This window comes from Astatotilapia calliptera, chromosome 6, assembly GCF_964374335.1.
Source record: "Astatotilapia calliptera chromosome 6, fAstCal68.1, whole genome shotgun sequence".
Lineage (NCBI taxonomy): Eukaryota > Metazoa > Chordata > Actinopteri > Cichliformes > Cichlidae > Astatotilapia > Astatotilapia calliptera.
In genome coordinates this window covers 28,410,538-28,534,372 of record NC_137427.1, presented here as the reverse complement: position 1 = coordinate 28,534,372, position 123,835 = coordinate 28,410,538, and the positions used below count along the sequence as shown (strand labels likewise).

General features: G+C 41.1%; 2 protein-coding genes across 14 annotated transcripts; one reads left to right on the top strand and one right to left on the bottom strand.

Moving 5' to 3' along the window:
* Positions 1 to 12,455: 12,455 nt before the first annotated feature.
* fat1a (FAT atypical cadherin 1a) lies at positions 12,456 to 108,287 on the bottom strand. Of its 12 annotated transcripts, none has more exons than XR_013909721.1 (32): positions 107,856 to 108,287; positions 101,483 to 104,772; positions 88,645 to 88,959; positions 74,176 to 74,237; positions 68,688 to 69,017; positions 67,606 to 67,822; positions 66,315 to 66,383; positions 65,596 to 65,735; positions 41,728 to 42,003; positions 41,320 to 41,530; positions 36,779 to 40,852; positions 35,989 to 36,185; positions 35,714 to 35,867; positions 34,109 to 34,342; positions 28,836 to 29,222; positions 27,697 to 27,911; positions 26,180 to 26,317; positions 25,838 to 25,981; positions 24,418 to 24,615; positions 23,221 to 23,811; positions 21,370 to 21,592; positions 21,149 to 21,280; positions 20,897 to 21,054; positions 19,728 to 20,196; positions 19,040 to 19,193; positions 18,746 to 18,856; positions 17,954 to 18,597; positions 17,090 to 17,227; positions 16,361 to 16,406; positions 15,628 to 15,687; positions 15,179 to 15,214; positions 13,921 to 14,022 (listed from the first exon to the last, which is right to left on the bottom strand). XR_013909721.1 is itself a non-coding variant. In XM_080303040.1 (31 exons), exons 2-30 carry the CDS (start codon positions 104,742 to 104,744, stop codon positions 15,196 to 15,198), a joined length of 13,308 nt encoding a protein of 4,435 aa, XP_080159166.1. In that variant the 5' UTR covers positions 104,745 to 104,772; positions 107,856 to 108,287; the 3' UTR covers positions 13,235 to 14,022; positions 15,179 to 15,195. The 12 variants fall into 12 exon arrangements, 7 of the variants coding, with proteins under 7 accessions (XP_026027244.2, XP_026027243.2, XP_080159163.1 ...); XR_013909722.1 differs by lacking the exon at positions 16,361 to 16,406 and adding an exon at positions 16,708 to 16,770 and having other exon boundaries at positions 13,976 to 14,022; XM_080303040.1 differs by lacking the exon at positions 15,628 to 15,687 and having other exon boundaries at positions 13,235 to 14,022.
* Positions 47,252 to 61,367, top strand: LOC145429477 (uncharacterized). Of its 2 annotated transcripts, none has more exons than XM_080303043.1 (23): positions 47,252 to 47,429; positions 48,124 to 48,244; positions 48,326 to 48,488; positions 48,601 to 48,793; positions 50,338 to 50,439; positions 51,303 to 51,374; positions 51,543 to 51,644; positions 52,508 to 52,579; positions 52,748 to 52,849; positions 53,713 to 53,784; positions 53,953 to 54,054; positions 54,918 to 54,989; positions 55,158 to 55,259; positions 56,128 to 56,199; positions 56,368 to 56,469; positions 57,339 to 57,410; positions 57,579 to 57,680; positions 58,548 to 58,619; positions 58,788 to 58,889; positions 59,104 to 59,209; positions 60,014 to 60,172; positions 60,254 to 60,307; positions 60,740 to 61,367. In XM_080303043.1, the coding sequence occupies exons 1-23, from the start codon at positions 47,391 to 47,393 to the stop codon at positions 60,985 to 60,987; spliced, it is 2,403 nt and encodes an 800-aa protein (XP_080159169.1). In that variant the 5' UTR covers positions 47,252 to 47,390; the 3' UTR covers positions 60,988 to 61,367. The 2 variants fall into 2 exon arrangements, with proteins under 2 accessions (XP_080159169.1, XP_080159168.1); XM_080303042.1 differs by having other exon boundaries at positions 60,251 to 60,307.
* Positions 108,288 to 123,835: the final 15,548 nt, after the last annotated feature.

The window sequence follows — 123,835 nt, the reverse complement described above, 5'->3', positions numbered from 1 at the left end:
TGTGCATCCTGCTGTCATCACGAAACAGTCAGCTCAATGCATTTTTTTTTTAATCCCCATCTTTGCATCATTTTAAATCAGCCGGTTCATTGTGGCCTCAGGTTTGCTTTTATGTTGACAAGGCCAAAGTTATTCTTCACTATCCACCCATCATAAATATACCACGACTCGACAAGATTATGCCCCATCATAATACTGCACTGGCTTTTGCACTCTTCCTTTATCCTCCATCCTCATTTATCATTCTAAAATACAAACAACTCATTATTATCAATTATTTGTGATTGGTGTTCATTCAGAACCCATTCATTATCTCTCCCCATTTGTCTCAATATTACATTTTAGGTCAGCTTATTCTACATGCCGAGCAACATTACAGAAATCCCTGTTGTACATCAGAACAGAGCGAAGGGAGGAAGAAAAGAAGCGGCAAAGAGTGATTTTGAATAATTAGAGCAGTTAGTGAGATAAAGAAGCATACAGTAAGAAACAGTAAAGGGGAAAAGGGGAACGGGGAGGTGGGGGGAGATGAAGGACTGGCTCTTTGTGTGTCACTTTGCTGATGATAAAAGAAGCTTCAAATGCATTAGTAGAACAAGTGAAAACAGCATGAAAGCTCTTACTTTGAACTGACTGCTTCATAGCTGGAGAAAGTATTGCTCTGTTTTGCTGAAAGTTACCAAAGTTTTTTTTTTTGATTTGCTCTATCCTGGCCATTTGTGGCCACTTCACTTTTCTTTTTTCAACCATTTTCGTTCTGTTAATGCAAATGGAATGAAACTTCCCTAAGGTGTGTATTTTTTTCAGATTTTTTAATTTTCAAATCAGCTCCTTAATAATGTCAATAATATTCACTATACACCAAATTGTTCCTCTTGACTCTATCGTGGCCATTTTTGGCCAATTGTAACCCATTATAACCACCTTTTTGATTCCTTGTTACTGACAGTACTATATCATGCGATTTAGGTAAAATTGCTTTCATTCTAAACTCAACACATGAAAATTGTAGTTTTTAATGTTTTTTACCAAATTACATCATTTACCCATTTTTGGCCAAGCAAGCGATTTCATGTAATATTCCGAGTTCCTAGTAGCAGCCTTTGATGGCTTACCACACTCCAATGGACCAAAATAATGAAACAATTTTGACATAGGTTTGATCTTAAGGATCTAATAGTTTGTGTTTGTGCATGACATTGCAGCACAAACATGTATTTGCAAGATGGACTGGAATAAATAATGACGCATCAAACATTACATAGGCTGCAGTGAATTTCTGTGGATGCAGGTTATTGAGCTTTGAGGTTCCCAGTCAAACGTAGCTTTGAAGCACATGTTAAAAGCACTTTTACTCTTATATTTTTCATAAAAAGATACCATGCCCAAAATATTAACTCTAGAAACAAAAACAAAAACAAAACAAAAAAACCCAATCACAGGACATTTTGCAGAGTTCAAACCTGCAGCTGCAGCACAAACAACAACAAACACTGTTTGTAAACGTGTCCTGGAGTTTATGCAGGTGCAGACAGAGCTACTGCTGTAAGTCAGCCTAACAGCTTCCAGATCATTTATTCTGACTATATGGCAAGAAGGTCATCACTGCTTCAAGCACTGTCTATATGATCTGGACAGAGAGCAAAGACAGCAAGCAGTCCTCTGCCCTTGAAGAAAAGACATCTGCCCAAGATGAAGAAACTTCCTCTCCAGAAGATGAGGGGACAATCTCCAAAGAGGCTGACTGCATCACCACTGATGATGAGTACTAGCCAGGGCCTGAATCCTCTTCTTTGGGGGAGGATTGGGGTTGGGGGGGGCATGGAGGTGGAGGCCGAGCAGCTGATGGAAAAGAACAAAGGAGCATTTTCTGAGACCGAGGAGCCGGCGACTGATTGGATCCCTCATGAAAGGAAAACCATGTGGGTCCCACCACTGAAGAGAGACTGCTCTACAATCCAGTACCCACGGGTATCATACCAGGGGTCACCCTGTATGCAGTTCCCTGCATACAGAGTGACTTTTTTATAACAAAGGAGATCTTTTAGCTGCTGTGCACCCTTACAAACCTGCACGGGAGGCGAAGGTGTGAGGATTAGAGGATTATAGATGAAGTGGAGATGTGAGCCTAAACCAGAATAAAGCAATACATAGCACGTTGGATGACAACACTGGAAGTTCTCAGGAAGTAAAAAAAGGCATGGGGTTCAGACTCCAACTGACGGAGGAGCTCCGAGGACAACGTCTTTCCTTCGGGCACCTTGGCAGAGGAACGCCTCAGATGAAAACTGGCACAGGGGAAACAACCCAGAGCTTCCTCCCCAGCTCCTCCAGTTGCAACAGAGGAAGATTTTGTTGTCTGTCTTTGGCTTCACCAAAACTACCACGGCGATATCCCACATGCCAAAGCAACGGAGGAATGTGCTTCTTTTGACAGCAACACACAAGGAACCAGCAGTCAGTGATGGGGAATAAAGGATGCGTGAAAGCAAGAAGCAATCCTGGACTACAATAGGCACAAATATTGCTTGGATAACTTAGAGAGGATGTTGGCACCTCGAGTTGTAGAAGGAAAACTAACTGATGGCTGCTGGCTCTTTTCTCCAATCTCCTGGATGTCTTGGGAAACGATGTCTTTGTCCGGCCGGAACAACCTCACTGAAGTGGGGGAGTCCTCTACAACCTACAGATGAAGAGTGATCCTGGGAGAGCTGGGACACATGCTGGTGACCTCAACAACTGCAAGACACCCATGTCCCTTATTCTCAGCCACTTCTGCCACTGATCTCAAGATACAGTAGTCTGAACCAGAGTGTGACCCACACCCCACCAACAAAATGAGAAGAAGGTGCAAAAGCCAGCCCCCCCCCCAAAAAAAAGTAAAAATAAAAAAATAAATAAATCATTGTTACAGTTACTGACCTGCAATGATGATAAAAAGAAATATTAGGTTTCATCATTCATATGCTAAAATTGTGAACTTTATTACTATTACTATACTTTATTACTATTTTTACTATAATAATACATAATCTGACTGGTATTCAAGAGTTTTGATATCTGAATTTGAATTATATTTTGGCTTTCATGACTAGGAGCAGTGCTAATTTAAAAAATCAAGTCAATGAAAGTAGAAAAATGTTTTAATATATATTAATTTTATAGTATTTTGTAAACATAAAGAGGGGGTGGCCATTTTTGGCCACGAACAAGCTGAGAGGGAGTTTTTTTGTTTTTCTGTTACTGCACAAAAGAACACAGATGCATAAAACTCATTGATACTGTTAATTATTGCTATACATCTAACCTCCACCATGGTTAGAAAATAAATCAGATGGCATGTTTTATTTGGAAAACAATTGAGGTTTTATGATTTTTTCCATTTACGAGTTCCTAGGATTATGTGATCTAACTGGTATTTAAAGGGTTAAAATTCTGAATTTGAATGAAATTTTGATTTTCATGAACAGCACTGATGCTAATCTAAAAAAATCAAGTCAAAAAAAGTGGAATATTTTCTTAATATAGCATATTTAATATTTGATAGCATTTCGTAAACGTAAACAACGGGTGGCCATTTTTGGACACGAACAAGCTGAGAGGGAGTTTTTATGTTTTTGCTCTCTCTGCACAAAAATAACAATGCATTATAATCAACGTTGATGTGAATCAATTACATGCCCCAGACTCTACTATTAATAATACAAGAAATTTCAGTAGCAATGCAATTATATAAAATTGCGAGATTTTGAGGTTGTCTTCCAGCTAGTGCAATGGACAAACAAACTGGTGTTTAAAGGGTTAAAATGTAAAAAGTAATAACTATTTTATATTTATGAAAAGAACTGAAGTTAGTTAAAAGCTTTATGCAGAAAAAATGGCAAAAAACCCCATAAAAATAATGAAAAATTGCAGACCTAATCTTTTGGTGGCCACTTTTGGCCACGAACAAGCTGAAAGGGTATCAACAAGCCCAGAGGGTTAAGTCTGATCTGTTAGTCTCTAAAGTTAGACTCATTTCCACTCAATGCAAGTCAGGAGTTTTGGGAGTCCTTAACCACCCTCTTATTTTATGTGATGATCTCATTGAGCAGGCTTACAGCAATCTCGGCTTTACACAATTATTTTTTTATCTTCTCCAAACTTTTTTCTCTAAGGACAAATCCACAAGGACACTGCTGTGATTGTGCATACATTAATCCCTTTTCAAAAGAAGATAAAGCCTCGTTTTTTGGACTTTTTTGTTGAAACAGCACAAGTTTCTGGGTTTTGGGTGGGTCTTTCAGGCACACTGCCACCTACCTCATACACTGACTGCAGAATATGATACTAATACACTTTTTTTTTCTATGAAGAAGAAGAAGAAGAAATAGGAGGCATATTTTTGGTTATGTAGGACATCACACAACCTAAGTCTGCAACCCACCCTTAGCAGGAACCAATTGCTCTTTCAATTTAGAATTTAAATAAAGAAACTGGCTAACCTAATCCACCAGTGTGTGAATGCGAGAGTGAATGAATAGCGGCATTGTAAAGCGCTTTGGGTGCCTTGAAAAGCGCTATATAAATCCAATCCATTATTATTATTATTATTATTAACCTAGCTTAGCACACTAAAAGTAATTTCACACTTTGACTTGTTAAATTTCTAGATTTTTTACTTATAATCTCACAAAGTATTTGTTTTTCTACTAACATAACAGAATGACCTCTCTGAACAGGCTGGCACCAAGGCCAGTGAAAATGGGAGGTTTGTTTCAGGAATGGCAGCTGGCATAAAATCTATGGCAACCATGCTGAGCCATCCACTGCAGCGATTTATTTACCTTGGGAAATAAGGGAGCAGGTAAAAATACAGTGCATCCACAAAGTATTCTCACTGTTTAACTTGTTCCCCGTTTATCATCTTACAGCATTTAATCAAATGGATTCAATTCATTTTTTTATCTCAAAATTCTACACACAGTGGCCCATAAAAACAATTTAAAAATATGTGCTTGAAACTCTTGCAAATTTATTAGACATAAAAAACAAAAATATAACATGATTTCACAGCCTTTACTGAGACACTCGAGACTGGGCTCCGGTACATCCTGTGATCATCTGTCAGATGTTTCTAGAACTTGATTGGAGTCCACCTGTGGTAAATTCAGTCAGCATGTCAGAGCACAAACCAAGCCATGAAGTCCAAGGAATTGTCTGTAGACCCCAAAGACTTGATTGTATTGAGGAAGCGATCTGGGAAATTGTACAGAAAAAAACGTCTATTACATTGAAGGTTTGAGTGAACATAATGGCCTCCATCATCCAAGTTTGGAACCACCAGGACTCTTCTTAGAGTTGGCCACCCGGCCAATCTGAGCAGTTGGAGTAGAAGGGCCATAGTCATGGATGTGTCCAAGAACCTGATGGTCACTCTGACTGAGCTTCACTTCACTTCTAGAAGGACAACCATTTTTGAAGCACTCCACCAATCAGGCCTGTATGGTAGAGTGGCCAAGCTCGAGCCATTCCCCAGTAAAAGGTGCGTGACAGCCCAAATGGACTTTGCCAAAAGGCACCTGAAAGAGTTTCAGACCATAGGAAACAAAAAAAAGATTGAACTCTTTGGCTTGAATGCCAATACCATCCCTACAGTGAAGCATGGTGGTGGCAGCATCATGCTGTGAGGGTGTTTTTCAGCAGCAGGATCTAGGAAACTAGTCAAGGTCAAAGGAAAGCTGAATCTACAGTCCTTGATGATAACCTGCTCCAGAGCACTGTGGACATCGGACTGCAGCGAAGGGTCATCTTCCAACAGGATAACAATCCTAAGCACAGAGCTGAGACAACAAAGGAGTGGCTTCAGGTCCACTCTGTGTATGCAAGTCAAGACTTGAACCCAAATAAGCATCTCTGTAGAGATCTAAAAACCTTTATAATGTGCATTGGTGTCATAATCTGGGTAAAGGGTGGAACTCAGCAACCTGCACATTTAGAGACTGGAGATTTGTGACATGTGATGGTTAGTACTAACCAGGGTCTTTTCCCATCCCAGGAGTGTTTGTGTCAACTTGCTGTAGTCCTAAATAAACTGTATGTTAAAATCAAAGTAACTTACAATAAAAACAAAATTTTACATTGATCCCACAGCAGCTTCAGTCCTCTGATCTAAACTCAGGGGTATCAAATAGAGTACACCCAAAGTTTAAAAGAATGAAACCATGTGGTTATTTCAGGCAGACACATCTGGCACAGAATCCCCGCACATCTGCTTTTCAAACTTTCTTTTCACAAGCAACAGCCAATCAGAAGAATAATGAACAGAGAAACAGGATACAGGGCCAACGCAGAGAGACGGGCAAACTATTTATGTTCAGTCTCACAACAATAGCCAAATTATAATCTAGTGATTCAGTTCATTTCAATTCACTTTTACTTAAATACTTTCCAAATCCCAACAACAGTTGCTTCAAGCAGAGGCCACGCATAAAAACACGGATTTCAAACTGAACATGGTCCTTTAATATATTTATTAGCTTTTTATCAGTCTCTGGTGTGGTTATAGTGATGAATAGAATTTGCACACTGAAGTTCAGGGCAACTGGCACCTGTGTGAGTCTTTCTTTATTGTGTGACAGGTTTGCCTGTCCAGGGTGCAGAGTTGGTATAATGACACAGCATCACAGCATGTTGTGTGTGGGGTGGCATAGTGGAGTATGTGCACACTGATCTAGAGTTTTGGTAGGATAAAGGTATTTATGTAGCTTCTGTATAAAATAGGTCCAAAGATTCAACCCCTAGCGTTACTATACAAACAGCCTAGTTCTGCCTTTCTACTGGAGTGAAGCGACATATACTGTCAATCATACTACAGGTACTCAAATTAGTATTAACAGGAATGAGTCAGTAGTAAAAACTAAAGATACATCATTTTCAGAAGAAAACAAATGTAGAGATCACAAAAGGTGATGCCAAACATGATCATTTCTACTTATAGAGATTCTAAAGAAATAATTCATGCCTATAAATCAGTTTCTTCCTACAAATCAGCTGCTAAGCGCTTTTGTGTTTATCTCCCTCTATTTTGTTCGAGCCCCTGAATCACTGTCTCCCGCTGCGAACCAGTAATTATCCAGAGCAAGGAGACTTTTATCTAATGTATAATTGAAGTGGTGTACAAATAAGTAATATTGGTGGCTGAGGAGCAAGCCCACCCAAGGCAAATAATGAGCAGGCATTTAGAAGGGAGGAGGACATATCTGCAGGGGAACTGTGTTTTGTTTAGGCAGGGAATTTGTTTTAGGAAACACATTTACTTTTATTAAAATGGCCTTTAAGACGAGTCAGTGGGATCGTTCTATCGTGTGTACCTACTGTTTGAACATTTGATTAGTCTTCAGAGATCATCAGGGGTATGAAGATGACTCAGAGGCACTGGTTGTATTCGGTGCCAAAGGAGCACCTTTGAGTTTTAAATGATCAAATGAACTGAAGCAAGAAAAAAAAGGAATTATTGCAATGTTCTTAAAATGCAATGTCTGGGGAGCTTTTTAACTTTAACAGCACAATTAAAGAAGTTTTTAAAAGGGAGTAAAAACAGCGAGGGAACGGGAAGGTGATCAGTGGCGTGGTCTCATCGTCCCAAAACAGAGAAACAGGTTCGAGAGAGCTGTCGTGAGTTGGTTGGGAGAGATGGGGAAGGGTGAAAGGAGAAAGATGAGAGTGGGAGAGAAGTACCACGTGTGGGGGAGGGATAGGGCAGATGCACCCGTGATGAGGACAGGAGGGTGCCAAGAGGACCCCCCCTCTGTACAGACGGGCGTGCACAGACACACACAGACAAATACACACACACACACTGCTGCCCGAGTCACTCATTTGAGAGAGCTGTCAGCAAAATGAAGGAGAGGAGACATAAGTAATGTAATGAGTGCGGTCTCGACACAGGCCCGGCATGTCTCTGCCGCTTCACTGGTCATGACTACATCCCACAGAGAAACAAGAGTGTTTGCTTTTATCTGCTCTCGTTCCCCCCTCCTCCTCCTCCTCTCAGCCGGTTGCCATGACAACTGCGGAGCTCCACCCAGGAAAGAGATGTGTATGCTGGGAGAAAGAGGATTATTGGGGTCAGTGGTCTCTGCGAGTGTGTGTGTGTGTTTGTCTCTCTCTCTCTCTCCCTCTCACGCACATTCACACGCAAGCTTTCTCACAGAGTGCGATTGTACACTTACACATAACAATACAGTGACTGAGTATTTAACAGGAATGAAGCCAGACAATTAGCGTTTTTGTTGTCTGTTGTTTATTTAATTAATCAGCCCCCTGGAGCGAAGTTTTATGGCTTAGTCATTATGTTGTTTTTGTGATTAGCATTGTTATTGAAAAATTTATGGGGGCTGTTTTTGTGGAACTTTTTAATGTTCTGTAATAAACTCGAGGTCAGGGTGATTAAGTGTTGCACTTCTATAAAGTAAAGAAAAAAATAAGGAACAGAATGGAAGCTGATGAGAGAGGCTCCCATCATCATTATGTTTGTTACTTTTCTGTATGGGTCAGGTTTTAGCACAGCTAAATCCTACATTTCCCGTAATCCAACAAATGGCACTGATGCATTCGATCCGTCATGCATTACCATTCGGAAAGTGTCTGATTAACAATCATCATCTTGGCAGAGAATAAAGGAAAAGGCAGCCAACATCGAAAGAAGAGCTTTGAAAGTTCTTCCTGGAGAAAGCCTACTTAAGCCTACTTAAAGAAATGAGAAGAAAGCTTGACTAGGAGAGTTGAGGCTGTGTTGAAGAATAAGAGGTTTGTCATAGTTGTGCAAACTCTGTTTTTGCCTCATATACTGTATTTCCTGCATCTACTTCTTATTTTCCTGGCAAAAAACAGAAGTGAGTCAAGACTTGTTTACTTGTGAACTGGTTGTGATAAGACCGCCATATAACATGCTTCTAAAGCGTTTACATAGCTGAGTGGTAGTGGTATTTTCTCAGCACCATAACAAAGCTCTAAATCCAGTTTCCTGGTTGCTCTCCAGTGACTGCACAGTGGTTTTAACTGGATTTTTTAATTTTTTCACTAGAATGCATCTCACTCTCATATAGGGTGTCGTTTTTAGTACAGTGGGGTGGGGGATAAAACAGCAGTAATTCATACAAATCTTTTTAATGAAAGCAAAGCTGAGTGCACCTCCTAAACTAACAGCAAGGATTCGGGTCGTAGGAACACTGTCAGACACATTTACAGCTCATTCACGTTTCTGTCTAGCCGATGAATGGTTCAATAAGAAATATTGGCAATTAGAACCCAACAGTAGAATGATAGGGACTGAGTCTCTGAGTAGATCAGGCAATTTTGTGTCTGAGAAAAGGACACGGTCTCAGACTTTGATTTCATTTCTCACGAATGACTGGGCAGATTTTCAGGCCCACTTGGGGGCTGTTTTTCCCCCCAGAGTTTCAGGACTGTGCGACATGTTTACACACCACACGAGTAAATGTCAATCCCTTTCTTCCACAATCGCTTCCTGTGCAAAAACTGAACTGTAATTTGACTTGTGATTGATGGAAATCTGCTCTTGCTTTCATAAACTTTGATTACACGATTTTAAACTGTTTAATTCCCCCTACATTATGAATGTCATGACATATGGAACAGGATTATAATGATGTATAATCCTAAAAATGCCAGGTCCAGCTTATTACAAAGCTAATCAAGAACACAGCACAAGGTTAAATACTTCTGTGGACCGAGTGAAAATGGCACTGCTGTAAATGAACTGCTTTTGTCACTTTATTTATAATTATATGATGTTTTTTCTTCATTTTGGATAAAATCACAACTTAATGTAACTGTATTCCAACATCTTTATGTCTCAAGAGGCCTCGACTGAGGTTTGAAGAGCATTTTTAGTCTAATTCTGCACAATGAATACGTACAGTACTCTCATGCACAAGTGCGCTCATCAGACTTGTAAAAGTCTAAACATGTCCTTCAAGGATGGTGGAGAGTTATCAATGGCAAACTGAGCTGTGAAGGGGAAATCACGCAGGGTGAAAGTTTTCATACCAGCTGATGCCAGTTTGGCTGGTTTGTGTTCCTTCATCCAGCAAGAAGGAACCACTGAGCTCTGCCTGTGGACTGCTTCACTGCTTTTTGGCGTACAAACCATCTTCTTTGCTTCCTGTAGCTTTCATCAATTACCATATGCTGCCATCTTGTGGTTGTCAGCTGATACTACATGCTCAAAGTTGCGCACAAGTTCAAACCTCGAAATCCACCTTTCTCAAAGAACTGCTCACCCGATTCTTCACTAATGAATAATGCATTAATAGGTAAGGAGGTGTTAATTTATTCAACACAAGAAAAAACGCCTGGTGCTTTTTCCACAGTTAATTGGATTTGTGGAGCATGAGATTAAGGAGCACATGAGCGACTGCTAGGATTTGGGATGCACACCTCTTTAAAAAAAGTTAGGATGCTGTGCAAAAACAGAATGCAATTATTTGTAAATAATTCCAACTGCATTTTTAATATATCCATTACAAAAAATGTTTCAGTCATTGTTGTAAGCGAAATTGCTATAAAGGGGGTTTCATTTAATAATCACTTCATATATAAATACATTTATATTTATATTCATTTAAATATCACACAAGACATTAAAATAACTAGTGATGTTTTAAATTGACCTCACAAAATTACAATAAGAACCCATTTACACTTTAAATCCAGGGTTGTGTATTAATTTGACCTTCATGCCTTTGGATGAGGGCATGTGTAGCTCAACTGGTGGTGTGTAAATTAGCACATTTGCTCAAGTACTCTTTTGAAGCACAGTTTTAATATACTTTAAATATTTCTGTGTTATACTGATTTCTATTGTCCTCCATTATCTTTTCTTACGTCTTGTAAAGCCTTCCAGCTGATAGAGGGTGCACTTTGATTAGTTTTGTTTTTAGACTGTATAATGAATCTCAGTATAAGTGTGGTGTTTGCTGTGGTCCTGAGAATAAAGCAAAAAGTGAAGTTTTTCTACAATCAGGCAGGGGCTGCGCAGTGTCACATTGCTCTCATACAAACAGTCTGATTCTGGTGGCACGATGTGATTCATAAAGCGATGGCAGAGAAGAGGATGTGTCTTGACAGGAGTCAGCCCATTACAGCCGATGTGGCGTCGCTCTGCTGTCCTCACCGAAGGTTAAAAGGTCATTCTTCCACCACAGGGCCCAGGAGGGAGCACAGTCAATCCTGTGTGAAGTTGTGACCAGGTCAGCACTTTGCAGAGAAAGCCAAACAGTGGGGAAAAAAGCCCTCACAAAGCACAGGCTGCCTGCAGTGACCGGCCAGCGCTGGAGGTATCAGGGTCATGTTATTTTATCAGCCTCATGCGAGGCAGCTGGGGTTTATTGATACAAACAGCTGCTGGGAGACAGGAGGAGGGAGGTGACGCAACGCAGTCAAGAGTTTAAGGCCTAAAGCCAGCTTTTAAGTTTTAGTGTTGGACTGCCTGTATTATTAACCTTTATTTTACCAGGAAAAGTCCTATTGAGATTAAAAACCTCTTTTTCAAGGGAGTCCTGGCCAAGAGGCGACAACATGTTAAAATGACAAAGTTACATACATGTTATAAGTAACAATTACATTTTAAAAAACATTTTTCTCTGGCTCTCTCAATTTGGACTTAAAAGCATTTAATGAAATAAGATCTGCTATCTTCCAGTCTTTTTGCATCATGTTCCATGTAAAAGGGGCAGCATAAGTAAAAGCCTTCTTTCCCAGTTCAGTTCTGGGAAAGAGCTGAACTGCCTGTGATTAAAAGATCAGTTTAATTCATCATTAGTCTGTGAAGAGTTTAACAAATACTCAAGGAGATATTTATTGGATGAAGGAGGAACAATCCATCCTAATATCTAAGGTTCATTCAGTTTGTACCATGTTCAGCCTATTTATATGTATCATTCAGGCCCATTTGTAGCTATAATTTGTATAGTTTCTTAAGACATCTGTAACTTGTATTTTTGTACTTCTTATCTCCTCCTTGTGTCTGTATATACACATATATATATATATATCTATTTATATATTACCCATTTAAAATTTCACTAATCCAACCCAGCATCACCGGGGTAAACGCTCCGCTAGCTGTACTAGCTCTCACGAGACCAAGAAAATCATCAAGTGTGCACGGGCGGTTGCCACGGCACACAAATGTAATCATGTTTGCCAAAAAAAAGTTGCAAAAAAATTGATTTGAATGATTGAACTGTTTCAGATTAATTTTTCTGCTGAGTGATCGTTTAAGTTTTGTTTGAAATCATCCATCCAAACAACTAAGATATAAAGTGTAGAGCGGTTTGTAAGAGTTCCCCTTTCTAAATACATTTATATCCCCAGTACTGTAACAGAGTGATGCATCGTAGTTACCTTGTAAACACGCTGAGAAAATAAGGCAGACGCAGACATCAGAGTATTTTTTAGGAATAATTTATTGCCAGTAGGAAAGCGTGAGCTTGTGGCAGTATTCAATAAAAACCTTAACAAGACCATAGCATTGCTCAGACACACACAGACACCTGAAAAAGTCACGTGTCCATGGATAACTCTGCACTATAAATATATTGGGTCCCATTTTCTTGGTGGAAAAATAAAGAGGTTCCAAAGTCAAAATGTACAAACAAACAAATAAAAAATAAACAACACAAGAATATGCAGTCGTTCATTGAAGACCCTTTTTGAAATGAGCAAGAGACAACAAACTTTACGAGTACACTGTGTTCAGAAAAGTCACGCTCTTCTCTTTATCTCTCTTTTTAAACACTTCTTTTTTTTCTTAATGAATGTACGCACAGTAAGGCTGATAATGTCACACCATTTAACTTTTTTTGTTGAAAATAAAAGCATAGAATATCTACAAAACCTAGTAAACTTTGAAATCAAAACTGTACATTTAAATTTACACTGAAAATGAAGACTTGTATAAAAACATCTTGCTTGGTTTTGTTTATAGAAACAAAGACATTTACTTTCTTTTTTTTTTGTCGTGATGTTTTTCCTGTTGCACGTTGAGATGTCGATCCTTTGCACAATCCACTTCCTGTGTATGATGGCAGCTACTTAAAGCGAGGGGGGCTGGGCTGGGCTGAGCAGATGCAAAGCGGCTACAGAGAGTTTCCTATAACTTCTTCAGATCTTCTCAGCTGAACGGCCTTCTCAGCCGGTCTCAACAAACCCCTGTGTTTATGTGTCAGTGTGTGTCTGTGTGTGTGTGGGTCCAGATTCTGTGCGTGTTTAGTGTCTGTGGTGGTCAGGGGCGAACATAAGGTGTAGCTGTGGGTTTAGGCACTTTTGTTTGGATCCAGTGTCAGACTTCAGTGTGCTGCTGGGAGTCCAGCGCCGGGATGGACAGCCGCTCAAAGTGGCCCTCGTCACCGCTCTCGTAGTCGCTTATCATCACCTCGGACTCCTCGCAGCACGCCGACATGTCCGAGCAAGAGGCTGTGGACGTGTACAGAGACATGGACATGTTGTCCAGAGCAGAGGAGTCAAAGTCCCGACTGCAACCTAAAGGGTAGCCTCCTCTGTAACCGCTGTTACCCAAGGTGGAGGCTGGGGTGGCGGAGGCTGAAGTGGTGCCCAGGCCCTCGGTATCGCCGCCGTCACTTGGGAAGGAGTGCTGCGGCAGGTACTGGTTAAGGCTGTAAAGCTCGGGCAGGGCTGGGCGCTGGCGGATGGCGCCTGAGCTGCCCGGACCGGTCATAGGCGGGTCCAAGTCTCTGCCGAGGGGCCGCAGGGTGTCGCAGCGGTCGCTGTACTCTGGCAATGGTGGCGGCGGGAGGTCGTCGTTTACAGGGAAGTCCTCTGGCGGCGGAGGGAAATCGCTCTCAATGTCAAAGCCGCCGGGATAATAGTCGGTGTCGATGGCACTCGGGTCGCTGTACAGAGGGGCGGGTGACTCCACAACCTCATACTGTGGAAACTCCTGGATTCCAGGAAGTTGAACACTTGGCATCCAATCAGATGTGTCCCAGTGATATCCTGTTTGAGGAGGAGAGACCACAGCACACACATTATATCACTGCTCTCTCGCAAAAGCTGCACAGATGCTCTCAGGTTAATGTTAAAAACCCACACCATGCAGGAGGAACACAGGTCAAAGTCACGCACCACAATGAGCTTAAACAAACTGCACAACGCTCTGTGATCAGACACACTCAGCAGACATGATTCACAAGTTAACACACACAATAAAATACACAACAAAAATAGTCTGTCTCCCTGTGTTTTTGTTTAGTTATCTTTTGTTATAAGATTATAATGTGATTTCTTTTTCTTCCTTTACAACTTTAAACTGTTGCTGGTGAGTCATCCTGATCTCAGGGATGCATGCATACATTTATCTAATCAAAGATCACTGAGGGCAATGAACTAACTCCAAGTGGCCAGGAGGGCATTATCACTGTGTCATGGGTGTATAGCTGAAAGCAGCAAAATACAGAGCTGAACATAAAAATGAAGCCAATGTGGAAGTGCCTAAAAACCTGCATCCCCTCTGAAGGCTGTCTGAAGTGTACGGGAGGATGGTGTTCTGACTCCATTATTTGTTTTCAGTTGAATCTGGATGACATCACCGAGGGTACAGCCATCTTTTCGCCTGTCTATGGGAGCGATTCCCAAAGAGTCAGCCCTGCTTCTGAGCGTTTCTATTAAATCTTGTAATTAAATTAAAAGATATGATTTAAATAATCCTAATTATTACGGCTCACCCACGTGTACATTACAGCCCCAAGTCTCAAGTCCGACTGTGTGATTTTCCTCTTATTTCAAAGCTAAAAAAAAACCTGTTTTAAAACAGATGCCATGGCTTTCAGAAAGCTCACACAACAGTAACACAGACAGACAAACATAAAAAACTGTGAATACTTCCAGTTAGTTACTGAGCAACACTTTTGATCATATAACATATACTCATGTATGTCATGCAAAGGATTTTTTCAGGGGGGTTGAAGGAGTAGAAACATATATATAACCTTACAATGCAAACAATAACACCTTATCAGGCCACAAAGCTCCAGAGCCACGTTAGAGAGGAGGTTAAACTCTCCTCATTAGGGTTCAGGGTTAGTGGTTAAACTGCAGAGGATGGGATCAGGGCAACACCAGGCAAGCAAAGAAGAAAAAAAACACAAGTCACCTCTTGGGTTCTTGAGATCATGAGCCAAAAAAGACTCTTTACATGAGGCGAGAAGGGGGAGAAAAAGAGAAAGAACAAGTCGCATTAAAATCTACGTGGAAAGAACATCGGCCTTGGAACATGAATGAAATGAGGACAGCGAACACTGAAGGGCAAATAATGACTGAGGCAGCGACAGTTCAGTGAGTGCACAACAGCTCTGCCATTTTCTTAGACCGACTTCTCGAGGTGCACAAGAGCTCAGCGCTGAATCGAGGACGCAACACTTGAGCTGCTTGTTTAATTTGATTTGTGCATATCTTTTTAATTAGCTTCTGAATCACAAAAAAAGGAGACGTTCTAGTCGGTGAGGTTTTGTCAGTGGAAGATAATGGCAGCTCTAACAGCCTACACTTCACATCCCAACACAGAGGACAAAAACCAGCGGCAGATGGAAGCTGGAAGAGTACCTTCTCCTTCCACCGTGTCAACAGCAGAGTTGACAAGGTGGATAACTGTCACAATGGAGGCTTGTGAGAGGCAGGGGAGAGGGGGGAGAGTGGGTGGAAGAGATCTTAGCATTAGTACAAACGCTCTTTATCATTTATCAAAGACAAATAAAAACACATATGGAATGCACAGGGGTGGGAGAGAGGCCAACACAAGCAACATGTCCCACAAACGTCGTCCTCGTTTGCTTTTTTATGCATTGATGCTGAATGTTTGGGGGAATGAGGGCGGTGTTAATGGTTCGGCACAGCACAATGGTGGGAATAGAGCGATGGTAGCGGTGGTGTTTGTGTGTAGTGGGGGAGAGGATAGGAGGGTCTAGTTTTGTTTGTGCAGGATAACACACAACAACAACAACAAACTGAGATGCTACTGGGTGCCACTGACAGTACAGATGGAAGAATCAGTGAAATTCCCCAGAGATCGAAACCCATTTCCAGCTAAGAGAAAAGCTGAATGTGTGTGCGTGTGGAAAACACTCACACACATTCAGCAGGAAAGCAGAAATTACCTATTTTGCACACGCTCCGTTTCTAATTCAAATTTGGATTTGCTGTCACTTTCGAAGGCGCGGATGAAGGGTTTGATGACTTATGAGCAGCACAGTGCCCGGCGTGATATCTAAGCAATGATGAAAAGTAATTAAGTATGACATGGGAAAGAAATGGGAGAACATAAAATGTGCTTGTATACCCTTTTGATATGTTCCTTGATGTTTGCTTGAAACATCCGTTTGGAGCTATTTTTTGAAAATATGAGGAAACAAAAAAGGAGGGACAAAAGGAAGAAAAAGGCATGCTTGTAAATAAAAAATAAAATAAAACAAAGCGCAGATGTGTGAACAAACAGAATATAACTGCCGTTTAAGTAAGTCATCAAACTCCTTTTGAAGCTAAACACAGGTGAACTTGGGGCCAGAAGAACAGGAAACAAGGTCAAATTTGTATTTATTTTTGTGTGTGTGAATAATCCCCAGAGAATAGCACAACACGAGTTGCAGTGATTACTTCTGTCTGTACCGGTAGTGATCGAGGACTTACAGGCCGGAACCCCTATTTAAAACCTTGTTCTGGATCTGTGGACTGATTTGATCCATATGGGAGCTGAAGCCCCGCAGCAAAAAAGAAAGAGAAAAAACAAAAACAAAAGAAACAGGACAAATGACCCTTAGAGCCACTACTGGGTCATCCATTCTGTACATGCAGAGAGAAAAGTGTTAGCGCTCAAATCAACAAGACAAAGGCAAATGTTGCAAAATCCTGCAGGCCGATCAGAGAAAAGGAACAAAAAGCAACAAACAGAAAACCAAAACAATGCATCTCATAGATTCATGTGCCAGAAACGTTCAAACTGCGCTGTCTTGTTAGTTTTTCTTTTTTTTTCTAAATGCTACAGAGGAGCAAATTAAACATGGCAGCATACCGTTATCATCACAAGACTCAGACTGGAAGGAGCTGAGGGACTGGACCTCAGACATGCTGCCTCTGGTGTTGTAGGGGTGACAGGCACTGTCCTCCACAGGCTTCTTGGTCAGGCACGGATCCAAATCCACAACTTTAGCTGGAACAGAAGGCGAAGTATGATCTTAGTCACACATTTTAAATATAGAACATGCCCCTGGCAGATTTTTGTTGTCGTTTGTTGTTCTTGTTGTGTGTTTGAGTCTGGACCTGCTGGAGGTTTCTTACTGTGAAAAGAGAGTTTTTCCTTCTCGCTCAAGTTTTACACTGAATGTAGTAAGTGTAGTTTTAAAAGAATCAAACTAATGACTTTATAATATTTATACTTTATACTTTATAATAAGTAGTTTGGATTTCCAAAATAACTTTGTGCTCATATACGCTGGCCTTTATGCTTTTTGCCAGAAGGATTTTTATAGTTTTACAGATATTTGATAAAAATTGTTTACTTGGCAGTGCACCAGTGCTGAATGCTCTGCTAGTGTATTTAACACAAGCTGATGAATTCATGAGAATCCAGATATCGGGTTTTTTTCCACAGACGTCCAGTTTCACATGCATCTACAGACAGTCAGCGATGCATTCACAGGAGTGAAAATAGCCAGTGCTGACTGGAACATGTGCGGCAGCTTTATACAAAGTCAAATATCACCATTTAGATGTTAAGTGACCAAGTCTAGTTTACTTTTACTACTCAACAACTCTGGAGACTTAAGGAATCCGAAACTTGCTAAATAACCCATGTTTTAAGCATAATGAGACACTAATCATACTCATTTGAAGCTCAGTGCAACTCCTGGGAAAAAACAGCTGGAATCAAACTTACCATCGTAATCATAATCCCAGTTTGGCTTCTGGATGGAGTCGCTGTCTGAGACAGAGTTGGATGGAGGGGGAGGAGGGAGATTGGGCGCTACGCTGCACACGGCCACGGTTTTGCGGTGCCCGTGCACAGAATCTGGGTTGAAGGTGCTGAATTCGGGATGCTCTGGTATGGTGGAGCCCTCGAATGAATTCCTATCCAAGTTATTTCTTGAGTCGCTTGGAATACTGGGAGTGTAGGAGATAGGCCGCACGGGCACCTGAGGAGGGATGTCTGAGTAGATGTTTTTGTTGAATTTGGCATCAAAGTAAGGTCTCTGGAGGAAGGAGTGAGGCACGTTCGAACCTCCAGGATGTTTGTCGTCATCTTCGCTCTTTGACCTTCTGCGACAGGCCTTCTTGCGGATGATAATAAAGAGGAGGACCAGTATGAAGATACTAGACACAAAGACAACAATGCCTATCACCTCCTCCAAACCGATGTTCCAGGAGTTGGAGACCAAATTATTGCTGTGAACGTCCTGGAGTTCACACACTGCTCCACTGAAACCCTGCGAGCAGTTGCACTTATATGAGCCGTACGTATTCTGGCACTGTCCTCCGTTGGCACACGGGTTCTTGATGCACTCATCAACATCACTCAGGCACCTGGACAACATGTATGAATTTCAACTGAGGTTTGTTTGTGGGCAAAAAAGACGCTTTTTCTAACAGTTGTTGCAAAACATAAGATCTACCTACTAGGAGAATTCAAATAACTGGTGTTACTGCTTATTTGAGCTCCACACTGACATACCTGTCTCCCTGGAAGCCTGCTTCACACTCACATACGGGACCGTCCAAGCTGTCGATACACTTTCCGCTGTTTTTACAAGGGTTGTCTCTGCAGTACGGCCCCAACTGGCACCTGCATTCACAACAAGATTACTCCAGCATGAAGCCTCAAATTCCAAATTAGATGTGCACAAATCCTACAGTAACAACTAATATTAAAATTGCATTAGCTGATGTGAAGCAAGCCAGTAACATCATCCCGTATGTTGCGCACAATGTTCATATTATCAAGATTAAACATAAAACAGTGCAGTACCTCGGTCCTGAGTACTGCCCTCTGCACTGGCAGTAGAATTCACCTCCTCGGGTCACACAGGTGCCACCATACAGGCAGGGGTTGGAGGCACAAGGACTTATGGGGATCTCACAGTGTGTGCCCATGAACGAAGTGGGGCATTTGCAGAAGTAGCCTGAAGAGTTTAGAAAAACAGGTCAATGAGCAAAATAACAAACTGACGTTTTTTGTCATCATAAATCTATTTCTTTTTTCTAAAATAGGCTGGTGTGATTTTAAAACATCCTGCAGATGTTTTACCAAAAGCCTTCTAGTAATGGCAAGACTGTAATTATGCCCCTGAACCACTGGCAGGTTTTTAATGTGAAACAGATGCAGAAGTGTTGAATCCACATCAACAGGCGTACATCAGAATGAAGCGTTTACACTAAAACATGATTTTAGTATTTAGTAGATTTTTCCTTATTAAGCAGAGAACATCTGAATTAGGACAGGTAACAGACCTAACAGCTGCTCCAGATTAAAATCACGGTTCGCCTCTTAATTTGAAAATCTGTGCTATTCCTTGGATGCCGGTAAATGGAATTTAATATGTCTGAAAGGCAGCGATACATAATCAGATAAACTTCTCAATGAAAACCAGACTCAAGGAAATGCACAAGGACTGGAAAATAAGTGAGTGCAATGAGCCAAGCAGGACTCCACCTACCTCCATTAGGCAGCGAGGTGCAGCTCCCTCCATTAGTGCAGGGGTTGCTAGAACAGCTCTCGGCAGGTGTGAGCGCGCAGCCTGGAGCCACGTCCACGATGTCCTCCAGCACAGCGTGGGCCCAGCGAGCCCTTGTGTTCAGAGGCAGCTCCTGGCCATTCAGGGTGATGGCCTCCATGCAGCCACGCAGCCCGTTGGTGACAGGCAGGCTGCGTCCGTGGCGAGGGGAGGCGTGCTGGCGTACGTGACCCCCAAAGTAAATGCTGTTGTCAAGATTGAGGGTCCGCAGAGTGCCCGGGGCTGTGCCGGAGGCAGCGTGCACCCGGTCCAGCACGAGTTTAGCATAATTACCGTCCACCTCCAGGGAAACGGAGTGCCACTCGCCATCGCTAACCTGAGCGCTGTGGACCGACACCAGCCCGGGGCCGCTGCCACAGTCAAACTTGTATTGCAGACGGCCGTTCACGATCTGTTTCATGGACAGAAAATATAGCTTTAGAATATGCTACACATCCTGCACATATCACACCAGGTCATTCATCTCAACACTGAGACTCAAAAGCCACTGAGTCACTGTTTTAAATCAGTTTTTCACACAGGACACTTCCACTTTACTGGCTTTCGAAGAGCTTTACAGAAAAACAACAGCTTTATAAAACAATTAAACTTCTGCTCAAGCCTCTGAAAAAACAAAACAAAAAAAACAGCTCGCAGCCTGTTAAACTAAATCTGTGTCTAAGCCAGCCCAGTTCTTCCTCTGAAGTCTGGCATGTTGACGGCTATACCAGACAGACTCGAAAAAGGAATGTGTGGAAAACTGCTTTCTGTTTCCCTCCCACTACTAAAATAGCTCTTGTGTGTGTGTTTTTCAACCCACCACCACATTCCCATAGTCCCTCATGTGAAAGAAGGTTTAAAATGGCTTTCTTGAACCCTTCAGCATACTTGGTTGGTACACATGGCTGGCTGGTCTCGAGAGAAGTCGGGTCAGTCATGGGTTTTTTAGACCCTTCTGATATGGAAATGCTGAGCAGTAATACAGAGATGGGCTAAGAAATGCAAAGGCTTATTCAAGATTAGCAAGGTTTTCCATTCAGTTTTAAAAATGACAGAAGGGGGAAAAACACCCATGAGTGAAATATGGGGCTGGAAAATAGGTTTGCACACACCTCAAGGATGCTGTAGTCTGTGCCTTTAGCATACATGACGGTAGCGTGGCTGGAGAAAGTTCGGAGTCGCAAGGATAGCTTCATCAGCTCCTTGTTCTCATTCTCCATCAGATGGTATTTCACATAACCATTTCCACTGAATGTGAGCGAGTGGCCATCTGGCACAGGATGAACAAATGTACAAGTAAGACATAACAGCAGTGTAAATGCAGAAAATGTTAGACAGAATATCCAAATCACAGATAGTCTTACCGGAGCATTTGCTTTTTTTGCCTTCAGGACACACACAACTGTACTCAGTGTCTCTGGGATCTGCCACACACTCCATACCCTCAGGACAGGGGTTGTTCTCACACAGGTTGTTCAACACGGGGCATCTGCCACCTAAATGCCAAAATAGCGCAGGTAAGATTAGGAAATCTACCAAACCATATATGAGCAAATACGTAGGTGCATGAGGTGTAATCAGGAACCTTCGCACTGGCAGGTCGCGGTTCTCTGGTATCGTGGGGTGACGAAGCTGAGGCGGGCCGTGCTGTAAGTGGACATGGCGTTTTTATCCAGGGAGATGACCTCATCACAGAAGTGTAATGGACAGTCCAGGCCCGCGCACAGCTTCTGCGCCACCCGCACGATGCGGATGCCCGTCATCTCCTCAATCACAGCCGCAGAGGAGTTCAGCTTCCGGAAGACAACCTGAGGAAAATTGGAAAAAACAAAACACTCGATAAACTGTTCAAATGAGTGCTCTAATTATTCACTAGTCAATGGAAAATTAATCAGTTCTGATATGTGATTAATAGCTGAAGTCATTTAACCCTTTAAGACCTACCATAGAACCAAGTCCACCAGAGCTTATATTATATTTTTACATGCTGTGGAGCCATTTTTGGGAGCATTTCAAGTTGCTATACATCAATACAACCATTATAGCCCAAACTTTAATAATATGTATGCATTAAGTGCATAGTAATTACATAAATTGCAAAAAAGTGCAATAAACTACAAAAAAATTGAAAATGTTTTTGCTTTTTTAACATATATTTCTAGTTAGAGAAATTTAAGAGGCTTATCCCTCAAAACTGTAAATACAAAAAAGTTGCGAAAACTAGTTTCCCACCACAGGAAATTTATTTTCAGTGTCTTCATAGTTTTATTTTTTTAAATACACCAATTTTTATACACTGCAGGAAAAACGAAAATAAATCTTATAGTGCAAATTTCCAAAAAAAACAGCATGTGCATCAAAATAAACTATTTCCAGCAGTGCAATATGAGTCCTAAGCACCTCAGAAACGACACATAAAGTCATAAAGTCAAACATAACCTTTAAAAACACCAGTATATGCTTGTATAGGCCCTGAAGGTAAAAAACTACATTTTCGCAAAAATGACGTCACTTCCGGTTTCGGGCAGGTCATGGCGGACATGTGATGGTTCGCGCTGACGTCTATTCCAACGTAGGAAGTGTTAAGATCAGCTGATCGGATCGGCAAAGCGTGTTTCTGGAATATTATGTTTTTGTTGCTGCAAGCACTTTTTATGCAGTTTTTGCAAAGCTATATGTGGAAGGAAACCGTGACCGAGAACAAGCTGACGGTTTCATATGCAAAAAAAATGATTGCGCTAGCTTACGTGGTTGCAGAGCTACCGGGATTTAAACATAGTTACGCAAAATGGAGCTTGCCCGCTCCGACCGGTTTTAAAGGGTTAAAGGCCGGGGCTGAACTTGTGACTATCACCTGCCTAACTGGCAACATTAATTAGCAAAAAAATTGGATACATGTTAGTCATTTTTAAAACAAGTCACAGTTAGTTCAAACTTCTCAAGGAGCTGTTTGAAAGAAAGGCGTGTTTGATCATTAATTCTCACTGTAAAAGAAGAACCCAAAAGCTTCGAGTACAACGGACTTGACCTGACGAAATACTGAATTTCTGGATTCTTGAGTCAGTCTTTCAAAAGTAGCACAACATTCTTGAAAGCTCAATCAGCCCTTTTGCTCCCAGTAACTTACACAGTGTTTAAACTTGAGCATATTGCATTTATCAAGATCTAATGTGTCGATCTAGAAGTCCCTTTTTTTAATATCATTTGGATTCGGTTTCAAGTAGTAGCGCCTTTTTAGAGTAACCATTTTGACACGAAACAGTATGTAAACACAGGTGTTACCTGTCACTTGTACCTCATTAATGGTATCACCTGTGTTTACCTCCCATTCTGTGTCAACATGGCCGCAATGGAAAAAAAATCTATCGAGCCGAGGGCATATATGACAGATTAACTGTTATCGGTGCAAATATGTTAGACTACTTCCTAGTCTTACCTCCTGAGATTGATAGGGACTGCCAGCTCTCTCTAGAGTCAACAGAACATCCAGATCTCCTTGCTCAGAAGGCTGCAGGCTGACTAACTGAACCTCGCTCCTCCTAACTCCGGCAATGTTTCTCAACGCTCGCTGGAAGTTGCGCCAGTAGTCCCCAATAAACTCCTCGGGCGCGATATTCGCAAAGCGCACATCGATGGAGTTATCCAAGGCCTGACGAGCTGCTTGTCTGACATGCACGGTGACGTCAGCCGGCGTGGTGAAGCGTCCGTCAGTCACCGTCACGTTAAGAGGGTAGTGCCCCACATCGAGAGGACCCAGGGCAATAATTTTGCCGTCAGAGGGCGACACAGAAAACAAGCCGCTGCTCTCATCCGAGGAGGATGAAGGAGCGAGGCTGTAGGTGAGAGTGTCGTAGATGTCTTGGTCGGTGGCGTGAATCTTGCCCAGGACTCCTCCGGGGTATTCATCGCCGGCGGTCGACACAAAAATGTCGAGAGGAAGAACGGCGGGAGGGTAGACGCTTTCTTCAATTATACGCACGCTGATGAAGGTGGTGGACAAGAGCTGTGGCTTGCCACTGTCTGACACCTGAGTATGAGAAAGAAAAAAACAGAGAGAGCATCCGAGTTTAATCTTTATTCCAACAGCAGAGGGCAATCAAGCTCTTGTGCTGCTCACATCCCTAATCTCACTGCATCTCCATACTGTAGGTGTAACCCATTTTAAAGCCATCAACATCATACATTTTAGCATTCACACTTTCACAGAGATGGTCATCAGCTCTGTGAGAGAAAAACAACGATGACTCACATCTGAGTGTGCATCTTGTGTGTAACAAGACATCACACATTTCATGTCCTTTCTGCCCACACATTTCTTCTCTGTTCCTTCCTCTGACGTGACACGTGATCGAGCTAAATCAAAAAAAATCTATTCTCCTGTGAGATGCACTCTGATGCTGCTGCCTTATGCACCTTACACCACCCTATAAAAGCTGAATTTAGAATACATTTAAAAGCTTTAAAGGAAGGAGATGCAGGGTGGAACACTGAGTAGTTGGCAAAATGTGGGAGCGTGACAGTAAAGGTACAGAGAGGAAAAAGAGAGAAGACAGATAGATCAGATTGTTGTGGCTCGATGGTTAAATCGATACAACCTCTCAACTCCGGTTTCTCCTTGGACTCCTCGACTCACCTGTGCTTGCAGTAGGTAGTTTTCTTTATGTTTTCTATTCAGCACCCCCATGGCCACTAGAGCTCCCTGCTGATTGATGTGGAAAACGTCGCCGTCGTTCCCAGCGACGATGGCAAACGTGAAAGGTGGCCCGTTGTGAGAAGCGTCCCGATCGGTTACAGTGAGCTGAAGAACACTCGTGCCTGTTGGACGGTTCTCCTGTGGGAAGCAGCAGAGGTGTGTTTAACACTGTGCTGAGAAGACGTGGTTATGGCGAAGCTGTGATGTTTAACTTCAAACGTGTTAGATATTTGCTCAGAAAACGCAACTGTGCTGCAACACTGAAGCTGACTCGGCGTCCATAAATCCTTCTGACCGCCTTCACAAAGTCAAAACTTGTATCTGAAAAATGCTTTTGGTTTACAGCCAAACAGTTCCCACCAACCTCAGCTCCAAAGCCACCAGCTAACTTTCGCAGCTGTGGCGATAAACATTTTAAACATTACACTATACATGCTAGCGTTTAGCTCCAAGTACTGCTGGGCTTAACTAAAGATTTGAGGCTGTAGACGCTTAGCTCTATTTTTATTTATCTGGCAATCGTCCCGGTCTAAGAGCCTGTCCACAAACTTGCGGGTAGGCTTCTCATGAGTAACAATAAAAAGGAAGATGACAGTTTTATAGGCAGAATTCTTGTTTTCTGTCCTTGAATGAGCTTCAAATCTGTCTTTCTGTTGACTCTTTCAAGCCCTGAGTGAAAACTAGACTTTTTCTTCTTGAGGGAAAAAAATAGGCAAAAAACTACGGATCTTTTTATTGTTCGTACAGTATCTGCACACTAGGTTTTTTTTTCTTGTTCTGTTTTTGTGGGATTTTGTACCATACTTTGATCAAGGCTCCGGTGTAAGTAAAATAAAGATCCTATCCTGAAGTGCTTGATCTGTTTGGAATATATATTTTGCCTCTTCATGATATCTCCCAAATTTATCTTTTTTAGGCTTCTAAATAGAGAGAAAAACTAGAAATGAGTCTTCTTTTCCCCTGTCTTTTGAATCTTCTCCTTTTTAATCTCAAAAACTGAATTACAGGCACCTCCCTCAGTTCAGTCAGTCGTGCTTTATTAGCTTAGTATCTTCCATATTCCCACTGTCCATCACTCCTCCCTTTCTTCCATCCCCATCTGCCAGTTTATACTTAAAATGCAGCCTGTGTCTTTCAATTCCCTCACCCTCCTCTTTATCCCCCTCCTCACCTCTGTTCTTGCTCCATCCTCCAACTTGCTTCTTGACATTCTAGTCGTGCAGTCTTCTATTATTACTCCCTGTTAATCCCTCTCTCTGTGTCCACTGCACCCCTCTTCCCCTCCCACCACGCCTCCTCCTCTTTTTCTTCCTTTCCAACTCTAATCAGTTATCCGCATTGACCCCTTTCCCCCTCTCACCTGGATGATGAGGCTGTAGTTGGCCTGGGAGAAAAGGGGAGGGTTATCGTTGATGTCGGAGATGTCAATGTTGATCATGGCGCTGCTGGAAAGAGGGGGTGCCCCGTTGTCTGAGGCTACCACTGTTAGAGTATACCCCGATGTCTGAGAGAAAGAAAGAGAGGGAGAATTACCATAGACAGACGAAGCTGCTTTTGCATGCAATAAAGCAGAAATCGGTAAACAAGCTTCCTTATTAGACCTGACATGACTTTTGATTGGATTCTGCATAGACTGCAATTAGTTCCTAGGTGGATTAAACTGTGTATGAACAGTCAGCATTGTATCTGCGGTTTCTCTTACTCTCTCTCTGTCCAGCTGGCGAGCAACTTTAAGCTCCCCTCTGACCGGATCAATGGTGAATGGGCTGCCTTGGTTACCGGCCACAATGGAGTACCGCACGTGGTTGTATGAAGGTCCGTCAAAATCCTCAGCCATCACCTTTGAATCAATCAAACATGAACACCACAATCGATCAATCAACAGCCCTTGAAAAGAGGCTGCTTGTACATGTTATTCTAACATGACCTCTGAAAACCTTGTTTCTCAATCAGCTTTAAACAATTACCCGCTGCATTAAAAAAACATGATAATTATATTTGCATTTCTTTCTGTGCTCAAACACTACAGTGTCTTGAAGTGGTTGAAAGTGGCAGAAAGAGGTGAAATAAAACTCATTTTCAAAGAATGATCAGCAATAATCAGATGAGAATAATCAGATAAAACTCTAATGCATGTACTACAGGGTCAAATGTCAATCAGCGGTGTCCTCTGCACTCAATTGCAGTTGTTTCAATCGCTGGCCTGGGAGTTCAGAAAGGCCAAGTCTACATGTAGAAAAAAGGTGTCCAATGATCAGGTTTTATCAATATTTGAATAAAATCTAAAGATTAGATACTCCTAATGAACAATTAACCGGTGTGCTAACCTGTTTAGTAAACATTATATTCGTTTATTTATTGTTAAAGAGTTTACATTGTTTACATTTAAAATAAGGGGCTTTCAAGCAAATCACTGAAATGATTCGATTAGTTGCTGTGATTTTCATTCATGTTTTAGCATATTTAATGGGAGAGTGCTGTGTAATCTAAAAAACAGAAGCTAGCTGTAGTCTCCACTGATGTAACACTAGGGCATACAAACTTACACATCTTCCATTCACACCACTGCTACACTCGCACACACAAAAAGATCAACACATGCTTAAGTCTTAAAACCGACCAAGCGTCACATCTCCGGGGAAATCAGCAGACAGTAAAGATTTACAAGAATGAGACAATGGCAGGCATTAAAATTCTCTGATGGATAATTTATATTCAGGTACATTACACACAGATAAATGGCCACAAGCAGAGATCTTTTATGAGGGGAGAAAGAATGGGTGAGCAGCAGAGGTAGACAGAAATCGATGGGAGTGAGAATTTAACTTGCAAAAGGCAGCAAATGGCTTATCTAGGATAAGGGCTTAATGAGTCAAATGCTTTTAATTAAACTCGCCGAGCATGTGTGTCAGATAGTGCACGAGAACAGGGATGCAGTGAGCATGAAGAGCATTGGTCCTAATTTAGCCGTTCCACCAGATGGTGATTTGCCACAGGTGCAGATATATGATAGTATTCAGTGAGTAATGGGCAGAGAAGAGAAAGGCTGCGAGGGAGAAAATGAGCAACAGAGTGAGAAGGTGAACAAGATGACAGATTTTGCTGGAGGAAAGTCCAGAGCGAGAGATGAAAAATGTCTCTCACCCTGTGTGTACCTTTACAGTTGTTTCCCCACAACGAGCACCTGCTGTATACCAAAGACAGTGCGTGCGCTCTTACCGCCATCACAGTCTTTCCCAGCTCGGCGTCCTCGCTGATGACGGCCGTATAGACGTCCTGGCTAAAGACGGGTCTGTTGTCGTTGACATCTGTCAGGTTGATGTTCACAGTAGCCATGTCGCTGAGCGGTGGCGAACCGCCATCTGTAGCCTCTATTGTAATGTAGTATTCATGAGAGGCCTCATAGTCCAGCGGCTCAATCACGAAGACGTCACCTGAGGCACAAAACCAGAAATGTATCTAGCTGTTAAAAAGACTCCGAAATGTATTTTTGTTTATCATCTAAATATTACAAAACACATATTTGTCTCGCAGCAACCACAGTGTTTTAATGTTTAATATTGCACATGTAGAGAGGATCTAGCAGGTAAGTTCTTTTTTTTGTTGCATGTTGTCATTTTTTAAAGTGGGTTTATACTTTCACATGCAAACATTTTCAGCTTAAATACACCTTAAGTCAAAACATCATCCATCACTGGCACTGAGTTGGCATTCAAAAACTAAATCCTGTTCAGCTACACTGAGTTAAAACATAACCAGGGATTTTCTTACTTTGGTGTTTCACTGTAATCATGAAACTAGCCAATCACAGCCCATTTGGAAACAAACCAAGGGTTTTTTTGTATATTAAATCCACAGCAAAATTATTTACAAAGGTTAGGAAGAAAATGCAAAATCTATTTAACTCTTCTGTCCTATGGTCAAAATGACCCATTTGGCAAATGGGCCATTGCAATCCCAGGACAATTAAAGCAGCGGTCCCCAACCTTTTTTGCACCACAGACCGGTTTATGTCCAACAACATTTTCACGGACCAGTCTTTAAGGTGTCGTGGATAAATACAACAAAATAAAACCAGTAAACAGAAGATTTATTCACAACACACAGGAAAGACCCAGGAAAACCAAGTTAATGCTAAAAACAATAAAAACCCCAAAAACCATAAATTTCACAGCCGAGCCTCAACTCTGGCAGCCCGGTACCAAACGACTCATGGACCAGCCCAGGGGTTTGGGACTGAATTAAAGGGTTAAATGCAACAACATCTGTCACGTTGCAACAAAGATGATTTCATTTTCAAGCCTACAACGCCGGTGCAGGAATTCAAAAAACAAATATAAAAAAAAACTACCACATACCAGTCTTTGGGTCCACGCTGAACATGCCATGCTCGTTCCCGCTGATGATGCTGTAAGTGATCTCGCCGTTGGCGTCGGCGTCTCGGCTGGCTGCGTGCACTCTGAGCGCCTGAGTACCCACGGCCACATCCTCAGACATAGTGGCTGTGTATTCACGGTGCTCAAACACCGGCGGATTGTCGTTGATGTCCAGGACGGAGATCACCACCTGGCAGAGCGAGGACAGACGCGGCGAGCCCTGGTCACTGGCACGGGCCTTCAGCTCATATACTGACTGCACTTCGCGGTCCAAGGGACGCTCCAGGGTTATTACACCAGTGGACTCGTCAACTGAGAAAAATCCATCAGCGGACTCAACCAGTGAGTAGAGGATGTTGCTATTCAGGCCTGGGGTGACAAAAAAGATGATGCTTTTTTTAAAAATTGCATTACAATGGCAATCACTCCTATTAGTCATCATACAACACTTCTCAGTTACAACTCCTTTGAGCTCATGCTGCTTTCACTTCCACACATCTGAGCTACGCACCATAAAACTGATGGTCACATAAAGAGAAACACTCTTAAATGGAGGACATAAACAAGCATATTGATTTCTACATAGACGTATTGATTGTTGAATAGTTAAATGTCACGTTCTTATGCCCTTCTAAAACATCCATCTTTCACACAGCCTCTGATAAACAGGAGCTCTGAATCTCTAATCCATGCAGTAGTCATAACTCATGTCCTCCCACAAGCAAGACGGTCCCAGAAACAAGACAGAGACGGATCACAATAATAATCGTAATGCTTTACTGCAGGTGGCCCCCATTTTGAATATGCTATTATATTCCCATTTATCAGGTAAGTGCCCCCATCCTCTGTAGATCTCATTACCATGCTGGAGCGAGTGCCAAGGGGAACCCTGCTTATATAATTTCTCATCACCTTCATCTGCTCTGATCATCTTTAGGACAATTGCTTTACAGTGGTTAAGTGAACTGTGTTAAATTATTATTGGCTATCTTGTTGTATCCGCCGATGTTTATGATCGTGGGTTTATGTGGGTCACACAGCAGAAATGTTTCATATGAAACCCGAAGTGGAACTTATTAATTAGTGGCCTCGTGAACAAGTAGCAACAAGCAGGGTGAAAAGAGAGGCAACACTTCAATGGTAAAAACTGAAACGTTCCTTGAATGGTCTCATGAGTCTGGCTCCCTAAGTGAGCCAACAAACATGCTTATAGCCCAGAGCAAAAAGCTGGTGTGGTCACTAAGCCTTCATAATAACTGTACGGTTGGAGTTTGCTCTTTATACTGCTAACCTGTTTTCAAATGGTTAGCACATGCAGGTTCACAGGTGTGCTAACAGGCAGCTGTGGCTGACTGCTGTGCAACAGGCCTCATTGTTGCTAACTCGAGTCAGAAAGCTGGAGCTCGCGATTGGGGTTTGAGCTGTTGGTGCTATTTCAAGCATTTGAAAGTAAATATCTATGTCAGGGTTCCTGGGTCGGTGACCCAGTATTTTCAGTTCACGTTCACTGTTTATCTTCTGCCTGTTCCACTTCCTGTTTTATTGTGTTAGCCTTGGTCCATGTGCATTATGTTCCGTCCTCTTCCCGTTTATCATTAGTTCATTATGTTCAGCTGTGTACTCACCAGGTTCTAATCTCTCATCACTCAGCCTGTGTATTTATGTCCCTCAGTTCAACCAGTCCAATGTCGTGTCATTGATGTTATTGTGATGTTGTCTCTCCGTCTGTATGTTCAGTTAGTCAGTCAGTGCTTCAGTCAGTCGTCCAGCCAGCCATTTTCTCCCTTTGTTCTGTTAATCCACTCCTTATAATAAATCGTCACCTACCTGCGAGTCCTGCGTTTGGGTTCCTTCTTCCTCGCCTCCACCCAACCGCTGACAATCTAACAAGTATTATGACCGCTCTGTTTTACAGAGAGACCAAGAAGTTTGTGCTTTCTGTGTTTTGTTTACTGAGGCCAGTTAAACAGATGTGCATGTTTATGTGTTGCACAGCAGCTTGGATATAGCTCACTGACCAAAGCCAAACCAAACCAAATGTATAATTTGTATATTAAATCACGGGTGAACTTTCTTATATTACATGCACTACCTTTCTATTTTTAGACTTTATTTTGCTTCTTGTGTTATCATTAATGCTGACTTTTACCCACATAAATCTGTTTTACGGCTCAGTCGTGGCAGAGCAAAATAGACTTCTGTGCAACTCGGAAAGAAATCCGTGTTTGCCTGGTGATTACACTGATTTTTTTCATGTTCAGCAACCAGTTGGAAGGAGGTCAGCTCCAGGTGACCACATTTGATCTTACAGGTAAGCAACCTGTCTCCAAACAAATGCAGTCACTCTCAGATAAGCTAGTGAAGGCTTGCAAATAATTTGTATCTAATTTAGAAACGCAAACATGTGCCAACATGTTACAATCAGTCTGAGTGACTCTGTGCTGATGACCACGACTTATTTTCTTTTACAACAAGGATTTCAGTTCTGTTTGTCATCTAGCTGTGTTCTGGCTATATTCCTATATAAAATCAAGGTTGCTGAGCAATCCTGCCATTTTGCAGCATCACAGCTGTCACATGCTGAACAGGTCCAGACATTCAGAACTAATATAGTCAGAAAGACAACCATTTAGTGTGATTTGCACTTAATTTTGTCTATTTGCTTCATTTTAATGTGCTTTTATTCATTTATGTGCCATGTTTTATTTATCTTTTTTAAAATCTTGTATTCATCTATTTGTATTCACATACAACGGGACTGTTAAATTCATCTGTCTTGACTAGAAAGCACTTTGGGTCAACTCTTGTTTTTAAATGTGCTTAATAAATACAAATCATCTGACTCAACTTGAGCTGTTTTGTGTGTTTGTGTGTTTCCTTAGCTTTGCCCTGGAATTTTCTTATTTTTCTAAATGATTTTAGTAACAAACTTGAAGAACGTGTCTGAATCTTACACAGCAACAAGGTGGGCAAAGCAGAATATAATTAAATGCCCCCACACTGAAACAACTGACGGGGCAATGCAGAGAGCAAAGAGAGAGACACACTCTGACCAAGGTAGAGTGATAAAAGGACAAAGCAAAATCAGAGAAGAAATTCCAAAGTTTATCACAGATCAAGGGCATCAGTCTGGGTCTTAATCTTTGTCTGCTTCATAATCATCCCACACTGATAAGTGCGGCCTCTCAGAGATTGTAACAGTGGGTCGAATAGTGGCTTGGCAATGTGGGTAAATATCAAACATCGCACAGCGATCACGAAGGCCATGGCACATAGCAGCAAATGCCAAGAATGAGTCCACTCAGTGAAAAATATAAAAAGATAAAGCAACTCTTTCCTCGTGGGAAGAGGGTTACATTAGGCTTTGCATTTTAAGCGTCGGCCACAAAGACAGTTGACTGAAGCTGGAGTGAATTGGGTCAGCTATGAAGCCTATTTTTTTTGTACACCCTGTGTGTCTGGTTGGGATTTGCCAGCTGTGCTTCAAGCTTGCAACTAAATCAAATATACTAGGCCGACACACAGAGAGGAAAGAAATGTGTGAAACACCCATATGCAGGAGAAATACTGATCAAATGCCTCTCTGTGCTCATGCAGTGTATGTCTAAATAATTATTGCTCCCGGCTAAACTGCAGGGAGCACTGTTCTTTCCTCCACCCTTCCTTCAAGTACCCTTAGCCCAGATGTACCAAATGCAAAGTTAATTTTTTGCCATCAAAGCCTCCAGGGAAAAATGTCTTAATGGCAGCTTTTTTCCCCCTCTCTTTTCTTTCATTTAACATTTCTCCTTGAGGGAGTCAGTTTTAGCATCCTTTTCATTCTGTCAAGCTGTCACTCCGGCCCCCCACCAAAAAAAGGGGAGGGAAACAAAAAGAGACTGTGTCGATTGTCAGCTAACAGGCTGAAATGGTTTTTCAAGCTAGAGTGTTCTGCTTCATTAAACCCAAGGTGCAATCTGGAACGGAAGGTCCACTAGTTTCCTGAGAAAGAAAAAAAGACTTAAACTGCACACTTCAAGCTCTCCGGCCTACCCGAGTGTGAGCCTCTTAGTGATTGGCAATGTTTGCTGAAAGGAGGAGACGCCTGAGATAAATATGTGGCCCCGTGGCTTTGCACCAGGCGAATGGAAAATTGCAATCATCTCTTTTGAGAATTCGACTTGAAGAGAGAAGAATTTCATTAGAGTGTAATAGAGCTTTTAATTTGAGGGGTTGATCATTCATGAAAATTCACATTTGTTATCCCTCCCTCTTGCCATTTAGTGCGATGCTGTTCCACAATGGTGAGATAATAACCTGTTCATAGCAAGTCAGCACTGCTTATTCCAACCCATTAAAGGGTATTTCAGAAGCACAGTCCCGTATCACATGTGCATATGCTTTTTTATTTTGATCGTGAGCAATGCAATATGTTGCCATTAATTGCATTTTAAGCACATTTTACCAGCTTCCTGAGATTATTGCATTTTTGGAAGCTTAAATGTTTGCCTAAAACACATTTTATTACTGAGTTCTGGTCCAATAGGCTGGTTTAATCAGAGAGATTTGTTATGAAGGTTTTTTTTAAAGCATTCTCAATATAATGTATTCTTCCCTTAATTCTGTATGAGAAAGAATAGAAGGATCTGAAGTCTTGCATGAACGTGTGTGAGGCAAGGAGTGTGAAAAGACTGATACTCAGCAACTCGGAGTTTAAAGGCTGCTTCTCTTTTCTTTTCTTTTTTTTTCAATTATTTTTTTAAATCTCTCCAAGTGTGAAGCGACAGGAAGTGATGACCCGCGTCTTCTTCATAGATCAGTAGAAATGAAAATGGTGAATTTTTTTGGCTTGGGACTTTTTTCATATCAAACAGCCTTTTCAGGGGTTTTAGTTTTAAAATATCAACCAATACAGGATGCTAAAATTAGCTTCATGAGTTGCTGGGTTTTTATACGTCATCCTTTGGTCCAGCAAAGTGGTGTAATGACAAACTAATCACGGTCTAAACTTAAGGACCTGCTGTTTCAGTGTTAAATCTGTCAAATTATGGCTTTCATGTGTGCAATAAAGTTCGGCACTTACAGCAGCAGTGTCTGATAGTTGCTGTGTTCAAATGAAATTTGTCTATGGGTAATTATCGCTTTATTGCTGCACATCTCTATCAATAAAGACTTGCATCAATTTTACAGTTGCGCAAGATCGTTCTTATGATTTTCCACCTCACTGTAAATAACAGCTGCCCTCTACCTAGAATGTGCCAGAGAATAAAACTCACCAGTATCCAAATCGTTCGCTGACAGCTTTGCCACAAAAGTGCCCGTCTCTGTGTTTTCAAAGACGGTGATGCTGTAGGGGTCAGTTGAGAACTGCGGTGGGTTGTCATTGACGTCTTCCACAATAATATGAATGTCAGATTCACAGTATCGCCCTCCTCCGTCCACCACACGCACTTTAAACCTGTACTCGTCTTTCTCTTCTCGGTCCAGGGGCTGCGAGGTCTTCAGCTCCCCTGAAGGTAAGACAGGAAGGTTTTGAGAAGAAATGCAAAAGTGCAGACACGGGCTCTTGGGGAAGAGTCGGTGTCAGAACAACATAAAAGTCAAATGTGTACAAGAAAAAAAGAGAAAAAAATCAATCAAAATGCTAAGTTTATGTATGAGTGGACAAACCTGAGGCATTTTAAAGAAATGTAACCCTCTTGTCTACTGTTTACTAACCAAGTGAAAACCATCCGAACAACTGAAGGCTTTCAAGCGCGTAGAGAGGAGAATAAATAAGTAATTGAAGCAAGAGAGGACGAAGAGGATAGCGAAGGGAGCGGGATGATGAAGGAAAACATCAGAGTTGGCAGCTAAAAGCAGCCTGGAAGTGTCTTGGGATACCAAGCAGCCAACATTACCACAACTGCTCTGGAAAACTCCAGAGCCTCTTGGCGGGTCTCATCAGCAATAATCCTACTTGTCTGCACTGAAAAAAAAAAAAAAAAATCACACTCCCGCTGCATAACAGTAGCCCTGCTGCTGGAAAACTCGAAATTGAGGGCTGCCAAAAGACAGCGGGATGACATTGTTGCCTTATTGTCTGCTCTGGTGTCAGCCTCCGCATATTAAGGCAGAATACTCAAGGATTCTGTGAAACAGCAGATGTGCTGTATAGCTGTTCAAACCAAGTGGTTTTGTTTGCATACTTCTTTGGTTAACCTGCACTGTGGTTTTTCTTTTTTCCTCTTTTGTGGTTTCTTTTTTCAACACAGCAGTCAGAGTGAATCTCTGATTTAGAGGGTCTCCCAGAAGAAATTATTTGCAGGAAAGAAGTATAGTGGCCATAAATTCAATCTTAAGTATTGCAACTGTGTACTTTAGTGCCACTGTGGGTCTATCAGTTGCCCTGCAGGGAAATGTTCTTGGCTCTTGAATAAGTAAATAACAACAGGGCACAAGAAAACCATCTTGCTTCTTCCAATGCTGACAATACAGTAATTTGCATCCACTGAAACTCGCACACGCAGACACACAAACAATAACTTTTTTCCCCGACAACTCTCATGTAAAACATAAAACTGCTGTCACGCTGAGCTGTCTTTCAGATCGTGTTGTTCCAAGCAGAGGGCTAAGCGTGTTTCATGAGTGGCTTTAGCATGAGTGTCCTGCATACTGTTCCCATAATAATCATAAATGCATTCAACACAGCTGGAAAGCAATCTAACTCAATGACTGCGGACACAGATGGACTCATAAAGAAAGAAGAGACAAATTACTCACATAAAATATAAACAGAGCACATGCTTTTCCACCGAGTTTAGAACACCGCACGATCAACGCTCTCTTTTTTTCCACAGAGCAGTAGTTAAGCAAATGTCTTTTACCCCACAGATACACACCTGTGACAAAGTCAATGATGAACAATTCCGATCCAACTCCCTGGAGCTCATAAGAGATTTGGGCGTTTGAGCGGATGTCAGCGTCTGTGGCAGAAACCTGCAAAATAAGCCTGCCTGCAGGGGAGTCCTCTGGGACGCTTTCACTGTACACAGACTGGAAGGCAGGTACAGGAGGAGGAAAACGGAAGAGGGGAAGAAATCAAAGTGAAAACCAAGAAAACTCACAAGACAGCAAACTGAAATTAAGAGCAGAACCAGAGCAAAGAGGACTTTACCTTTTCGCATACTGGGCTGTTGTCATTGGCATCCAGCACCTTGACCTCTACAACAGCTTTGGCAGTGAAGATGCCATCACTGGCAGTAATGTTAAGGAGGTAATTGTCCTTTTCTTCACGGTCCAGGGGCTTCCTGACAGAGACCTTCCATTCATTCTGAATATGTTCAATGGCAAATTGGCCTAGTGGGTCTCCTCCTATTTGGGGTTAAAGACAAATATTCCACTTTAGCATGAACAGCAACCAAGAAGCAGAAAGCAACCTAACTTGTTAAAAAGAAACATGGCTACGTGATTTATCCTCAGTTAATTATTCCTGCAATCATAATCGGAATATTCTCTGCTCTTTCACAGAATAATTTCCAATTTTTACACCAAATATTATTATTGGTAGGCAAGCAATCTGCAAACTAAGGAGAGGAAAATATACATTGGCTAATTATCATGCTGGTTTCTGATTCCTCTTGACTTCACATACATATTCACAGTTTCTAATTAGCACCACAGGAAGTACTTTTGCCCAGTCTATTTCAAAGCACTATTCAGATAATTATACATTTCTGTAGTATAATGACCTAAATATTTGTTTAGAGCTTGAGCAGATTAGCAATAACTCCTAACAGATAACGGGACTGTGTAATGTCTCAAAGATGAGATATTATCATGATATTAAGTGGCGTGAATCCATAATCCCCCCCTAAGCTCTGTTTATGAAAAACTGCTACACAAAAGAGTAGAGAGTAAACTCCTGGCTTACTAATTATCAGTTTCACAAAATAATAAATGCCCACCTGTGATGAAGAAGTCGACTTGTTTATTAATGTCTTCAGAATCATCATCTGTGGTGCTGAGGATAGCGATCACTCCACTCGGAGGAGGGTCGTCTTCGCTGACTGTGCCTTTGTAGATCTCCGCAGTGAAGCGGGGTGGGTTGTCATTCACATCACCAACTGTTACCTCCACTGTGGTTCCAGTAATTAGTTGGACTTTCTCCCCTTGGTCCGTTGCTAAGATGGAAATTTTGTATTTGTCAGTCTTTTCACGGTCAAGCTCTTTTAAGGTGGTCACCCATCCAGTCTCACTATTGACTGCAAACAGCTCAGGGATCTCGGGCGAGTTCTGTTTGGGGTCAAGGCTGTAAATGATCCGGCCATTGGTTCCAGAGTCTTGGTCGATGGCTTTGACCTGGATAACCTGGGTCCCACTTGGAAGGTTTTCCACAACGACAGCCTCATAAGGGTTTGCCTCAAAGACTGGTGTGTTATCATTCACATCCTTCACCTGGATGTTTACATTTACAGATGTAACTATCTCATAATTTTCATAGTTGGTTTGGGCAACCAGAGTGAGCTGGTACCATTTGGTTGTCTCATGATCGAGGTTCTTCTGAAGCTTCAGCGCTCCACTATCTCGATCTACAACAAACATTTCACCTTCATTGCTCTCAGGATTGTTGCCCTTTACTAGGCTGTAAAGAACTGGTTGCTCACTCACAGCCTGAATCACATCTATCTCTGTGCCAATAGGAAGGTCTTCAGATATTGTGTAACGATAATGTGGTTCGGCAAATTTGGGAATTGGCGTCTCTGGTGCAACAATCTTGATGTAAACCTGTACAACAGAATATTTGGGTGGGTTTCCGGTATCCTTTGCCCTCACAAAAAACGCATACATATCATTTTCAAGGCCAATGAGGCTTTCTTTGGTTACAATGATCCCAGAGGTTGGGTGGATTTCAAAGTTTTCCTCAACATTTTCAGCATCTGCCTCAATTGAATATTCGATGTCAGCATTGCTTCCTTCATCCGTGTCTGAAGCAGCAACTTTAACCACAGAGGTTCCTCTTGGGACGTCTGATGCAATGGTGGCTTTGTACTCACCTGCCCTGAATTGTGGGGCATTATCATTGGCATCAGTAAGAATTACATTGACAACACTGAAGCCTACTTTTGCACCACCATCTCTAGCCATGAGAGAAATAGGAATAACCTTCTCTTCTGTATTTTCACGATCGAGGCTCTCCAAAGTGAAAATCTCTCCATTTTCATTAATAGAAAACTTGTCCTTTGCAAAGTCATTGATAATCTGATATGTTATTTGCCCATAAATGCCTTCATCGTCATCGGTTGCCTTTGCCTCTGCTACCAAGGTACCAACAGGGGAATTCTCAACAAGCTCTGCCAAATAGTCCACCTGAGAAAAGGTGGGGCTGTGGAAGTTGGCACCAATAACTTTTACGGTGACTAGGGCTGAGCTTCTGAATACACCATCCGACACCGATACATTAAGATTGTAAAGAGGTTGCATATGTGGCCTGCGGTGGTTGGAAATGGTGATGTCACCGGTGTGTTTGTTAATGGCAAAGTTCTGATCTTCATTTCCAGATATTATCGAAAACTCCAACTTATTTGTGTCTGAGCTGTCAGGATCAGATGCTTGGACTTGACTGACAAAGTGCCCACGTGGCGCCAGTTCGCTGATGGTAGTTCTGTAAGTATGCTCGGTAAAAACTGGAGCGTTGTCGTTCAGATCAGTAACATCTATTGTCACGATGATGTCACTAGAAAGTGCTGGAACTCCTCCATCAACCACACGCACTCTCAGCTTGTGTTGCTGGATCTCTTCATGATCGAGAACTTGAGCTGTAGAAATGATTCCTGTGTTGCGGTCAATGGTAAAATAATCAGAACTCTTCCCCCGTTCCTCAACCAACTGAAAAAATACTTCTTGGTTATTACCAGTATCGGAATCTTTGGCATCAACTTGCAAAACAGATGTGCCGATAACAGAGGCTTCCGAAATATTGGCATAGTAGGTCTTTGACAGGAACACAGGAGCGTTGTCATTGACATCTTCCAGAATGATATCAACAAAGACCTCGGAGTGTGCTCCAGTTAGAGAGTCTGTGGCTCTTACATTTAATTTATAGGCAGGATGCATCTCAAAGTCCAAAGGCTGAATCACATGAATGACGCCTGTGTTGAAATCAATTGAGAACTGTTTGAAAGGATCTCCCTCAGAGATGGTGTACACAATACGAGGGCCTTCAGAATCGTTGGCCTGTACGTGAAGCACAGGGGAGCGCAACTGAATGTTCTCAGGGACTTCAATGCTGTAAAACGGTTTCTCAAACACAGGCATTGCTTTGTTCACAACTCTTACTGGCACTTCTATTTCTGCTGACAGAGCTGGTTGTCCACTGTCCTTTGCCATAACAACAATAACAAAGTTTGTGTTAAGGGCTTCTTTCTCAAATTTCTTTTTAAGTGAGATTTCACCAGATGGGCTAATTTGAAAGTGATCATGCTGCTCCTTCAGCTGATACTGGATGTTTGCATTCGGGCCGAAGTCTTTATCCACTCCCGTCACCTGCCGAATGACCTGGCCTTCCTCTGCATCCATCTGAACCAGGGCGTGATAGGGAAGGTTCATGAACATAGGTGTGTTGTCATTTTCGTCCTCCACAGTCACAGTTACTAAAACATGAGCCTTATCTTCAGATTTGTCTTCTCTTGTGACCTCAACAACTACATCAAATGTGTCCTGTACTTCACGATCAAATGGGATTCCGGTGGTTGAAACGACTCCAGATGTGCGGCTGATTTCAAATCTGCTGTCAGGGTTTAATATTTTATAGAACAAAGGCTCATTCACCTGATTCCCAACAGCAGCAATGACCGCTAGAGTCTTCTTCTCAGAGGAATTTTCTCGGATGTAGGCTTTGTAAGATTCCCGGGTGAACTTCAGCTTGCTCTCCTTGTTTTCCTGTACACTGATCTTCACTACAGCAACACTGGCAAATCTACCATCAGAAACCCTGACCTTTAACTCATATCTGCTCCGAAGCTGTGTGACATTCTGAATGGAGATTATTCCAGTGATGGGATCCATTTTAAATTTATCACCAATATTTCCCTCAGAGATGGAGAAGAGAAGTTTGGAGTTAGGCCCAGAGTCTGCATCTGTAGCACTGACTTGAATGACTTCTACCCCTTTGTATGTTGGCACTACAACAGTTGCCTCATACTGCTCTTGGCTTAAAACTGGTGCGCAATCATTAACATCAATTACTTCAATGGTCACATTGGCTGTGGTCTCTGCAAACAGCCGTGGCATTCCTAGATCATGGACCTGGACTGTGAAGCGGAAAACACTCCTCTGTTCGTAATCCAAAGGTGATGTAATTCGGATGGCTCCAGTGCTCGAGTCAATGGCGAAATAGTTATGTGCAAATGGTTCAACAATTTGATAGATGAGCATAGCATTCTGGTCAGAATCGGCATCAGTGGCGTGAATGACAAAAGGTGTGTTTTCACGGGTCAGTACAACACTATTGATGAGGGCCGACTCGCTGATTACACCCTGAAATTCCCTCTGGTCAAAGACTGGAGCGTTGTCGTTTTCATCCTTTAGATGAATCGTAAGTGTTGTGTTGCTGGCAAGTCCAGCCATGTTGGTGCCCTGTATGATAAGCTTGTATTCAGCGATGGTTTCATAATCTAAAGATTTTTGTGTTACAACCACTCCCGAGTTTGGATTTATATCAAACGCATTGTTGATGTTGCCCCCTTTTATTTGATAGAAAACAGACGACTGGCTGACGGCTGTGACCGAGGTCACGAAACTTCCAGGAAGGGCTGATTCGCTCACTTCTGCAGAAAACGCCTCTCCGGTAAATCTGGGGACTGCATTGTCAGAAACCGTTACCAGAACGTGTACGGTGGTTGTATTTGACAGCGGAGGTACTCCGTTATCTGATGCCTTAACAGTGAGTTCAAATGTTGTCTTGCTGTTGCGATCAAGCTCTTTGGCTACTGTAATTGTCCCGAGGACAGGGTCAATAGCAAATGAGTTGGCAACATTTCCTGTGAGAGAAAAGACAAAAGAAGAATAGATTTTTCTGTATGTTGTACTGGAAAGATGTGTTTAATGAGCACTGGATTGTACTAGCAGTTTATCAATCTAAGTCATAAAACTGGCTGAAAACAGAAGGAGCAACAATGCATCATATTCCCATCTCAGCTACTTCAAATATGCACATATACAAACGCAAAGTCTAACTGAAGCATGTCTCTTGTTTTCACATAACAGATTATTGTAGGAGAGATTCTCAGTGGGATGTGCCCATCTCCCACATATTTGAAGATCCCCTAAACAAAATATTCAATATTCTCAGAGTATTTCATTCATATCCAGAGGGCAGCTGTACTGATGACTCATACATTTTTATGAGATGATTTCATTTGCAATGTTTTGCAATGAAAGATTTTTGCTATGAGGGGAAAAAAATGGGGGTTAAAAAGAGTAGCATTGTAACTTAGCGTGCATTCACCTGATTCAATGTGGTAGACAACCTCTGCATTAGAGCCCTTGTCTTTGTCAAGAGCTGTAACCTGGAGCACCGCCGTGCCTACGGCAGCAGATTCAAACACTCGACCGGAGTATGGTGTGCCTATGAACCAGGGTGCATTGTCATTGGTGTCGTCCACATTGACAATAACGCGCACAAGGTTCCTCTTAACAGGAATGTCCTGATCTCGAACCTATAAAGGTCATTTTTTTATGAAAGAGGACACACAGGGGGAGGAGAAAGAGCAGCGATTAGTGTTCAACCTTACACTAATTTCTTGAATGTTTAACTTTAAAACAGTGAAATCAATTTGAACATGAACTCTGTTAAACAATATGCTAGAACTTCTCGGAATTCAACAAAGTTCAGTCTGTTTCTACCAATTCATACCATGACAGTCAGGATGTGACGATGCATGGTCTCATGATCCAGTCGCTCAGTGGTATACAGGGTGCCGGTTCCTGGGTCTAGTCGGAACTTCCTCAGGCTGAACGGATCAGTGCTGCTCAGGAGAGTAAAGGTCAGTTTGTTCTTCTCGTCCCTGTCCACAGCACTGATCTGCAGGACCTCACTCCCCGCTGGTTTGTCTTCAGGGACATTCACGACATAAACATTCTCAGAAAACTCCGGCCGGTGGTTGTTGGTGTCAATGACACGGATAAGCACCTACAGGAGAAAAATAAATTGCATGCAAAGTTACATTTATACACTTGACTTAATTCATATCACAAAGGATACATGCAAAAATATTTTAGTGGCTGTTATGTAAGGCTTTTTAGGTTTTGTCAAAAAGTGCTGTGAGCCATTACTCAATAAAAAGCACCAAGAGGATATTTCTAAAGCAACCAAATGACAAGGGTCAGGGATAAGTTTACATATTCAAAATTATATTTCAATAACCAACTGATCAGTGGTGAAACGATTGTGTGCTTGTAAATGTATTTGATTGTCTAGAACCAAATAATGATTTCCAAACAATAAAGCTTCTGGTAAATGATTAGATATCACAGCTCTGGTGCATGCTTCAACACTGCTCAGTACTATGGTCCAAAGATATGCAAGTAACACTTTTATCTTTATTTTAACCATTTCTCTCACTTTGGTCTGCACACATTCACACATATACACTATATTATTTTCAAATCACTTTCCTGATCTCTGCAAAAATAAGCAGTAGTGTGTTGACACAGACTCGATCGATCCATGCGATGGCAAAAGCAATAATTTATCTGAATGGCCACTTGATACTGCTAACAGTCAATCAATGCTGAATAACCGCAATGAATCTAAATGAATTCTGAGCTACACACATGAGCAGTTCATGAAAGAGAGAGTGCATGTGTGAGAAATCAAATGATCGGGGAGTGCTGAAGTAAGTCCAGTGATCCCACTATGCTTCCGTATTAGAAAGTCTGAAACAAATATAACTTTGAGGATATGCTGAGTGTTACTTTTGTGCTAATATTGCTACCCCTCCTAATATTTTCAAAGGCTATGCTTTATGAAACTAATTTTTGCACATGCACGCTTCTTTCTTTGGATAATGTGCAAAGTGTAGTTTACTGTGCTTTTCCCCCAACACACGCACAAACAACAAAGAATCTAACATCCCAAACTGTAAAATTCCACTGGGAGCGTGTTTTATCAACACCAGCCACTCGTCTACTGGACTTCCGACAGAGGATTATGGAGAGCTGCTGGAATGCGATCTCTGTTTCCCAGACCAGCGAGGGACTTCTACCGTTGCCAAACATGGTGAACAAAGGGATCAGCCCAGATTAGACACCTGCATACCAGACACCAGGGGGTGATGTCCCGTAAGGAAAGCAGTCGATGCTGACCTGTTTGGTGCAGGAAGACTGAAGGGGGCTTAAATCACAAAAGCTCTGACCAGGTAACGGCTCACAACTGACTGGGGTTTGTCAGATCTCTGGTCAAAACAACTGCCCGCTGTTGTCTGTTGTCATAATACTGTTTGCTAAGCACTGTGAGCCTATATCAGAGACAAATATAGACTCAACCTGACAGGACTGATAACATTTACAATCTGCTCTGTGCTGTGATGCTGGCAATGCTGCTGAGGCTCACAGATGTCATCTTGCAGGGGGAGCATTGGGCTGCTTGCTGTTTGTTAGTGCAGTAATCTTGCCACAAGTCATGTGTCATAGGCAATCCATATCACACTGTTAATAAAAACGAAGGTAAAAAATAAATAAAAATCATTTTTAATGCGACATCAAATCTAAAAAAAAAACGTATCAATCTAGGCCTGTGGTGCATGTTGCATGCTCAGCAACATGACAAACTATCTCACTGTAAACATGTGTTCTCATGTAAACACAGACATCATATAGAATAAGATTGCAGATGCCTTCTAATCCACCTTTTACATACTCTGACGCAAACGCTTGCACGTACTCACGCACTCCTAAGTTGCACACTTCCACACGTACATGCACACAAAGAGGCTGCCCAATGTGTCTCAATCTGGCCAGCGTCAGATAACACGCCTTGTGAAGAGTGAGTAAGGTGGCGAGAACTGATAGCGCCGTCGAGAAGGAGAAAGGATGGAATCTGGTCAGTGGTATCTGCATCTATACACAGTGTACAAATCTATACCATTTAAAATGCCCACAAAAAGCTATTCACACCCACCTCACACCCCTATATGCGCACAAACTTCCCTCTCCTTCTCCCTTTGCAAGAAAGCGCCACAGCACTTCAAAGGGACTTTGCCCCCAAACATCACAAACGTAGCACGATACAGCCTGACCGCAGCAGAAACGCTGGTGTACAAGGGAACTCTGTAGTCTTTGTATATGGCTTCCCCTGGGAAAGCTGAGAAGGAACACGATTGGGACTGAGACACAGGCGTGATAGATGGAGATACTAAAGAGGAAAAAGTGCTGTGACAGTAAGATTAGGGCTGGGCCATATTATACCGTTCACGGTAATACCGGTATAATGTTAGGCAACGATAGGAAAATGAAATATCGCGATAGAATGGGAGTAAAACGCGCATGCGCGGTGCCTTTGTTTTCATACGCACATGGCCGATTGTTGAGTGAAACAGATGAACCAGAATTGGTTTGTAAAAATGGTGCAACTTCCGTGATGTGGAACTGGTTTGGTGTTTGTCCGTCAGATACACAACAAAGCACATTTTTTTGCAGAACATGCAAGCGGCCGTTGTTATTGTCATATTTGTCGGACTAAGATGCTCTTAAATCTGGGAGTAATCTGGGTCCTAAACTCCGTATGCTTCCGGTCAAACAACACTGCAGCATCACTTAGAGTTAAAAACTGTCTAAATTCTTTCATCTTTAATAAAACGATCAGCATTGCTGCTTTACCAGGTGTAACTATAAAGTTTAACTTCCAGGCATCCATGAAAACAAAAGTTATTACATTTAACGGAGTTAGAAGTTAGCAGGAAGCTAGCGGAAGTTAGCTCGCTAGTTTCGCTAGTTACCTAAGCATGATATTGCATGTTCTGACTGAGAGATTTCTGAAAAAAATCAAACGTACAGCTCTGCTATCACTTCCAACATAAATGAAGACAGGAAACTAAACAGCAGTGACGTTTGTAGGGTTACTGAAGTTGGGCTAGCTGGTATATAATGATGTGCTACGTGATCGCTAGCGACACAGCTATGTTAGCATAACATAAACAGTGAAGCTGGAGGACGAACGCTAACACTTTTCCACTTATAAAAGTTAACGTGAAGGTTCTTCATGGTTAGAGACAAATGCAATCGCATGGCAGGATGCTGTAAACGGACCAAACTTCAGTCAGGAGAACAACTGAGATAATCCATCCACAATACGAGGTTAGTCATTAATATACTGCAACAACATGGGAATAGAGCAGCTGCCAGAGAATTCAACATTAATGAATCAATGGTACAGAAGTGGAGGAAGCAAGAAGAATGAGTTTAATAAAGTTTGATTTATCTGACTGCTTTGTTTCGCTTAATGTGCCTTATAATCCCGTGCACCTTATGGTCCGAAAAATACGTACTGCACACTGCAGTTTAATGTTGCAAAGCACCTCTTTTTAACTTCAGTGGATATTATACATGGTTATGCTCAGGATATGTCAGCCCATTTCTACTGGAAATGCCTTTTGGTTAAACTTTCAGCAAGGAATTTGCATTTGCACTGTTACATTTTTATAAAGCTTTTAATGTACATAAAAACCAGCTTCTTGTTTAAGTGAAAATAAATGGAAGGTTGTCTTTTTGCGCTAGTAATGTTGTGGAGTTGTATTTTGTCTCGCATCAATTATATCGTCGGTTATATCGTTATCGCAAATTTTCAAATATATATCGTGATAAATATTTTTGGCCATATCGCCCTGCTCTAAGTAAGATGATGGTAAAGAAGATAAGTGACAGTGAAAATCTAAAGGCGGCTAAGGGAAATGGTCAAATTTAGAAACCAGGTTGCGGAAGGGGGGAAAAATACAAATAAAAGATGTGACTGAAAAAAAATGAGTGAAAAAAGTGATACAATAATGAGCTTTGATACTTAATAAGGTAAAAAAAAATCTATGAGAAAAAAAAGCATGAGTAAATAAACTCAACAGTCGAGTGAGACATAAAGAGAGTCTTTGTAATGTGGACTGAGATAACAGAAGAAACAGGAGACCAGGAACAGATTGTGAGCAGAACAGCTTGAGGTACTTCTGCACAGCCAAAGGAGGATGCCATATAGCTGGAGACGGGGTGGGGGGACTGGGCTGCATGCCGAGGCTGCCTTGTTGGCGCAGCTCCTGGCTATGAGGTGCCCGAGCTGGAATGCGGCACCCCTCGTCTACATCAGCTGATACTTCAGCGACGCTTTCATAGATCTACAACGGTCATACGGAAAGAACGACAGACTGGCCCACTGTTTTCCAAAGACCTCCCACAAACCAGAGGCCCTCATACTGATATTACCACTGGAGTCCCCAGTGGGCTGGATTAAAAATCATTTTCAATTTTCATCATGTCATTTTAATTTGAAAAAAAAAGATGTACAAGAACAAAAGCGTATTTAAAACAGTGCCTCCTGAATTACAAAACACCTTTTTTGTGAGGTATTCAGAACAGGACACGGGGGGGCTTTTCATTGTGCTCATTGTCCTCCTGTGCCATGCGTAGGAGAGGAAGCCCCCCTGCCAGGTGGCAGGTTCTGGGCAAAGGGGGGCCGCTGGCACCGAGTACTCAAACATGTTCCCAAAACAGGATTAACAGAGGCCACTATCCACACAGGTCCAGCACTCCTGTTTGCACTTTATTCTACCCAAACAGAATTATCATCATCTCTGAAGGCATAGCCAAGAAAGATAAAGATTTCTGGAAAAAAAACCCTGAAAAAAACAGAAAGAAAGACAAAAGGGGGCTAGAAAAAGATGGAGAACAAAAAGAAAAGGAAAAAAACATTCCTAGGAGAAAGAAAATAGGCCAGCACGTCTGGCAGCACAGCTTCCACATGACTTTGATTTGAGGAATATATACCGGTAAGTCCGACTTTTGAGGTTTCATAAGGTGCTGTGTGTGTGTGTGTGTGTGTGTGTGTGTGTGTGTGTGTGTGTGTGTGTGTGTGTGAGTGCGTCTATGTGGTATGGATTGACATTTGACCTGCGCTGTACCTGGGCTCCGGGGACATTTCGACTTTTTGCTGTGTATTCATGTGTCCCCCTAAAACATGACTTGTAAATGCATTTTTAAGTGTCTAAATAATAATTTTTTCTACTTCTTATGAGGTCATTATTTATCTTTTGACCTGTATTTGCTTAAACTGTAGTGTAAATTCATTTATTAAACTATAATTAAAAGATTTTCTGATTTTCTTAAAAGTCCACCTATACCCCTCACCTGATTTTTGTGTATTCCAGTGTATTGCACAGCGACGTTTCGAGTTAGAGTGGATGTGTGTAGGTACTGCAATTTAATACACATTTTCAATACACACGGCCGGAAGTCATTGTGATTGGTAGGCTATATATATAGGCGGTACCTACAGGAAACGGCGCCACAACTTTCGCGCGCGTGCCCTTTAACAAGTGTATGTCGACGGCAATACGAAGACGGATTAAAAACACAAAGGTAAGCCTTTTTTAATGTAAAATGCACCATGACTTTAATACTATATGAAATTATAGGTGCACAGGCCTATATTAAACTGGTTTAATTTATGCTTTATGGACTGTTAGTGAGTCTTTGAAGAAGTAAAACGGCCCCAGCGTTTGTCATTGAGTAAATAAAATAGGGCTGACGACTAACCGCGTCAACGCGATAAAGCGGGCTAACCCGTGTTAGGATTTACTCGGTGTTAAAGCATTATTGTGGCTTAAACGTGTTAATGCCGACATCGCGACTAACGCGATTAACAATTAAACCAGCGCAGTCTGAGTCAAAATCCCTGATGTCGCTGTTAGCTAATTTCGGGCAGTTTGTCCAATGTCTGTCCATTCTGCTGACAGCCCTAAAATAAAAGCAAGGGTATAAGTGTATTTAGTCGTGTATTTATTTATATGCCTGAAGAAAAAACTTCTTACAGTTTTGATGCCTAAGCTTTCTCAGTACTTGTATCACTCTCTGCAGTCGCCATTACAGAAATGTCACATGTCGCCATTTTGAGTACTAGGCCTTTAACATTTTAAAAGAAGGCATAAATTAGCACTATGAATAAGTCAGCTGTGTTTATGCTGTAAACTACACTACTGCTAGTTCTGCTACTACTGATGATGATGACAATGATGACGATAATCGTAATACTTTATATGCTTTGGTAATACAGCCAATCGTACAGGAGAACATGCGAAGGAGACTCATTCCTCCACGGGAGGATGCAGTCTGTCATGTTTCTGCTGGAAGGGACAAACTGGGACTTGATATCCACTACATAAATGCCTTCAAAGGTAAGTTGGTCTTTAGTTTGGATTAGATTTGGAGTTTGTCACTGTCTTTTGTCACTCACTTGGTATGCCTCTGCAATTCAGGTCGGGGCATTTTCACGACTGTTCCATTCCAAAAAGGAGACTTTCTTTTGGAATACAGAGGTAAACTCATAACAAAAGAAGAATGTGAGCGGAGACACAGAGTTTATCATGACAGCCTGAAGGTGTTCATGTTTGAATTCAAGTTTGATGGAAAACTCTGGTGGTGCGTATTATATCAGTGTAGTTTGATTAAGATTAAATTACACATTGCTTTTGATTTATGAAAAAAAGCTTCCTAACTAGTTAAGCTAATACTTTTTTGCCTAACCCCACAGTGTGGATGCATCTCAAGAAGATGGGTCATTAGGCAGACTTGGACTGATGTGGTTGTCGTTGACAAGTGCTAAGATGAAAATATTAAATATCAATGGAAAGCCCCATCTATGCTTATTTGCAAGCAGAGACATAAGTCCAGGTGAAGAAATAGACTATAATTATGGTGACTCGGATTGGCTCTGGAGATGCAAGGTATTTCTACAATTGTACTTTTTGGAACTGATAAATTGCATACCCTAAGCCATTTTTACATTTGTACCTACTCAAATTGGCTTAACGTGACTTAGGGCATCTAGTTTTTCACTGAAATTGAGTATCACCTACTGTGCCTGGGGTAACTATAGCAATGCAGCCGAGCATCCAGTGATATAAATGCCACAGCAAGCATGGACGTCAAGGTGACAAAATGCCTGCTGCTCAGTCTATACTTTAGTGTTCAATTCAGGGATCACGCTGTTAATTTTGGTCGCTATTTCAAACATTTCAGAGTTTCAAAAATGATGGCTTGGATTTTCACGAAGGAGGCGCACTCATAACTTATCGAGTGACACCATTGACCAGCCACCTGGTGGCATTCAGTCTATGTCAAATTTTCTGATCACTTTGGATCACTTGGAACCTTGGTGCAGTAGTTACTGAAAAACTACATGGTACTATAACCTACTGGAAAAACAGGGGTAGGTACTAATGGAAAACAGGCAATTGTGATGGCTGCCACATCAAAGCCCTCTAAAAGCACTAAAAAAATATCAGCAGGTATGCAGAAATAAAAAATGGCTTTCGGTTTCTAAATTTTAACAGTGATTGATGTTTAATGTGATTCTACACAGCAAAATCTCCAGTGTTAAATTAACACTGGAGAGTGTCTATAAGGGTCCACACCTCTGAGTGTTAAATACAACACTGTTGAGTGTTAAATTAACACTTTTGACAGTGTTATATGTTTAAAAGTAACCTAGTCGGTTTTGAAGATTAACAATGGCTAACACTGAGCAGTGCTGATTTTCTAACACTGGAAAATAACTCAAAATGTTAGAAATATTCCAGTGTTAGAAAATCAGCACTGCTCAGTGTTAGTCTTTGTTAATCTTCAAAACTGACTAGGTTACTTTTAAACATATAACACTGTCAAAAGTGTTAATTCAACACTCAACAGTGTTGTGTGGACCCATATAGACACTCTCTAGTGTTAATTTAACACTGGAGATTTTGCTGTGTAGCCTCTTTAGTTAGATTCATTTTAAATTTTGTCCCTCGAAGATAAATGGGCCCTAGTGACAGTTCGTTGCTGCTACAGGTGATTGTTTTACTCCTTTAGCAATGGCTTAAAAAATAAAGAAATCACACTGACTATTTGTCTCTTAATCATAGGGCCTTAAATTCTCTATACATGACAGTGAATATTTTAAAGACAATAGCTTGAAACTTATCTTTCTCATACAGTTTATTTAATGTTTCAAAAGCCTCTTCAAAAATGCACTGTATATTCATTTTCTATCTGTTACACACGAAGACGGAGACCAGCCAGATTCAGAAGACTGTGAGCTGCCTAAAGCCGCAACCAAACAGCTTTCCAAACAATGATCTGATTTTAATGAATGTTTCTCATGCACGATGTGTACCTTACGCTATTTGCCAATAGTGAAATGGTCTATTCATCCTCTTGAGTGATGCATTTTTAGTAACTGTCAGATTACTGTTCTTTTGTCTTCATTCTCTATCTGTTACACACGAAGACTGAGACCAGCCAGATTCAGAAGACTGTGAGCTGCCTAAAGCCGCAACCAAACAGCTTTCCAAACAATGATCTGGACCTGAAACATCCAGAGCCTGAAAGGGTAAATATAATCCAGTGTACCACTTAATGAACTAATAATTTAATCTATCATCATTCTTTATGGATGCTGTGTGTGTGTGTGTTTGGCAGTCACCTGGGTGTGATGTGATTTACATGGACCGTGGCTTGTAGGTCCTTTTCATTGTTTCAAAGTGCAAGTCTGGATAACATCTGAGTGTGTGTGTGTGTGTGTTAACCACCCAAATGTGACTTAGGAGGACCACACTGTTATTGGGGGACTCCGTCAAAGTTTGCTTCATGGTGACATCACTCTGGTTTTAGGAGGGGTCTTCTCGTATGTCTTGACAGTTTGACCTACAGCATGCAGAACTGACTGCATGTGCTTTGTTTCTATGTTGAAATTTTTTGAAACTCAGGCTTGAACATTAAGATAGATAGTACTATACAACTTCTTAAGTTGTTTTAGGCACTTTTTACTGCTTTAGTGCATGGGCTCTCTCTGGCTGTGTACTCTGGCTTCTTCCCACAGTCCAAAGATGTAGCTTATGGGGTTAGGTTAACTGGTGATTCAAAACTGCCCTTTGGTGTGAATGCAAATGCTTGTCCTTCCATGTTAGACTGGTGATCTGTCCAGGTTGTACTGCCCTATGGTAGCTGGTATAGGCCCCAAAACTGCTACCCCACAATCCTGATAAGGATAAGTGGAAGAGGATGGATGATTGCAAAGGAATCAGTTGTTAACTATTGTAGCCAGTATTTTTTTCAGAAGAAAACATTTCTTGAGTGGAAAGGCCCCCCCCCACACACACACATGCAAATTAAAAACAGAAGCACAGGCCTGCCCAGTACAGTTGCAAGAAGAGCACTTGGTCTAATCTTTGTGCCATCTTTTCTTTGTTGCAGGATCTTGATGAAGAAATGCCTCAGCAAGACTCAGAAGCCATGCATTCTTCTTCAGTGCAAGATTTTGAAGAGGTAACATTGACCTAGGACAGATTTTAATGAATGTTTCTCATGCACGATGTGTACCTTACGCTATTTGCCAATAGTGAAATGGTCTATTCATCCTCTTGAGTGATGCATTTTTAGTAACTGTCAGATTACTGTTCTTTTGTCTTCATTCTCTATCTGTTACACACGAAGACTGAGACCAGCCAGATTCAGAAGACTGTGAGCTGCCTAAAGCCGCAACCAAACAGCTTTCCAAACAATGATCTGGACCTGAAACATCCAGAGCCTGAAAGGGTAAATATAATCCAGTGTACCACTTAATGAACTAATAATTTAATCTATCATCATTCTTTATGGATGCTGTGTGTGTGTGTGTTTGGCAGTCACCTGGGTGTGATGTGATTTACATGGACCGTGGCTTGTAGGTCCTTTTCATTGTTTCAAAGTGCAAGTCTGGATAACATCTGAGTGTGTGTGTGTGTGTGTTAACCACCCAAATGTGACTTAGGAGGACCACACTGTTATTGGGGGACTCCGTCAAAGTTTGCTTCATGGTGACATCACTCTGGTTTTAGGAGGGGTCTTCTCGTATGTCTTGACAGTTTGACCTACAGCATGCAGAACTGACTGCATGTGCTTTGTTTCTATGTTGAAATTTTTTGAAACTCAGGCTTGAACATTAAGATAGATAGTACTATACAACTTCTTAAGTTGTTTTAGGCACTTTTTACTGCTTTAGTGCATGGGCTCTCTCTGGCTGTGTACTCTGGCTTCTTCCCACAGTCCAAAGATGTAGCTTATGGGGTTAGGTTAACTGGTGATTCAAAACTGCCCTTTGGTGTGAATGCAAATGCTTGTCCTTCCATGTTAGACTGGTGATCTGTCCAGGTTGTACTGCCCTATGGTAGCTGGTATAGGCCCCAAAACTGCTACCCCACAATCCTGATAAGGATAAGTGGAAGAGGATGGATGATTGCAAAGGAATCAGTTGTTAACTATTGTAGCCAGTATTTTTTTCAGAAGAAAACATTTCTTGAGTGGAAAGGCCCCCCCACACACACACACATGCAAATTAAAAACAGAAGCACAGGCCTGCCCAGTACAGTTGCAAGAAGAGCACTTGGTCTAATCTTTGTGCCATCTTTTCTTTGTTGCAGGATCTTGATGAAGAAATGCCTCAGCAAGACTCAGAAGCCATGCATTCTTCTTCAGTGCAAGATTTTGAAGAGGTAACATTGACCTAGGACAGATTTTAATGAATGTTTCTCATGCACGATGTGTACCTTACGCTATTTGCCAATAGTGAAATGGTCTATTCATCCTCTTGAGTGATGCATTTTTAGTAACTGTCAGATTACTGTTCTTTTGTCTTCATTCTCTATCTGTTACACACGAAGACTGAGACCAGCCAGATTCAGAAGACTGTGAGCTGCCTAAAGCCGCAACCAAACAGCTTTCCAAACAATGATCTGGACCTGAAACATCCAGAGCCTGAAAGGGTAAATATAATCCAGTGTACCACTTAATGAACTAATAATTTAATCTATCATCATTCTTTATGGATGCTGTGTGTGTGTGTGTTTGGCAGTCACCTGGGTGTGATGTGATTTACATGGACCGTGGCTTGTAGGTCCTTTTCATTGTTTCAAAGTGCAAGTCTGGATAACATCTGAGTGTGTGTGTGTGTGTGTTAACCACCCAAATGTGACTTAGGAGGACCACACTGTTATTGGGGGACTCCGTCAAAGTTTGCTTCATGGTGACATCACTCTGGTTTTAGGAGGGGTCTTCTCGTATGTCTTGACAGTTTGACCTACAGCATGCAGAACTGACTGCATGTGCTTTGTTTCTATGTTGAAATTTTTTGAAACTCAGGCTTGAACATTAAGATAGATAGTACTATACAACTTCTTAAGTTGTTTTAGGCACTTTTTACTGCTTTAGTGCATGGGCTCTCTCTGGCTGTGTACTCTGGCTTCTTCCCACAGTCCAAAGATGTAGCTTATGGGGTTAGGTTAACTGGTGATTCAAAACTGCCCTTTGGTGTGAATGCAAATGCTTGTCCTTCCATGTTAGACTGGTGATCTGTCCAGGTTGTACTGCCCTATGGTAGCTGGTATAGGCCCCAAAACTGCTACCCCACAATCCTGATAAGGATAAGTGGAAGAGGATGGATGATTGCAAAGGAATCAGTTGTTAACTATTGTAGCCAGTATTTTTTTCAGAAGAAAACATTTCTTGAGTGGAAAGGCCCCCCCACACACACACACATGCAAATTAAAAACAGAAGCACAGGCCTGCCCAGTACAGTTGCAAGAAGAGCACTTGGTCTAATCTTTGTGCCATCTTTTCTTTGTTGCAGGATCTTGATGAAGAAATGCCTCAGCAAGACTCAGAAGCCATGCATTCTTCTTCAGTGCAAGATTTTGAAGAGGTAACATTGACCTAGGACAGATTTTAATGAATGTTTCTCATGCACGATGTGTACCTTACGCTATTTGCCAATAGTGAAATGGTCTATTCATCCTCTTGAGTGATGCATTTTTAGTAACTGTCAGATTACTGTTCTTTTGTCTTCATTCTCTATCTGTTACACACGAAGACTGAGACCAGCCAGATTCAGAAGACTGTGAGCTGCCTAAAGCCGCAACCAAACAGCTTTCCAAACAATGATCTGGACCTGAAACATCCAGAGCCTGAAAGGGTAAATATAATCCAGTGTACCACTTAATGAACTAATAATTTAATCTATCATCATTCTTTATGGATGCTGTGTGTGTGTGTGTTTGGCAGTCACCTGGGTGTGATGTGATTTACATGGACCGTGGCTTGTAGGTCCTTTTCATTGTTTCAAAGTGCAAGTCTGGATAACATCTGAGTGTGTGTGTGTGTGTGTTAACCACCCAAATGTGACTTAGGAGGACCACACTGTTATTGGGGGACTCCGTCAAAGTTTGCTTCATGGTGACATCACTCTGGTTTTAGGAGGGGTCTTCTCGTATGTCTTGACAGTTTGACCTACAGCATGCAGAACTGACTGCATGTGCTTTGTTTCTATGTTGAAATTTTTTGAAACTCAGGCTTGAACATTAAGATAGATAGTACTATACAACTTCTTAAGTTGTTTTAGGCACTTTTTACTGCTTTAGTGCATGGGCTCTCTCTGGCTGTGTACTCTGGCTTCTTCCCACAGTCCAAAGATGTAGCTTATGGGGTTAGGTTAACTGGTGATTCAAAACTGCCCTTTGGTGTGAATGCAAATGCTTGTCCTTCCATGTTAGACTGGTGATCTGTCCAGGTTGTACTGCCCTATGGTAGCTGGTATAGGCCCCAAAACTGCTACCCCACAATCCTGATAAGGATAAGTGGAAGAGGATGGATGATTGCAAAGGAATCAGTTGTTAACTATTGTAGCCAGTATTTTTTTCAGAAGAAAACATTTCTTGAGTGGAAAGGCCCCCCCCCACACACACACATGCAAATTAAAAACAGAAGCACAGGCCTGCCCAGTACAGTTGCAAGAAGAGCACTTGGTCTAATCTTTGTGCCATCTTTTCTTTGTTGCAGGATCTTGATGAAGAAATGCCTCAGCAAGACTCAGAAGCCATGCATTCTTCTTCAGTGCAAGATTTTGAAGAGGTAACATTGACCTAGGACAGATTTTAATGAATGTTTCTCATGCACGATGTGTACCTTACGCTATTTGCCAATAGTGAAATGGTCTATTCATCCTCTTGAGTGATGCATTTTTAGTAACTGTCAGATTACTGTTCTTTTGTCTTCATTCTCTATCTGTTACACACGAAGACTGAGACCAGCCAGATTCAGAAGACTGTGAGCTGCCTAAAGCCGCAACCAAACAGCTTTCCAAACAATGATCTGGACCTGAAACATCCAGAGCCTGAAAGGGTAAATATAATCCAGTGTACCACTTAATGAACTAATAATTTAATCTATCATCATTCTTTATGGATGCTGTGTGTGTGTGTGTTTGGCAGTCACCTGGGTGTGATGTGATTTACATGGACCGTGGCTTGTAGGTCCTTTTCATTGTTTCAAAGTGCAAGTCTGGATAACATCTGAGTGTGTGTGTGTGTGTGTGTGTTAACCACCCAAATGTGACTTAGGAGGACCACACTGTTATTGGGGGACTCCGTCAAAGTTTGCTTCATGGTGACATCACTCTGGTTTTAGGAGGGGTCTTCTCGTATGTCTTGACAGTTTGACCTACAGCATGCAGAACTGACTGCATGTGCTTTGTTTCTATGTTGAAATTTTTTGAAACTCAGGCTTGAACATTAAGATAGATAGTACTATACAACTTCTTAAGTTGTTTTAGGCACTTTTTACTGCTTTAGTGCATGGGCTCTCTCTGGCTGTGTACTCTGGCTTCTTCCCACAGTCCAAAGATGTAGCTTATGGGGTTAGGTTAACTGGTGATTCAAAACTGCCCTTTGGTGTGAATGCAAATGCTTGTCCTTCCATGTTAGACTGGTGATCTGTCCAGGTTGTACTGCCCTATGGTAGCTGGTATAGGCCCCAAAACTGCTACCCCACAATCCTGATAAGGATAAGTGGAAGAGGATGGATGATTGCAAAGGAATCAGTTGTTAACTATTGTAGCCAGTATTTTTTTCAGAAGAAAACATTTCTTGAGTGGAAAGGCCCCCCCCCCACACACACACATGCAAATTAAAAACAGAAGCACAGGCCTGCCCAGTACAGTTGCAAGAAGAGCACTTGGTCTAATCTTTGTGCCATCTTTTCTTTGTTGCAGGATCTTGATGAAGAAATGCCTCAGCAAGACTCAGAAGCCATGCATTCTTCTTCAGTGCAAGATTTTGAAGAGGTAACATTGACCTAGGACAGATTTTAATGAATGTTTCTCATGCACGATGTGTACCTTACGCTATTTGCCAATAGTGAAATGGTCTATTCATCCTCTTGAGTGATGCATTTTTAGTAACTGTCAGATTACTGTTCTTTTGTCTTCATTCTCTATCTGTTACACACGAAGACTGAGACCAGCCAGATTCAGAAGACTGTGAGCTGCCTAAAGCCGCAACCAAACAGCTTTCCAAACAATGATCTGGACCTGAAACATCCAGAGCCTGAAAGGGTAAATATAATCCAGTGTACCACTTAATGAACTAATAATTTAATCTATCATCATTCTTTATGGATGCTGTGTGTGTGTGTGTTTGGCAGTCACCTGGGTGTGATGTGATTTACATGGACCGTGGCTTGTGGGTCCTTTTCATTGTTTCAAAGTGCAAGTCTGGATAACATCTGAGTGTGTGTGTGTGTGTGTGTGTGTTAACCACCCAAATGTGACTTAGGAGGACCACACTGTTATTGGGGGACTCCGTCAAAGTTTGCTTCATGGTGACATCACTCTGGTTTTAGGAGGGGTCTTCTCGTATGTCTTGACAGTTTGACCTACAGCATGCAGAACTGACTGCATGTGCTTTGTTTCTATGTTGAAATTTTTTGAAACTCAGGCTTGAACATTAAGATAGATAGTACTATACAACTTCTTAAGTTGTTTTAGGCACTTTTTACTGCTTTAGTGCATGGGCTCTCTCTGGCTGTGTACTCTGGCTTCTTCCCACAGTCCAAAGATGTAGCTTATGGGGTTAGGTTAACTGGTGATTCAAAACTGCCCTTTGGTGTGAATGCAAATGCTTGTCCTTCCATGTTAGACTGGTGATCTGTCCAGGTTGTACTGCCCTATGGTAGCTGGTATAGGCCCCAAAACTGCTACCCCACAATCCTGATAAGGATAAGTGGAAGAGGATGGATGATTGCAAAGGAATCAGTTGTTAACTATTGTAGCCAGTATTTTTTTCAGAAGAAAACATTTCTTGAGTGGAAAGGCCCCCCCCCACACACACACATGCAAATTAAAAACAGAAGCACAGGCCTGCCCAGTACAGTTGCAAGAAGAGCACTTGGTCTAATCTTTGTGCCATCTTTTCTTTGTTGCAGGATCTTGATGAAGAAATGCCTCAGCAAGACTCAGAAGCCATGCATTCTTCTTCAGTGCAAGATTTTGAAGAGGTAACATTGACCTAGGACAGATTTTAATGAATGTTTCTCATGCACGATGTGTACCTTACGCTATTTGCCGATAGTGAAATGGTCTATTCATCCTCTTGAGTGATGCATTTTTAGTAACTGTCAGATTACTGTTCTTTTGTCTTCATTCTCTATCTGTTACACACGAAGACTGAGACCAGCCAGATTCAGAAGACTGTGAGCTGCCTAAAGCCGCAACCAAACAGCTTTCCAAACAATGATCTGGACCTGAAACATCCAGAGCCTGAAAGGGTAAATATAATCCAGTGTACCACTTAATGAACTAATAATTTAATCTATCATCATTCTTTATGGATGCTGTGTGTGTGTGTGTTTGGCAGTCACCTGGGTGTGATGTGATTTACATGGACCGTGGCTTGTAGGTCCTTTTCATTGTTTCAAAGTGCAAGTCTGGATAACATCTGAGTGTGTGTGTGTGTGTGTGTGTTAACCACCCAAATGTGACTTAGGAGGACCACACTGTTATTGGGGGACTCCGTCAAAGTTTGCTTCATGGTGACATCACTCTGGTTTTAGGAGGGGTCTTCTCGTATGTCTTGACAGTTTGACCTACAGCATGCAGAACTGACTGCATGTGCTTTGTTTCTATGTTGAAATTTTTTGAAACTCAGGCTTGAACATTAAGATAGATAGTACTATACAACTTCTTAAGTTGTTTTAGGCACTTTTTACTGCTTTAGTGCATGGGCTCTCTCTGGCTGTGTACTCTGGCTTCTTCCCACAGTCCAAAGATGTAGCTTATGGGGTTAGGTTAACTGGTGATTCAAAACTGCCCTTTGGTGTGAATGCAAATGCTTGTCCTTCCATGTTAGACTGGTGATCTGTCCAGGTTGTACTGCCCTATGGTAGCTGGTATAGGCCCCAAAACTGCTACCCCACAATCCTGATAAGGATAAGTGGAAGAGGATGGATGATTGCAAAGGAATCAGTTGTTAACTATTGTAGCCAGTATTTTTTTCAGAAGAAAACATTTCTTGAGTGGAAAGGCCCCCCCCCACACACACACATGCAAATTAAAAACAGAAGCACAGGCCTGCCCAGTACAGTTGCAAGAAGAGCACTTGGTCTAATCTTTGTGCCATCTTTTCTTTGTTGCAGGATCTTGATGAAGAAATGCCTCAGCAAGACTCAGAAGCCATGCATTCTTCTTCAGTGCAAGATTTTGAAGAGGTAACATTGACCTAGGACAGATTTTAATGAATGTTTCTCATGCACGATGTGTACCTTACGCTATTTGCCAATAGTGAAATGGTCTATTCATCCTCTTGAGTGATGCATTTTTAGTAACTGTCAGATTACTGTTCTTTTGTCTTCATTCTCTATCTGTTACACACGAAGACTGAGACCAGCCAGATTCAGAAGACTGTGAGCTGCCTAAAGCCGCAACCAAACAGCTTTCCAAACAATGATCTGGACCTGAAACATCCAGAGCCTGAAAGGGTAAATATAATCCAGTGTACCACTTAATGAACTAATAATTTAATCTATCATCATTCCTTATGGATGCTGTGTGTGTGTGTGTGTTTGGCAGTCACCTGGGTGTGATGTGATTTACATGGATGAAGTTTATTAGTTGATATCTGCAACTGAATTGAAAACACCTCACCTTTCCAACTGTCCAAAACAAATAAATGTTGCAATATTTTGCTAACAGTGTCACAATCATCGTCTGGTGTGCACAACAATATCATCTTTGGACAAGTGCATTCAGTGTGTGGGACTGGTTTCCTCCCTCAAGTGGCTTGGCTATAAGTGCAAAGGTGAGACATTTAGTGAATAGGTACATTATATAGTAAAAAGCATTAATGGAGTTCAACAAGTTAAGACTAGCTGAAATGAACACTGCTCCCTTTTTAATTAATGGGTGGTCACGTCTAATTAAAGAAATGTAGTATTACCTCATTGGTGCAGGACCTTGTAAAAATGGTATACTTGGGATTGTCCTCAATTCCCCATTCCATAACATAAACTGCTCAAAATAATAAAGGGAACACTTAAACGATGCGATGTTACTCCAAGTCAGTCACACTTCTGTTATATCAAACTGTTCACTTAGGAAGTAACACTGACAACCAGTTTCACATGCTGTTTTGCAAATAGAGTAGACAACAAGTGGAAATTATAGTCAATTCACCATAATAAAGGACTGGTTCTGCAGGTGGTGACCACAGACCACTTCTCAGCACTTATTCTTTCTGGCTGATGTTATGGTCACTTTTGAATGCTGGTGGTGATTTCATTTTAGTGGTAGCATGAGACAGTCTACAACCCAAACAAGTGGCTCAGGTAGTGCAGCTCATCTAGCGTAGCACATCAATGTGAGCTGTGGCAAGAAGGTTTGCTGTGTCTGTTAGTGTAGTGTCCAGAGCATGGAGGTGCTACCTGGATGTGGAGTAGGCCATAGGAGGGCAACAACCCAGCAGCAGGCCTTAAATAGTAAAACTATGTACTATAATTTCCAGTATTTGCTCTGTTTTTTGTCATATCTCGTTGTTAATGTGAGGTTTTTGGGGGGGTTGTATGTGTTTGGTTTTTTTGGGTTTTTTTCCCCCACAATTTCTCAGATGAAATTGCATTAAGTGATGCTGAAACAAAGGACAGTGAGAGTGAATCAGATGATGATGACACATCACTCACAATGTCGGCGTGTGGCACCAGTGAGCCTGTACATGCAGTAGCTGATTCCACAAACACAGCGCAGCCCCAAGACACTGTAGATTGTGGTAAGTTACCACTAGCTTGGTTTCTGTGGATAAAATGTTTGTTACAAATATTAAAACTTAATCAAATTGTGTAATCAGCAGATGAAGGACTACTCACAATGCCTGCAGCAAGTGAGACTGCTGCTCCCTCTGAAGGTAAGGGGTGCAGTTGGTTCTCGAAGCTTATTATTGTTTCATCACTTTGCAACATATGGCAAACTGCAGAGTGGTGGCAAAAAGTCACTTGGATGAGTGACAAAATGTTTCTCCCACTGAAAACGCTACGTCCAGATTAACAGAATCAACGTTTTGGGATTTACTTACCTGGATGATTGAGCATGCATCAAGAGACTTTTATTCAACTTTTTATTCAGTCTTTTATTCACAGCGGAACACTAAATGTTGTCTCATTTTAGAAATTTGATAAATTTTCAAACAGAATTTTAGCTCGTTTTGATATTGATGGTAGCAACACATTTCAGAAGTTAGTACAGGGTAGCATCCATTCTTTTAACAAGCAAATGTTTTTTGTTTTTTTTGTTTGGTTTTTTGTTTGTTTTAACTACTACTACTTTATATATCTTCCAGAGAAAAATGCTGCTCAATCCCACAATTCCCGAAGAGCTCCCAAAAACATGTGGTCCAAGGCTGAGGTTGCTGCAGTGATGAGGCATTTGAAAGACCACATAAACGAAGGGAAACTAGCCACCAAAAATGAATGCAGTCATTGCAAATTGGTAGAAGATCCGGTGTTGGCAGGAAGAACAGTTCAAAACATAAGAGATTTTGTAAGAAACAGAGGATTAACTGCAAAAAGGCAGAAAAAAATGAACTAAAATAACTGTTTAGAGAGCTGTGGTTTTACATCTTGGTCAGATTGCCAATTGTTGTTAACACTGATGTTCTGTTTAAAGAAAAAAAAGTTCTTGTTAAATACAGAAGTAGTTTGTATTTCATAATTTTTACATTTAATTTATTTAGGGTTTTTTTTGACGGGTTATATTTAAAATAAAAAATTATAAATGCATATTTTCTCCCCTTAATATTTACCTTTAAACTATTAAAATTCATTTTAAATGTTTTTAATTTTTCTGTTTTCTATATTTTTATATTTCTGTGGGAAGCGTGGGCATTTTTGTCCATAGATTTCTTTTTTTATTTATGGTTAAAATTAATGTTCAGATCCAAGAACACTAATAAAATGATGTTCCAGTAATCCTGTGTCCTGTCAGATGTGTATTCATGGTAATGATGAGCTATTTACATATTACATCATTGTCCCTTTAAAGACCCAATATTGCTTTTTTTGGACCTCATAAAACACATTGTTGTCAAGTGGACAATGTCTCCAGAAAACACAATAGAGTCTGGTTGGTGTGTATCAGTGTATCTAGACTTCTATAGGGAGTGTATGAGGTCTGAAGTGACCCAAATTTTTTTCAGATTTTTTCGAACACTTTAACCTCGCTCCCTTGGCTCTAAGTCCTTTCAAAAGGGTAGTCCACTTAAACCACCACCGGGCGGATTGACGTAGTATAGTCCCGCCATACCACATAGACCCGTATGTGTGTGTGTGTGTGTGTGTGTGTGTGTGTGTGTGTGAGCAGATCTAATTTGCAGTGAAATTCTGTGGGAGTTGTTTTGGAAATAAGCAACATATTATCCCCAAAGAAAACAAAGTCATACTCAACAATTAACAACTCATTTGCACGTTTTCCTGCTGAAATCCTGTCTTCTTGGACTGATTTTACTGTTGCGAGCACAGAGGTGAGCAAATTCATTACTGTTTAATCCCAACATTGTACAATCGGGATGATTAGCCGGGGGATTTACATTACTAGGCCATCAAAAGCAAGCAAACCTGCCTTCAGGCGTAAATTAATACATTTCACTGTAGCCTGACACATTATTTTAAAAATCGAACACGATTATATAAAACAGCTACAAAAACCATTCACTTCCCAGTAAGAGTAGAGCTGACAGTGAAAGAGAACTATCCCCTGACGCCAGAGCAAATGGCGTGAATGCCATGACAAAACAAGGTGGTAGCCAAAACACTCAGATCACACAGTGTTCCAAATCTTCAGGGCCTTTACAACATTCCCAATAATACGGGACAGTCAACCGGCATTCATTCATTAACTCATGTCAAAACTTGATCCTATCCCAAGGACCTGCGGTTCTTTTTAATAGCAATAATATAAAAAAAAAAAACACGGAGGCAAACACAAGTCTTGTTTATAATGATTTGGGGGTTTTTTTGTTCTTCTTTTTGTGTGAGAAACATTCAGTAAAAATAATTGCTCGTTTTCACTGTGATCTATATTTTTGGACTGTTGGTTCAATTTTCGATATTTTCCCTGCTTTTTAAGATATCAAATGAATTGTTTGTTCTTTGCTATTCCTGCCTTTAGTTTAGTTTTCAGCAAGTAAATCTGGTTTGATGAGATTGAGATCAGGTTAAACCATTAAACCACTTTGCTGCATTTGAAAAAATAAATGAATGGGCAGAAAGTACAGCTGCTGCCTATTCTTAAGCTTACACTACCTCGTTATCGTGGACTCAAATAAAAACATAGCTACCATATGGAGTGTGTTCTGCTGTTGGTGGAAGTGTGAATGAATTTTTCTTTATCATGCAAAAGTATCCTACGATCATCCACCACTGTTGTCTTTATGAATGTCCAGGATCTTTTGATTTAGCCAACTCCACTCTACCACCGTATTCTGATGATTTAGCAATTTGTAATGTTTCTGCTCTCTCTAAGATAAATTTGTTTGGATTCTGCAGCTCAAGCAGTGCTCCTTTAACCACATGTTGATGTTTTACTGCAACAGCTTCCAAATTCATAGGGTCAAATTCTGACCCTACATAATCGAGTAGCCCACATCTTTGAAATTACATTTCTAAAAACACAAATCCCTGATAAACTGTGCAAAAAATGGCAGTTAATGCAGTTAATGCAGTACTTTTGTTCAATCTCTCAAATTAAAAAAGAGAGTCTCCACTTTACTCTCATATTCATAATATCACTGTAACTTAATATGTCTCTATACACATTTTTTTAAAAAAGCATCAGTCTGGAAACATATATGGATCCAACTATTTTTAGTATACAGCCAAACTCTGGTAACAATATTCTTTACAGACAGTCTGTATACCTCTTTCAGTCACCGTTTGCCTGTCAGCATATCTAAAGCAGCTGACCCACCTACAAATGTGGTTTATGGAGCGCACAAATTCTGTAAATCCTATCCCTCAACAGAAAACAGCTGACGTACAGTGGCCAGCTGGGTATACAATATCATACACAACACTCATATGCAAGAGAGCAAATAAGTCACAGCTTCAATAGCATTTACATAAATAAACACATTTAAAACCTGCAGCCAATGAGAAAATGTGTGTTCTGATATACAAGTGATGCTCCTTTAACCTGTTTCAAATAAAGAAACTCATGGCTAATATGGAATAAATCATACAGCTGAGCATCCTTCAAAGTCATCATCACTCAATATTCTGCGAGCTGCACATGAAATTTTTCAGATTTTGTGAAGGACGGCACATTAAAATGAGACTATATACTGGACTTCCATTCCAAGAGTTCAGTTTTTACTGCACGACTTAAAAACACTAAAAGCTGATGAATACAATATTTTTCTGATATACTTTTATGCAATATGCTTTTAAAAAATGTCATGGCATTAGCAAAAGTCTAGATGCTTGGAATTCGTACAATTATATACAAAAACTGAGATTTTGTGAGGTTTTCTATATAAAGCATAAATGAATCCATCCCCTACACTTGTAAAAGGGCTGCAAGTACAGAAGGTCCTGCTGAAAATCAGGCTACACTGAGAATTAGACCTTTTGAATAGGTTAACCTTTGAATGTGATTAATTGACTTAAAATGTCACTGCATACAATATCACTAAGAGGCTTTTAAATAAGTGTCTGTTGCCAGGGCTTTTAAGAAAGTGCTTTGCAGGCGGATGCAGAAAACAGCAACTTTGTGAGTGTTTTTTAAGGTTTTGCACTAAACTAAAGGACGTGCTGCTTCCGTGGATGAGCTGCAAAATGCCAGTGAAAGAAGCGCTTCATCCAAGGCTCAGTGGAGCACAGTAGCCAGATGATGAAAGGCTTTATTCATACAGAGTGACAACAAATAGATTCTTTTCCAGCTACAGTCCTCTGATGCTCCCCTTTGAGGACAAAGGACAAAACATCGTGAATGCTGCCATCACACATGACCCAAACTACCATGTAAAAATGTTCAAAATCTCATGGACAAGGCATGACCGTCTGCACAAAGACAACTTGCATGCTCAAAAGCTTTTATCATGGCAGCTCAGCTTTGGTATCAGCCAGGGAGCAGCATACTGTATCTGTTGCATATTTAGTTATTCATTCCATTCAGAAAAGGCCGAGGCAATTTGTTCCTCTCGGAAAAAAGAAAGAGAAGGTCCACAGGTTCAGGGAGAGACACAGCAGAGGGGAGGAGTTGAGCGGGCTCAAGAATGCACACTTGAAAAAAAATAAAGACAAAAAAAAAAGACTTTGGCTAGACAGCACCATCATCACAGCAGCTCCGCATCAGGAATGAGACAATGGAAGATTCCTGGTGCTCAGTGCGCAACTGTGAAGGGGGAGAACAGAGGAAGAAGAGGAATGCCGCCTACCCCTATGACGACTTTAAAGTGGATTACAAAAACTTTCTTTCTCAAGTTTTTTTTTGTCTTTTTGGGATGTACATATATATATATAACCCAAAAAGATAACCCCCAGGAAATACAAATTTACAACCAGGATATGGTTAGCAGAAGCTTTTCAGCAGCAAAGAAGCAACAAAAACATCTGGCTGCTCGGGCAAAAGGTTAAAAGTTCACCTACACTCACCTCTGTATTAAAGGGAGTCACAGAGTTACTAGTTGCCAACAAAAGAAAATTAAAAATTCACTGAGCAAATATAATATTCCCACATAAGACCCTAAGTAAGCAGTTACCAGAAGGGTATCGATCCCCTTTATTCAACTCTTGCTAAGTGACTAAAGCCCACTTTACTAAAATGTTTGTTCTTGCTGTTGTTGAAACATCTGTCTTCATATCTGATAAACAAAAAAGTAAAAAATCCTCATGCATAAACACAGGCAGCGCCATATAACGGAAAAACCTCACAGCTTCGCCACAACACATCCCATATCGTCTCATTGGTTTTGTGTCTCAAGTCATTTAGGTATATAATGAGGTTCACACATACAAAACGCCATTTTTCCTGCTCAGCTGAATGCAATGAGAGGACATCAACATATCCCAACAAACAAGACAGTTTAGCGCCCGCTTCACTCATTACCCTCCTCTTTACTCGTGCAATTTCCCATGAGGAAAACAGAATCATGACAACTGCCTCATCAGCCTCCAACCGCTTCATTAGTGTTTCAATTACCTGGGTGCTGACAGTTCGTGTCCCATCCGTGGCTTCCACTGTCAGGTTGTAATTTGATTTCTGCTCTGCGTCCAGGGGCCGCGCTACAATCAAGGTTCCGCTGGCCTTGCCCACGTCAAAGCGGCTGTCATAATTACCACCTGTGGAAGAACATGTTTTTTGCACAAACATGGAAAGACTGAAGATTAGAGACATATCACTGCTTAGTTCTGTGCATGTAGCAAGGTTATATAAACACTAGATGGGGGCACAGAGATGGACACATAAACATCAATTTTCTGCTCTGCTGGAGTCGAAGATAATGAACAGATACGCTTACGCTGATGTCATTAGCTATCGATGCAGATTTCCTGTTCTAGCTAAACATTCCCCACATAATAGCCATTTCATGCAATTAACCAAAACGCTGAAAGTATGGGTACAAAAAGGCAAAGTGATGATTGGATAACAACACGACAGACATTTATAAAAAAGACTTCTGAACTGTAATGGTGAACCTTGCTACAAATTGAAGCTCTAATTCACACACAGAATGAGGAGGAGGGTTTCCTAACCCCTGTGAGACTTTTAATCAGGTCACAGGTTTTAGTGGAAAAATGTGGCACAACATCAATCCCATAACACAACACAAGTCAACCACAGCCAACGGGCAGCACCAACAGACAATGCAGGATGATCTCTTAATATAGCACAGCCTATTAGGAGATCTCAGCAGATACCTTCTGCTGTACAGTTGTGGTCACAAGCCATCTGAAGGATGTAAAACATCTCAGTATCCTCTATGCCGTCTTGCAAATATCCAACCAAACAGAACATTCCAGAGAAAAAAGGGAAAGCAGTGAAAGAGCACGGAGAAAGAAGAGAAGAAAAAGAGATGTGTCAGTCAGACATTGATTAGAGGAAAGACAGGCTGGGAGGAAGGGAGAAGAGGCAGGCATTTCCAAACACAGCCTTTTTAAATCTTCTCATGCACACAGTGCCTACAATACAAAAAACAAAAGCAAACAAAGATGAATCATGTTTTAACACTTCAAAACACAGCTGCTAATTAAAACTGTAAGGAAATATACTACATGTCAGCCGCCTCACACAAAAGAAGCTAGGAGGAGTATCAATATTTATCGATTATGGCCGACTGATTCATGATGCAATTCGGTTATTTCAACCAACAGCTTTACAAAAGACAGGGAGCTGTAACTGCACGAGCAATAAAACGGAGAAAAATGGCCTCAAGTTTTCACACTGGCGAGTAAACTGCTTTAAAGAAATACAGGCTCTAACACCTTTTAGGCATATTTAGGCTGATTAAGAAACCACAGCTGCCACGGAGCTTACATAAGATCTCTAATCTTCAGCTGAAACATTTGTATTCACCTTTCTTTTTGCTTGTTTGTTTGTTTGAGATTATTTACAGTCCAAATGGGGGGGTTTATGTGCTTGTTTTGCTCATTTCTGCATGCCTACTAACATCATTTTCCATATGTTAAAAAGTGGGCAGACAGAACTTGTGCTGAAAGCCAAAATGTCAGTCACTGCTACGTTGCTAAGACAAAGTAGCAATCAAAGAGGACATCGGGCATTATTCGCTATTATGACTGACCATTTACACCGGAATTCTCTGTCATAATGTACCTGATGTTTGCATCTTTATATGGTGTACATTTAATGGAAAAGTGTCTTTAATATGGAGAAAAATATAGAGAAAGATTTTTAAAAAGTTTATTTATTTGCATTTTGGGTGTGTAAGACAGCTAACATCGCTACGAAAGGATTAATGCCGGCTGCTCAAATGAGTTATCAAATGCAATCTTATATAAGAAACAACTTAAAGCCTTAATGCACTATAAAATATCTCTATTTAAAGTTACTGTTTCTAATCATCTGCTCAGCCACACTACACACATACACTGTGTTAGTACTAAAGTGTTTCTCTATCTATAAAGCAGTAATTGAGCATTTATACAGCATGCATGCACTCAACATGAAATATGAATGTAAAGGAGACCCTACCTGTGATTTCAAACCACACAGGAACATCGGAGGATTCAGTGGCCACGACGCCCACCATGTGTGCCACAGGATCGCTTTCCATGACAGAAAAGGTGAAGGGGGACTCCTCAAAAGCCAGGGAAGCTGCGTCGGCTGGCAGTTGTGGTTTGGGAATCCACTCAATGTGCAGACGACAAGTGGAGGATTTCTGAGGTCGTCCATTGTCGACAGCTTTAATCTAAGAGAGGCAGACAATCGAAGTCTGTGTTACAAACTGTTATGTGATGGTTTTCCTCCAAATTACTTTCTGTGTAGCTCCAGAGGAGTTCATCTCCCTGAAACCCTTCAAAGTTCACTGAGATGTCTGCATCAGGATAAGCAACGCCTTGTGTCTGGACTTCTTTGGTGATTCTGTGTTTTGTACTATAAAGCTACAGTGAGCAACTTTTGGAGACTTGAGTCTGCATATTAGAAAATTAGTATCACTACCAAATGAAATGTTTACAGCTAACAGTGTTCATGAAGATCCTGTTTTGGGTTTTTTTTGTTTACCTTGCAGGCGGAAGATTGACAGGCAGCGTTCATTTTCAAACACATAACACTTTTTTTCAACCAAATCTTAAGATACTCTTCAACAAAACAACTGTCATAATGCTCTGACACTGATAAAACTGTCAACAGCCAAAGTTCGATGTCACATCAGTGGCTGAAAAATTTGGATCTTTACAAACACAGCTGTTGAATCACAGCAAAAAAAAGAAAAGAAAACATAAATCCTAAGAATATCTTCTCACTGTTATTGCTAGTGTATGGAACAAGCTCCCAAAAATTGCATATATAAATTATTTTTTCTTTAAGAAGAGTTAAATCCAGCAGTGTGTGCACCAATTAGCATTCAGTGTCTCTTACAGATACTACACTGCAGCTTTAAACACAAAGACGCAAAACAACAACTAAAGAACCGTGGAGACAAATAAAACTTGAGGGGATGAGGAGAGCACAACAATAAAGCAACAAACAAGCATCTGTTGTAAAAGCGCAGTGCTCGCTGAGAGACTCTGAAGCTGAGGACGGAGAGGTAGCCTGCGATTATAGATACTCACTGTAAGTATGTCGTATTCTCCTGCAGAGGAGAACTTCTTGGACGACACCAGGCCCGTCTTGGGCTCGATGAAGAATTTTCCATGTTCATCTCCATCCTCGATGCTGTATGAGATCTCAGCATTAGGTCCGTCATCACGGTCTGACGCAATCACCCGATACACCGGGTACCTCTTCATGGCTCTCTCATTCTCAGGCCTCTCCCGCTCAGGGAGTTGGATCTTGTAGATTTTCTCCAGGAACAACGGCCTGTTGTCATTCTCGTCGAGGACCTGCACGATGATGCGAACAGTGGTGGATTTTGGAGGAACGCCGTGGTCGGTGATGGTTACCTGAAAGGAAAGAAAAAGTATAATTTGATGAGGTGAACTTTAAATCACCCTCAACAGAGCTTATCTCTTCAAGTCACAACAGCCCAAACTGAAGGCAGTGAATTATATCAGCATCAATAACAGAACAGTAAGTATCCTGGGAATTTGTAAAGATTAAGACACTCTGTTACAAAACAATCATACTGCAGCCCCAAATAATTAACAAAGAAAAAAGAAAGAGGCATGCTTTTTCACTTTATTATCCTTTTCTTCCACTTCCTTTTTAGTGAGTGAACTGGCAAGCAGAACTAAAGGGATACTTTGGTTTCTTTGAGGTGGACTTTTATGAGGTACTTATAGTCAGTGAATCGTCTAAAGTAGCCTGCAGTTTAGAGAAGCAAACAGCAGTGACCTAAAAAATAGTTTTCAAATTTTCACCACTAGAAAATAAATATTATTATGATCAAATACAATCAAAACAATCAGTTGCTGGTCTGCTCCTGTCTTGAGCCGTTATGTTTGAGTTTTTCTGTGATTTCGGTGCTTTAAAAGGTTATTTTAGACCCAAAGTGGCGTATTGAAATACCTCAGTCATACCACAGCGCATCACAAATACGCATGTTCTGCTGAGTCTGGTGGCTCTGATTACAGCCGCTTTAGTTTCCAGCTGGAAAGGACAGTTGACAGCAAAGTAGTAATGTGAAAAACAAGATAAATGCATACTGATTTGTGGCTAAGTGGCTAAAATATGTTTCTGCTAACCTCGCCTACAGCAGTACAGCCTGAGTGCATGGACTCCTGTCTGTTTCTCCAAACTAGGGTGGGTGTAGCGACAACCATCTGCTGACTACCAATACATACCCCCATACAACCACATTTCAAAGAAACCAAACTATTCTTTTAAAACCAATTCCCCCTGTGATTCGCTGTCAGAAAGTCTATTCTAAAAAGGAAACCAATTATCCGGCAGGAACAAGTTGTTTGGCATTCTTCTATTGCTGGAGATGGGTTAGTCCAACACTCCGGTCGTAAATTACTTCAGAGAAACATTTTTGAAATTATTGTGTGGAGTTACTAGGTTTAGATAAACATGATTTCTTAAAAAAATAAAATAAAATAAATTCATATGTGTCCTTGTAATCATGGTAAGATTGGCTTGTGAGATAAAAATTATTTTTAATTAGCTGCACCTATTCAGTCTGGTAGCACCCGCCGCACCGACTCTGCTGCTGTGTGTCAAGTATGCACACAAAGATTCTGAACTGCTAATAAACATTAAGTCTAAATACTCTCAACTAAAGGCAGGAGGTTTTATTAAACCCCAGAAGCATTTAGTATAAAAGTCAGTGTTAAACAACTACATCATTAACATGGCTCTAATTTAAGTCCCTGCATCAAGTGTTACTGGTGGCACACTAAGGCTTTGTCACTTCTGCCGTGACTTAACACATCAGTATGACTTTGGACGTTAATGCGCACAGTCTGAGGAGCTTAATCGAAAACAAACAGCAACAGGCTGACCTAAACAAGCACAATTTTTAGAAAGTCCCAGAAAATGGGCTTGAGAGCTTTGCATCTGAGCACTGGAGGAGAAGTGACCATTTCTGTCTTCAAGCTGCAAAACGCTGTAGAAGGGCAGAACAAATGTCACAGTCATTTAAAACCATCTGCTAAGTACTTTACTAAGAGCAGTCAGGAGTCCAGGGTCAGAGACATACCATTTGGTACCATAGACTCAATTACTAAAGAAATGTGTTTTTGTTTTCCCCTCACTGTCTGCAGCTGTCCGTGCTACTGAAATGAGCAGAATTTATGAAAGTGGATGACAAGATACCAGAGCGTGAATACCAGAGTGTGATGGATAAACATAAACAAGGCGCTTTGTTTATGTTAAGTGCCATTTCAAATAGTCAAATGAAGTGCTACCCTATAGCTATAGCTACCCAGCTATCCATCACAATGTGCATCTCTTTGGGAAATTTACATGAAAAGCCTTTGTCTGATAATTAGGCGAGCAGACAAAAGACTGAGACGTTAGACCGGGGGCAGTCTGTTCACAGCACAAATCCAGCACTGCTGTGAAGCTGCAACTTGAAAAACTGAAGCATTCATAGAAGACAATGTACCGGTACACAATGAGTTAAAGTTCTCTCTTCTCTCTAAATCTCACTCTTTTACTGTGTCTTTTGTCCTGTCTTCCTCCCGTCACCCCCAACCGATCGCAGCAGATATCTGCCCTCCCTGAGACTGGTGCTACTGGAGCTTTCTTCCTGTTAAAAGCAAGTTCTTCCTCCCCACTGTTGCCAAATGCTCGCTCATAAAGGGTTGTTTGATTCTTGGGGTTCTTTATGTATTGTAGTAGGGTCACATCGTTTTGGCGCTACATAAATAAAAATAAAGTAAGTAGAAAACAAGATGTATATTGTCTTCATCTTAGAAGTATTTAAATAAATCCTTTAAATCGCAGAAAGATCAGCATTTCCTTAAATTCTCACTCCCGACCCCATTAACGCCTCTTCTGACAGTTTGTAACTTGGGTGATACAATCTTCTGAGAAAACCTAATTGCCAAAGACACTCAGAGCAGACTTCAGCAGATTACAGCTATAGGGGGCACAAGCTGCTGCAGCACGAATCTGGTGTAACAAGCTCCATCTTGCAGAAAGTCATGAGTAAGCACTGTGCAAGAAAGCACACGAGGGGCAAGCGAGCCGGGCTGCTAAGTTAAAGGTTATTACAACCGGGTCAGCTATTCCTTTTCCAAGTTGTGTTGGTGGATAGAAAAGAACTCTGCTCTAGCTTAGATGGAGCCAAAAAAGGAGAGGAGACATCTGACATTAAACAGTTTTTTACATATCTGCCTATTCTTCCCCCAAGGCTGTGTGTTCTCGGATTTTGTGTGATCTCTGATTTGAGAATAAAGCAGGTACCAGCTATCCACAGCTGGTGAGTGGCTGTCATCTGACCTCCTTTGTGCACTCTTTGCTCAGGCACCACCATCACCAAAACCAAATGGTTCCATTAGTGAGAATGGGAATGAACAAAACCATCTCCTGCTGTGTGCTACATCTGAGAAAACATAACTTAAGAAAATGTCTGGAGCTGATTCTCCCGACGGTTTCTGGAGCTCATATGTGAAAACAGCTTAGTGACTTTTATCATAGACCAAGGCAGTCCATTTTGACAGTTTGTGGCCTGGATTCAATTTCCTGAAGAGAGTAAACGGCAAAAAGTGAAGCGATCATATGTAAACGATTAAGGTTCTAATTGGCTGACCCACACGTACCACGATTAATGTTTTGTATGGAGATGAGCCACTGACGTGTCCTGTATTAGTAAGTTTGCCACCTTGAAGATGGAACCCCAGTGACTGCCACTGCTCAACTAATGTTACACATTGTTGCTTTAAGATGGATTTAAGCTTTAAATTACCTATTTTAACACCACAATAGCTGGTTATTTATAAATAATGTATTTTGAAAATATATGATGTGAATTTTGTTTTTGTTCTTTCATTGACATTTAATACATTTACAGATTAATCAGGACAAGTTTTTTTGCATCAGTTGTTTGTGGCATGTTTGACAACTTTGTTAAACATGCCACAAACAACTGATGCAAGCAGTCCATTCACCTCTGCTTTTACATTATAATGTGCTCTCTACAGTCCCAGGCCTAAATCCTCGGCATGTCCTGGCATGTCCCACTTTTGCTATTTACCCACCCCCTCCTTTCTAGGATGAAGGCCTGTGATCCTGCCGCTAGAGCCCACACTCAGATCTATCAAGAGCAGCTTTGCCTTTTCTCAAATTCCCCCACTGCCTTTCTGCTTTTAGTTCTCTCTCTCTCTCTGTCTCTCTTTCACACACAGGCACACGACAACAACCAACCCCCATCCATCTCATCATAAAAGCTGAAGGCCCCCTGTGCTCCCTCCAACTCTTCTTGGCATTTGGAGCAAACAATGCTGACACAGCCCCCACCCTAATTGCTCCACATGTTCCACATGGTCCCACATGTTTGGTTTCTTCTCCTACAACAGGCTAGCACAAAAAAACTTCACTAGTTAGGACTTCAATTTGATTTGCTCTGCTTGCGCCCGGATGCCAAATTGTAGGGTTTAAGGGTTTGTGCTGCTGCACCAATAAAGAGCTTCCTGCTGAATTCATAATAACCTGCAACCAACATGCACAAACTTCTTAAGTTGCTATAGTTACACGGCTCTGGGTTTGTTTGTTTTTTGCACCAGACAGGTTCTCGAACTTCCTAATTCCAAAACCCAAATGTTGGAAGCAGCAATTTAGCTTTTACCGGAAAACAATGGCTGCAGGAGTTGTGTGTTTTCGACCTTGATAACATATAGTCCACCCACATTCAACAAATATAGTGCAAAGCATTTTTTTTCTCTTACATTCAGTTCACTCGCCAGCTCCCTAAAGGAATACAGTCCTCCCTTATTCCCCCACTTTTATCCCTATCATTTACTCTCAGTCATGTAATGCAATTAGTGCAGTGTAGTGTACAATCGGAGTATGAAATACGACACTGCTTAGGCACCAGATACACCAGCACATTAAATGTCACCCAGAGCTCACTGAATTGTGTAACTTCTAACAATAATTAAAAGGCGTCAGATCTGCTCCCTGCCACCACCGGAAACACAATTAAAAGAGCTATTATCAGCCTCGGCTCTGTGGTGAGAGAGCGCGAGGGAGGGAGCGCGAGGGAGGGAGCGCATGGAGCCGCGCTCAATTAAAACCCGCAAGTTTAGACGTCGGCCTGTTGGTCTGACAGCAGCTTCCTGTTCCAGCTCGCTCCATCCACGAGATGGAACAGTGGGAAGGAACAAAGCAACAGTCACCAGGATCTCCCACACGCCTCCTACCTCTCCCTCCTACCCCGTCCGGAAATCACTACAAGGAGAAATTATTCTGAAAGAGCTCTCTTGCATATCCAAGAAGATCGTTTTTGTTGGCAACATGTGGCAGGCAGCCAAAGTTGACTGCAAATGCCAAACCACAGAGAAGGGAAAATGCCCAGCTCTCTAGTGTGATTTTTTTTTCTTTAAACTGGAGCACGTTGACCTTAAAGGTTTCTAATTATCATGCTGCTCATTCATTTTCACATGAATTAAAGACGGTTTCTTTAGAATTGAAAATGAGCTGAAATGCAGTGCTCACCTCGAGGATGTGCTCGTCCTGCTGCTCTCTGTCGAGTTTCCTGGAAGTTGTTGTAACCAAACCTGGAAAAGACAATCGGCAAAAACAGCATTAATTATACATAAAAATACATAAATGACATAACGATAAAATTAAGGGAAAACAAGCATTGCTCAGATTTTGCCACTTTTTTTTTTAAATACAAAATTAAAGATTATGCCATAGATAAGATAAGACCACAACTGTGACATTTAAAAAGCAGCATGGCAGTGTGCACACAAATAATCGAACACCTGCAATTATTTGGTTGGCGCTCAACACTGGAACTTAATGATGACAGCAGAAGTAAAGTAAGTAAAGTTAACCAGTTGATCTGGCGGACTTTTCATTGTGATCTGAGTGTAACTTCATATTGTTTGGAGTTATGATAACATATTGAGTTTAATTCATTTGTCAGAAAAAGACAAAAAAAACCCTTCAAATTCTGTCAGGATAATATCATTATCACTACTGTTTAGTTATATATATATATATATATATATATATATATATATATATATATATATATATATATATATATATATATATCAGGAAGAAGGAACACGAGAAGCTGGAGAAATACCAAGGGCTCAGAGAAGAGCTCGAGAGGATGTGGAGGGTGAAGGTAACGGTGGTCCCCGTGGTAATCGGAGCACTAGGTGCGGTGACTCCCAAGCTAGGCGAGTGGCTCCAGCAGATCCCGGGAATAACATCGGAGATCTCTGTCCAGAAGAGCGCAGTCCTGGGAACATCTAAGATACTGCGCAGGACCCTCAAGCTCCCAGGCCTCTGGTAGAGGACCCGAGCTTGAAGGATAAACCGCCCGCAGGGGCGTGCTGGGTGTTTTTTTTTATATATATATATTCTTAACCAATAACCATGAACAGAGCCGTGTCCAAAATGTGCCGCATGCTAATCAGCCAGATTGGTCTCAATGTCTGCTTTTTAAATTATAAACACGCCAAAGTTCTCAGCAAAGCAAACGTTTGACTGACCAAAGAAAAAAACAATCCTGCCACTCATTGTTGGGTGACATACTCTGAACCCTGGTGATATGTCATCAGTCACCCATGAGTAAAGACTGCGTCTGGATAAGTGCTTTCCCTGTGGTCTTCCTTGTTCCTGGCCTATCCTGTTGCCAGACAGCCCAGTATACTGTCTTGTGTATGGGAAATATCACATTGACCTGAAAATAGTACCCCAACAGCAGCACAGGCTTGACACCCTACTTTTAGTTTTTCCACAAGCTGAATAATAGACAGCCAGTAAGACATCACCCGCAGGTCTGAGCACTTTTATACAAGAGGCAAAAGTGAGATCCTACTGCTATTTAAAGCCTTTCAACAGTTTTGTCGAGCACTATCACTCAGTTTAAGTAGGACGATTGATGATGTGTGACATCAATCACACGAGGGAAACCTTGTTACGCCGAGCTTTGACAAAAGTAAAAATAAAACAAGCTGGAATCTTGAGTTCCTGACGAATCCAATTTTCAATCAAGTTCACAAACAAGAGAAGCAAAGAGAAGAGGAAGAAGGGGGGAAGGGTATTGCTACATTATAGGCAGCATTCTGTTCTCACTCCCAATGTAATTGCAACTTTGTAAGGACACTGAGTATAGAGTAGACATGCCAACTTCGACCGCACCATAGCTGCCTGCTTGCCACACTGCGCCTGATTAGCATAAAGCAAAGGATTTCCGAAACCCAAACCCATCAATGGCACATATGCCTGCAACAAGAATAGCAGGCCACAACTTACAGCTCCTGAAATAGCCCTCCCTAGCTCTGCGATTCGTGGATATAAGTGAGTGCTGCTCCTGCTCCCTCTTTTTATCCTCTTCTTCTTAGGCTTTATTTAATCTTCACAGTGAGCTGTAGAGATATACGTCTACTGATATCTGGTCAGGGAAAAAAGTAAGTGCAATAACACCTTTCCTCAAGCTGCAACCCATATTTTGCTCTGCTTACCTCACATGGATACATATTAATGGGCAACCAATTTAGATTTTACTTTAAAGCAAAATCTTGAACATGCACATATGAATGAGGGCTCTAAATTAACACCTCTTTTAACCCCCCCCTCTGCTCACCAGTGTAAGATATGACATCACTAGCACTGACAAAACAAATTAAGTTTGGTAAATTTATATGAGCTGCTGGGATTACTCTTGCATGACTTCTGCAAAAGAGCACAGAATCAGCATGGGTTAGATGGGTTTGCATGCTGTAAGATTATTATCATCAAAGCAGGCCACGCTGACTAATTATTCATGTGCTTCGGCGAGGCCGGAGATGATGGATGGTAATGTTTTTAAGCTCCCCTGCGTGCTTGAGTTAGGTAACTATTCTCTCTAAGTATGTATTGTACCGCTGAATACAGATGGCATCATTAACCACATTACGTCTGGATGTGTAAGTTATAATTTCTCTGCAAATCAGCTGCCTGATCGAACCAGAGCAAGGTATCAAAAAAATCCAGCCTGTGATGTAAACGTATGTGTCGGTGCCGCAACAAACAAAGCAAAACCAAATACAATGAAAAGAACAAGGACCTGGCCTTCATCCCAATCCCGCTCCGAGTTTCAGTCCTGCTTTGTAGAGACCGTCCAGAGCTACCGTCTCACAAACATTGACTCAGCAGCAGCGGGCACACAAGATGATAACTTAATGACACAAATTTAGCACCGTTGCTGGTTTCCTTTTTTGTACGAGCGCATTTTCAAAAATGGTGCATATTTTTGTTCTATTATAATCCCTTCCTTTTTTTTCCGGCAGCACTGCCAAATCTGCTTTGAAAAAATAAGAGGGGATGGAAGTTTTGTTTAAAAAATGAGCTAAAATGGTTCACGTGGTAAAGACTCTGTCGACCTCAACATAAAACAAAGAACTTATATGATGTGTAATGTCAATCTTTTCTGAACTAAGCTGGAACTGCAGGGTGACACATTCAGTAGCAGGTTGCATTGAAAAAGCCTTTTCACACAGTAAACAAATCCCCTTAATCATTTAGTATGACCTCGTGCCCTTTTACAAAGATTTTCTGGTGCGTAGGATTTTACCTAATGATTATTTTTATTAACATTCAATCTTTTTTCAGTTAATTGATTAAATGCTCGTGTTTTTCAGACCTCAGTGTGAGCCACAAATTCAAAGTCATTCAATTTAGTGTCAACAAAAGGCAAATCAGAAAACTGTCACATTGAAAAGATGCTTTTACATTTTTTTTCTTCAGTAAAATGACTTTAAAGAAACTATTTGCTCTCAAAGCAGATGCTTTACTTTTAATGCTAATGGAGTAATCAGTGAATTCAGCTCTCCAATACAAAGGCGGTTTCAGGGCAATGCATCTTAATGAAAGTGTTTAAACTACAAGCTCATCTCGAGTTTCCTGAGCTGTCAATACTTGGTCTTAAATGTAACAGATTTCTGTGTGTGAGGGTGTTTGGTTTTCCTGATCGATCACAGTGGACTAGCTATATCTAACTTTAAGTCGATAATGTGTAGCCATGCAGAGGAGCTGGCGAAGCAGGGTTTAAGAGCAAAGCAAAGCACAAAAACCAAACTACAGTGCCGTTGGTGCATACAGTCAGCATTGTTTCTTTTACTTTGTCTTCTTCTATTGTATTACTCCTCCTTAGTTCTAGCACACAGCTTGAAAACAGCTCAACAACAATGCTAGCCCCGCCCGGGAAGCTAAATGGCTAATTGTTCATCCTTCCACGGTTCACTGGACCAGTTTAGAAACCACTTTCCCGTGTCACAATACCAGACAAATCTGGTAAATCAATGAAGTGGACAGACTTGAAGCTTTGGGTTAAGCCAAAAACTTCAGGTCTTTCTCAAATGTTTAAGGTCTAAGTATTTTAGAATTTTGATGGAGCGTGAAACCAGCGCTCTTTCTGAGGTCTGAGAGTGGAATCAAACATTAAATGTGAAAAATATGTAGCATCTGGTGCGGACGAGAAAAGCTGTTTGATGCAAGTTGTGTTGTGGTTTAAAAAGCTTTTGTTTGCTTCTGTTCCATTTATGTCTGACATGCTGCCAGCGTGCCGGCAGATCTCTGACCGAGGGACTTGCCGCCCACTCTAATACTCTGCTGCTGATATCACTTGCAGAAAATAATTCTAACTTTTTCCCCCTAAAAACTTTGAATGTTCAGTAAATCTCAACCTGTTTGCCAGGAGTGGTCCCTGTATGCAGGCCTTACCTCCACAAACCTCCACTCTGTCACTACTTAAATGTTAAAGAACTGTAAAATGGTTAGTTAGTAAGCCAGAGCTGACCAACGACGTCTGCACGTTCAACCCGCAGCCTTTGTCACAACACACACACACTCTCATACACACTTACACACAGAAAAGCCATCCTCAGGCGTGGGCTGAGCTGGGCCGACAGTAATTATAGCCATGCTGTTTTGAGAGGGGTAGAAAAACAACAGAAAGGCAGCAGTGGCACTCTCAACCATGGCCTTGAGCTCTACAACCACTGCTCCAAAATGGTGGCCTGAAGGGAGTAAAGGAGTCCAGGGCATTGTTAGGGTGGTTAATTGCTGTTGAGATTAGCAGTCTTGAGAGTGACACACATATTTATGTGACATCCATTTAGCCGTGACTCCAGACAATCAGGAATGTGCTGGGTGTCTGCAGTGGCTGGAGACATTTAGTATCGCTGATGAACTGACGCTGAGCTCTGGCCGAAAGAGAAAAAAAAGAGCTAGCCAAGGATAAAAAAGGGTAAGAGCGTAATATGACACCGCCATGTCACAAATGCCTAGAAGTTCTATTAATAAACTTTTTGTTGTTATGATTTTGGTCTCCTTTTGTTTGTCGATGTCTGACTGACAGTGTGCCAATGAGGCATGCACGCCCCTGCTGCCATTACTAATTTCGTTTGTGCACATAAGGCATGTAGCACATTATTGTTTCCCTTACCATCACAGTGGCTGCCTCCCTAACGAGACCCTCATCTTTCCAACAAAGCAAAGGGGAAAAAACTAATTTTAAAAACAAAACATTGTGTGCTTTTTGCCTAATTTATGCTCACTTATTTCATTTTAGCTCACTGTTGGTGTGTGTACCGTGTTTTTCTTTCATTTAGGGTTGCACTAGTTTCTCTTGCGTGACAGAAATACACTCCAGAAGTTGTTGTTAAGAAGATTGATCTGTTACCCCTACCACCCCCCCCAAAAAAGTTTTCATATCTGGATATGAAGAGATGGGAAAAAAAACTTGCGAGCTGCCTGCTTCCTCAATTAAATGCTTACAATTTTTCTCTTGTGAAGAAAATAACAAACAGAGACTGCATTATTGGTTATCTACAAACTCAATGTAAGAACCCAGACAAGCGTATCAATATTCTCAACTTCATTAAGATTTAAGTGTGTGTCATTTAAGCCTAAAACTTCACATCTGTTTCCACTACTCATGTGGCAATCAGTACTACTAAAAAAGAAAAACAGTGTAAATGTCACAGACCCAGCTCTGGAGGACTCGGGGTCCGTGAGCAGTGTGGACTGTCGTTGTTGTTATTATTATTACTATCATTATTATTATTATTTGGTGTATGGGTGTGCACTGTTTCGCTGTCTGGGGTTTTGTTCCACGTGTCTATGTATAGGGAGGTGTGTGTGTGTATGTGTGTGCGTGGTTGTGGCTGTAACCAGGAGGCTACCGGCACCGTCAGGCCTGTGGATGACGGGCCACGCCCGAGGAGGATGCCACACACCTGCAGCGGATCAGCGTCGGCGGAGGGAGTTACTTAATGGTGTGGCATCATTGCGTGAGACTCCACGTTAGTCTTCAGCTCAGTTAAGTTAGTGTGTGTATGCCCGCAGTTGTAAAGTGTCCTGACGGCTGCTTCTGTTGTTTCCCCAGGAGACGTGTGGAGCGCCAGACAGCAGCCAGCACGGGGAGTGCTGAGACACGGGAGCCGAGAGCACAAAGACACGGACTTTTCAGAGAAGACACGACACGGGAGTGAAGGGAGAGCATGTGGATTTATTGTCTGTTTTCGCACTGTAAATAAACACACTGTTTGCAGTGAAGAGTCCTGCATTTTAGGTCCTATTTTCCTCATCCCCACGGTCTGCCATGCAGCCCGTGACAGAAAACTCTGGTACACTGATACTAAAAACCAAAACCAGACTGTGAGTTTATAAAGGAAGGTTACATCAAAACAGGAACTCCTTGTTCACTTTTAATAGAAAAGTCTGGAAAATGCTGCCGAATAAGATATCTTGAAAATTCTCTTCTCGAGGCATGCTCCTTAAAAGCAGCTATAGTTCAACAAATCTCCTCACCAGATAGAATTTAACAAATACAACCAAGAGAAGCCACGTAAGCTAATGAAAGCACACTGACACAAACATAAGAGCTTTGTTTAATTTAGTCAAATTGATTAAGAGGGTGTGGATTGCGATTTCTCAGCACCTTTTAGCAGCAGGGCGTAGTTCTAATCTGAAAACATATTGTGTAAAATTTGGCGGTTAAGGTTTCCAAATTTTTGTCAAGGATGCAACAGAGAAACTAAGACAGGTCAATTGTGAAATGTATAGACATAATCAATGTTCAGGCTAATAAGAATTAGATCTGCAAGGCAGAACACATACAGGTAACCGCTCGGGCCGGTAGCCACCAATCACAATGACTTAACCTGTAAACCTCACCCTCAAATATTTTTTCCCTGCCTTTGGAGGAATGCTTTTAAGTAAAGGAAGCATCTGAGGTTGCTGTCATGAAAAGATTCTTAAGACTGTTTTCGGCATAGAAAACACAGGTCACAGGAGGAAAGAGGATGGCAGCAGGATAAAGGTGATGCTAGCAGTACAGGACTTAACAGCTCGACCATTTTATTCACATTTACGACCAAACAACAGACACACGCACACTGTGTTCAGCAGAACATGTTCGAATATAAAGTATAGCCAGATTCAGCCTGACCAGGTTCAGTTTTTCTGAACAAAAACACTGATAACACACCAACAGTGAAGATGATGCTGTTACAGTTTAACATCACAGCTGAGATAGTGAATGCATGTAGGGAGAAAGTAAAGCAGTCCTATATCACATCACCTTATGACAGGACAGGAGCTTCCCAAGGTAACACATGTCTAAGCTTTTTACAAGTTTACTTCCACATCTATACAGTTAACTTAAGAAATATGTGATATAAATGAAGCAAACTCAACAAACCAAAACAATGCACATTAAGCTGACTGTGCGACTGTAATGTCAGGAATAGCATTTTATCTACTCAGCTGCCTTCTGCAAACCCAAATCACTCAAAGATTAAATCAAAGATATCACCTGATCTGTGTTAATGACACGGGTGGTTGTCATAGTTAGTGTGCTTCATTTTACAGCGACATGTTTTTTTTCCCTTGCATTTAGGTCATGGGGTTGCTCATCTGGCATTCATTAGTTTGTTTATTCACTTTGCACCGAGTCAATCGCAGTTCTCTTCGGGTGTTTTCATCCATCCATTTCTGCTCTACTTTCACAAAAATTTCCATACAAAGTCAATTTTCTTCCAATTTCATTTTCAAATCTGTTTTCTCTGAAAATCCAAGGTTATGGCATTTGATACTATTTGCAAAAAAAAAAGACAATGACTTTCACAGTGAGAACAGAGATATACCACAAAGGTTCCAGATTGGATTTATTTTAAATATCTAAATCTTAGCTCACCAAAACACTTTAGGTGGAAAATCTCCTTTTTCACGATTTGTTTCTCATATTGTCCTTTGAAAGCAGTGACAATTGTTTGACCTCGAATCGCAGGAAATAATCAGGAAGTTGTTGGAAGTAACCATTTCCTATCTCACTTCCCCTGATAGTGGTTGGGCCTTTGGTAAACCACAGAATAGAATAGAATAGAATAGAATAGAATAGAATAGAAAAGAATAGAATAGCCTTTATTATCATTGTACAGAGTACAACGAAATTGGAGTGCCACTCCCTTGGTGCAAGATAAATAATAAATATAAATGTAAAATAGGGCTGCTCAATTAATCGAATTTTAATCACGATTACGATCTGGGCTTTCAACGATCATTAAAAATAACTGAGCCGATTATTAGCCCCTCCCTCATTTATCCGCGACACCTTAAAGGCCGGTCCCTGAAAATATTGTCGGGCATAAACCGGTCCGTGGCGCAAAAAAGGTTGGAGACCGCTGATTAAGAGGACCCGAGGGAAGCTCGGAAAGCTAAGCAGAAGTTATTTGGAGAGGAGAGTGACTGCCGTTGGTTGAAAAGACAGGTAAAAAAAAAAAAAAAACTTCAGTGGTGTTGCACACTATTTTATATTATTTTTTAAAGTCATTGTTAACCCTTTAAATCCGGTCAGAGCAGCACGCTCCGTTTTGTGTAACTACTTTTAAATCCCTGTAGAATCTGAACCACGTAAGCTAGCGCAATAATTTGTTTTGCATATGAAACCGGAGGAGTTGTACTTACATCTGATGCCATCAGCTTGTCCTCGGTCACGGTTTCCTTCCACATATAGCTTTGCAAAAATTGCATAAAAAGCGCTTGCAGGAACAAAAACATAATATTCCAGAAACACGCTTTGCCGATCCGATCAGCTGTTCATAACACTTCCCACAGTGAAACAGATGTCAGCGCGAACTGTCTCATGTCCGCCATTTCCTGGCCGAAACCGGAAGTGACGTCATTTTCGCGGAAATGTAGTTTTTTACTTGTAGACCTTAAAAACCTCTACTGGTCATGTTTGACTTTTCTGAATAGTTTCTGGGATGCTTAGAACTCGAATTGCACAGCTGGAAATAGTTTATTTTGATGCACATGCTGTTTTCTTTGCAAATTTGCATCATAGGATTGTTTTTTTTGTTTTACCTGCAGTGTATATAAAAATTGGTGTATCTCCAAAATAAAACTATGAAGACACTCAAAATAAATTTCCTGTTGTTGTAAACTATTTTTTGCAACTTTTTTGTATTTAAAGTTTTGAAGGATAAGCCTCTTAAATTTCTCCAAGTAGAAATATATGTAAAAAAACAAAACAAAAACGATTTTCAATTTTTTTGTAGTTTATTGCACTTTTTTGCAATTAATGTAGTTACTATGGACTTAATGCATACATATTATTAAAATATGGGCTATAACAGTTATTTAGCAACTTGAAATGCTCCCACAAATGGCACTACAACATGTAAAAAAATAATATAAGCTCTGGCGGACTTAGTTCTATGGTAGATCTTAAAGGGTTAAATAAATATCGTCAAATAATCGCGATCTCAATTTCAGTGAAAATAATCGTGATTATCATTTTTGCCATAATCGAGCAGCCCTAATGTAAAATATAAAAAGTACAATAGATAACATCATGTATATCTTTCAGTTGTTAGCAATGAGCTTCTAGCTTCAGAAGAAGAAAAGGGCTGGAACTGTTCAATACAATTTCAATAATGAGAATTCACCTGGGCGTATCGCTCTTCATTGGGGTTTAACAACTGGGATGAAGGGTAAAAACAGTCATGCATAGGTAGCCATATTATATTAGCTGTCAGTCAGCTGTTGCTTCCACCGTCTGGTGGCAAATTTTGTTAAGCCTCAATTCTACTTTCTGCATCCACGAGTCCACTCAGGTCCAAGTGATGTGAATTTCATCATCAGACGGTGAGTGCAGGGGTTCATGTGTACATCCATGTGCCTGCCTGTTTTTTGTGACTGTGCAGACTTGTCCATGGAGAATTTACATTACAATGCACCAACTATGCATGTGCCCCAGGCAGCAGACTTCAAGCGGACTTCAAAGAATTACAACAGGAATCGCTATTTGGCCAGCGGGTCTCCAGCTGTCCGTATCCGCAACGGAGTATAATCAAGGCATAAGATGCCATTATCATAGATTGAAGTTTAAGCGTGATGACCATAAATCTCATATATATTAATTTTTTGACTTCAAATGATTATGAAAACAAAATCATAAGGTTAAAACTTTTTCCCTTCATTTTCACTACAAAGCTCTCTGTTTTTCATGTGTCATAAATCTCGTTCATTTCTTTACACCAGTGTACTTTCTTTAAAGGTTTCAACTTGTTTAGTGCAGCTGATAACTCAAAGGCAGTCTTTGGTCAACAAGAGCAGTAAAACTCACAAAGCTTCTGTCGGTCACCCCGTGGAAGGATTTTTAAGGGCTGCCTGCAAGCTGCCTTTTTCTCCAGCGCACTCTTTCATGCGGTCAGCTTTTTGCAGCGCGTGATCTCTGGCTGCTGGCTTCAGCTCTCTGTCACACTCCCTGTGCCTACCAAGCAGGCCTCCCAAAGGCATGTGAGAGTCCTGCTCCCCGGGACTCTCTTCTCACCCGTCTGCACTCACACACTTAGTTTGAGGCTAAAACTCCTATGTCCCACACACCCCTCACCTCTTAATCGCATTTATTTTTCGGCTCCCAGTCAGAAAATCTTTGTGTTAACTAATCGAAATTACAACATTAACCAGAAATATCAAGATAGCAGCCTTGCTATCTGTTAGCACACACCGATAATAATCTACTCTAAAATGTCGATGACAACACTAGGGCAATTAAGGACGTGTTAGAAAGTACCAAGGCTACACAAAGAAAGGCTGCATGGGTACAACAGGAAGTGGAGTAATGAGCATTCAGCAAGATAAGATGGCTATCATAGCAATCTTTACTCCGGCACTCTTTCCTCTGCTTAGACATGTAAATCTTCCTGTGTGTGTGTTTATGAGCATGCAGTGTGTGTTCTGACTACAAGTTCTGCTTGGCTGCCCTTTTCTAACAAATGCATGTTCTGGCATAAGACCCTCGTTCAAAGTCCACTAAGTCAGAGCACAGCAGCAGCATTTCAGAGAAGAGAGAGAGTGATTCACCAGGTAATGAACGCTGCTTACTCTCCCACAGAATAGGTGGGCAACTCGTGTCAACAACCTCTGATGAACTAGCTCACAGTACTGACAAATCCTTTGAGCAGAGAAAATAAAAGTAGACAGCAAGTGGGCTGGCTGTCTCAAGTGCAGTATACGTAGACAAACTATCACGATGCTAGATGTACAACCACGTAATAAACAGCTTGACTGTGTAATACAACCAAGTGGAATTCTACACAAACAACATGTGTGCGCACACGTATGTGTCTCACGTTCTGCTGCGATCTGCGCACTCCAAGCCCACAGTCTTCATCCTGGAAATTCAATTCTTCTTAGCTGCCAAATAAAGCCTGGAGAGCCTGGAACAACTGTGGTCATGTCCGTGGGAGGGATGAGATCTGTGCCACCACACAACTGAGCGCTGGTTCGTCTTTTCAATATTTTAGACCCGCACAGCATTATTTAAATTCACTGATCTCATACTGATTTAGACATAGACAGAAGACATAATTCACAACCAGCTGACTGACACAATTTTCTCCCCATGCAGATCTGCCTCGTTTCTGCTTTCTCTCTTTTTCAATCCTTTCAAAAGTGAGCCTGTGTCAGGCGGTTAAGTTCTTAGCTTTCAGATGTTGGGACTGCAATACTGTCTGCTATAGAGAAGAGCTGGCCTTGCACTTTAATGACAAACTAAAGTCAGGGATTGTCCAAAACAGCAGGACTTGTTTACTTGGCAGAAATAAAGTAGACCTAAGCCTTTCATCCTGAGCTTTGCTGAGCCAGTGTGGGTCTGTGTGAAAAAAGGACAACCAACGCCATACAAGGCGTCAAGTGAGGCCATCATATTTGCTTGAATCCGACAGGGCTGCTTGGAAGCAGCGTAAGGCCTAGCCCATGATAGAAGGCTAGATAGTTAGCTTGGAACACATGCCTATGAAGTTTGGAAACCCACACAAAAAACACAGGCCTTAACGTCTTTTCCTTTCTCCCTCCCCTTTGTAGAGCTTTGTAGATGTGCCAAGACAGGGCCTATGCTTCCAATGCAAGTTTAGAACATGTAATTACAGAGACGTGCATGCATAAATTTAAACATTTTCAAAAACCTGTAATATGCGGTTAGAATGTCATACTGAGTTGATAATATAGAGCGATATCAGGCTATTTTGGATCTTTGTTTAATACCACAGGCATAAATAAATAAAACAGCTCCAGGTTTTCTACAAAGAATGCCCGGTTATTCTAGTCTTTCACTTAAAATTGCACTCTATATGAGTCAAGTCATTTTCACACATGCACTACAGCTCTGAGCTTTTCTGACATTACTTGGAGCAGTTGCAAGTGAGAATGCAAATGTCCAAATCAGTTAAACCGGACAAAGAAAGGACCTCACATCACAAGCTCCCTAGTGCAATGTCTGGATAATGTATAAATGTATAAATAGTGCAGGTAATTCTCGGGAGAATTCATGGCAACTGAGTGTGCATCACGTGTCCTGCCTCTTGCAGACTCTGACCGGGTGCCACCTCAGCCTAAACCACGGAGGATTTCTAGTAGCAAGAGCACGCCTGATGCAGACAGCCTCCTGTTTCTACATGTGAGAACAAGCAACTCTGAACAATGTCACAAAAATCCGATTCATGTGGGAAAACGGCTTTCCTCTCTAGTACTCAGCTATACTGGGCTCCCTGTTTTCTCATGTTCTCACTGCCCACCTACCGCGCCACTTCCACTGAGTGCTGCCATCTTCAAATACAGAGAGGACGAAGTAAATCAGAGACACAGAGCAGTGATTCAAGGTTTTCCGTGTCCAAACCACTCTGTGTTGAACCTGATGCACAGAGCTCTGGTGTCCCACTGATAAAAGTTTTAACATGCTTTGATATGCATGAACGGGTCTCATCCTTTTGCTTCAGTGTAACCATTTTTTTCTTCTTCAGGAGCTCTTCTGACAGTCACAAGAACGAACCACAAAATGATACTGCAAATTATACTGTAAAAAACGTTGTGTCCACAGTGGATTTGGCCATAAGCTTCATAAACACGCTGTAATCCTCGGAGCAGGAAATATTTAGTTCAGATATGTGGGCTAAGAAGACTTTTTTCAACTGCTAAATAAGTGATGCACTGCAAGTTTTACCATGAGCATTTATACAAATCCAGAAACCAAAATATATCGAAGCTTGAATCAAGAAAGGTCATCTTCAGTGAGGAAGAAATAAATAAATAAAACATGCTGCCTTGTTAAAATATATCAAAGGCATAACAGATTTTAAAAAAAAATCTACTATAAAAACAGTGTTAGACTTTGTTGCAAGATAAATATTCAGCCTCCCAGCACTTCTATTTCACCGTCCCAGACTTTTTATCAGCGGGTGTAAGCTGATTTCTGTCATGCATGCAGACAAAACACTGACCATATGTTCGTAAGTTATCCTTTTGTTGCATCATTTTTTTTTTCATTCTCTTCCTGTGCAGCGGGGAGTGCCCGGCATATTGCTGTGAGGCCTGTTTGGGAGGCACGCTACATGATGAATCCTTATTTGGTCAGAAAACTCACATTGCCACTTCCAACAAAAATACCTCCAGTTTGTTGATGTGGCTACCTTGGGAAACAAGACCACACACGTCAGTGAGGACAAACTGGAGCAACTGCTGCCCTATCCGTTCCTCTTTCAGTCTAATGATCATTAGCATGCAATGATCAATAGCACACTTGTGTGCAGACTAAGCAAGAAAGAAAAAGCATTTTCTCCAAGACATCCAGAAGTAACCATCCCATTACTAAAACTTTACACTGATGTCAGTTGATTAATTTGACATTTTTTAAAGGCAGCATCAACATATTAGCACAAACCTAGATCGCACTTTCTGAGTGTTTGAATTCAGAGTCTGATTAATATCAATAAAAATGCAGATTTAGAGAAGAGCCCTGTCTGTACATGAGCTTCACTTTGCACCTATTACAAGTATATTTTGTGCTATTCAACTAAACATAGCCTGCTCGGGCAACTTTAAAAGAGCCCAATGAAATATTAATCATCACACCATTTCCAGAGTGCCATATGAGTACACACTTTAGAGTGTTAGAGTGGAAAAACCCCAGTAGGCTCAACCCACTCCTGTTCTGGGTGAGTGTGTTCACACTGCTCTTCCTTTTCACAAGAAAGGAAACAGGACACCTCACAGAAGCTCGCCACCTTGTCGGCAGTACACCACAGTATGTCTCAAAATCAAAGGATAAGTTAATACTTTGTGTTTGCTACATTTATAGTTGGCCTTTAAAGCAGACGTGTTTAGATGAGGAAAATGCACGTGGCGTTTTAGGCTATTTCCTGTTCATCACTTATCATTCAGGGTCTCCACCGTTTACAGGAAAATCATCTCACTGTAATCCAGGTAAGACAGTGCTGCTGTCTATATTTTTTACCCTATGAGCTGATGCGCTTGTAGTAGTCTGCTAGCAGCTGTAATTCAGGGTTATAATTTGTTCTGAAACACAATATAAGCTCATGACTCAACAGCAGGGATCTCCTGCTCTAATAATGCAATCTGTAGTGGCTCGAATTTCTATCCCAGCAAAAGCAATCTTACCTGTCTTGGTGTTAATAGCAAAGAAACCCTGGGGATTCCCGCTGGTGATCTTGTAGGTGAGTTTATCGCTGGCTTTGGCGTCCGGATCGACTGCATTGATCTGGATGATTGACACATCTTTAGCGGAGTTCTCCATAACAGAGGGGTAGTAGACAGGCTCAGAGGTTTGAGGTGCGTTGTCGTTGACATCCTGCACCTCAATGTAGATCTCCACAAAAGCAGAGAGGGGCACCACACCGCGATCCATCGCGTAGACTGTTAACCAGTAGTGCGATGTTGTCTCACGATCCAGCAGTTCCTGCGTTCGGATAATACCTGCAAAAATAAAAAGACGGAAACTGGTAAGTCTTCATTATGTTGCAGAACATTTTTATATGCAACACATGACCCTGAATCTCACATTGCTGTCGGCGCTATCAGTGATCTCTGAAAGCGATTTGGGGTGATGAACAGAACAGGAGCGTAAACACCAGCTGCCCCTGAACAGCCAAATGTAAGGGCTGATTGAAAGGACTCTGCCTGACACATGTCAGGATGGCATATTTACAACAGTCAGCGCTCTCCTGTTTACATTTCATTGCCATGTGGAGGCTGTAACCTTCAGCTGAGCGAACACAAAAGAGCTTTGAGACATGTATGAGTTATACATGTTTACAACTGTTAATTGAAGAATGGCAGATCGACAGATTCTGCACTGTGAAAACGCTAACAGTGTATATGCTATGTAGCTAGTTTCGTGACACTGGTTTCATAAACAGTGCATCTCTTATGTTTTGAACAATGAACTGCTTGACTCAATAAATCCTCATGTGTTTTAATATGTTAACATGCCTGAAACAGAGTGGCAGTGTGAAAGTTCTTGCTGAAAATGCTAGCAGCAACATTTAAATGAGTGAATATACTTCAGAGCTTTTCATCCCCATCTGACTTCACAAGTTCTCAGTATGTACCGTAACAAAGGATAAGTTATTGTGTGAGCCTTTCAGTATGGGCAGGTGTCTCAGTTTGGGGGAGAGGACATGTGCTTGTGACTAAGTGTTAGTTTACTGGTGAAAAGAAATACAGATTATGGACCCTGTTTCCACCTGGCATTAACATATGTCCTGGGTTATCTCAAGTAGTTAGCTGTAAATATGTCAACTCCTTGTGAGATCTGACTTCCTAGGATTATACGCAATTAAACACGTAGCCCACATTATTTCTGTTTGCCAGCCCCATATGCCAGAGGCCCACATAGCTGAGCAGGCTAACAGAACTGACCTGTTTTCCACAATAACCTCAAATTTAAATCTACACCGACTCAATCTGTTCATATAATTCTCACGACCTGAACAAAATAAAACACACAGGTAGTCTACAGTCATTTAAAAGTGCTTTAAAATGACTTGTGCAATTGATACAATGAATGGTATCCAACTTTTTTTTGCCAGCGGTGGGCACATCAGGGTAGCGAGGTGAGTAGGTGGTCCTAAGTGTGACCCAGGACACATAATGCCCCTGGAAGAATGCAGCCAAGCGTGGCCAATAGCACCTCCGAAAGTGGCCTCAGAGACTGGATCTAAATGCATCTTTGACAACACCTGCTTAATACACCAACATATGACCGGACTCTCGAGTGCAACATGACCGCATTTACAAATAACGATTGTGTAACTAATTTTTCCATTTTCTTACTGCTTTTGCTTTCAATTTATTTTCCATTAGTTTTCACCATTAGTTTTTTGTAATGCAGTTCTTTGTGAGCATAATGCATCTTTTTAGATTACTCGCTTATAATCAAACAAATCACTTTACTCCAAATATTGTGAATTCCATTTAATAGCAGACACTTTGGTTAGTCACACAATGTAAATGCATCCTGAGGCTACATTGTGATATTTTTTCACCTTTCTGTTCCTTCATCAACATCAAACATTCTTAAGAACCGTAAATCCAAAACAAAGAGCACAGGGAATGAATCACTGCCTGCCAATAATGTTGCAACAGGAAATTATCTGGATATCTTGCACATGTGAACTCCCATTATTATCAACAAGCACCATATTTGAAGGGCAAAAGAATACCAGAATGTTTTTCAAACAATGGAAACCTTTATACCAGCAGCTATTTAAGTCTCTGTATTATTTGCAATAACCTTGATAACGTCAATGAGGATTTATCGTTCTTCTCTGATTCAGTTATATGAAGCTAATAAAAGTGAATCATGGCTGTATCATTATCAGGTTGGTTACTCATTTTGGACTACACTTCCTGGTGGTCCCGATAAGAAGCCTCCATATAATCATAAATGCAAATTTCAAAGGTTCAAACGGTTTGGTCGTTGCCGGTCGCCCATCAAGATGTTGAGGCCAGAGCCTTGATCATTAATCCCCTCCCACATCTCACTAACACCACACTAATGTTGCTTTCTACTGAAAGCCTTCAATGTACACATTATAACTTAAAGTAAACATCACCCAGCGCTATGAAGTAGTTTAAATAGGCTCTCTCTGTGCTGCTGTTGCCTTTCTTCACACACAATGTGCTGGTGAAGTAAGTGTTACTGAGAGCAGACATATTTCTTACCTTGGGTAATATAAGATACCTCCAAATAGAGATAATACCCAAAATGACTTGTCACAAAAACTCTCAAATTTACCATGGGCGGGGAGTTTGGGGGTGTACAGCTAATTTATTCTCACGCCCCGCTTTACTTTAGCTTCCCTGCCTTTTCCTTCTGGGATCCTCTCTTGTCATTAGTCATCATTACAGCTCTCTCAGCTTAAGGCTTGTAATAAGAAGGGGTATTCAGGCAAGGGAAAATAGGTAGCTCCCAAAGCTGAGAATCCAGGCAAAGACAACTTTGGGCAGCAAATCTAGAATGCAAAGTAGATGAGCCCATTGTAGCATATATAATGACTTAAAGCTGACAACACAGAGGAGGGAAACTTTTTGAAAAATTAAACAATACCCTAAAAACAGATGTAAAATGATTATAATAAATTAGTACATAATTTATTAAAATACCATGAATGACTAATTTATAAGAGCACTAAAGCTCAGAAATGTCAATGCACCGCTACTTGAAGAAAACATGCAGGAAATTGCAAATGTTTGCCATAAATAAGAAATGCGAACACTTATGTGAGGCATCCTGAGCAGAAACGCCAAAGCATAGTGGGATGCATGCTTTAGACATCTGCTAAGGACAGTAATAGAAAGGAAAACATTACAAAGCAAATGTTAAAGAGTAAAATGAAAAAGAGGTTGGTGTGAGGAGAGGAGGTGTGGCAGAGGAAAGGTAGTCATGTTTGCACATGCACATGAACATCAAAAGACAAAGCAGCAGAGAAAAGAACAGACAATTGGGAAAGTATGAGCCATCTTTTGTACTTGAGCCAAAGAGATGCCCATGGGTGATTGCCTATCTATACAAGTGGCAGACAAAAAAGTAACAGAGCAATTCCACTTTCACCCGGGTCATACATTTTGCTCCCAGATCTTCACCTTGTAGTTACCAGCAAACACAATCTAACATCATATTTAGAAGATAAACAAACTTTAAAGAGGATCCTGCAAGGGTTAGAGGCCACACTTTTACAGTTACTGCAACAGTAAACAGTTTTTCTTCGTATTTATTTAAAAAGAAAACTGACTAGGCTTGACCTTTAATTTCTGAAACAGCAGATAAAGAACGTTCTCTGCTATGGCCTTGGGTGAAAAGCTTCAAACAAAGCACATGAAAAATGAATCTGAAGAATTTAGTCGCCACACCCATTCCATATACCTGACATACCCAGTAAGGCAGAAGTAAAACCTGCCCTTGGGCCACAAGAAAGAAAACAGACTGTGCAACAGCCTCTGCCAGATTTGCTTTCCGCTTTTTTTCCCCTTGCTCTTTTCTCTTCCCTCTGGCTTTGTTCTTCAAAGCTATCTGAGCACAGTGGCAGTGTGGTCGAGTGTTGAGACAGCCAAAAGACTTTCAGCTATCGAGACCAGCGGGTATTTTGTGTATCGAAATCACTGCTAAATCAACATCCTGTGCAGATACCCGATGAATCTATTCAATAAGAATTCTCTGAAAAGACAGAGTTAGCCACTGAATGAAGAGGGGAGTAATCTGCTTTGGAAAAGCTGTTGGAAACTGCTGATTTCTTCGCACATGTTTGACCTGACTCTTGTAGTTTGCATTTGACCATCAACGACCTGAAATGTTTGTTGTGAACAGCAAACAGGAACCACTTCCTCGTTTATTCTGCAGCTGAAAAGTCGGGGTTTGCTTTGAACTAGATACATTAATTTGTCTCACCTCTACCCCACATTCCTCAGCCTTCTCAGGCCTTGAGCTCCCAAGCTTACATAAACTTTCACAGTGCCCCCTACCCCCACCATCCCTTCTCTTTCCACAGTCCTGGCAAAATGCTTCAAATTCCACTACCTCCTTGTTGGGTCTAGAGTAATAAAAGAGTCCCAAACTAAGCTTTCTCTTGATATCAGATCATCCCAAAGTTCCCAGACATCTGTAGTCAAGATCTGTTTTAAGGATGCTAAGCCTTAATGCTAAAAATGCCTGAAATATGAAAAACGTCAAAGTTCTGTAAGTCAGAGTTTAGTTTGACTTATAGTTCATAGTTGTGGTTTACTAAAATTACCTATTCTATTATTACTGCATAGTAAGATGTAACCTATTACCTACTAAACTATTTTATCACAATTTTATCATGTATACTATAATAATACTAACTTTTCTTGCAGTTCATAGTTAAATTCAATAAGAAATAAGCGACTGTGGTTAAAACTTTGACATGCTAATCTTTCCAATAATTGCACACATAAAATACATTTACATAACATTGTTATAAGCAGACATGACTCACAAAGATTCTCAGTCATCATAATTGCGAAAGGTCTCACAGCTTATCAGGGTGTCACATCATCACATAAATAATATATGCTTTTTATCTCATTCAACATACCAGACAAACTAATACAACCTATTGAGGAACCGATTCATTTTACTTCATGCATCACTGAAGGTGCAATTACTTGTAGAACTCGAAAAATTCCTGCCCACAGCTGGCTTAAGGAGAAGTTTGTTAGACGGATATGGTTTTATATAGGAGACGGTATGACTTCAGAACTTCTTTAGACGTAAAAATAGAAAAAAAGAAAACATTGTCTAAAGAAAAATCATCAAGAAAACATGAAAATCATTCAGTTGTATGTTTAAGATGGGGAAAATCTTTTGATACTTTTGTTATATATCTGCAATATGTACCTGAATTGATTTTTCTCTTCCCATTTAAAAAAAATGTCTATTAATTCCAGCTGAGATAGCTTTTGGGATGTAGCAGATGATATAAAGCTTTCATTGTTAGTGGGAACATTGTTATTTCAAAGGCCTTTCAAAAAGACCTCAGAGCAATATTCCTTGATTCAATATCACAGTATTGTTTAGGATCAGCTACTATACCTACTAGCTATCTGCCTGTTCCTCTGATAACAATGACACCATCTCCATTCATTTCTATACATCACGAGGCTCTACATCTACATCTGTGGAGGTGTATTTATCTATTTCTACCCAGATTATCATTGTATATGCTATCACAGCAACTAGTTTCCCATATTTTCATTTTACATAACCTAACCTAAAAAGAAAAATCAGTGCCTTCTTATGGTTTTAACAACAACAAAGTTATGCCACTGTCTCCTTGCATTTCCTTCTAAATGTCTGGATCTTTAGCTTGGAACAACTCTGCAGTGATAATGGGAAATCTGAGAGAGACAATGTACTAATACTGCATGAACCAAGCCTTTATTTCCTTTCCTACAAGGCTCCCTGCCCTATTTGGATAGCTGTTAGAGTGAAACATGAGCACATCCTCCTATCCATATACCTTTTAACAGCCGCCCTTCACAAGGCTGCATCTGTGTGTTGGTAACTACACCTCAAAGAATGACTGATGATTCACGCCTGCAGCTCCTACAGTTATATATTTCTTCTCATTTCTGTGCTGGCAATCAATACAAAAATGATAGTCAGCACTATAATTATATGTAATAGTCAAATAAATTGTCAGACCAAAAAATGACCTTACAAACTTTATTGAGAATGTTAAAGTCCTGTTGTAAGCCCCAATTCCCTAAACTCAAGTATATCAATGGTCGGTAGGGCTGCACGATTTTGCATAAAATGAGAATCACGATTTTCTTGCTTAGAATTGAGATCACGATTCTCTCACGATTTTCTTTTCCAGTATAAATATTTATTGCACTTATTAACTGCACATCAACTTCGTAAGAGTTGAGACTGAACATAAAAACAATAAATAAACATAAAAACAACAAATGTCTCACGTTTTGTTGTTGCCGCAAAATGTTGTACTGCTTGAAATTCCGTCTCCACCGTTGCTTGACACTGCGTGTATAGAGCAGGTAGTGCAACAATAGAAAAATAGTTGCGGGACGGCACTGTGTAGCGTTTGTCTAGGGTGTTGATCATTTTCCTAAATCCCTCGTTTTGCTCAGTGTTGATGGGAGCCATATCTTTGGTCAGGTGATAAGTGATAGCCTCCGTAATTTCTTTGTGCCTGCGGGAGTTCGACGTGTATAGGGAAGCGCTGTATAAGGTTCCCGTTATTGATGTTTGGGTGGTTGACCGGGACGGATTTTCTCCTGTCACTTTCTCGTCATCCCTGACGTGCTCTCCGTTGTTTTTTCCCTGCTAATTTTAGCATCACACGGCACAGCTTCTGTATCACGTGGTATAAGGCTCCGCCCTTGTCATTTGTTGAGCAGGAAGAGTGAGCGCTTGTTTTCATGCAGATCACGTCCCGGATCAAAATGCGGTACAATCGTCATCTTTTTTTTCCTTTTTTTAAAAATCGTTGTCATTTGGAAATGAGATCGCACATAAGTATGAATCGAGATCGCAATTTTCTAACGATTAATCGTGCAGCCCTAATGGTCGGTCTTGTCAGGTAGAATCAAATTGGCTATAAAGGCCTAAAACAGATACTAAAACTAGATCTTTGGAACAGTGGTTGTGTTCAGCATCTGTGACTTTAAAGTAGCTATACCCATACAAGGAAATCCATTACTTTTTATTAAATTGAACAAATGCAATACTGGTGTTGTGCTGGACTTCAAAGTATACCATGGGGGCCACTATTTAAAGACAAAGCCTCAAAATGTGAAAACTAAAATACATCAAAAGGTCTAAAGTAAAGATCTAATTCACGAGTCTTAGCGTGACATGAATAAACACACAATGAAGCATGTCCTGTGCGCAAGGCAGCTCAAGGTTTCTTTAAAAAGATTTAATGGACTGAGAGAACAACATACTTTTAACGAGGGAAAGTGTGTTTTTCATTTAGTAACCTACAATCAACTTTGTCCCGCTGCACATTCTTGGTCCCATCTCCAGAGTAACAGCACTCAAGCAAAGACTATTTGGGATCATGTGCCACTTAGCAGTCTAACTTTTATCTCAAACATATAGGCTTTAAAAAGTTTTTTTTTTTAAAGGTGTGAGAGGGTAACAGTTTGCACTTTTAAAACTAAACTAGAAGCCAAAATCCAGAGCATAAACACGTACAAGAGTAGATCTTTTTATTCTGGTTAAGGACCTGTTTATTTTATCATGATGGAAAAAGAAGTGAAGCGCTGGCAACTTTTTGTGCTAATGGAACAGGACTTTGTCATTATGCATCAAACTGTTTCATTTGCCTTCACAAAGAACCCTTTCACAGTACAGGCTGCAAACAGCTTCAAGTGAAAGGGCAATGCATATTTTATCCAACAAGAAAGGGCAATGCATACATTATACAATCAGCATCTGCGCCTCATGTAGACTCAACACACTGCTTCGGTTAACTTGTACATTGCACAATTTAACTTCAAGCAGAGACACATCTTCCTTGGAGTAGATTTTCAAGGTAAGGCCTGTCTAGAGCTTCATCAAAGCCACCAAAGACACACTCTTCAATCACAGTTCCTTTTGGGTTATGGTTTGGTTTACTAACACATTGACAATGCACAAAAAAAGGCGTTATGTTTAAAGAAAGTTTAACTCTTACATGCCTGCATACAGTGACAGAGTCCACTTTAAATGAAAGGAGTAAAATATTTAAATTTTTGTTATTATTAACTATATTACCCTATCAAAATGTTCACTTCCATCTTCCATCTATATTCCCAAAATACATGGCCCAAAATACATACTACCACTAAAGACACTGGCTATCTACAGGAGATAAATAGTGATTATTATATAGGGTTCTTAGTATAGCTTTAACTATAGCCGTCTTAGCCTGTTGCAAGCATGTTCCTTTTCAATTATTTAGACTTGACCTGGTACATAATCCCTCCCTGCTGCATAAGCTATTAAAAAACAGAAAACTTTGCTGAACTAAAGTCATTGCCTCCGTTTTAACAAAAAGCAGGCACAAGAACAACTTCTTCAGCATACTGTCAATCAGTCTGGAGCCGGCTCTGAGTAAGAGTTCAGTAAATGTAAACATTAATTAAGCTAGCAGTCATCATTAAGCCGGGCAATGCCAAAGTTATGAAAATGCAGGGGTGTTTTTAAAACCCCCTGTTTTCCACAGGTAGCCTGTCGCTCCCAATGCCAGAATCAGTAGATCTATTCTGAAAGGTTACAATTTTCTCCGTATTAGACTAACTCAATTCAATTGTCTCAGGCTACTTTATTCACCCTGTTTGGTAACCTTTACCCTCCAGGGCCTAAGTTATCAGAAGTCAAAACGCCTACCATAACCCTGAGTTTTCAAAATAGCACAAATGTCACAGATGTCGACTTAGCGCTCACAGAAGTGACTGCAGATTCCAAAGTTGTGCTAGTCACTTCTTCCAAACTCTTACATTCAAACCATCATAAAGACTTTCACCAATAAATACTGAATCCCACAGCATGAGACTCAGTTACACAGTGGTTCATTAAAGGTGCTGGAAAAGGACTCCTGTGAAGATTGCTCATTACTCATTTACCTCTGTCTTTTCTGAAACTGCCTTCTTCTTCGATTGTTGCAGACAGAGGAAAATTAAGACGATTACTCACTGGCAATAAAAAAAAACCCTTGCCTAGGTGTGTCAGGTTGAGTCAGGTGTGCTTGGAGGAGTGGAGACTTGCACAGGTTCATCAAGATAAGCATAGCTTTATTGCTAGTCTGTTTGAACTAGGACTGGAAGTTGACCTCATATGAATTTATATGTCTTTTCACCTCAACAGTATGTAACTGTTTCTACAGCTGCTTGTATGAAGATTATAATGATTGTTAGCCTTTCTTAAGGACAGAAGTGCCATCTAGGTTTGCTCTATAAAAGGCACAGGCTTATTTGGAAACTCATCAATTTGTGATGAGTGTGAAATTTGAAGAGGTATAATCCTAACAAATTCCTATGACACACACGCACTTCCCCAGTGGATTTCTCCACAGCCATATTATCAGCTGAGGAATTAAAGCTTAGGAGTGGCAGCCTCTCTTCAAATTGCTTTCAGTCTTTTTAGAGTACTAACTGCAAAGCCTTTTTAAAGACAAACCTGTAAAATACATAAAAAACTAAGTCACTGCATGAGCCATTTGCCACAAAATTGTAATACCAGCTGGCCTCTGGAGCCACAACATGTAAAACAGTAGCTAGCCACCTTTTTCAAGAAAACTCCAACAGCTGAAAACACTTCACGCAAGTCAAGCTGCCCGAGATTCACAGAATTTACAGAAAATGTAAAATTTTTGTGATACCGTTGTCAGGACGATAAATGTCTATATGTATATGAGATTTTGGTCATATCCCACAGCCCTAAAGCTGAGTTATTTTGCTCTTAGTCCTTTCTAGTTAAAAGTCACGTCACTATCAGCAAAGTTTCCAGTTAAACTGATGAGCAATGGATTTGTTGTGCAGAATGGGAAAAGACCCAGGAATGAGCCTTCATGAGGGTATGTTTAAATTAAGATGGCACTCATCCAGTGACCACAGAGCTTTTAATAACACAGAGAATGTCTGGACAAACAGTTGCCATGGACTCCCTCAGTCCAACGGAAAGCAACCATAATAGAAGAAGACGACGTGGCTTGCATGGGAGGTTTCCTCCTACTTTGAGTTGATGTAAATGAGGACAAGATGGTGTTCAATAAACAGCAACAATGGACAGCTTTTTTTTTTTTTACTTTATCTGTGCCTGAAACAAATAATTTGTTTGTTCCTTGGATGGTTTATGAATGTCACTCTCAAAGTCTCAATACATCCTTTGTTTGGATTTGTTAGATACTCCTACTCTTCAAGAGTCACTCACTGTCGACTAGCTCAACCACTACAGAGTGCTATGCTTTACACAGCAACACTATGTGACCCACATAACAGTCTTCCTGTGGATGTTACTATAAGAAAAAATCATTGGGTTTTACACATGTGGTGATGGAACGAGCAAAACAATGCAATGCAGATCAAGACTGTGATTGATGTACTCTTAACAAACACATGCCCAAGTTCAGCAACACAAGCATCAAGTAAAACGCAAAAACACTTCTGCCTTCACTACTTCCCACTGAGAAAAACAAATTTCAAAACTAGAGGTGTGCGGCTCCTGGCAGTTTTCCCCACACCACTTTTTCACTTGTTTTCTAATTTTAAACGATTTTAAAACAGCCTGGTTAAAATTCACAACATGCAGCTGCAGAAGAGTATATAGTGGGGACGCACCCGTGCTTATATTTTCCTTTTGGAGGCACAATATTTTAAACGCATATGGTAGCTTTAGCACACCACACCCTTCATCTAGTGAAATCATAGGAGCGGCATTACCACCTTGGCTCTATTTAGTTGTCTACTGACCTCAGATCTAATCCATAATAACAGGACCCAGCCCAGGACAATCCTATCATTGCACCTCCTGATAATCACTTAATATAGGCCTCAGGGATTAAGTAGAAGATCAAACCAGGCTCCCAGAATCTGTGCCCTACATGGGATTTTAAAGGCAGACGTAGACGCCAGTCACAGGTCTGCATGCGGCGCCATCAACAGTAATATTAGTAGTATCACAGTACTAAGGTGTAGGGCCTTTTCGGTGGGATGGATGGAGGGATTTCTTTCAGATTTGGCACAAAAACTGCCTTGGACTCAGCAATGAACAGATTAGATGCCAGCAGTTAAAGGTCAAGGTCACTGTGATCTCTGAAGTTTCAGAACATGACTCAACTCATGGACGCACAGTTTTAGATTTAAATTCAATGTACTGAAATGATTAAAAGCTGGTGGTTAAAAGTTGATGTTACCTTAACTTCACAAAAACTTTTTTTGCTATATTCAGAAAATTCATACAATAAATGTGATGAAATTCAATGCATATGTCGAACTGAATAATGATAAAGTGATGACATTTTACACCTAAAAAAAGTTCAAATCATATAAACGATCCTGCAAAATTCCCACAAAACTGCCTTTATATGACCATTATTACAATAGGAGAGGAGTAATTTGGATGTACTAATGACTGATGGCCTGATCATTGTGCAATGTTTTTTCTTACAGCATGAAATCACTAAACAAATGTCCAAGTAATTGGTATTAGAGAATGTATGCATGCTCATGAATGACTTTTCTTGCTATATTTGTTAAATATTCTCACAGACCGTACACTCTGGTGAAAAGCTGGTAAGGCATTAACCCATTTAAAATCCATGATATGCATCCAAATTCATTTAATATAGAAGTACCAAAACAGGAAGTAACTCAATGAAAACTCCTTCATGCATCCATGAAAGTGCACAGTCACTAGTTCAAGCTTTAAATATCCCAGCATCTGTCTTCATAAAGCAAAAATCTTATTAAAATGAGACATCCAACCACTACCTCAGAAACAATCGCAAACACAGCAACTGACAAACTGCCCTGAAGGTTGCATCCTTCATAACGGCTCATCTTCTCATGCTAAATTTACGAGGCAGACGAAGGTATTTCCCAACAGGTTCACTGTGGAGACTTCCTGTCAGCTCACTGAATACTTCACATATATCTAATTCTTACTAAACATTAACCTAAAGATATAAACCTCTTTCTCAACAGTAAAAGTCAGCAGCAGACTGATAGATCACGTTTCCAGCTTTCTTAAGAAACCTATAAACTTTTGAGGTTACATGTGCCAAGGAAAATCGCTGCATTATGCATTACGTTTCACTGCCTCATTTAGTCATTAAATATGTAAAGTGCAGAGAGAAATGTAATTTCAAATGGGGATTTAAGTCACATTAAGCAAGTCAAAAATGTTGTTACTAACTTTTAAAAGGAATGCAGAGAAGCCAGGCACAAACATCCAACCCAGGTGATTGCTGTGTTTGGGGTAGGAACTCCAAGAATCCCAGACTGCTTATTTTGTGCTAATTTGAGTCAGCTGTTGGACTCATTCTGGGCAGCTGAGAGTGTATTAACATATTTTCTGCAGCATGATAGGAAATCCACAAGCAAATCCGTGCCATTGGTACTATACTGAAAATATATATGCTTAACATTTTAGATTTGGGTCAAACAGATTTGACCGTTTTCCAAATGCAACCCATTTTATTATGAATCCATGTGTGTTCCTTGTACACCAGCACCTACTTCTGAATGTCCACACAGGTCTAAGAGAGAGCTAGTCCATCTGTTCCTGCCATAAAATCTCCAAAAGAAGAAAAATGACTGAAAAAGGGAACTTCACCCGTCTCTTAGAAGACTCCCTTAGTTCATTATTCCACACAGTGGAACATGACTGAATAAACTGTAGCTGCATAATACTTTCCTTATGCAGGTCTTTCAACACAAGCTTCACATAGATCTAGCGAATAAAGAGACTCACCAGTTTCCTCATCAATGGAGAATACCCCCAGGCCAGACCCATCTCGGATGGAGTATTGAATCTCTCCATCTCGGCCTCTGTCTTCATCTTCAGCTGTTACACTCATCACTGAAGTCCCAATGACCGCATCCTCTTTTATAAATCCCTTTTCCACAAACGATCGGAACATAGGCCTGTAAAGATTCTCATTCACGTCCACCACGTCCACCTCGATAAAGCAGGTTGATGACAAAGATATGGGCTTCCCTTTGTCTTTAGCTTTTGCAGTAAGATTATACACCTGTTTTGTCTCATAATCTAGATTCTGAACAATTCGCAGCGCACCGCTGAGTTTGTCTACTTCGAAATTCCCGTCTCCATTATCAATAAGGCTGTATCGTACCTGACTGGAAGGCCCAATATCGGGGTCATGAGCCTCCAGCCACATGATTACTGTACCGATTGGAAGGTCCTCCCTCACTTTTACACGGTAATTAGGAGGGAAGAATTTGGGTGGATTATCATTCACATCTTCCAAGGTGATTTTGAGGGGAACTGTGGACACCAGCTGAGGCTCATTTCCTGCCTGGTCACGTGCCGCAATCTTCAAGACATAAAATGGATGGAGCTCGCGATCCAGTGGCTTTGTCACTGTCACCACACCGGTATTTTCATTGATTGCAAAATGATCTGTGCCTCCCAAAATTGAGTACTTGACGATTCCATTGTCACCTCGATCCTTATCTGTTGAATCCACCTGGATGATTTCAGTCCCAACAGGTGTACTCTCAGTTATTTCAACAGAATAAGATTCTTGCAAAAACTGGGGGCTATTGTCATTGGTGTCTAAGATTTTAACATCCAAGAGACGCGATGAGGATTTCTGTGGTATCCCGAGATCATAAACTGTAATGTTGAGGGTGTAGTGATCTGCTGTTTCCCGGTCAAGAGGAGAGTAAACCAAAAGCCAACCAGTTTCCATATCTACTATGAAGTGGCTTTCTGCATCTCCTCCTGAAATAACATACACTAGCTTCCCATTAAAGCCACTATCTGAGTCTGTGGCATTTAAATGGACAATCCGGGCCCCGACAGGGAGATCTTCTTTGACTTCAATAACACTTGGAAAAGACTCTGAGAACTGAGGAGTGTACCGGTTGACTGAGTGAAAGTCCATGAAGTTGTCATCCGGCTCATTCTGCGTGTGGATTTTGCTGCCCTGAAGCAGCTTTTCAGCCAGCATAGTAGCGACTCCGGTTTCCACGCACTTTAACTGGACGGGCTTGCGCGCCGTGATGACAGTTATGTTCATAATCATTGGCTGAGTCTCATGTTCGCCATCAGATGCAACGATTTGTAAACTATGAAACGAGACCTTAGCTGCCTCTCCCTCGCTCAGTGAGTGCTTCAGTGAAAGCATGCCAGAGTTTGGGTTCAGCTCAAACAGGTCAAGATCATTCCCAGCTTTAATATTGTACCGTACTAGCTGCAGTTCATCAGCATCAATGGCAGATGCTGTTGTTATCTGCTCTCCCACGCCGTGATCTCTCGGCACAGTCACTTCACAGTCCACATTTTCAAACAAAGGCTTATTGTCATTCAGGTTGTTTAACGTTATAATGACTGATGCTTCCACCTCTCTCCGGAATGGGGATCCCCAGTCTGATGCTCTGACTTTAAGATTGTAAATCCTGGGCATGAGCTCATAATCTAGGACCTCCGAGGTACTGATGACACCAGAGAAGTAGTCAATGACAAACGGCTGAGGATTCACATTGGTAATGCTGTAGGTCACATAGCCATTCTCCCCTTTGTCTAGATCAGTGGCTTTAACAGTCACCACACTAGTCCCTATGGGTACATTCTCATCAACACTGGCTTTGTAAGATGTCTGCTGGAATTCAGGTGCATTGTTATTTACATCAATCACATCAACAATCACTTTGGTTGTTGCTTTTTTGTCACTTGTAATCACATCCAACTGAAATTGTGAGGAAATATCAGCATTGATTGGCCCTGCGGTGCTGATTAAGCCAGTATCTGGATTGATGGTGAATCTGTTCTTGTCAGATTTGTGCCTAAAAGCATATTTTAGTTGTGGATACTTTGGCACAGCTGTTACCATAGTGACAGGTGTGTGAAGGGGGGCGAATTCACTCAGATTGACTCTGTAAACGGCCTTTTCAAATACAGCAGGGCCCACTTTGAACTGTGGAGAAGTGACATGTACCAATTTAGCTGATGAAAATTGAGGGGGGCTGCCTTTGTCCTTTGCCTGTAAAGTGAGGTTGTATCCAAAAGGTTGGCTATCCCAGTCGACATCTTTGACTGCTTTTATTTTATACTCCCTGCTCCCGGGGTTGGTTCTTACAGCCTTGAACTGTTGAAGAGGGTCACCAGCCACAATGCTCAGTGATGCTATTTCTCCATTTGGTCCTTGATCTTTGTCCTCCACTGTCACAATGGCATAAGTGGGGTCATGGTCTGCATCAGAGGGGGCCAAGGTTACTGCAGTAATTACAGGTGCGTGCTCATTGGCCTGCTCCACCCTGACTGTAAGTCTGGCCATGCTACTGAAACCACTGCTCCCGTACAGCTTCATCCCTCTGTCCACGGCAAGGATCTCCAACTCGTACAGCTTCGTCTCAGAGTAATCTAGTTTGCCCGTCAGTGTCACCACACCGCTGGTTGGATGTACTGCAAACATGTCTGTCCATTCCCGGAAACTATAGTAGTATTCTCCATTTGTACCGATGTCTGCATCAGTTGCCGTGACTTTGGCCACGCTTGTGCGGATTGCCGTGTTCTCTGGCAGAGCGATGCTATAGGACGTGGGTGAGAAGAGAGGCCTGAGGTCATTGGTGTCCAGTACCTGTACCTTCACTCGAGTGCGACACTCCAAATTGGTGTTTCTCTCAGAAGCTTTAATAGTCAGCACGTAGTGGTCTTTAACCTCCCGGTTCAGAATGGCAGTGCTGCCTCCTTTGGTCCTTATTCGCAAAAAACTGAAATCTCCCAGCAGATAGTCCTCTGCTTTGAATAGGTTCTCATTGTCTCCAGAGATGATTTTGTACCGTATGTCCCACTCTGGGTCTGTGATAAAGATTCCCATTTTGGTGTGACTTTCTAAGTAAGTCTTAGCAGCAGAGTTCTCATATATGGTGGCATTGTAAAGAGAATGTGTGAACTGCATGGAGGTGGCCCTCGCCATCCTTTGGTTCCCTGCACAGCCACAGAGGAGCTGCTGGAGCAGCACAAGCAGTGGAACCCAGTGCTTCCCCATTATCGTACCGTGATCTTCACCGAACCACCTGAGAGGGAGAGAAAAAAAGGATTTTAGACCGATAATCCTGCAGAAACATTTCATTGGGATCCTACAATAACATTTAAGGGGAAATTTTTATTTTCAACCATCAGTCTTCATCTAAGTAGGCTGGAAAACCGCTATAATGCTGAAAACAACATTATTTGTGGCACAATTTTTTTTCCCAGACTCCTTTAAATATCATGACAAGTGATGATAAGTGTGACAAAGACTAAACAGGTTTCATGTGGAAATAAGATGAAGCAGATCAGTCAGTCAGGTGACAATGCCAGATGCCTTCCATGGGTGCCCTTCTGAACACGCAAATGTCACAAAACCTCCTCATAATGAGCTAAAGAAAAAAGAAAAAAGCTCGGGCTTCTTTGAAAACTGCAGTGCTATAATTTACATTTTTGGGTTGCACATTAGACATATAGAAATCTGATTATACTCATTAACATATTGCTACACGAGCACTACGAACAATCTCGTAACTACAAAATGATGCTGGACTTTCACTCGTGCAGAAATGCAGCAAAAAAAGATGATGATGGCAAAGGTGTGTGGTAAATAAAATAATCTCTGTATAATCTCGTCGAAGTACAATCAGAATTAAACTCGAAGGCCAGATGACTGAGAAAGTGCTTTCAAATTGCGCATTCATTCGTTTACAACTGCTTTACAACGTCGCCGGCTCCGTGTGGGAGTCCACAAAGACAAATAAAAAGCAAGACGCTGCTATGTGTGCGCACGTTGTAAAAAAACAAATATATATATATATATATATATTTACTTTTGGCGTGACAAAACAGCCCCACTAGTTTAATTATTAATGTTTTATGCGGGGTTAATAAATGACAGGGTTTGAGCCCCAATCACCTTTAATCTAAAACTATAACCCGCAGGTACAAAAGAACCATCTGCTTGCAGACAACTGCTGCAAAAAAAAAAGAAACTGTAACTAAAACTTAAAATTCTGGCTCTTTTTCCCCCTTTTTCTTTACGATACAGAAGAGTATCCATTTGTTTAAATTCCGTTTCTCTGAATGCTCTCGGCAGCGAGCCGTTTTTCATTTTGAAAAAAAAAAAAGTTCAAATGTTTCAAAAAAAATGAGTTAGGTGCCTCGAGACTATTTCACGTCTAACCCCATCCCCCAACTACAGCCATTCACTTCGAAACGATGGCAGACGTGCACTTAGCAGAGATTTGCTGGGGGGTTAGTAGGAAAAAAGATACGTATTCCCAACACAAAACAGCACAAAGTGTGTGCGTACGTCATCAAAAACGACGTTCGACATTCACTTTGTATCGAAAAGTTCTCCAAAGAATCACCCAAAGTAGCCAGCGGTTGCTTTTCTTTCGCACCTCACAATAGCAGACCTAACTTTTTTTTTCCACGTTACAGAGATGCAGACGCTTAAACATCGCTGACCATCAAAAAAAGCCCACTGAGTAAAAACACAACAACTTACGTACCTCTTTTAATATTAAATTCGGAGATTTGGGGGTTTTGCATGTAGTTTATGTAGTCCAAATCTCGGCATGGTATTACGTGGACTTTTCTCCTCTCCGTTACCCCATCTGCCACCAGCAGGCAAGCTCTCTCTTTTCCCTCACTGCTTTCCTTTCCTTTCTCTCCCACACTCCACTTGCCTGGTATCTCTCCGCGCTGCGCACGTCCGGATCTACTTACCGGGCTGGCAGCAGGATAGGACCTTTTCCGCTCTGAACCCGCGACCCTTTTGATTTGATTTGATTTAATGCGGTTCGCCTTGTATTCTCATATGAAATATTTCCAGAAAGGCTGAACCCTGGTCCTTTCCGCGGAATCGCTTTAATTTTCATTCAGCAGCTACCACTTCAGCCCCAAGGTAACCTGCCCCCCCTTTTTTGTAGTATTCTTATTCCTTTCAGCTAAAATTATTCAAAACTTTCCAACCCCCAAACGTTCACTTTCCACGGTGTTCTGATTGTGGCTACACGAGTAGAAAATCAAATCCCAGTATAATTATATAATTTATCCCAAATTGCTGTTTGGAAGCATTAAGGCTACTGGGCTCATGAGGTGTGAGTCCTAATGGATCCCACCCCCTCGTTTCTGTATTCTCCTTTTATTTACAGCAAGACAAATTAATGCCCCCCACCCCCTTTTTTTTCCTTTTTTTTTTTTTTTTTGAGGTGGGAGACATCCTTATAAAGGACCAAGCCTTATTAGGTTACAGGTTATTTTGTGCATGGCCTTCTGGCTAATGATTAACAAACAAATGTTTCATATTGACTTTCTGCTGTAGAATCTGACTTAGCCTTTATATCATAATCCAGCTGTCAGCGTAAGAATGTGGACAAACCTTATTTTGGTAATGAAATCTCAGTTCAGATATTCCCAGATGATGACAAATGAGCTAATAAAACGTGCAAATGCAAAAAATCGAAATAAATAAATAATAATAATAATCCTCGCGTGTGTTATTGCATTTTAAACATCAGTTCTTGAGATGATCTTCTCATTACTCTCACTAGTGTTATTGTTTTTTTTAATATCCCGGGTACGGCTGGAAATAAAGTGGCCAGCAGTGCGTCCCGGGGTCTGTGTTTGGGCATTAGAGCAGGGTGACTGATAGTGTTGGTACACTGGCTACGAAGGCGCTGATCCTATCACCCCCACCCCCGCCACCACCACCCCTCTCATCATCACACACGTTGCTCCTCTCAGACCAAAGCTGCACTTTACGCACAGAGGAGTGTGGCTGCCATGCGATTGATGGCGCTGTCTCACTGCTCTTGCCCGGACTGCAGAGCTCCAGCTGGTGCGCCTGCAGGAAAAAAAAGCCTGTGCTGCATGGAGCTTGACAACTTGTCAACATGCAACCTACTTACTACTACTACCCAATGCGCGCGATTGTGAGCGTGCGTAATTGCGCGTTTGGTTCTTTTTTTGGCACAAGTCAGACAAAATACTCACTTTTTTAGCGCTTACTAAAAGAAAAGTGCTTTGAGTTCAGTCCAAAGTTTCAAGAGTCGCTTGAAAGAAAAAAAAATCAAATCAAACCATGTGCCATGCTCTTGAAATACGATTCGAGACTACTCACCAGACCAGCTTAACCAGCGCTGGTTGTCGTTCCCAAACTTCCCTTCACATAAATCTGTTCGTTTTTTTTCCTTTTTTTCTTTCTAAATCTCGTTTGCGAGGATCTCTCAGATGAGGCGGGAGGGAGCTTCTGCTGATGGCAATCCGCTACTTTTCTCCTCTTCAGCTTATTCTCACAGTTTTATTGCCTTCAGCTCCGATATGCTCGGAGGCATCACACATGGTGGCTTATTGCAGGAGAAAAGAAAAGAAAAAAGCTATGGGCTATGGTTTGCCTCGCTGCTCCACTCCACAACGGTTCAGGTGCCGGCATGCTGCTGATGCCTTCAGGTGATATCGGGAAAAATCGCAATCTTATAGAAGAGCGCACGAGAAGAGAAATGACTGGCGATTTTCTTGCCTGCTGCTCTCCCCTTCGGAAAAGTAGCGGTACGAGCTAGACGAGAGTGGGGTGGGGGGATCACACACCAACAACAGCTGACGGTGAAAGTGATGTCTGTGTGATTCTCAGTTTGTTTGTTTTGGGCTCTGTGCTTATCTAGTTATTTGTTACGCACATAAATCCAACTTAGCGTAATGATTTAATTCAAATTGTCTGTTGCAGATTTCCTGATCGAGCACAGTTCCTTACAATAAAAAACAAACAAACATAGCATTTGAAGCATTTCCTCTGCGACAAATGCACTCTGAATTTGTTGGAGAGTTTTTCCAGTAAGGACATCAGCTCTCCGCGAGGGCACCCAGGACCTGACCTTGCCACCTTCAGCTCTGACGTCATGGACTCCTCTCCTATTCAGTGCATGCACAGCGGAGCGTTGCGGTGTTTATTCTGTCCACAGTGTGAGCGTCCACCTCCTCAGCTCGTCCTGTTTATTAATTGTGTTCTCGTGACCTTCGCGAACACGCGTTTAAAACGAGGCAAATGTCTCTGAACATGTGGTTAACAACTGAACTCGACACCATGCTGTGAAGTGGCTGCCAAAAAAAAAAATGCCCGAGCAGAGAGCGGTCCAGCATGAGAATCTCTGCCTAATGTCCATTCAGCACCGGCTCATTAAAGTCGCATATGCCCACAGGCTGAGTAAACGAATGAGACCTATGGGCCTAGTGTGTGTCTGCCAGTGTACAGAGAGAAAGAGAGAGAATGGAGGAAAAAAGATTGAGATTTCTCCCCAAAGAGCAAGTGTCATCTGACTTCCTTCTGCTTGTCTTTCCTCTCTCTCTCCATCGGTTTTGTCTGAAACAATGTTGTGAAACAGCCCCATCTCGTTTAGCCTCCCCTCTCATCTGCCTGTAAAGCTTTAATTGAATTCAGGTCAGGTGATGTCCAGGCCTGGTTCCTCTGCTTTGATCTCACAAAACTGTTTGCAGTCCGGCTTGCTTGGGGGCAGGTATTCGTGCCTTATAGACCTTATAGATGCAGTGTTAGCACTGGTGGAGCTCTCTAACCCTTAACCCTAACAAAATAACAAACACATAGAGACTTTTAGATAAACTGGAAGTCAGTAGGCATGCAGGGAGGGGATTGTGCCTCTCCAGACACACAAACATCTTTGCAAACATAAGCAGAGTGAGGCGTTATGGGTAACTGGACGGTACAGATAGTATGCAGCAGAGGACACGCGCACCTGTGCTTCAAGGAAGTTGATCCGATTGTTCAGGTATTAGGAGCCTTGGGAAGTAAAAAATGAGACAAATGCAAATGTAAACATACGAATGTTTGAAAAAACAGCCACACAAAATTATGCGCAGCCCACACAAGTAAGCACATGAGTAGGCTAATGTAAGGGATTAACTTTTAAAACTGAGCAGATTATAGATTGAAGTTTTTTTTAAAGGGTTGTTATCTCTGTAGCTGAAAGCTCTGTACAGCAGAGGTATGCTGTTTATTCTTTGCTAACTATATGTTTGACACATGCAGGAATGGGCTGCTGAAATCCCAAACTCCACACTTCTTCTCAAGACCACTTGAGGAACCAGTTTCAAAGAATCAATCTCCAACAATCTTCGTGATAAAATGCAGAAACAAACATGTTTACAGTGTGGTATATATAAAGGTTTTATCCTCTTTAGCTAATTTTCCTGTTCATGCAAACGATAGGACATTATTATGATTTATGACTAATTTATGTTGTATTAGATAGTATAGTATCCTAACCTGTGTCATAAATAGTGTGTCCTAGAATGTTTGCATCCATTCATCCATCTCGTTTTTATCCAATTTATGTTCCAATTCAGGCTTATAACAACTTTCAGAATTTTAATATGACACAAATATAAAAAGTGAACGTATCAAGTTTTAAGTACTTAAAAATGACACGGCCTAATAAAGCTAATCTGTTTAAATACACCAAAAACAGTACTAGCTTTAAAGTACACAAAGGAATGACGCTGCACTTTTGTTCTTTCTTTCTTTGCCACTCTGCATACAGTATGAAAGCTTGATGAGTGACTCGCGCCTCTGTATCCTGTGCCCTACCGGCATGAAAGACACAGTCTTCTGTCTCAATGCCTCACTATGACAGATTTCACCAAATTCCACATATTTTCTCCAGAGTAGCACACTGCAGGCTCCATTTCCTTTTAAAACCACACTAATCTGCCGCAGATTCTCCCCGTGTCTCAGAGAGGAGCTAGGAGCAGGCGCACTGTAGCTTGCTGAGCGAGTTACTTCTTCTTTTCCTGTGACTAATGTCCTAAGCTGTGGTTCCCTGCAACTTGAAACTGGATCGAGATCAGGAAGAGATACAGATGATTTGTAGTGCGCCTACAGCAATAGAGCACCCAGGTATCTGTTTCTCTTGCCACCCAATCGGTGTAGAATCTGGATCCTGAGGCGCAGCTTAACTGTAAAACAGATTAGAATAATTCAATATCAATCCTGCCAGAGTGTTCTCCAGTAAAGGCATTGACCCTCCCACAGCTGGTGCCGGTGTACTTAAGATGACCCTCTGTGCAACAAGAGACTGCATTATTAATGCACAAAGAGCAGTAACTCCCCTATTAAGCTTTGCTGTGTTACATGGTGATGTAAGGAGTTTAAAAAGTACTACATGAGATATGAGGGGAAATAGTAATAATAAACAATTGACATTTCCCCTGAAGCGAGAGACAAACGGCTTTGGTCTGAAAATAAAGTCTTCTGCTGCCTCAAGCAAAGCAGGAGATTATCTCAGCAAAGCCCACTGGTTGTAGAAGCTTCCTTAATAACCTAAAATGACACAAGAATACACTGTGCTATTTCTGGGGCAACCTGTTTGGGGAGTTAACATTACTGCATTATTTATTGGCGTCGTTGCTTCAGGAGAACATGCAAGTGAAAAATAAAATGGAAAGTGTGAAATAGATTAGTGTGCCTCTTTCCTCATGCATGGCTACCAGGAAGAGCTGTACCGTGTCCTTGGGGAAATCAACAGGCTGGCTTTTCCTGCTTATAAACTTCAGACTGTGTTGCACTTTGCAGCTTTTTGTTATCCACTGGGTCATAATCCAAAGAAGATGGTCATTCCTTGAGTTGTCACCAGGTGGATCATATTCTAGGTGTATTGTAAACAGGCTATCTGCCACATCTGCACTGAGAACATAGCTGAAAGCCAGAGCGATGCTGATGGTTGGGTTGGGTTGGGATGGTCTTGCCTTCTGTCTGATGTGACTGATTTGCTATAAATCCTCACAGAACACAATGAACCACTCCTATGATTCAGACTGAGTTTTAAAATAACTGTATTTCATATCAAAACAATGTGTTATTTTAATGAAGAACAATTCTAAACATCTTAATAATGTTAGTTTGTTATAATATATCTTTGGTTGTAATTGAAGAAATGTACAGTGAAAATCTTCCATGAGCATCATGCGTAGCTTAGCATAAAGACCTGAGGAGTATACTATGAATGAAATTCAGCACAACTGGGCTTTCACTGCGTTAGCTGGCTTGAGAAAACTGTCTGAGGTAAGTCAGAGGTAACACTTTTCATGCTGGTAGTTATCAAATTTTTTCTGCTTTGCTGGGGTTTCTGTTTCAGCCTCTGTGCAGACTCACAAAAAGCATCACACAACTCTTTTTCCACACAAAATGATCCCTACGAGTGCCACCAACTCCAACTGGAGACAATTTGAGAAAAGGATAATAAAATGTTAAAAAATCCATAAACAACCAAAAACTTTTAGAGTAAAATGCAACACTTTTGCAAATAAAACAAGCGAACAATATTGCAGAAAACAATTAATTTTAGGATTTAGTGTACCATGCAGTAAAACAAGCATAATACGTGAAATTAGTGAAAATGTGGTGATTCCACCTTCAAACGGAAACTCTGAACATAACCTGCTCCCACCTAGGTTATAAATTCGGCATGAATCACTGTGATGATTTAGCCTGGATGAAAAGCTAATCCTAACTTTATACTCAAAAAAGCAAATCCATTAATCTGTTTGTATTATACCCCTCAGAAAGATGTTAACAGCTAGTCTGGCTTTCTGAAAACACATCAATTAGCTTGCAAGAATCTTTACATCTTTCTTAAGTAATAGGCTCTAGGTTTTTGTATAAAAAACAAAAATGCTGTTGTGGTTTTACAGGTGGTTAGGAGTCTTTACATGCTTAACCAACTCACCACAAGAGAATGAATAAAAGTGCTTTCAAAAATATTTTCTTACATTTTTGTCATACTATCAGTCTGCTTCCAAACTCCAGCTGTAAATATCAGTAACATCAGCTTGAAAACCACAGGAAAGTAGAAAAACCTAATTTTCACTAAAGGGGCTATTTGGATGCTGAGAGACAGTCATACCTTTATGCTAAGCTAAGCTAAGCTAAGCTAATTGGCTGCAGTAACAGCAGATTTTAAAGAAAGCTATTCATAACAGAAAACTAAGAAAAAGTGCAAATGCCATATCAAATGGTCACTTTAAGTCTATCACAAAAAACAATCAACTGTTTGGTGACGAATTGAAGACAAAGCTGCATTTAGATGCACAGAAACATCTTTTTTTTTTTTATTGAAAACCCCTCACCTCCTCTCCTCCAGAGAGGCCGAGTTTGGGTGTGCTTTTTGACCGACTATAGTACAGATGGCTTTGAAGATAAAATCTTTGAAGGGTACTAAACAAGGCAGTGAATTGGCGGAGCGGGGGCTGAAGTAGGGTAAACTCTTGCGATACAGTCAGTAAAATAATCTGTAAACGCAGGACACCACTCGGGTTCTGCGGCGCACACGTTATTTATCACACAGACAAGCCGCACAGTAACAAACAGAAGTTGGTCGAAATACGTCTGAAGCAGATGTCCTCCTCCAAGGCGCCAGGTCTTTGATGTGGTGTAACATGTAAAAGCAGCGAGGGATAAACAAACTGAACACAACTCACTGATATTTTTGATGTACTGCATTCCACCAGTCAGTTTTTTTGCCCCCCTTTCCTTGCTAAATCCTAATCCCACAGAAATTGTGTCGGGATTATACACAAAAGGCGCATTTTGGACATGGATTTGCATGGATGGATTAGTAAGGCCTTGTAATGGAGGCTCGTGTTGGTAGAGAAACCTCCGTCTTCGTGTTGCTGTTGCACATTAAAACGATGCGGGGCTCCGCTTTATGTTAACACACATTACTCATCTCCTGCCCTGGGAGACCAGATAATTTCTCATTGCTGTAAAAGTTGGGAGTTTGTATGTATCAGCAAGAAGCAGATGCCCAAGTCAGAAATATTCGGCTTCACAAGGACAGTTTCACACGTCAACAAGCCACTCAAAACAACAGACACCAAATGTTATGTGTTCATTTGTAGCTAAGGGCTTTCAGACAGTGATACAGAGGATTGGGAGTGCTTTGAACCCCTGAGGATGATGCTGCCTTTTACTGTCACTCAGCCCCCATTTTCTCTTGAACAAGCTGGTGTTCATAAAACAGAAAATTGCAAATAAAACAAAACCATTAAGTGCTTACTGCTTACACTCATTTAGGCACCACAAGACACCGGCAGTCATGTATTATGTATTTACATACACATTTGCTTATCTAATAAGAGCCATATCGTGTCTCAGATTTATACAGCTTAGGAAATGCTCTAAGGTCCTCATGCTGCTTTATAATCCCACGTTTTGGGGGATGTCAAATCACTACCGGGAGCAAATAAAAGGACCATATTTAACAATATAACGACCAAAGTTTCTCCCGTTCTTGTTTCTCCCATCTTGTGTACCAAACAGAGAACATTTGTGTGACTAAGTGCTGGAATAATGTGTGTATGCCTTGGCACAGTCAGAGCCAAAAATCTGTGCCTGGTCTATGCCTGCAGACACTATTTTGAGTAATCACATCTGTGGCAAACAGGCAACCCACCATGTTCAGACCGTATCCTTTTTCGCAGCGGGTACAAATTAAACGTGTAATTACAGGTTTTGTTGCTAAAATCTGTGAATCACCAGTTCCTTGTTGCATATAACCCAAAACTGTGGGTCACTTTTACACTTTCAAACTATTCAGTTGGGAAAGACATTTTAGGAATGGTACATCCACCTAAAATATGCCCGGAATGTGGCATGCGGTTTGGAATGAAGCCTTTCGGGCTCCTGCTGGGATTTTGGAAGGTGATGTCGGCACCCAAGATCTATTGTTACCTTAGCAAGTGTTAGCATTTGTTAAACACAGCTACAATTGTAATGAAAAAAAAAGTAGACAGCTAGCTAGCAAACAATTATCACCTTCCTAGGGTACATTGGAGTAGCCTGTGTTTGTCCTATATATAATCTAATGCAATAGTATTTATCCACTTATCATTTATTTGTATTTTCCTTCCAAAGAGTCAGACTTTAGTGTAATTAAATTCAACCAGCCTTGAGCAACAGTTCTCCATGCTTTCTTTAAGAAACAAGACAATAATCCACAAAGACCAGACACAGGACCTGAGCGAGGCATCTAGCCCATCAGCTGAAGTCTCATCAGAAATGGGAGGGTGGAGTCGTAGAGCCAGAACATTGAGGAAATGGGACAGGCCTAAAAAACGATCTGTGGCAAACAGTATCTGAAAGTCATGTCGTTAAGAAATATGAAGACTCCTGTAGAGCACAGACTTGACACTGGACCTGATCAACTGGCAGTTCAAGCCTCATCAGAAATGGTCTCAGTGGAAGGTTGGCTGTCAAAAAACTATTCTTAAGCAAGGGAAACTGGGAAAAAGGCTGAGGTATGCATATTTACACAAGAACTGGATTGAAAATCAGCAGCAACAGGTCCGGTGGAGTGATGAATCCAAATTTGAAAGTTTTTGTTCCAAAGTGTCATTAGTAAGTCCGGATTAAATCAAGAGAGAGGTACAACAGTGAGTCTGTACAGCCATCTGTAAAACACTGTGGAGGGTCTGTCATGTGTGATGTTGGGGATCTTTTCAGAATTAATCAAATCATAAATATAGAGTACTGTCAGTACTGTCAGACTTTGATCCACTGTGTAAAACCATTTGGGAAGTATCTGTGTGGCAACAACTTCATTAATAATTCCAAACACACTGCCAATGGAGTAAAAGCATACTTGGATAGAAAAAACACACAATCAGTTGTGGATTGGCCTCCCCAGAGCTTGAACCTCAAGATTATTGAAGCAGTGTGGGATCATCTTTGACAGAGAACAGAACAAAAACGGCAGCCTGCATCCAAAGAAGAGCTTTGAATGTCTTTCAAGTCTCTTTGTCTCATCAGACTTTAAAAGCTGTTTTTCTCCCCAACGAAGGCCAGTGAGTCAGTGGCACATGTGGTGACGTGCTGTAAGTGGATTAGCTGGAAACTAATTGGGATTGAGCATATACGCCTGCTGAACAAGACTTTAATGAGACAGCAGCGCTGAAGGAGTCACCTGGTGAGTGACCAAGTACGGTTAGTGAGTTAAGGAGAGACTCAGAGAAGGGCCCTCCAGCTCGTGGCCATCACTAAACGAGGGACCGCCGCCTCACTTGACTTACTGGTGATACTCAGCTTACTGCTTAACACTGCTTATGCAGATAGGAAGTGAACGAGTTAGAGAGCAAATCATCATGAATCTGCCCGCCAAAAAGAATAATTCTCCCCGCTGCTGGCCTGAAATCAACCAGCCATTTTTGATAAATGTTTCATGGGCAAATCTGTTCCCGTTATCATTCTGCATGCGAGATCGGGGATTAGACAGGTGTGGCAGCAGTAGCTAAGTGGGGCAGGGTTAAGCGAACCATCACAGTTATTCAGTTATTTTTACATTAACTTGTGGTTGGTTTTTGATTTCCACAGAGGCAAAATGCTATTTCATGCTCGCTTCTCCTGCTCCCCAGAATTACAAACATTCAGGGGACATGAAAGATGTATGCTCACGGTGTATTATGTGCTTGAAACTGACAGTGTGAGATTGACATCAGTTCTGCCTGTCCTCACTGACTCACAGGAGGAAAATTGTAAAGTGCTTCTGTGGCAAATATTCTGCCCTTAGGATATGTACGGAGAGTTAGCCCTAGCTGTGCTGCTATTATAATAAGGCAATATGTTCCTCTGTGTGTGTGTGTGTGTGTGTGTGTGTGTGTGTGTGTGGGGGGGGGGGGGGGGGGGGGTTGCTTTAAAAGGATAACACTTTATATGAATCAGCTGCTCAGTTTGTTCTAAATGGGATACATTTCTGTGTTTAAGTCCCCTCTGCAAGGCCAAGAGATTACAATCAGTGCCAGACCAGAGATGCAAAGCTGTGGAGAACGAGGCAGAGAGTGGCATCCATCAATGTTTGATGGGCTTCTATCTGTCTTAGTGGCAGTTTGGTGATCTCACGCGGCACAGAGCAATCGAGAAGAGGCAAATGTGCACAGTCGAAGCCCAACACAGAGGCTCATTATCACATCCCGTTCCATCTAAATCAATATTCCATATGTAGTAAACATTTAAAAGAATAAAAAGACCTGCAAAGAATAAATCAATCCATTTTCATAAATGTCTTTGTTGCCGTGGAAGCAGCTGTCTGCTCCTCTGTGAGTGAAAGCCCTTTTTTTTTTTGCTGTCTGTCATTCAATTAAATATAATGGGGCAAAATGTGCCTGCTTGCAGTGCTCAGGGTTATTTTTGAGACATCAATTTCCACCCTCTGGTCCTTCGAAGAATGACTTCACATACAAGACTTGCTGATATTTTGACACCTGTTGCAGAAATGACTTGTCGCTTTTAAAGTCCAGTTTTAATCTGAAGCTCTTGATTTGTTGGTAAAACAAATAGAATTTTAAAGCCTGGAAAATAATGAAATTCGACCTCTTCAAATGCAGAAGTTCTTTGAGTCATAATATGATGATGAAAACCAATATCCTTAACATTGCTGAAATGCACAATCGTATATGAAGATATACGGTGGCCCTCCCACGGCTTGTATCAAGATTATGCTCAGATCCAGCTGACGGGGACAGCTGCTCACATGTGGTGTGACAATGTGTCTTATGTCAAACACATGATAAAACTCAGGATCTGTGATAGCTAATGCATCTTTGTGAACAGATGCTTCGCACTCAAGTTGATGCAGTTGCCATCATTTTGGCAGTGAAAGTCTGAAAATGAAAATTTAGTAATAAGGACAAGTACCAAACCGATGTGTGATAGAGAGAGAGATACTTGGAAATCATATTATCTTCTTTTTGGAGCAATAGTTGACATAATAAGCACGCCTAAAGTTAAAATAAGTAATAGAAGCCCAAGGTAATTGAATACGAGTTCTTGATGCTTTGTATACAAGGAGTTTGTACACACTGATTTCCCATTATAAGAACACTTAACCAGACTGGGAAGTGAGGCTTTCTTCTGCTGCATGCTAGGTTTTTTTTTAATTAGATCTATTCAGGCAGTTGTGAACCATTCGCTTAGTCTGTTCAGAACTGCCAAGAAAGCATATAATTCTGGCGGGAATTTTGGAGTTTTTAATAAATAAAATTCTGTAGTGGGAGCTGTGTATTGAAAGTCCCCAAACTTGGAATTTTTTCACAAATCCCAACATGTGGAGTTCCCAGTGTTTGATATGTTTTAACTGTCTTTTTGCCGTCCCGGACACTGTGCAGGTCACATGACTGAAAAGTATGCATAGACGTATACACCTGAGACAGGATCACCAATTGCATTTTAGTACAAAGACCGAGCAAGACCTGAGGGCGTCTGCTGAATAGAAGATACAGCGTAACTCTGGGTACCTTAACATGTCTATTGAACAATTTCGCACTCATGAATTATTTATGGTTTTTGAGCTCCACTTCTGAAAAGAAAAGACAAGATGAAAGAGAGAAGCAGGCAGGGGGGTAGATAGATGCCATATAGATAGATGAAAGATGCTGACAGTTTTTTTTTTTTTGAAAAGGAACTTTCAGACCCCCCTCAACTATTTATTTTATTTTATTTTATTTTATGAAACCCTGACCCGATCACCAAAGGGACTATAAAAAATGATAGACTTAAAAAAGGTTCTCATGGAGACTGCTGAAAGTACATCCAAGGCAAGCCTTCTGGCTGCCTTCCCTCTAACTGCAGTTATTAGCTATTTAACAGACATTAGACTGGCCCTCGTTAGCTAATGACCTGCCACACACGGCTCGGCTGCTGATTCAGCACAGATGTCCAACCAAAGCCAAGCTAAAGTGCTGCGCCACACATAACACAGCTCTGTGCATGAACAAACTTCCAGCGCTGAAATAATACCGAGCTAACAAAATTACATGGATTGTCTGTCTTTGTGCGTGCAAAACTGAAAAGTTCACAGTCTGTTTTTTGCTTATCTAATAACAATCACCTCTCATGTGCATGACCTTTTCTGAGAAGCGGGATCAATACGGCTTGCCATGATGCTGCAAGCAAACCACTGTTTACTTTACCTTAGCGTATCTTTCAGTCATTTAAAAAGGTCAATGGACTCTGTTATTCTGATGGGGCGAGAACCCTGCCCTTTCCTTTTTGGATTGATCTGAAGGGTTCCCACAAAATGGACTATACTCGCTCCTGCTATCCATCTTCTCTCTGTCGTTCTGTATGTAAGGCCATGTAGCCGTGTGCGTGTTTCTGCGCATGGACAGGAGAGTTTGTACAAAGTCTGTGTGCGCAGGATTTTGGTACAGTTCATGTACTGAAACACTCTTAAAAGAGATAGGTCAAAACAGTGTTTTATCATCAAGCAGGTTTGACTCCCCTTTGAAGGTCTAACGAATTTTTCTTCCAGTCGGGGCCCTCTTTGAGTTTGTGTGCAAAACATTACAGAGGCAGTTGTTGTGGGGGAAGTGGCAACAGCGGCAGCTATTGAAGTTTGGGAAGAATGAAGGCTGAGGATTAGGGTGTTCAAACATTGCTGTCCTGTGTGAGCCTTGATATGACTGCACCTGGGAACAGGCTGTTCTGTGCTGTTTCTCCTGAGTCCAGGAGCTGTAGCCTACTGTGAGTCCACAAAGTCTCATTAGAATAGGAGAAATGAAGCTAAACTGCAAAATGTACAAGAAACCGTTATTACAAAATAGTTTCATGAATTAATTAAAAAGAAAAAAATATATATCTGCAGCTTGAGAAACTTTGTAACTTCTGTTTTTCTGTACTGTTTAAATAATGTATGTGTGCCACAAAATGTGGTCTGAGCACTTTCACTTCAATGAACACGGTGAGTTATTACTGTCTGTGCAAACGAGACAAAGTAACTATCCTCTGAGGTAAAAACTTTTCCAAACTTAACTCGGAGTCAGGTGTGCCAATTAACCCTCTCAAGGCAGGCGTTGCAGATTTGCAACAGTTAAAAGCTAACAACCTGATTACTCCACATGCATATTTTATGAGTTTTTTACTCAGAAGTACCACTGCAGGTATTCTTTTGTGCATTAGCAACATAAACCTAATTTGAGCCTGAGAGGGTTAAAGAGATGAATCTGTGAGGTGGGTGTAAACCATGCCTTGTTCACAGGACACTTCCACAGGTGTCATGCCTTCCTGTCTTTGTATATGCAGGGGTCTGAGCATTGCTAATTTTGTCCTCGGCGTGTATGTGGGGCTCTGTGCAAGTGCACCATGCTTGAAAATAGGAAACACAACTCTGTCTCAGATGTGAAGCATTATAGAGAAGCTGAAAGTTAGAAAAACTGAAAATCATTTCTAAAGGCCTGGGTTTTGTCCATAATATGGCAAATTGTTTACAAATGTAGTAAAATTAGGGGTATTGTTACTCTCTCTAGGAGCTGGCACCCTGCAGAGTTCACTCTAGGAGCACAACATCCAGTCTTTGAAGAGACAAACAGAAAAACCCAAAGTCATGTCAAATGCACAAAACCTGCAGAAATCTCTCTACTTAGCAAAACATTTGTGTTGTGTGCATGTGTTCACTGTGAGAATTGTCCTAAGAGAAGATACCATGATGGAAACCATTGGTCTCAGAACAACATACAAACAAACATTGGTCCATCGCATTTTTGAAACAATATTCTGTGAAAAAATGTTTGGAAGAGACTGTTTACATTACCTATACAATTAGTCTTGGTGACCCAAGTCACATTTTAATGTCCATTAACTCCACCAAGCATGTGTGAAATTGTCACTGCTCTTCTTACCAGCAAACGGGAAGAAGAGCTTTAAACCTTGACCTTAAATTGAGATTTAATGTCATGACCTAAAGAGCTGTTCAATCAAGACATCCCAGCAATATTGATGAGCTAATACAGTTTTGTAGGAAAAAACGGTCCACAATTTCTCCTAATCATCATTCAAGTCTCACAAAGAGCTACAGGAAACATCTGGAGGTTGTTGCGTATATAGATGGAAGTCAGACTGCATACTATGATTAATCGAGGCAGACGGGAAAATTCCTTAGGGTTTTCAAACTTTTTCTTTCAACTATATGTATAGAATGTATTACTGAAATCATCAGTTATCCTTACTTTGTACCACTCTGCTCCACTTTCAGATTTTTTGCAAAATGCAGCACTGTTGTGACATCGTATTAGGATTGGAAAAAGTGATTCTTTTTTTTTAGGGGGAAAAAAATAACATTATAAGAAATTATGCTCATTTTGTGAAATTGCCAGAGTCCAGCCTGCTCTTTGTAATATCAAGAAGCTGAGAAGATATTATAAAAAATAAAGCTGTTAAATGTGCTTTTCACATCATTTCAGCATCTTAATATAGATGTCTAATAGAGCAAATTTTATGACTGATAATATAAGCATAAACGCCTGCTTCTATTCAGTCAATTACTCGTTCTCTATATATCATTGGACATTATCAGGTATTGCTTAGCAACCATTGTTCATCACACATCTGTAAAGGATACAAAATTTATGCAGAATCTTGGTTATGTTTCCCTAAGAAACATTCAGTGATTCGATGTTTACACCTAACATTGTCTTAGCTGTGACTCCATGTAGCAATCCAGAGAAGTCCCTTTCTCAAACAAAGGCCAACTACTTAATTTAGCCAAAGCGAAGTCCATTCCTTGTACCGTAATGAATCATTCAAACATAAAAATGCTCCTAACTCAAGGGAAGAAGCAGTGTTGTGTCTACGCATAACAGACAAATTAGCAAAGAAACACATTTAAACGGTAACTTTGATCACTTTTTTGTACTAGCAGCTAATCACAAAAACTAATTTTCCCCATTTGTTTAGTTGAATCTTCAAAAACAAAAGGACAAAGATAGTTTGACAACAAAGAAATAGAAGTTTTTTAGGACCAATAAGACGATTCACAAAGAGCTTGGCATCTTTTGGCATAGTATGGGGATGTGGGTGGGGTGTGTGAGGGGGACTGGACAAGTGGAGGAAAAAAGCAGAAGGTGTAAAAAAAACCAGATGAACAGAATCTAATATCCTTAAGAAATAGGAAAAGAAGTTCAAAGCAAAAACAAATACACTGGAGCTGCATCTGGCCCTTCAGTTGATCCATTAAGGAAGGGAAACTGGGAGAAGAGGCTGAGGAATGCTAGACTACATAGGAATTTGACTGAAAATCAGTTGCAACAGGTTCTATTGAGTGAGAATTGTTCCTGAAAACTACCACAAAAAATTTGAGGATAGCTTTCCTAAGAGAGTTCAGGCTGTGTTGAAGAATAATAGTGGTCATATCAAATATAGCGTTTAAAGCTCTTTAAAGTTGTACAGAGTCTGCTTTTGCCTGATATGCTGTATTTCCCAGTACGTTTGCACATTTCCCACTTAGCAAAATATAAAGAAATGAAGTGTGGCTCAAGACTTTTGCACAGTGCTGCAATGAAGTAAAAATACCATTCAATCACACATGAAGAACTTACTTTGTTGTTGGTGTGGTTGAAATATAAACAAAGTCACTTTTGTCCTCCATTGATAAGTTTCAGTGATGTTCCTTGGGAAATGAAAAAGCCATGTTCACTGTATTCTAAAATCGCCCACAAGAAGTGCACTCATAGCTACAGCAAAGAGATGTTGCCCTCTGAGATTGCAGAATTCAATATTTTCATTATTATTTTCATTAAACTTGCAGTACATTTCAGATGAACAAATTCAGGAAAGAGAAAAATACAACTTATTTACAGTACCATCTGCTTTGGAGACAAAAGATGATCTGGTAGTTTGTCCATTTTCCACCCCAAAGTGTTTCTCTATTGACATAGTTTGCCAAGTTTTCTATAACATATGTAATGATATAGTATATATAGTTAGATTATATATATATATAGGCTAAGCGGAAGGAAGGGGGCCGGGGACTGGTGAGTGTCAGCACCACAGTCCAGGATGAGACAACGAACATCCAAGAATACATTGGGAAGATGGCCCCAACTGACCGAGTGCTCAGTGAATACCTCAGGCAGCAGAAACCCAAGAAAGAGGAGGGAGACGAGGAACCATCATGGAAGGACAGGCCCCTGCACGGTATGTACCACCGGCAGATAGAGGAGGTGGCTGATATCCAGAAATCCTACCAGTGGCTGGACAAAGCTGGACTGAAAGACAGCACAGAGGCACTAATCATGGCAGTACAAGAACAAGCTCTGAGCACAAGATCCATAGAGGCTGGGGTCTATCACACCAGGCAAGACCCCAGGTGCAGGCTGTGTAAAGATGCCCCAGAGACAATCCAGCACATAACAGCAGGGTGCAAGATGCTAGCAGGCAAGGCATACATGGAACGCCATAACCAAGTGGCCGGCATAGTGTACAGGAACATCTGTGCCGAGTATAACCTGGAAGTCCCGAGGTCAAAATGGGAGATGCCCCCAAGGGTGGTGGAGAATGAACGAGCTAAGATCCTGTGGGACTTCCAGATACAGACGGACAAAATGGTGGTGGCTAACCAACCGGACATAGTGGTGGTAGACAAACAGAAGAAGACGGCCGTAGTGATCGATGTAGCGGTTCCGAATGACAGCAATATCAGGAAGAAGGAACACGAGAAGCTGGAGAAATACCAAGGGCTCAGAGAAGAGCTCGAGAGGATGTGGAGGGTGAAGGTAACGGTGGTCCCCGTGGTAATCGGAGCACTAGGTGCGGTGACTCCCAAGCTAGGCGAGTGGCTCCAGCAGATCCCGGGAATAACATCGGAGATCTCTGTCCAGAAGAGCGCAGTCCTGGGAACAGCTAAGATACTGCGCAGGACCCTCAAGCTCCCAGGCCTCTGGTAGAGGACCCGAGCATATATATATATATATATATATATTAACAAAGGCAGAAATATATACACGCATATGCTATGATCATTATGGAAAATTAAGGCTTGGTTTTACTAATTGGATGAAACCCATCTCTTGATTGTTAACTTTAAAAATGATATGCACCTCCTTGACTTAAATGTTATGAAGCAGTTTTTCTTAAACACAGAAATAATTCTGCGATCATCCACTTTAGTTTACTTTTGTGGTCTTTTTGGCCTTTTGGTGTTGCTGTGCTAAAAAATGTAATTTTTTTTTTTTATGTACTAGATTATTGTTTTGGTGTTTTGCTCTTAGAGATTTCTATCTCTTTCATAGGTTTGACTTTGGGCCTCATATTGAGAGGTCCATGAA

Excerpts from the sequence above, each read along its gene's own strand:
- LOC145429477 (XM_080303042.1), top strand. The coding sequence starts at position 47,391 with ATGTCGACGGCAATACGAAGACGGATTAAAAACACAAAG. Across the intron at positions 48,794-50,337 it reads ATTGGCTCTGGAGATGCAAG|ACTGAGACCAGCCAGATTCA; the intron begins GTATTTCTACAA and ends TTACACACGAAG. Across the intron at positions 52,850-53,712 it reads AACATCCAGAGCCTGAAAGG|GATCTTGATGAAGAAATGCC; the intron begins GTAAATATAATC and ends TCTTTGTTGCAG.
- fat1a (XM_026171459.2), bottom strand. The coding sequence starts at position 104,744 with ATGGGGAAGCACTGGGTTCCACTGCTTGTGCTGCTCCAGCAGCTCCTC. Across the intron at positions 25,982-26,179 it reads GCCAGCTGGACAGAGAGAGA|ACATCGGGGTATACTCTAAC; the intron begins GTAAGAGAAACC and ends TCTTTCTCTCAG. Across the intron at positions 21,593-23,220 it reads GTCCCTATCAATCTCAGGAG|GTTGTCTTCCGGAAGCTGAA; the intron begins GTAAGACTAGGA and ends AATTTTCCTCAG.